The sequence below is a fragment of the Hyperoodon ampullatus genome (assembly GCF_949752795.1).
Source record: "Hyperoodon ampullatus genome assembly, chromosome: 13".
NCBI lineage: Eukaryota > Metazoa > Chordata > Mammalia > Artiodactyla > Ziphiidae > Hyperoodon > Hyperoodon ampullatus.
The window spans coordinates 85,023,577-85,167,755 of NC_136926.1; the positions used below are offsets into that span (position 1 = coordinate 85,023,577).

Sequence of the window (144,179 nt, forward strand, 5' to 3'; positions counted from 1 at the left end):
CCTAACAGGTCAGTGAGAGGATGCACTTCCAGGCTTGACCTTTACAAAGTGGGCACACGTCCTGGAGGCTACAACTCAAGGGGTCTAGTGAGCGTCTACCGGGGGTCTAAGAAGGACCCAGGCCCCATCACGTCCCCTGATACATGGAGCCGTCTGGGTCTCCGTGGACTTGCTGTGCGTTTTGCCTCTGGCTCTCGTCCCCCGCCCTCCCTTGGTGTCTGGGCCTCTGTTTCCTGCTCCCTTGAATCTGGGTGGATCTCATTCATCCCTCTCTTCCCGACTAAGTGACTGGTCTCTGAATCTGTAAATTCGAATTTTTTTCCTTTCTCATATGGAAAGTTCTCCAGGCATAACTTATGGTTAATCCTCTCCTGTTTCTCCAAGTCTATTCTTTCATTTAAAAACACCTATTCCTGGACTATCTCCTTTTCCTGGGATAACTTTCCAGCATCTTCTAATAATACGTTACCAAGAAGTAGATTTCACGTCAACCTTGCTGGCTGTATCCCCAAAGAAGCATAACAGCATTCATTGAGATATCACTTGGGAAAGTATTTGTGAATGGCTTCCAGAAATGAGCTAGAATAGGCTAGACTCTGCATTGGTAACAAACCCCAAATCTCAGTGATCAGCAGAAGTTATTTCTCACCCACACAACACTGAGAAACTCAGGACACCTCTCCACGTGGCTACTCATTTCTCTCAACATGCGGACGCCTGTGTTGCTCCAACTAGGAAAAGAAGAACCTAGAAAACTCAGACAAGCTCTGAAGTGCCTCAAACTGGAAGACTCGAGTGTCCCATCTCCTGTGTTTCGTTGGCCAGAACCAGTCACAGGCTGGGAGTCTTCTCTTGTGCCCAGTAAGAAGAGAAAGCAAGGCCTTGGTGAGCACTGGCCCTCTGCAGCCTTCTAGTGACAAGGAAGAGGGGTGGTGGCCCCGACAGGAGGGAGCCCTGACATCCCCCCATGCGTGACCTCAAGGTGCTTTCGTGCATGCGTGTGGCCATCTGAGCAGCCAAGAAGCCAGCACACAGTGGAGGACGTGCAGAGACAGGGAGCGCTCGGGCGGCAGAAGGGCTGTGAGCGGAGCTGGAAGTGAGACGTGAGCCCCAGGGCCAGGCGGGGTCAAAGGGCAGAGTCGGAGAGCAGAGGGCGGAGGACAGTGAAGGGTCAGGAGAGCAGGGCCTTAACATAAAGTCATTCAAATTGGGGTGTTAGAGGCTGGGAGCGCTCAGCCTCCAAATACCATCTACTGACTTAACACTCATTGATTCTGGTTAATTTAACTTTTAATAACCCTGTCCTATGATTACCAGGAGTGCAGGCACTGCCCTGTATTCCCTGAGATGCTGGAAGGGGAAGGGCCACACAGGTGATATTTTCAGAAATGAGAGTCTGCTCTTCTCTAGACCTTTGACATAGAGCCATTCCTCGGGGAGCAGGTAGGGGTCCCAGACGGAGGACTCAGCTGAGGATTACAGGGGGCCTGGGGCTGCACTTCCCAGCGCTCGCAGGGGCCGGGGAAGTCCCCCTCTCAGTCTCTGTGGGTCTGACCACCCAGCTCACTGTGCCCCTGTGCAGAGCACACCTCTGTTCTCTGCAGGAGTCGAAGGACAGTCAGGAGGTTCTTAGGACAGCGTCCAGGTCGCCAGGGAATAGGACGAGGAAGTGGGGGAGGACAGCCCAGTGAATACATCACCATGTGGTCCTCCTTCCGACACGTCAGCACCACTAAGTGTGTCAAAACCTAGACGCCCTCCACCTGCCCGTGCGTGCGCAGTAAGGTAGGAATTTCCCCGTCAGCCTGAAGGACTCGTGCCTCTTGGCAGGAGCCCTGAGAACTGAGACAGCTGCACTAGATGGGACACCTCTAGGGAGGGTGTCAGGAACTGCAGGGTGCCCTCAGACCAGCCCATGGATGACTCCTTCTGGCCCATGTGGCCACCCCGAGTCAATCAACTACGGCCACTGGAGCAGTGGATTTGCCCATATAACAAAGCAATAATTACAAAAATAGCCAAAAAATATTAAGAAATCAGCTGCTACTAAAAAGGCGAGTATGTGTGTGGTGGGTTCTGAAGCTGGACGCTCTCAGCCTTGGCTCCCCAGCAAATTGAGGTTCCAGAATGTAATGTGCCAGGCAGCCTGCAAGGAGATTAACTGCCACACAGAGAGCGTGGTCCCTGCCCTCAGGGGCTTCTGCACTCCTGATTTCACCAACCGAATAATTTTCTATTTATTAATGAGATGAGATGGCTATAAATTCACATTCATCCACATTCCTAACTGGTAAATGTACCAACAGCTTGCTTATTAAGATAATCTGTCTCTATCTGTGTCAGGATGCATTAAAAGTATAATTAATCTCCCCAGTATTATTTCTCAGAATTTGTCCTAAGAAGGGACATATCATTTCTACCAAGACACAATTTCTTGCTCCCTAAATGCCCCTCCCTATTCTTCTATGTGGGCTCATTCTCCAAGGCCCAGATCAAATCCCACCTCTTCTCTGAAGCCTTCTCAGACCAGCCCAGGTGGTCTTTTCTCTGAACTCTGATAACATGACTTCTTGGGTAATTTACTAGTCATCTTTTCCTGTGATTATATCTTACCACGTATACGGGAGTATAAAATTCTTCATGTCAAAAAGCATCAGATATATCCATCCATAGTACCTAGCTTAATATCTTATCAAGAGTGGTTATTATGGGCTGAATGTTTGTGTCCCCCACCCCACCCTCCAAATCCATATGTCGAAGCCCTAACCCCTAATGTGATAGTATTAGGAGAGATAATTAGGTTTAGGTGAGGTCATGAGGGTGGCGTCCCAATGATGGGATTAGTGCCCTTATAAGAAGAGAGCAAAAGCTTCTGTTCCACAACTCCCTCTACCCACCCACCCATGACTACCTCACCCCAGAGCCATGTGAGCACTCAGCAAGAAGGCAGCTGCCTGCAGGCCAGGAAGAGGGTCCCCACCAGAACCTAGCCAGGCTGGCACCTGATCAACTTCCAGCCTCTCAAACAGTGAGAAATAAACTCCTGTTGCTTAACCACAGTCTATGGTATTCTGTTACAGCAGCCCGAGCAGACTAGGGCAGTAGTGCTCAAAAAATAGTTCACTGTTAGATTCATTCAGAGGACGCTAGGGCCATTTGCAATTGTATAATATTATTAGCAATGACAGGATGGAGCTAGAAAGACTGTAGTTCAATCTTAGCTCCCAATTTACCAGCAGTGTGACCTTGGGCAGCTTAGCTCCTTTATTCTGTATCTATAGAAAGGAAATGATTATGTCTATTTAAAGGGTACTTTGGAAGGTTACAAAGATACCAGCATTTTTGAAGATGCTAACAGCTACCTACTCAATATTTATTCTCTCCTTTCTTATTGGCAAAACCCCACTTTTGTTCAATATAAATAGACACTCGGTTAGAATACTTCATAGACTCAGTTCTAGCCAACAAGACATGGGCAGAGGTTTGCTGGGTGTTTCTGATTTTTTTTTCTTCCTGAAATAGACACTTCTCATTTCTTCTTCCTCCATCTTTCCTTTCTCCTTGCCTCTTCCTCCTACTCTTTGTCATGTCATCTTCTCTTCCTGCCTCGGATATAGGTGTGAGATGAGAGAAAGTGCAGCTACTTCATAACCATGAGAGCTATGGGGGCCCAGGGCAGGCTGCCCCAAAATCTGCCTCCACGGCATATTGATTATTTCAAATTAAAGTTACTTGACAAGCAGCCAGTACAAGACAGACAGTTTGACCTGCCTTTGTTCCCCCTGAGACCAGGAAATAAATCTCCCTGTGAAGGTGTCTCCCTGTACCAGGAGGCTAAGAAGAGCCATCCCTGTCACCAGAGACAGGGACTTCAGGGCCAAGAAGCCTGTATAAACAAACCTTGTTACTCTCTACTAATCACCACCCAAGCCCAAACATTGCTTCAATTCCTTACTAATTAGGCACCCAAACCTAAGCTGCTTTGTCCCATCAACTCTGCACCAATGTACTGTCTCTTTATGTAAAAAGACATAATAAAGCTGCCTGTTGTTGGTTAGTCTCCAGGCATCACATTCATGATCGCCCACGGGTACCAAATTAAATGGGTTTTACTCCTGTTCATCTGTCTCACATCCACTGAATTCTTAAGAAGAATTTAGGAGGGTAGAGAAAAATTTTTTTCTCACCAACAAAGGAAAGTTACCATTAATTGAGCGAGTGTTACTGAGAGCCTGGCGGGCACAGGGCATGGCTCTTGGGGCCTCGGGGAGCCCAGGAGACAAACATGGGGCTGAGGTTCTGGAGGTGAGAGGAGGCAATAAACAAACGTAATTCTTGAGTCAGACAGTATGCCAGATCCAGATAAATGCCGTGGGGGAGAGAGCAGGGGACAAAGCTTGGACGTCGGGTGGGGAGAGGTATTAACCATCAGCAGCATGATGAGGGGGGACCTCCAGGAGCAAACTCTTACTTGGTTAATCTATGTGCCTTTCCATTGCACGGAGCCCAAGGAAACACCTACCTTGGACCACCATGAAGGTTTTCAGCACAGTGCCTGCAGGTGCCACACCTGGAAAGCAGGTGCTTAATAAATGTCTGGTTGTGGTGGTCTTTAATATCGTCAACACTGCTGTTCCAGAAAAGCAGCACTGTGGTTCTCAGCAAAGGAAAATCACTTCGTAAAAATGTGATGGGTCTGGGCTTCTCTGGTGGCGCAGTGGTTGAGAGTCCGCCTGCCAATGCAGGGGACGCGGGTTCGTGCCCCGGTCCGGGAGGACCCCATATGCCGTGGAGCGGCTGGGCCCGTGAGCCATGGCTGCTGAGCCTGCGCGTCCAGAGCCTGTACTACACAACGGGAGAGGCCACAACAGTGAGAGGCCCGCATACCACAAAAAAAAAAAAAAGTGACGGGTCTGAGATTTTGCCCTTCTTGGAAGCAGTAAGCTAACCTGTCACTCTCTACTGGAAGCTGGCAGAAGACACAAGACTCCCGGGTCAGAGACAAAGGGCTTCACTGCTCACGGCAACAGCCAGCACTTCGTGTTCTCCTCAGTTCCCCAGAACCTCACGCCTCACGAAGGCAACACGGCAGGCCTAAGATAAATGCCTGCGTGTAGCGTGGTTGCATTACAGGAAAGAAACCCAGGGCCCAGTGCTTTTTGAACAAGGAGTAAACACCTCAACAAGCAGCAAACAAGCCAGTTCCCACCCCTGGGGAGCACATGGCGGCATCTCCAGAAATGGAGCCAGACAAGCCTTGCAGCCCCGCACACTCGGCAGGACTGTGCAGGGACTCTGGGCCTACCACCTCCCCTGACACTCTCTCAAATGTAAATTATGTTAATATTATCACGTTAGATATTCTAGAAACCGCTAGATACCAAGGCATATCCAGCCAAACCACAATTATGGGATTTGTTTATGGAACTAAGCTTGGAAATGTTAAGATATTGGCAAAAGATTTACACGTCTTCAAGAGGCTGTCAGAGTCTCCACCGATCACCGTGCCACTAACTGATGCCGAGGACCCAGCTCCACTCCTGACTGTGAATTATCTGCACCATCACTAACTTGTATGGTGGCCAAATGCTTGCCTTTCAGAAAAGACGGAGGCTCTTTTGCTGATTCAGGACGTACTAACCGCTCATGAAGTGCAACTTGCTCCCAGTTGTTTATTAAGATTTCTGAGAAAAGGACACGGTGCCAAAGGCTTTCACAGCCAGTATAAAACATCAGTAAGGCTCAGAAATAAAACACACTGTCAGCCTTCAAACCTAGAACCAAGCCCAAGAGAGTTCACAGTGCTGAATCATAAGATAAATCCTGTGATATTTTTCTAATATTTGGCCCCATTAAAACATACAGTATTTTCAAGAAATATTTCCTAAGCCCTATGGAAAAGGCTGAACAGTTCCCAGAAGTGGGGATAAATGAGCTGAGATAAAGCATTGTCTTCCACTCTTGGACATACTTTCTACATGAAAAATAAATTATCTTATGAATAATCGGCCCATATAAACATGTAAAAAGTGTATGGCGACATACAAAATTTTTTCAAAAGCATTTGGAGCAAGATTTAAAGAAATACTATCATGGAAATAAAGTAGTGGGTGAGTAGAACACATATAACAAAGGAATGGGCGCTGGCTAAGAAGCTGGAGGCCACAGGACAGGCAGTGGGGGAGATGGCCCCCCAGGAGCAGAAGCCAAGGCTTTCAGTCCACAGGCAGGTAGCTGGGAAGGAAACATTGGAGCAGCGGGAACCCCACCACCACAAGCTGAGCTGGGAACCTCCACCTTCAGGGACAGCCTCGCTCCTCTTCTAAAGGGCTTCCATCTGACTAGGTTTCCCACCGAGCTTCGTCTCCCTTTTGATTAACTCGGTGCTAACTTGTCAAAGACTGTAACACATCTGCAAGGGCCTTTCACAGCAGCACCGAATAACTGGAAGAAGGTATGTGTGTTCTACAAACAGCTGCCACCTCCCGTGTAGCCCACACTCACTGAAAATACACCAGAGCACCTGGAGGTGTTGCTCAGCCCAGCCAAGCTGAACATCACACCCTCGTCCCAGAGTGGAAGACACAGGTTCAAATCCCAGCTCTGCACTACACGTGTGAATTTGGGAGGTACTTGGGTTCAGTCACTTTGTCTCTAAGCTGGGATGATGACATAAGTCTTTCAGGGTTGTTTGTGAGGATTAGAGCTATTTTATGAAAGTCCTCAGCTCAGTGTATGGTAACACAGGAAGGGCCCCAAAGCATCATTAATATCATGTGTGTGCGCACCTGGGCACACCTGCTTGTGTTTCTGAAAAAGTATCTCCCTTAACTTCTGACTAGTTTTTTCTCCATCATCCAGGATAACTCTTTGACCTCCAAGAATTAGCATGCCTAGAGCACTTCGTAAAGGTGCTTAAACCTTGACATGAAAGCCTTCCAGATACATTTCCCTGACACTTGCGTTATACCTATGTACTGCCATCCATCCAGTACCTGATCTGCTGCATAAAGTTCTCTCCATTTAGTTTTTGCTGAAAGTTGCATCCCTATTCAGCCCCTGCCTCCAAAGAGAAATTCAGCTCTTGCAGCCTTTCACTTATAGGGCCCGAAAAGAAAATTCCTGGCAAATCGGGAGTTCTTCTAAGATTCACCCTCCAATCAGGATATGTTTGGCTGAGCAAGCAACTTACCACAATGGGATATCTGTATCCACTGCTTCCTTTGCTACTTTTGGAAAGAATGGTTCTCAATGTAAAATTTAAAAGTTATGCCATGTATTAATGGTGACCCTGTTCTCTGAACAAAAATCTATGTTCACCATTAGATGACAATTTGTATTTTTGTACTTTTTTACATTAAAATTTGTTAAACGTATGAAATTAAATCATAATCATTTAAAAATAAAATAGAATGAAATCACTAACTGAAAACTTTAGGATTTCACAGCTGCTTTTAACAAAACACAACATATTTATACAGGAGCTGTCTGATAGTTTGAACATACAAATTGCTTCAAATATAACAGATAACAGCAGAGAAGCAAACTCAGCACAGATATAAAAGTTGAATGTTCTATAGAGAACTATAGGACATAATCTATGGCCTCAAGGAACTTAATAGGACAAATATACAAATGAAATAGTTAAATAAGGAGGAAAAAAATGTTTAAAAAGAGGAAGGATGGAAAGATGTCAGGGCTGCGTAATTGGCCTAGTCGGTAGTTACTCAAGTATTAATCGTAATGTCGATTGGGTCTTTTCAGTTCCAGAATTTCTTCTTAATGTTCTACAGAAATACTTTTACATGGAAACTTTACAAATAACAAGACCTTTAGTGAGAAGAAAATGTCATACTATTGACTATTCCATCCAAAATACAGGCCGCACTTATGTTTTAGTATTTATGTACGTACCTTTCTAATATTTCTCAGCTAATAACACTTAGCTTTATTTTTTAAACGTTGTACCCAGTGTAAAAGCCCAAAACAGAAAGCCTTTAAAACAGAGGAGAAAATATTTATAACCTTGGGATAGCCCAAAATTTCTTAGGATACAAAAAGTACTAACCATGAAAGAAAACAAAAAAAGATTAAGTGATGTAATTCAATCTTAAACTTCTGCTTTTTAAAAGACACCATTCTGGGACTTCCCTGGTGGTCCAGTGGTTAAGACTCCATGCTTCCAATGCAGTTTGATCCCTGGTCAGGGAAATAAAATCCCACATGCCGCACAGAGTGGCCCAAAAACAAAAAATTAAATAAATAAACAAATAAAAGATACCATTCCTTCTTAAGGAAATAAAAAGACAAGATTCAGAATGGAGGAAATAGTCTGGTAAAGGACTTGTATCTAGAATATACAGAAAACTCCAACAGCTCAATAATAAAAAGAGAAGCAACCGAATTTTTCAAAATGGCAAAGACTTAAACAGACATCTTACCAAAATTAAAGATACAAGACGGCTAATATAAGAATAGCTCACTCATCATCAAGAAAATGCAATTAAAACCACAGTGAGATACCACTGCCGTGCACTACAATGACTAAAATTTTAAAAAATCTAGTGCTGGTGAGGATGTGGAGCAACCCTACTTGCATGCACTGCTGGTGGGAGTAGGCGGTGGTACAACCATTTTGGAAAACTATTTGGTAGTTTCTTATAAAGTTAAACATACATTTACCGTATAGTCTAAACAATTCCATTTCTTGGTAATGACTCAAAAGAAAGGAAAACATGTCCACAAAAAGACTTGTAGGGCTTCCCTGGTGGCACAGTGGTTAAGAATCTGCCCGCCAATGCAGGGGACACGGGTTCGACCCCTGGTCCGGGAAGATCCCGCATGCCACAAAACAACTAAGCCCGTGCACCACAACTACTGAGCCTGTGCTCTAGAGCCCGTGAGCCACAACTACTGAGCCCAGGTGCCACAACTACTGAAGCCTGCACACCTAGAGCCCGTGCTCCACAACAAGAGAAGCCACCGCAATGAGAAGCCCACATACCACAACAAAGAGTAGCCCCTGCTCACCGCAACTAGAGAAAGCCCACGCACAGCAACAAAGACCGAATGCAGCCAAAAATAAATAAATAAAATAAATTAATTTTAAAAAATAATTTTAAAAAAGGACTTGTATATGAATGTTCATAGTAGTTTTATTCGTCATAGCCCCAAACTGATAACCCAAATGTCCATCAACATGTGAATGGATAAACAAATTGTATTTTCATACGATGGCATACCACTCAGTGATCAGAAACAAAATGATATATTTCTGATACATGCAACAGAGATGAATCTTGCAGACCTCATGAAGGAAAGTCATACACAAGAGAGTACATACTATGTGATTCGATTTATATGAAGCTTTAGAATTGGACAAACTAAGCTACTGTGATAAAAGTCTAAACATCAGTTGCTTATGGGTGGGCTGAGAAGAAACATGAGGAAACTTTCTGGAGTAAGAGAAACATTTTAGATGTTGATAGGGTGGTGTCAAAATCTCTCAAACTTACACTTAAAACTCTGTGTATTTTATTATGTACACATTATACTTTTTTTTTTGTGTGTGTGGTACGCAGGCCTCTCACTGTCGCGGCCTCTCCCGTTGTGGAGCACGGGCTCCGGATGCGCAGGCCCAGTGGCCATGGCTCACGGGCCCAGCCGCTCCGCGGCATGTGGGATCTTCCCGGACCGGGGCATGAACCCGTGTCCCCTGCATCGGCAGGTGGACTCTCAACCACTGCGCCACCAGAGAAACCCCCCACATTATACTTTTAATAAAATTAAAATTGCTGTAGCATTTTGGTATTTTGAAGGTTTGGTTAATGATCTTTAACTTGCCCACAGCTTGACTTAAAATTAAAAAATCACACAGAAGATACATTTACAAGCCCCAAATAAGTGACTTTATTGGTATTTATAGATTGCTTTCCTGTCCTAACTGAACATTCTTTTCTTCTGGCTGCTAGTCGTAGAAGTAGAAAAATTTATTAATGTCAAATTTATGGGAAGGCCAAGTCTATTTAATATGATGCATCAATTATTCATAGATCACATATTATATACAATGTGGCTATGTAGAATTTCTCCTTATGAAATAATGTCAGTCGGACATGTCATTTTTATAACAGTGCACATGATTTCCTTTAATTTATATAAAGCTGTGAGTAGACAACCATGCTGCATGCATAGCAAGTAAGCGTGTAACCAAGTGTGCAAGAAAGGTGATAGTGTATATAGACTAGTCCTTCTGCCTTGCGGTAATTAGGCACAAGTGAAAATTCACTCTAGTGTTTACTTATAATTTTCTCTTACACTTTCAGGTTCTCAGAATGCAGAGCCTACAACATCATCAACTTTCTCCGACAACCCATACCTTCAATCATTGCCTAAAAGGCAGAGAGAAACTTGCCTCTCACACACACTGGATGACCTCGAATCCCGCCCTCACAGGTGGGCAGTACTCCTGTGACGTGTTAAACATCAGCAGGTGTTAAACTGCATTATTTTTGCAAGTATTAGTATTAATGTGAATCATGAACTCTATGTACTCAGGAGAGGATATTATTCTTTCAATGTGGATTACATATGCCAAAATTTTATTGAGAATTTTTATGTCTTTCCATGCATAGTGGGCCTGGGATTTTCCTCTGGTAGAAGTTAGTGTTTTTCCTGATCATGTTTCAGGGTCTGAAGTAAAAGAAAAATGAATTTCACCAAATCTCCTCAGGCTACAGATGTAATAAGGTGACATTGTCATTAATATCCAGAATTATCAAACCCATGGCCCCTACCAATATAAATTCCTCCATCAAAGTCTTTCAGTTATTTCTGGGAGGCTTCAGGAAGTAACTGTGCATCCTAAGGAGCAAGTCTCTGAGCGCCTCACTCATATCTGCTTAGAAAAAAGCCACCGGAGGATGACCCCCTCCCCCCACTAGGAACATGGTTTCCAGCCTCTTCCACGAGAATTCTACATACCTTTCCCCCTGCACCTGCCATACTGCACAGTCATCCAGGTGCTCCTCATAGAACTGGGGAGAACGTCCTTTCCCCACTGAGCTGGTGTCCTTCCTCACCTGGGGCCAAACTACTCACCTCCCAGAGCCCCCTATGATGGCAGCCCCTCAGCTTCAGGGGGCAGCCCCTCCTTTCACAAGGGCTCCATAAGACAAAGTGAGCCGGTTTCTGGACCTGGCTCCCACATGGTGGCCTGTATCTACTAAAGAAGAGAGAGACTTAGTCTTTACAGAGGCTCCAGCACACAAGACAGCAGGAGTAGGAGTTCTTAGCTGGGAGTTCCACCAAACTCCCTGGTCCATGGAATTCTGTGTAAGGTGAGATCATGGACTTTTGGTCACTGTGATCTTTCTTTTGACCAAGAAGGGGGACAGTTAAATGTCCCTTTAAGTAGGAATCGAACCTCAGCTGCGAGGCCCAGTGCACCTCCCCCTCGGCCAGGGCAGTTAGTTCACCCTCCTCCTTACGCCCTCATCCCGACGCACGGCTGGGAGTCAGCTGGGTAGGTGAGACCTCTCATGCTCCTTGGCCTGACTGCCGATGTCCTTCCTGTAGAAGATAGGTCCACTGCTATCCACTGCTAAATACTCCCCTCTTGTTTCAATCCTTTCCTCTCTCTTTGTTACCTGACCCCTGACATGGTCAGGGACAAACTTTTTCATGGCCACAGAAGTCACTGTTTTTTCCTGCACAGGCCTAAGATATATATTTGCAAGAAAAGGAATTAAAATGTTTTCTCAGTATTCAACACAAAAAACAAACCAAAAGGTAAGTAGTGTCCTTCTGAATATTAAGGTTTGGGAATTGAACGTATGTTGTCAACTTCTGAAGAAAAATCGACTTATTCCATTTCACATTATGCACGTTGTAGGGGAAAATACTCTGAATGCTGGAAAGTGGCTACCATCCTCAGATGACCAGTGATCTAACGTTATAATTTAATGCACTAAATGTTTTGAACATAATCGATGTTGTCTTTATGTGTACAAGGTGTACTGAATACCTACTTCTCTATGCCAGGAACCGTGCTAGGGAGCGGGAGAAAGAAGACCGATAAAGGAGAACTCTGTCCTAATGACTTCACAGCCTAAAAGCAAAGGAGCCCAGAGGTCAGGGCAGACATGATAAGAACGCTGATAGGTCCAGTGGGCATGCAGAGGAAGGAAAATTAGCCCTTGGAATGAGAAGTACTGCTGGGACCACGTCTTAGAGGAGTTTATGAGGCAAACTGGGAAGGACAGAGAACGGAAGAGCGTTACAGGTCCCGGGAGGCCCGACTGCTGGTGCCTTTGGGAGCAGCGTACAGTTGAGAGTGGCTGACGGCTGAGTACAGGGCAAGTGCTGGGACGTGAGACTGTGAGAGGGAAAAAGCCACATCTTCCAACCCCTCACTTGCCATGTTTAAAGAACACTGACTTCAGTAGGAAATATGATCATTTTTAAGATCTGAAACTATAGTCTCCCAAGTGGGTACAAACCTCAGCCCACTGCCTTAAATCAGCCATCAAGGGTCTATATGAATCCCATAACTTGTCACCAAAGATATGTTATCCAGGCGACAACGGTCTGATCTGCTTTGCTCCAAACTGATTTATTGTTATTCTGTAAGGAACTGACTGGCTTGGTGTAACATCAAAGGCTAATCAGCAGTTGGACTGAAAAGATTTCGTTCTTTTTGGTTCCTGCTGTCAGCCAGCCAGCAGAGAGCCTAAACAGAAAGTTAACATCACAAAATTTCACTCATCTAGTGAACCTGGGGGAAGCATTTAATATAGTTGAACAATACAGGGGTCACAGTCAAAAATCGACGTATAACTTTACAGTCGACCCTCCGTATCCCTGGTTCCCCATCCACTGACTCAACCAGCTGTGGATCAAGTCACGCTGTAATAGTATTTATTGAAAAAAATCAGGGTATAAGTGGACTCGTGTTGTTCAAGGGTCAACTGTAATATGAATTCTTAAAAGCCCTGAATTTTTACTTATTAATGGCCTCAGGTACGTAAGCCAGCCTAGTAAAGAGCAAGGCAGTGGATACACTGAGAAGTCATGACGACACCTACATGAAGACATTGTGAAACTGGCACATGGCCCCATCTCTTTCCTCGTCCCTGCCAAGCTTCTCCAAGGACAGTCCTATGTGTGGTCCTGGTTCCCTTCCTGACACTTGGTCCTCAGATCAGCTCCCACTGTTCTGAAGCTGCTCCAGGCTCACCTGTCAACTCCCACTGGATTCTCATCCCGTTTAACGTCTCTACTAGAGTGGCAGCCTGTATTTTCAACAGAGAGCTACGAGGGGCTTCCCTGGTGACACACAGTGGTTAAAAATTCCGCCTGTCAATGCAGGGGACACGGGTTCAAGCCCTGGTCCAGGAAGATCCCACATGCCGCAGAGCAACTAAGCCCATGCACCACAACTACTGAGCCTGCGCTCTAGAGCCCGCGAGCCACAACTACTGAGCCCGCGTGCCATAACTACTGAAGCCCGTGTGCCTAGAGCCTGTGCTCCACAACAAAGAGAAGCCACCGCAATGAAAAGCCAGCGCACCACAATGAAGAGTAGCCCCCACTCACCGCAACTAGAGAAAGCCCACGCACAGCAACGAAGACCCAATGCAGCCATAAATAAATAAATAAATAAATAAATGAGAGCCACGAAAAGATCTCCCATTTCATGTTCTCTCCTTACAATAGGATCTTATGAACTTGTCACGGCCACATCAAGAGGTGGGGTCTATGTGTCCTCCCCTCGAACTGGGAAGACTTTGTTCACCATCTGGACTAATAGTGCAACAAAGTGGCACTATGTGACTTCTGGGGCAGGGTTACAGAGAGCAGTACAGCTCTCTCTCCCTCTCTCTCTCTCTCTCTCTCTCCCCCTTTTCCTCCCTCCCTCCCCCAGGGCACTTGCCATGAGGAAGTCCAGGCCACAGGAAGAGGCCGTGATAAGACAGCCCCAGATGACATCCCAGTAGACAGTTGGCCCTAACCACCAGACATCTTTCCTTAAGGGGTGTCCACCCTTATGCGGGAAGACAAGAAAGAGAAATGTCATGATAAGACTGAGTGATGAACACCGTGGTGAGGGCTAAGTGAACAAACCGGAGAGTCCTAGCCCAGCCTGGGAGGGAGGGACAGGACGGAGGGGAGGAGGAGGTCCCAAGGGGAAGGGAGAGAAATCCCCCAGTGAAAACTGTTTCACTCCAGGGAAACGAATCCCTAAGCCGAGACCTGGAAGGTAAGCAGTGGAGGCGGGGTGGGGCGGGGGGAGTATACATCCAGGAACCTTCACAAGCGAACCTCCTTCTCCAGCCTCATTTTCTCCTTATTCTCTCCAGGCCTCGTACTAGGCTGTACACAGGACTAGATGTGTAATCACAGTATTTGTTCAATAAGCAAGGACTAAGCATCAAGGGCCCGGGATTACACTGACGGATACGGTCACTACCCTCAGAGAGGTCACCACCTAGTGAGAATGTGAGGTCACTTCACCCAATAATTCATCTTCACCGTAAACATTTACTGAGTGGGAGAATGCAAAGGTGGCTGTCTGGTATGTGGGGCCATAACCCAAGAGTTTAAAAAGAGCGGGTCTGAGAGGACAAAGAGTACATGTTTGGGAGAAGTTGAATTTGAGATACCTGTAATCATTTAACTGGAGATGTCCCACTTGAAAATAAGGGGTCAAGAAAGCAGTCCAGGCTGCAGATGGCAGTACAGCCTAGTGGGGGTACAGCCTGGTGGCGGCACAACCTTGTGGTGGTACAGTCTGGTGGCAGTATAGCCTGGTGATAGTATGGCACAGGCCTTAAGCACCCACGGACTGGCACCAAACTGAACTGAGTTCAAATCTGAGCTCCACCTCCTCTCAGCTGTGTGACTTTGAGCAATACACTTATCCACTCCCAGCCTGTTTCCTCATCTGTAAAATGGGTATGACAGTAGGAGCTACCTCAAAGAGCTTCTGGGAGAATAAAATATGATGGCACTGTTATTCCGGAGGCATGTTGTTTATCATTGTGTATGGGACGTGACTCAAAAGAAACTTACTCCTTAGCATTTGGTAAGAAAAAATAATTTGTCTTCCTTACATTGGGGAATTCTTCATATCAGTTAAAGATAGTTATATAACCTGATCAGTTCCTTTTGATGTTGGCTTCTGGGAGACCGAGTTAAACGTAATATTCAGCCATGGAAACCAGGTACAGTACATTAGCACAGAGAGTATTTAGCTTCCTCTGCTTTCCTTATCGCTTTGACTTTCTAGTTGAATGGTTTTCCTCAAATATCACTTTATATCAAATTGCTTCAAGGCCCTTTTTGGGAAGCAAATGTAATATAAATACATAAAATTCATGGAGGGAAAATAACTTTGTGATATAAAAAATTCAAAATGCTCTGCAATGCCTATTTGAAATAATGCAAATCCTGTGGCACATATATATGACGGAATATTACTCCACCGTAAAAAGAAACAAAATTGAGTTATTTGTAGTGAGGTGGATGGACCTAGAGTCTGTCATACAGAGTGAAGTAAGTCAGAAAGAAAAAAACAAATACTGTATGTTAACGCATATATATGGAATCTAAAAAAAAAAAAAAAAAATGGTACTGATGAACCTAGTTGCCAGGCAGCAATAAAGATGTAGACACAGAGAATGGACTTGAGGACACGGGGTGGGAGGGGGAAGCTGGGGCTAAGTGAGAGTAGCATGGACATGTATACACTACCGAATGCAAAATAGATAGCTAGTGGGAAGCAGCCACATAGCACAGGGAGATCAGCTGGGTGCTTTGTGATGACCTAGAGGGGTGGGATAGGGAGGGTGGGAGGGAGACGCAAGAGGGAGGGGATATGGGGACATGTGTATGCATATGGCTGATTCGCTTTGTTGTACAACAGAAACTCACACAGTATTGTGAAGCAATTACACTCCAATAAAGATCTACTAAAAAAAAGAAAAAGTGGTGCTCTAGCTGCCCAGTACAACACGTGACACCAGGCTCACCTGTAAACCCTCCGACCTGTCCCGTCCATCTTGCCCCATGAGACCCTCCTCTCCTGGCCTGTTCCCTCCCACTTCTGCTCTGTCTGCACTCTCTCCTTGGCGATGTCCCATTTTGTGGCTTGAAGCACCCTTTTCACAAGGAGGATCCTCAAATCTGAATCACCAAGCTTCTTCCCGGCGCTCCAGGTTCACGCATCCATCTGCATCCTTAGCATTTCCACCTGAGGCGCTAATCGTCATTTTAACCTCAGCACAGCTAAAGCCAAGCCACTGATTCCCACCTTATCACCACCCCGACTCCCACTGGACTAGCTCCTCCCACAAGCTGACCCCGCCTTCTCATCTGATGTCTCTCAGCCTCCTCCGAGCTGCCACCATCGTTCGACTGGATGGTTGCAACAGCCTGTCTCCATGTGCAGCCAGGGAGCCTGGTTAAAATGTAACAGGCTCACGACGCCTCTGGCTGGGGCTCCCCTCGCAAAGCAAGGCACATCCAAACCTCTGATGGTTTCCACCACGAACACAGGAAAAGCTAAGCCTCCTGCAGGAACCTGCGAGGTCCTCCCTGATGAGACACGGCAAGCCTCTAACCTCAGCCCTTACACCCACCTCGTCCCTATTTGGACACCTCCCCACCCTACCCCCAGCTCTCCCCTCCCCCCGCTCCCTGCCGGCTCCTTTCTGTGTCTGGACTTTCTGGTTACAAGGGTCTCTTCTGGGCTCACCTGGCTGCATCCCCTCACCACTCGGATCTCAGCTCAAACGTTACCCACTCGGACAGCCCCTAAACCTGCCCAAATTACTGTCTAAGGCATCGCTCGACCTCTCCGGACACCCTTCCTACTTTGGGGGAGTCTCAAGACGTCTGCTTTGAGGCTGAGGGCAGGGCACCGAGCTGCTCTCTCTCCTGTCCCCCGGGAGCTGGAGGGGCCCGGGCTGAGGGGTCAGAGGTTGGCGGGGGCTGCATGAAGTTGAATGTCAAGGACGGGGAGAGGCTGGGAGAGGAGGCATATAGTCGCTTCTACGACGGGGTCTTGGCCGCGCCTGACCCTCGCTCCTGACCTCCCCACAGCGGATTCTGTGAGCAGCCTGACACGCTTCCAAAGCCCCTTTTCCATTTCAGTCAATGGATCTGTGTTGTTTGCTACCAAGGACTGGTTCGTACCTACCATTGCCCAGGATTATCTTATTTCTGTATTTTTTACTTTTTTAATACCCCTCTCACCGTCTGAAAGGTAAGCTTGTCTTCACCAGTGTGATCCTGATACACGGTAGGGTCTCAAATCCTTGTCAACTGGTTGGTTGGGATGAGTCTACGGCACTTATGGACAGAAATACTTGTCGCTTCATCCACTCTCCTTGTAGCCCCTAAGATGCTTGTGTAGAGTTTAAAAAGAAAGACACAATTTATATTTAAATTCTGGAGAAAGTAAGATTTTTTAAAAGTTTGGAAATGATTTTGAGACGGTAGAGAAACGAATGCCAAGACCAAAAGCTACATATTTCTGATTCATCCATTTGAATCCAGGCCAGAAGCATCTAAAATGAACTATACATCTGGGAGCTGGGAAATGATCTCACATCTTACAAGCGTGAGCCATTCAGCAATTTGTCCACGTGGTAATGCTCCCAGTCGCCGTCACACACTGAGTGGCATCTGGGGAAGATCAGGACCGGGTTGACCGTGAGCCTCCTGTGCATCCAATGGTTGAATGTACCAGGCACACTGGTCCTGTGAGCCCCCTCCTTCAGGCTTTTCCAGGACTTTCCATATTGGTGCTTAGCCAGACCAGCAGGTTTGGAAGCACCCCCTTTCCTAAGGATGCCTCCATCAGGTGAAGTACGTTGCCTGCAGGAGACGAACTTGAAATAACAATGACGTGAATCAATTACACTCAAGGCTGCGTGACTTGGGACAACACTCAGCTCTTTGACCAGAACCACAGAGAACCAATTAACGCAGCACAAAGCCACGGTCAGTGTTAGTTAAAAGCTACTTGAGACCGTGAATGAAAGGACCAGAGCTTATGCAGTTCCCCCTACTTTGGGGCACTTCCTAATAGAAGTGGTTACGTTTTTAATGTCACGAATTCCCTCGAGGGAATATAACAGATACTCTAGACCCTCATTCCTGAAAAGTGCGCCAAGGGAACAACCCTGATGGATACTTCACACAATATAAGTGCCTTCATGGTGCACCTGAAGCAGATTCCTGGGCTCCCTCAGACCCAGTTTAAGAAGCTGAGCCCCGGTTTCACCAACATGAAAGGAGTCTGAAGGAGGGGGCAGGGGAGGAAGGTGGTAGGGAAGGATCCGTTTAAGACGTGGGAAGTGAAGGTGCAAGAGTCAGAGCAGCTCGGGGGTCAGGAAACGTCCTCTCCCATCCTCAACCTGCCCAACACGTGCAGTGGGGCCCTGGAGGGACCACCTCACTTTTCTGCACTTTGCCTTTTTCATCTGTAAAAGGACAGCAGTTGGGATGGCTGATTCCAAGATCCCTTCCAGCTCCCACATCCAACGACACGCTACAGTCCTGGCTGAAACCTTCCTCTCTCTCAAGCCATCATCACGTTGAAAAAGTTCTCTAGGAACAAAAAAAAAAAAAATCGCTACAGTCTCCTACTCTTTTAGGAAAAAAAAAATTCCAAAAATAAGGTGTTCCCTTAATAGAGATCTGCCTGTCTCAGTAGGTAGCTGGGAGTTGTCACTTGAGAATAAATGTGAAAGAGTCAATCAAGAGGCTTCACAAATATTCCCGGCTCCAGCTCCCACCACCTCCGAAGAGCTCTGGGAAGCGCTTATTACGACAGTGAGCACCAGCGGGTCTGTCCCCTTCCAGGGGAGAGATCATTGCAGGACCACCGATTGTGCTACTTGGAATTCAGCGGCGTCGGCAACTTCAACAAGAAGTTGGCCTAAATTCCAACTTGCCTTAAAAACTTCATTTAAGTTGCAACACGAAGCTCCCCAGCTCATGCGGCACCTCTGAAAGGTGGTTCAAGCCACACATGGTGACCAGGGCTGAGAACCGCTGTGCAGAAGCTGCCGGCATTAACTATGATCTGTAGAATGTCTCCTTGCCCCGAGGGAAGGGTGCCCCTAAAGTTACTTTTCCTGGGGGCTAACATGGAAGAGATTTTCTCATCCGTGGAAAAGTCTGCACTGATGTTTTAGGCAGCCAGGCAGTTCATACAAGCTAAGTGTGAAAATGCTTTTCGAGAATCTCTCTTTTCATTTGGCACATTTGAGGAAAAGAAAAGCCGAAATCTACTGTCATAAGAGTAGAAGAAAATTCACTGCAAAATTTCTTTATGTCCTATTTTTCTTCTTTACTGGTGGGTGTTAGCATCAGACCAAGGGTCTAATGACCTCATCTTCCAGGGGCTGGCACCTCCCCTACCCAGATCTCATCTCACTTCAGGGCTGGGAAGTAGCACAGATCCCTCTTCCCTTGACTTGGTTTTATTTCCTAGAGAGAGTCCCATGGAGCTGGTTGCTCAAAAAACAGTCATTTGTTTCAGGGCTATTAAGGAGTTTCCATTAAAAGAAATGGACCAAGGCAGGCATCATTTTTCTAGGGTGAAAAGAGAAATTGTCACGAGAGGCAGCCACGGTGGAGCCGGTGGGCAGGGGGAGGCACGTTCGTCCTCCCGGCTGCCTGCAAGGTCAGGGCATGCGGGCCTGGGATGCCCTGCATCTTGGTCCTGCCTAGTCCGTGCAAATCAAGAGGAACCACCCCCCCTCCCCCTCCAGCCTGGCCAGGTCCCTCCCTCACTCTGAGGCCCTGCGACGCTGCTAACGGATGATGAATTCTTTGGACAACATCAATTTGGCGCCGGTGGGTCAGCATTGTGCTGGGCACCGGAGACCTAGAAACACTCTGGACACACAGTTCCTGCTGCGTCTGGTGGAAGGAGACGGACAGTGAAGACGTAAGCAAATGAAGAACGAGATCACATCAGCGAGGGACGGGTCAGCGGATCCAGGGGGCCTCAGAGCGTCTCGGGGGTGGAGGTGGCCGCCTGAGGACTGGGTGTCCAGGGCCCCTCTCCGTGGACGCGCTCTTTGTGCCAGAAGCTGCGCGGCCCCCAGAGAAGGCCTTATGTGGAGCTCTGGACTGGAGCCCTAATGTGGGTGTTGGTCCATCTCTCGCCTCCACCCCCAAAATGCAACCTGGCAAAACGGTGAGGTTCAGAAAGTGAGCCCCAACAACGCTGCCCGCGCCTTGTCACAGTGATGGAGCAGGCGGTCCTCGTTAGTGCCTGTGGTCGCACGTCCCCCCGAGCCACACAGAGCCCCCCAAATGGACCAATTTCGATTGCAAACTGTCAGTTCATTCTAAATACGGTACGCCTCGCCTGGGCCTGTCTCTGCCCTCATCGACACCTGCCCTCCAGATGGGACCTCGGAGAGGATCTGACTCCACCTCTTGGCTACTGTGGACAGTGCTGCCGTGCAGACTGGAGATCTAGTATCTCTTCAAGGTCCTGGTTTCAGTTCTTTTGGATCAATACCCAGAAGTGGGATTGCCGGATCATATGATAGTTCTAGGTACAACTAGAGGTTGAGAGGAAGTATGGTTCCACTTATATGAGGTTTAAAATAGTCAAATTCATGGAACCAAAGAGTAGAACAGTGGTTGCCAGGGGCTGGGGGAGGGGCAACCAGAACTGCTAATCAAGGGCATTGAAGTCTCAGTGAAGCAAGATGAGTAAGTTCTAGGGACCCGGGAAACCACACTGTGGCTCCGTCCGTCTGCAGTAACCCCAACGTACCTCCGTCTACAACAGTGCGTGGCCCGCCTCAAATCTGTTAAGAGGGCAGATCCCACGTTGTGTTCTTACCACAATAAAATGAAATTTAAAAATAAAAAAGAAAGGACTTGACAACTGATTCACACAGAAGTGTTAGTACTGGTAATGGCAAAGCAGCTCACCACTTGGATGCTTTTGTGTTAACACTAGGATAGGGTTTCAGGCAGGGGGTGCAGCTTCCTGGCACTCCTTGAAACAGCCCGTGACAACACTCCCCTTCTGCCTGCAGAAGGATGTCCCCAGCACAGAGACCCACTCAAGAAACCATCATCTCTGCTGACATAGAGGCCCCGTTACAGTCCTTTCAAAGGGAATTTAACCAAAGCCACCAGCAGGTTGAACCTGTGTCTGTGTGTGTGTGTGTCAGTCAGCTAGTCGGCAGGTCAGCGGTGTCTACCAACCACCCGCTGGGATGCGAACGTCACCAGCAAGGGTGATGACAAGTGGCGCTAACGTGGAACCCACCCAAATTCACGGTCAAAAAGCACAGTGAGCATCCTCGCTGTGCCTGCATTCTGGAATGAAACGTGTATCCCATACAGTGTAAAACGCCTGGCTAATTTATTTATCTTTCTTCTAAGAGCAATTCTAAGGGAGCAAAACAAGTTAGAAGGCAGAGGGCTTGGGTCTGGAGGTAATTTATTCAGACTTCATAACTCTCTAAGGATAATAAAAGGCAGTAAATCCTAAACTAAACAGAGTCAGCGGCAGGGAGCCGCTCAAAATTTATTCTATTCTAGATTAGCAATGATTAAATCATACCATGAATTATTTTAAAATGCAGTGATTTTCAGTACTGCATGTGTTGCAAACGCTCAGTTTTCTTCTTCAGCTTAAAACAAAGGACACAATCCCTTCATTTTTTTTGACAATAGTTCTTAGATGTTTCTTTGCCGTCACAGCTGAGAAAGAGCTTTCTCGGCTGAAATACAACTTCTGCATCCATAAAGCAAGTAAATTTGTTCTCTATTACATATAACTATAACGCATGAGAATGAACATGATTTTGCAAGCTAGGAACTTTCCATGAATTTTACAAGGGCATTGGAACTTTCCATGAATTTAGTGAGAATTTAAAGAGCCATCTGCATAGACAAAGCTGAGAGATTAATTATTGAATGTAGAGCAAACTAAAGAAGTGGGGTACACCCACCTCCCGGGTTTCCCCTTCACCCCCAACATCTCTGTGGGCTGATACCATCCTCCAGGAAAGGCCTAAGAGGAGGAAAGCAGGAAGCCTTGGGTCCTGACAGTCAGTCCGGGATGGAGCTGGACTAGAACGGGCTCTGAGGCCAAGGGGCGAGGCAGATGAGCAGACGGCATCGGTCCTGCCCCTGTGGCTTCCCTCCCCAAGCCCTTCCCCAAGGATTTAGTCTTTTCAGGATGCTAGTGAAGTGGAGAGCCTTTTGCATCCAGCATAGTTCCAAATGTAGGTTCCCAGTAAGTATTAATGGAATTGAATGCATTTCCATTTGAGAAATATACAGTGAAGAGGTAGAACTATTTACAATAACCAGGACATGGAAGCAACCTAAATGTCCATCAACAGAGGAATGGATAAAGAAGATGTGGTACATATATACAATGCAATATACTCAGCTATAAAAAGGAATGAAATTGGGTCATTTGCAGAGACGTGGATGGATCTAGAGACTGTCATACAGAGTGAAGTAAGTCAGAAAGAGAAAAACAAATATCATATATTAACGCATATATGTGGAATCTAGAAAATGATACAGATGATCTTATTTGCAAAGCAGAAATAGAGACACAGACGGAGAGAACAAATGTATGAATACCAAGTGGGGAATGGAGGGGTAGGATGAATTGGGAGACTGGGATTGACATATATACACCACTGATACTATGTATAAAATAGATAACTAATGAGAACCTGCTGTACAGCTCAGGGAACTCTACTCACTGCTCTGTGGTGACCTAAATGGGAAGGAAATCCAAAAAAGAGGGGATATATATGTACATATAGCTGATGCACTGTGCTGTACAGCAGAAACTAACACAACATTGTAAAGCAACTATACTCCAATAAAAATGAAGAGCTGAGAATGCTCCAAAGGTCTTTGTGCTGTAAATTAAAACAACGTATAAATGCTGAGTGAAGCTCATGTTGGCCCGTCCATGTGAGACATGAGACAGGCACTTACACGTAAGTCCACGTGCGTGCATTTTGGAACATTCAGCTCTGACACACAGGCTTTGGATGCTCCACTGCTTTCTTCCTTTCCCAGGGCACAGGGACCCCCAGACCCCACCCTCCAAAGCTGCACATTCAGTGACCCACCCCTGCTCCACACCACTTACTTCAGCACTAATTTATGGCAGTTAGGGCAATAAGATTCTATATATATCAGAACCCTCAGGAAATCTCTACAGTGTTTTTTATATATTTAAGTTAATATATAGTAAAATTGCATAGTTCTTATTTTAGAAGATGAGATTAGTCATTCTCGACAAATCCTTGCCTCCTTTTCTATAAAGTCCCAAAGTAAAGACCCCTCCTCTCAGTATTGTTCACAGGTAGATGACTGGACCCAGCCGGTCCCCATCTGCCTGTGAGAGTAGAGACTCGGGCCCCAAAGCAAGAGCAGCAGGTACTTATCAAGGTCAGTGTCCTGCGTTTGCTACTCATTGCAGCTCAGGGTGGCCCTGAGGCAGAACCCTGGGTGGGAGGATGTGACGGGAAGCATATGGACCATGCGATTTCCCTCAAATTGTCTTAACCATTTCCTATGTCCAAAAGCACATACTAAGGAAAGTATCTTAGGTGGTATATAATATACTAGAAGAGATTTTTCACAGAAAGTTGGATAACTCTACATCTGAAATGGCTTAAATACAATCCTTCTTAAAGACAGGAAGTTGACCAGATGATTTATTAGAATAACTCCCCACAGGAATACATATATACCATTTCAAACAAAAGCATCCTGTTTTTTTTAAAATGCCCTACAAATAAGAATCTATGTGTTTTCCTTATCAGCTTCTGTAGGAAAGCTTATATAAGTTCTGATGTTACTAGTAAGAGAAGTAATAGAAGTGGTAATATTTACTAGTAGTAGAAGTTCTACTTCTAACCTCCAAGTGTTTCTAAACTTTTGTGAAGGTCATAGGCCTTGCTGAGAATCTTCTGAAAGTCACAGACCTCCTCCTCAGTGTGGTGGACTGATGTACATATGTATTTTGATTAAATAAATACAAATAAATATTCATAGCCTGATTATAAAATATAAAGAATGATTGTTATGGGTTGTATTGTGTCCTCTCAAAGTTCATATGTTGAAGTCTAATTACCCAGTCCCTCAGAACGTGACCTTGTGTGGAGAGAGGGTCTTTAAAGAGGTGATCAATTTAAAGTGAGGTCTAGAGTACGGGCGCTAATCCAACATGACTGGTGTCCTTAAAAAAAAAGGGAAATTTGGACACAGACACAGACAGAGGGAAGACCGATTACAGATGCACAGGGAGAAGATGGTCATCCACAAGCCAAGGAGAAAGGCCTGGAACGGATGTTTCCCTCACAGCTCTCAGAAGGAACCAACCCTGCCAGAACCTTGGTTTTGGACTTCTGGGCCCCAGAACTGTGAGACAATAGATCTCTGTTGTTGAAGCTGCCCAGTCTGTGGTATTTTGTTAGAACAGCCTTAGCAAACCAATACAACAATTTTGTGAAATTCTTTCATGTGAACATGTGTACCTATAATTTGTTTCCCCTGCTGTCTGAACATACCAGAATTTATTTGTCCATTCTGTTGCTGGTGGATTGGTTCCAGAGTTGTGCAGTGTTGAATGATGCTGCTATGAACATAGTAATGCATGCTTCCCAGTGGGGAAGTACAAGAAAATGCCCAGGACTGGAACTGCTGGATCAAAAGGTATATGTTTCTCTTCTGCAGATTGTTTGGAAAGCGGATGGACCAATTTTCATACCCACCACTAGTGTATAAAGGGTTCCCTCTGCTTCTCAAACTTGCCGAAACTTAATATTGTCACAGCTTTTCACTCTTACCAACCTGCCTGGTGTCAGATTGTATCTCATCAGAGGGACAGAGAGACAGCTTCATGAACTGACTTACATTTAATATTATCTTCATCGTTATTTATGACTTTTATATATTGATTTTTCAACTCATAACAAAATCCTGTGGTATGATTTGATGTTAATATCTTCTATCTCAAAAGCTGCCAGTTTATGAGATGAGCATAGTTCCAAATAAGACAACTTGTTAGCAGCCTTCCCAACACTGACCACTCTCAGTGACTCCCCAGAATGCTCATCTCCAAGCAAAATTATACGTTCAGGGTGGTCGTCACAATTATAAGACGCAGGCCTGAGCTGGAGAGTTTGTGGAAAACAAGCGCTATGCTGATGTAGTGAGTGTCAATTCACATTTACAGCTATAATTTTTGGTTATTTTATAACTTGGTACAGTAAGGGTTTGGGGTTTTTTTGTTTTTCATTTTTGATGATGATAAAGTAAAACTTCTGCATAAATAATTTGAAAGAGACAGAGAGCATACAGAAAATATGCATATAAACCTATAATCACACCACTAGAGAAAATGGCTTTTAAAATTCAGGTGTACACTGCAGTTGATAATCTCCAAAGGTGGCTGCTATCAATTCCTTTTCATCCTGAGGTGCGTTCCCTGACCCCGACCCCTTGAATCTGGCCCCGTGACGCATGCTGACCAATGAAATGGGCAGAGGCAATGCTGCGCCAGCTTCGGGTCTAGCCTTTAAGAGATCTGGCAGTTTCTGCCTTTTTCCGCAGAGACAAGGGCCCACCATGTAAAAACCCCCAACTGCCCTGGACCTCCTACATGTTGAGGAGCCTCAGCCAGCCACATGGAGGGGCCATGTGGAGGAGGGTGAAGGCTTCTGGGACCCAACCCCCAGCTGGACACAGTCCAGTAAGGAACCCCACCCCAGACACAGCTAAGTCTGCCCAAGCTGCAGAACCATGAGAAATAACAAGTCGTGGTTGTTCAAAGCTGCCGCATTTTTGTGGATTGTCACACAGCAACAGACGGCCAAGACGTCACCCTCATACACGTTCCCCATACCCACGAGTGTGTGCCTTTGTGCACATGCAGGAGCTATGCTGTAGTCTGCTCGTGTCTCTCAGAAGCACTTTTCATTTTCACTAACTATCCATATTCTTCTCTCCTGTGACATTTTCAGTGGCTCCACTGAAAATGGAGGTCTCCACATCCTAATTCACGGGATGATTCTGGGCAAGTGGGTAGTTAGTTCCACAATGTCACCACTACACCTACCATCTACTGAGCGTTCCTATACGCAAATCTGTGCACAAATATTTCACCACATCCTTTGGATGAATTCTGGACATGTAATTAGAGCCTCCAAGGGTTAAACATTTTTGATGGCTCTGGTCAAATTACCTTGAACAAAAATTGCCCCAATTCCTCTGCCTCCAGCTGTGGACAAAGATGCTGGTCTCCACACCTGTGAGCTAACGATGCCACGTGCTTTTTAAATTAGCCTCTTTCGATTTGGTGGATGAGAAATGGTCTCTGGTTGTTGTTTTAGTTTGCCCTTCATTAGTAGAGGGTTAGAGCTTTCTTCGTGAGGGTGAGACACCCACACTCACCGCACTCTGCTGCCCCGACCATGCAACAATGTCATACACAAGGTCATCTGACAGCCAAGGGCAAACAGACAACTCCACGAGGAGAACCGCGTGATGCAAAGAATCCTTTAATACACGGATGACAGGGATAATTTTATAGCAGGCCCTAAAGAGTCATAATCAGTTGTTCTGACAGAAGACTTTCACAATCCATTGATTTAAAGTCACGTGGATGGATGACGACGTTTCTACAGCATTTGTACCTGCCACTTATATTTGCTACCTATGTTTATAGGAAACTGCAAACCACTTCTTGACAAACCATTAATTGGGAAAATACATTTCAACCAGAATAAACTTCGAAAACTATTATTTTATGCTATGAAGTTTTAGTAATCGGAACTAATTCTCAAAAACACCTGAGATACTTGCATGATTTGAAAGCATCTCCACGGTGCCTAGCACACGATCAGTGTTGGTTTCTGTTCTTTTTCTGTTAAACTCTCTGATTGGGTAAAGAGAACACAGAATTCTAAAGTTGCCCAGACATTCCAAAAAAAACAAGTTGTTGTAAAATCTTCAAAAAGAAAAAAGGGGCAGTTTTTGACTCCCATATAATTTAAAACAAGTTGGAAAAAAGTAGGAGGCACATTTTCAAAAGCATTAAATATGTCAGAAATAGGAGAAAACACTGTATCATCTCTAGATTGTGGGTTCTAATGCAGTTTCTAACTATTCTAATAACTCACTTTTATGGAGAGACCAAGTTATCATCAAAGGAAATGATATCCTGTTAATGTCTTATTAATAACAATTACATTCTTCAAAAATTGATATAAAAGACAGAATTCAGTTGGTTCAGAAAGATACAACTTCGACTGTATCATTTGCTTGGAAGTGTTCTGGTCACAGAATGTCCTTAATTACTGTAATTCTCTTCCTCGTTTGAATCTGAAATTACACTGCTGATATCCCTTTAGTGACAAAAGCACTTTTAACAGACAAAAAAGTCTTAGATGTGGCTTGTAAGTCTCTTTTGATTGGAAGTTTGTTGACTGCAGCTGCAATATTTCTGAGTTAAGCTATGTTCATATGTTCTCATTTTGGCTGGAACATTTCAGACTCCGTTGTTTTGATTGCAATATTGTCCACCAGGCTGGGCTTATGATTAATTCACATTATTAAGATGACTAATGCTCCTTTCAGATGGCAGTTGAAAACCCAAGGCAAGAGCAGTCTTGAAAGCGAACTGACTGCAGATGTAGGGGGAGTGGAGGTTATGTACTCTTCCCTTCTGTAATGCAGCAGTATTGAAGCAGGATGCACTTAGCATCCTTAGGTAGCTGTGGTTTCTCGAGGACCCTGGGAGTGGCCGGGAAAAAGAGTCATAGTGCTGTGTTCCTGGGGGGAGCACGTGATAAAGGCCTGGACACAGTCAGTCACTGACGAGGTAAGCAAACTGGAGTCCCAGACGGAGGGAAGTTGGAAGTAGGACTTTCGTAGAAAGACGTCTGAGGTTCCTGCTGAGCCCACTCCTTCTTCAGAATCCCACCCGCGTCCTGCGTTAGGGGGAGGCTCTCAGAGACACCCAGCACTGTGCCAGAGCGGACACTGACCCAAGTGGATGCACAGCATTATTTTTTTACCTTAAGAGCTTGAATTAAAATTTTTTTAAAAATCCACCTCGGCGCGATTGTGCTGGGAACTGACTACGTAAGCTCATATAGATGGGGGGACACGTCTCACACCCAGAAGCCACTGGCTTGCCAATGTCAAGAGGGGACAAGAGCAAAAAAGCCCGAGGGAAACCAGACTAGAGATATAACATCGAGCAGAAGCACCACAGAAACAAGCTTCTTTGGGGCACAAGTGCTCGGGACACTTTCCAACATCTCCAAGGCCCTCTTCCTATAACTGGAGGCTACGAGACTCTGCTGCATCACTACCTCATTCAAAACCAGGATGACTGTGAAACCCCAAGTACCAAAGCCTTGGGCCACTTCTGCCCGTCTCACCACCAGCTCAGGATGGTGCTGATGGGCACCAGATGGCTAAGGGAAAGCCTCTCTCACCGTGGCTCTAATATGACCCTCCCAAGACCCTTTGGCAGCTTCGGGTATAACTGAACTATGGCCTGAATCACAAATCAGTTTTTTAATTGGATGTTCTTTCACTATCTTAAAATATAATTCTTTCTCTGAGTCGCTTATTCTGGATAATGCAAAAGTATAAAATTTGGCTTTATCAACTCCTAGCTTTAGCACTTCCTGTCTGCGTGTGATGGGAAATTACTTAATCTCCCTGAATTTCTACTTTCTCCTTTAAAAACAGAGATGGATGATCAATTGTTCCTCTTCTTACCTCCCTTCGAAACCCTAACTGCCCGAGATGGAATTACTTTGAGTGGAACTTGGTTTATTTCTCTATAATAGCAGTGGACACTGTGACGGCTAATTCTATGTGTTAATTGGACTGGGACACAGGTGCAGAGACATTTGGTAAAACATGATTCTGGGTGTGTCGTGAGGATGTTTCTGGATATGACAAACACTGGAAACAGTACACTGAGTAAAGTGGATGGTGCGCTCCTTGTCGGGGGGGTGCCTCACCCAATTACGGGAGGCCTGTACAGAACAAAAGACCGACCCTCCACAGACTGCCTTCGAACTGGAAGCTTGGTTTTTCCCCTACTTTTGGACTCCAACTGAAACATCAGCTTGCAGACGGCAGGTCTTAGGACATCTCAGCCTCCATAATCATGTGAGTTAATTCCCTGCAATAAATCTCTTTTTATACATGTGCACATCGTATTGGTTCTGTTTCTCTGGAGAACCCTGACTAACGGATGTGATAGGTAACAGTTCTCTGTGCATTTTGGTTTTCTCCATCAGACTGTGAGACCTTCAAGGGCAGGAACTGTCTCACAACTGTAAGCACACAGCACAACACTGGCACAGATCAAGTGCTCAATAAACGTCGAATGTATACATGACTACCTTTCAGATTGGCTTTTTGGCCACTGGGAGGTATGTATAAATAAAATATGTGTTAAGTACTTTGAAAATGGTACAACTCTACACAAGAATTAGATCTTTCTCCATATCAGTCCCAAAACCCATTCTTCCTGGAGAAAATCAAACTGAGAGTCACTCATTTCTAACCTTCCTCTGTGTTCCATTAATCTTGACCCTTTCAAAATATAATTAATGATTGCCTTTTGTGTGTGTGGCGTTGTTCTAGGCTCCGAGGACAAACAATGTAGACAAGGTCCCTGGGCTTCTATTCTAGTCAGGGGAGGGGGGGAAGAGGGGAGCGAACGTTAAACGAATAAACATGTCAACAAACAAGATGGTCACCACTAATGATCAGAACCAGGAAGGAAGCAGTGCGGTCATCCTGGGTGCAGGGGCTACGTTCAGTTAGACCACCTTCCCCACTAGGAGAGCCCTCTTTTGCGTTTTTTCCAGTATCTTCTTAGCTCAGTTTCAGTTTCTCCCACCTCAGAAAGGAGCTTTAAACAAACTCTGAATTCATTCAAATTAATTTTTCTAAAACAGGATTTTGATCACATCATTCTCTTGCTTAAAAAGCTGTGTTGGTTTCCCTTTTCCTACAAAGTAAAGTCCAAATGACTTACTGGCATCCCTCTGCAGTCTGGTCTGAACCCATCTACACTTTCCCACTTTGCTCATCTTTGGAGAGGCAGCCCACGCTCCGCTTCGTGCGCGTCCGCCACCTCAGCTCCAGTCCTTTGTCACTCCACCACCGCCCAGAAGTCCCTTCTTACTTTCCTCTGACCTTCATCTTTACCCATCAGTACAGAGTCCATCTTTTAAGATCCAGATGACTGGTCTTTGTTTAACATTACCTTCTTCATAAATATTAGCCCCTTCCTTCATAGCCAGAAGAAAACATTTGCCCCTCCAAGTCTCGTAGCACGTGGTCCAGAAATCCCTTATGGCATTCTTCTGGCTTTGCCTGGTATTATCATTTTTTAGGGACAGCTCACATCTTCCATCTGGACTATTATTTCCTTGGGAGAACAAATTGTTTTATTCAACTATGTTTTTCCTATAGTCCAGTACAAAAGAGTATTCAGTAAATGTCTGCTGAGTGGATGAGTCTGGGGAATAAACAAATGGTCCAGCAAGTAAAGATGAAGCCAGCCCCAACTTTTTCGTACCTTTCTATTTCAACTGCTGAAGTTATATTTATAATAAGTCTTATATAGATACATTCATCACCCCTTATGGAGTCTGGTAATAAACAGTCATCACAGAAGTTCTGAAAGTAAGAATAACTTCTTCTTACCAAGAGTGATCATTTTGGTGACAATTCAGAAAATTACGTGCTGGGTATAATTATAAGCTATTTCCAGTAACAAAAAAAAATGTAATTTTGAAGTTCTCTTTTACAGAAAATTCTAAGTTTTTGACTCTGGTGATTCCACTACACAATTATCATGCTAATACTTCCTGGCAATAACACACCCAAGACTCTAAAAGTAGCATCAGGGTTTACACGTCCTGCCAGGTGCTGGGACATGTAGCCCAGGAGATAGTCAGCATGGCAGGGAGGCTGCCTTAGGTCACTGGGCCCCAGGGGAGCAAACAGGTGACCATAGCCCCACAGGGAACCTTCGTCAAGACCAGGAGGACTGCTGAGCTCTCCTCCTGCCATCCCACAGAATCATGAGCAAGTAAAATAGTTGAGGCACAAACTTTGGGGTATTTTGTTTTATAACATGAGATAATTGATGTGCTGTCTATAAATAAGGAATTAACAAGAAATATGTGGGAAAATACATACCGAGGATCATGACACTCTAGTTAAAAGCTGTAAACTAGGTATACATTCAGTAGTATGAACAGATGACCCAAAAAAAGAAAAAAGTGAGGAGAAAAATAGTAAGAATGAGATTTCTGCATCTACACCATTTAGGTGAACTAAAAACACAAAAATCACCATCTATTTGACAAGGATGAATGTATATTGAAGGATAATCAACAAGAACAAGAATCTATGGAGGGGGGACAATAGGTGATGAAGGGTAATGGTTTCATAATACAACACGATGTAACATGGGTGACAGTTATACCTTAGAGTAAAACACAGACAGGAGCTTGCATGGACCATTACAAATCTGTTATCACCTGAGGAATGAGGTTAACCTAACTCTCTGCAAATGAAAACAAAAATTATTGCTTGTTGAGGGATGCTGAACTTAGATTCCTTTGCAAGTGTCTTTAAGATCTCAATCCACTTTAAAGAGATCAAAACTAAAAAAGCATAGTTGATGAACTATGCTGTGGTTTATGAAAGAAAGAATTGGAACCTGTACTCAGAGAATATACTGGTGTTGCCTCAGGACTGCAAATAAAGTCTTCACTCAGGCTCTAAATCAAAATAAAGTATTTAGAGTATCAGGCATCATTTCCTTAAGATTCCCCCGATTAACTGATTTTTTTCAATTAACTACCCAAATATTGGATTACTTCCGATTGTGGGTTTCTTCTGCATCAGATATTGTACAGCGCAGACTTTGAGGAGGTGTTGGATTGCGTCTTGCCCGTGTGGTGAGAGAGTCTATGCCCCGAAGAAAGTGGGTGCTTTAGAATGCACTTCTCAGTACAAACACAGAGAAATGATAACTGTGTTAGTTGAACATTTACTGTGGGCCAGGTGCCCCATCTCATTTAATACCGCAGTCCTGTATTATCCAGATGACACCTTACAAAGGACAAAAGTGAGACTCAGAGAATTAAATCACATATACAAGGTTACTCAATTAATGGGTGGCAGAGTGCAGAATGGAAGCTGAGGCGATCAGATGCCAAAATCAATGCTCTTAGCCATTGTACTAGCTGCCTCCACGACAAAGATCACTGACAAACAAACGAAAGCCAAACTTGAAAGAAAACTGTTGATTTCTCCCGAAAGTGACAGACACTCCTCCGTTTTAAAAATGATCTGATCTCTACCATAATTTTTTCTTCATTCTGTTCTATTCAGATCACTACATCAAAATAAAGTTATCTAAAAAAATTAATTTAAAAAACTTTTCTATAAACTTAAGGAGAACATATTTGGTGAGGAGACTAGGCAACCTGTTCAATTGTATCGTCCTCTCTTTGTTTCTCAAAACGTTTATACATTCCCTTCTCTTCCCTAAAGGTGACAATGCATTTTTCTATTAAACACACACACACAGTTCTCCTGACCATTTGTCATAATTTTTTCTCTTTTTCTTCATTAGCACAGTAGAGGTCTCCATACTTTTACCTTCTTATCTTGTCTCCTAAGAAGAAACAAGAAGTATTGTACCAAATATGACAGGCAGACCACTCTAAACACCCCATATAAATAGCAGTCATAACATATTTTAAGAAACGTAGTCTCATGAAAATACGCCTCCTAAAATTCTCGGGGTGCCGATGACAGAGCACAGCTAAACTAGGCAATTGTGTGAGTCAGTCACATCAGTGCAGTGTCACCCTCATGGTCCCTTGAGCCCGGGGGACTGGAGGAGTATCCCTTTCCTTCTGTGCCTTACAGGCACAAGCAGACTAGCTGTCACATCCACATCACACACTACAGACAACACCGGGACATCCAGAGCTTCCAGCACTGGACATAGCAGCTTGTGTCGTTACTATTATGTATAATAAAAACACAGTGCCGTTAGCTGCTATTCTAACGTAACTGAAAAAGCCAAAGTAAAAGTTTAAAAGTACACTCATTCCCTCCTCCTTCACAGAAACGTATACACACGCTCATCTGAGTGTGTGAAGCCCTTGGTCCAACAGTGGAGAGGTGGCAGGTCACGGAAAGTCTTAGTTCCCCCTGAGCATACTGTGCAGCCCCACATCCATTCAGATTTTCTAAGTTCCCTCTGCAAGAGGAAAGCATGCAGGCGGGGCCAGGTCGGTACCTAGGGGGTCACTGTGATGGAGAGTCTCCATTCACTAGGTGCATGGGAGAAGCATGATGGCACCCGGAGCCCATCCTGGCAATTGACAAGGTTATGATTTGAATCTGATTTGCTGAGGCTCCCAAGGGCTATGTCTTCCGCTTCATTCTCCAAACTTCACAGTCTATAAAGTACAGTTTCTCTAAGAATCGCAGATTGTTAAAGTGACTTTAATATACCCACAGCCAAAGCACAAAGGCGGGGGTAACGACGCTTTCCTTCAGGGTCTAAAGCTCCCCGATTTGTAGCTTTGGTGGGAATCTTCCCCTCTCGTGCCCTCCTTAGGCCCAGCTCAGCTGACCACTCTCTGCGCCCAGCCCAGCAGAGGCCCCGAATGCCCTTCTCTTCGTCACACTGACCACCTTGCGGGCCTTGGCGACAAAAAGCAAGTGACGGAGATTCTCCATTTCCTATCTCTCCTGAGAAAACATGTGAGCAAAATTATAAGGCCACCACCTTTCCTTTATAAGATGCTTTTATCTTCTCCAAAGCACCTGCCCACTGGAGGCACCCTTGCATTTATTCTTTCCAGGGGCTTTAGGGCCTTCTGATTCACACTGAGCAAACAACGGTCAGAACCAATAGGCCAAGCCAAAGAATAAAATGGACACATAGGATAATAAAGCTATGAATACAAAGCCTCGGGACTGTCCTTCAGTGTCCAAGACATCGATTTGCTTTTCAAATGTTAAAGAGCAATCATCCCCTTGACCTACCTTAAGCACAAGGGTGTTAAAGAAATTTGCCAAGCTGGTAAAACAGGCTGCTGTATGTTCAGACGTAACAGCCACGCACGTGCTAGCCAGTAAACTGAGTCCGGCTACAGCCGCAAACTAATAATGGATTTTCATTCCTTTGTTCATTAAGTAGATTACATTTTATTGGGCAGTTACTGTGTGCTAGGCACTGTGCTTTACCCGTGCTCCAGGGGAAATAAGCTGCTCAGTATCTCATCTGCCTTCTTCTTCAGCACCCTCCTTCATCCAACAGGTGCACCCAGAAACAGACGTGGTGAACGACTCTACCTGCGGGGTGGGGGGCAACACCCCACTTCTAGTATCAGCTTATGCTGCACTTGCAGGAGGCACTGCTGGTGAATGAGAGAGGGAAACTTGGAGGCTTTAGAAAGCTAGGAGCAGATATTAGGTCAGAGGTTTTCCAATATTTTTAACCAAAGTTCCATCTTTCTACTGCAAGGTAGCATAGTCCTATTTTCAGACCTCATTTCGAGGTCCCAAAGTTGACGTGACTGCCCTTGAAGTGCATCTCTAACAAGAGAGCAGCAGGTAGTGTGCCCCAGGGTGGCACTCACAACAAGCCCACTGACTTGTTCACCACCTGAAACGACACTGCAAATTGGTATATAGTAATGATGGGCCCCAGGGTGACTCAGGGCGATACTTGCCTTATGAGATTTTGTAGTTCTTCCCAGATACACCTGGAAGAGACAGCAGAGCTCCGAGTAGGAGATCTAAGGACCCAGCCATGCACCACTGGTCACTTTCTCACAGCAGAGATTACGCCTGCTTTGCATCCACTCTAAAGCTACATAGGGTCGTTTCTTCAAATCAAAGACTAAGGGACCTAGTGTAGTCTAAGGTGTGGTAATCTCATGTCCAAAGGAAAAGACATCAAAGCAATCTCATTGTTGTCTTGTTGGCCTGAAACATTTATATCTTGAAACTCAGACCACAGACACTTCCTCAATCCAGTTGTTCTATTTGAGGTTTCATTTATGTTCACAATATCCTCTGTTCAGACCTTCAGGTGTGAGGGATCGGCATGGACGGGCTGGGGAAGGAGGGGATTGTATGAAGGTCAGAGGAAGAGACTTCCATGCACTCTTGTTCTTTCACAGTGTTCTTGAGAACTGCCCACTGATGCAGTAAACGAGATTATAGGTGTATGTATATTTATATATTGCAAAGGTTTCTAAAAGTTAAATAAACCCAAACTTTATATACATTAAACTACAATCAGGAAATCACTATTTAATATAAGTCTGTGAAATATGGTATGCCCTTACTAAGAAACACTAGAGATCTTAAAATCTAATATAGATAGATGATGGATGATAGATAGATAGATAGATAGATAGATAGATAGATAGATAGATATGGATGGAGATATGATGATACATATTGATGACAGTTTTAACTGTCATATGAAATATTTCAAGCATAGTCACTTGGTCACTTCTTAATATTCTGCCGTGATAAATATCACTTTATTTTGTTAAGTATTCTCAGTCCCTCAACACTCTTTCATCTCTCTCTACCCTAATTTAAGCACTTATTTGAAGTTTATCATTCTCATGCATGTTTTTAATGCCTTAAATGAATTTTCTATGAATGCATGTTTCCATAAAGTATATGCAAGCTGGTTTTGAAGGTTTTTAAATTTTATATAAATTGTATCACACTGTCATGCTATGTCTTTGAGATTTGTTCATGTTCATACATGTAGCTCCGGTTCATTCATTTTAACTGCTGTATTGTGTTAAATTTTATGAATATACCACAATATTTTGTTCATTTTCTGGTTGATGAACATACAGGATTTCTCCAATTTCTTGCCATCACAAACAACAGTGTCATAAATATTAAACATCTCTCCTTGTGCACATGTGCACAAATCTCCCACCAATATATACTGAGAAACGGAATTGCTAGATTGTAGAGTATGCAAAATTTAAACTTATTAGAGACGCAAAATTATTTTCCAAAGTGGTAGCATCAAGCCCACCAGCAGAGCATATGAGTTTCTAGCCTCCACGTTCTCACCAATACTTGGAATTGTCAGATCTTTTCATTTCTGCCAACTGAAGAGTGTGAACCGGTTCTCACTCGGGTTTAATCTGAACTTCTCTGATGCTGTGGATCACGGTTCGTGTGTTCAGCGTGGATCCACAGTCCCTCCGCTGTGACTTGTCTGTCTATATCCTTTGTCAATTTCCTATCAAGTCTCTGGTCTTCAGCTTACTGCTTTGAAGGAGTTTTAATATATTAAATATAATTAAATATATTTAAGTATATTTACTTAAATATACTTAAATATATTTATACTCAATAAATACTTTAATATATTTATCAGTTACATGTTTTACAAATCTCTCTCAGTCTGTGGTTTGTCCTTTCATTTGTTTATGAATGGAAATTTTGTTCACATACAGTCGATCTAATCCTCATTTTCTTCTATGGCTTGTATCTTTTATGCCTTTTTATTTAAAAACCATCCCTACACTGAGGTTAGATATTCTCTGATGTGTTCATTTTGAATTTGAAATTCTGCTTATGTCTTTGGTCTACCTAGGATGTATTTTTGTGTAGCGTGTCTAATTTTAATTTTTTGCATATGGGTTTCCAATTGTCCTGGCACCATTTATTGAATAGTCCATCATCTCCCTTCTGATTTATAAGGCTACCTTGCCATAAATCGTTTCCATTGTACATTATTTTTCTTCTGCGTTCTCAGTTTTGTGTGTTTATAAATCAATGTTTTACCCTTCAGCTAATTTCCACACTGTTTTGATCACTGTAGCTACAAAATAAGTCTTGAAAGCATCTCCAGCTACCTTCTTCTTGAGAACTGTCTTCTCCATCCTTAGTCTTGTAGTTTTCCATATGGCTTTTTATAATAATTAGCTTATTAAGTGTAAAACATTTTTTGCACTTAGATTGCAACGGTATTGAATTTGCAGATTAATTTATTGGGAACTGACACTGTTAAGAGTCGGTCTTTCCATCTATATAAATGGTATCTCTATATTTACTTAACGTTTCTGTTGATGTCTTTTGAGAGAGTTGTAAGTTTTTCCATCAAGGTCTTGTATATCCTTTGTTGGGTTTTTTCCCAAGTACCAGAGAGTTTGTTTTGTTTTGAGTGAATTTCTTGGCAATTACAATAATATATTATATAATTAAACTTTCTGATTGTTGATTTTTAAAAGGAATTAAATTGATTTTTACAGGTAGATATTTTATCCAGAAGTCTTGATGAAGTCTCCAATTTTAATAATTTCCCAGTGGGCTAGTTTGGGGTTTTGATGTAGAAAATCATATCATTTGTAAATAATAGTTTGATTACTTCTTTCTAATCCTTATTCATTTTTTTCCCTCTTTTTCCAGTCCTACTGCACTACCTTGGACCTCCATCCAAAACATTTACACAAAGTTCACCAATGGACAAAACTAAAGCATTTAGGAATGCGTACTTCGATTAATAAAATATGAGGAAAACTAAGGATGTGACAACCTAGAAGTCAGGACAGCGGTTACCTTAGGGAAAAGAGAAGGCGTTTTGATGGGAAAGGCACCTGAGGAGAGTTGTGGTAATACTGGGTGAGGGTCAGTCATGGTTTTGAATTATAGTGATTCATCAATCCGGGTATTTTTCCCACATGAAATTTTTATATATGTGCTACAATTTACAATTTTTAATTGTTTAAGGATGAACTGGACAGCAGTCTCTGTTTTCACATGCTCCAGAACAGTTGACCAATACTGGTATTATCTGGTCCTTGAATATAAAGTGAAAACTCAACTTTAAATACTTTGAACTTGGTGGGGTTTTTTTTAAATATGTGGGTTGGGTTATTAATTGTATTTTTTAATGATTATATTCGACTCACATGTTCCATTTCTTATGGAATCAATTTTTGCTGTATCGTTCTAAAAAATTAATTTTCTTTGTTTTCCACTGAAATAAACTAGTTCGTAATGTTATCGTATTTTTAAATTTCTGTCATATTGGTACTTTTGTCCTCTTTTCATCGTTATTATTTTTTATATCTACCCCTTCAAGGCTGATTTTTATTTTCCTGTATGTACTTTGTTTTGTACTTTTAAAATTTCTTACAGGGCTTCCCTGGTGGCGCAGTGGTTAAGAATCTGCCTGACAATGCAGGGGACGTGGGTTTGAGCCCTGGTCCAGAAAGATCCCACATGCCGCGGAGCAACTAAGCCCGTGCGCCACAACTACTGAGCCTGTGTTCTAGAGCCCGTAAGCCACGGCTACTGAGTCCGCGAGCCACTGCTACTGAAGCCCACGTGCCTAGAACCTGTGCTCTGCAACAAGAGAAGCCTGCACACTGCAATGAAGAGTAGCGCCCTCTCACCACAACTAGAGACAAAGCCCACACGCAGCAATGAAGACCCAATGCAGCCAATAATAAAATAAATTTTAAAAAAAAACTCTGTAACAAAAGAAAAAACTTAAAAAAAAGTAATAGAAAAAAAATTTCTTACAAAAAGCATGTATTACTTTTATAATCCATAAGAATCTAAAGAGTCTATTTCAAATTTGGGAGGAAAAAAGTCAGGCCTCTGGGAATTCTTTCATATGCGAAAAAGCACCTCACCAGTCAAAAAAATCTCACACTAATGTGTCTAGTTCACAATCTAGCATTTCACAAATCAGATTTGTTTAAAATGTACTTCCGTACGTGAAAATGGATGTCACGTGACACCTTTTAAAATAAAAACGATGCAGGTACAGGGATGACTATCAAAGGAAGCAGATTCACCTGTGTGTCTGCATTGTCCCAGGGCTGCGTTGGCTCCTGTGCGGAAAGGGAAGCTCATCGACCCCGTGTCCTCACTGTCGGTCCTGAAGACACCGTTTCACTGTCTCCATGACCATCGGCTGTGGTGTCTGGAGTGGTGACTTATGACCTGTAAGGTTCCCAGATTACCATGAGGAGTAATCCCAATGTTTCTTAGGTGGATTGCATCCTAGTCATGTACCTCTTCCAGAGACTGGCTCCGGCTAAGGAATTTCACAAGAGCTACGTTCCCCAAAACAAAGCTATTAGCTTCTCTGGATACACACGACCATAAAATGTGCTGGGAGCAGAGATTTGGACACAATTTCCAGTATTCATTTGCCTCTAAAAATAACTTGCCTCATCCCATAAACAAAGCACCGCTTTTCCAACGGATATACCAGAGATTTAATTGTTTGAGTCAAGTCAGGAAAAGATGTGTAGTTGCATTCGCTTCTACCAATTCACTTGGATCGGACATTTGTTGACTCCCCACCAGGTGACAGATGACATCAGTGCATCCCAGTAGCTCCTCTCCTTTGGCAAACTTTAATGAAGTGTGAGGCCTCACTCACTCCACGTGCCCTGTCTGTGGGCTTCGTGAGCACGCTCTCTTGCTCAGCACCCACCTGTAAATGCCATCCTCAAGGTCACTCTGCAGGTGGACCGCAGAGGCAGAGCCAGGACACAGCACCCTTCACTCCCTCGTCGGTGCGCAGGTGGTAGCTGGGAACACTGCAGCCGCAGTGCAGCCACGATGTTCTCAGCTTCCTAAAATGGAACGTTCTCAGCTGCATCCTGGCTCCCTCATCTACACGGCCAACGTCTTCCTTTCGAGTTCCCATGCTTCGGTTGCTGAGGAGGCGGGGGAGGATGACGTCGCAGCATCCACGCCATCTGCAGCTGGCTGTTATATATACACCAGATTTCCGATCCCAGGATCCCTTCACTGGCTTCCTTTCACACCGAACAACGTCTCTGAGATTCCAGTTCAGCAGGTGGAGAACAGAGTTACGAGCCCGTTTTTAATTCACGGGGAGTTTCGATTTCCTCACTGAAAGCTGGCCGGGAACTTTCATTTGAGCTCTGATGATTTCGGCCTATCTTCAAGTTAAATAGACGTTGAAGGGTGAAAACAGGGAAATTACTGTTGAGCCGTAGACCAATTTTATTACAGGCTGCGGCAGAGTAAATGCTGTAAAGAGACAGGTAATAATTTGTGCCCACTCCGTACTCAGTACACATTGGTTGTGTTGGATGCAATGACTTGGGAAGGAGCCTGAATAGAAGCAGCTCTCCTCACTCTATCACAGCTGTGGTTTCTTCTGTACTTCTCGGCACTGGACCCTGTCCTCCACTGGACTTTCTAAGGGGGCACATTATTAGCTCCACTGGGACTTCTCCTCTTATTACTGCGTGATGTGTCAGACTGCACGCTGCACCAGTGGGACAGGAAGAGCACAATTACCTACCTGGTGGCCTTGACTGACAATTCAGAACTCTCAGGAAATACTTTCCCAGAAAATTATCTTTGTTCATGTTTCTAGGGGAAGGATGGGGAGAGGGAGTTTGCGGGCACGAGAGATGCTGGCACACTGAGAGCTGCATCCGGTGTCTGTCACTACCAGCAGCTAAATCCACACCTACCTCTACCCCCCTTCCCCCTGGCGAACTTTATACAGGGAGGACCTCTGTCCTGTCGCACTGTGCTTGGGCCACACCGGACGTCTTTACTTTCATCGCTCATTGATTTCTTTGGAGAACTCCACTCCGCGGGACGCAGGACACACGGATTCTCGCCGTGTAGAAAATGCACGACTGCCCGCTCAGAGAGCGGCGTACTCTGCCCATCATGGGACCACCGAGGGAACAGCACTGACCTCCTGGTATCGAGCTCCCGCAACGTTCCCTTCTGGCCTCCTCTACCCGACCGGCCACATCTTCCCTAGTCAGGCCGGGCCCTCCTGGCAGCAGGAGACGCCTTGGCTCGGCCACAGCATGGACACTCCCTCCTTGGAGGTCACAGTTCCCAAGAGAGGCCCTGGCTAGGCTGTGTGCATCTTGAAGGCAGGGAGGAGGGTCTGAGGTATCCCCAGGTACATAGACTAACACCCCCACATGCTAGGAGCTTAGTGAGGGTTTCATGAATGGATTAATGAATTAATGAATGGATGCACACATGCATTCCTCTTAGATTCCTTCTGCTAGTGGCAGTTTCTCAGGTGGAAACCTACAAATATCTGCCCTGGTGGACTCAGGGCAGATAGAGAAGGAGGAGTCTTCCTGCCCTGACCAAGCACCGTTACACAGGATCGGATATCCATTCGTGGCTTTCAAGAGGGACATTATGTTTATTCAACGAGCACTTACCGAGTGAGTCTTTTATGAGCTAGACCAGCGTGAAGCTTCTGGGACACTGTCCCAGAAAACCAGCCAGGGAGCAAGTCATCTTACCCAGCCTCTGCTTCCCTTTCTGAGCCCTTCTTAGGGCCGTTTCTCGCTGGGACTCTCCACTGCTCCCTCGACCCCCAATCTTTTTTTTTTTTTTTTTTTGTGGTACGCGGGCCTCTCACTGTTGTGGCCTCTCCCGTTGCGGAGCACAGGCTCCGGACGCGCAGGCTCAGCAGCCATGGCTCACGGGCCCAGCCGCTCCGCGGCATATGGGATCCTCCCAGACCGGGGCACGAACCCGTATCCCCTGCATCAGCAGGCGGACTCTCAACCACTGCGCCACCAGGGAGGCCCGACCCCCAATCTTCTTGACCATGACCCCCGACCTGGCTCACTCCACACCTGAATTAGGAAAGAGCTCTCTCCTGGAGGCAGGAGCTCCGCGTAACCTCTCCTCTGCTTTGGTTCCTGACTCTCTGGTGACGAAGTCGGCCGTGAGGGGCCGCCTGGAGACCGGTTCTCGAAGTGGGGTCCCAGGAGCAGCAGGCTCGGCTGCATCCAAGAACCCACTGGCAATGCAGGCTCCGGGGCCCTGCTGCAGGTGTTCTGAACCAGAAATTCTGCAGGTGGAGCCCAGCGAGGGCATTTTAACGAGTCTCCCCTGACTCAGCCGTGAGCTAGACGGCGTGAACCCCTGCTCGAACCTAACCTAACAACCCCCTGAGACCCTCCTGGGTGACTCTGGCCAAGAAGGGCAGTTCTGGGGCTCGGGCGAGCCCTCAGGAGGGACGCGTCTGAGTGGAGGCTGCGATGGGGGCGACAAGCACTGGGGACGGGAAGTGGGGACACTGTGCCACCAGGGTCCCCAGGGGATCCGCGCCGACAGGAGACAGCACGTGTACGAGTAATTTGAAGGAACTAGCTCGGTTGTCTGTGGGGACTAATAAGTCCAAAATCCATCAGGCAGACCTGCAGACGGGACCCTCGGGCAGCAGCTGTGCTGCAGTCCTGAGACCGAAAGCCACCTTCTCTGCAGGAAACCTCAGGTTACTCTGAAGCGACAGTAAGATGACAGAGGGTCATCTGCTTCACTTAGCGTCAACGGACCACAGGTGTTAACCACCATCTACAAAATACCTCCCCAGCAGCAGCCAGGTTAGTGTTGGATTAAACCACAAGTACCCTAGCCCAGACGCCGTGACACATAAGACCACCCACCACAGACTCCAGGGTGGAGATTTTCAGAGGACCAGCATCAGAGCAGACGGTCCCATCTAAGACTGCAGTTCCCCAGGGACCCCAGTCCCAGCAAAGGCAGAAAACCTGAGGCTTCAGCATTACATCTCAGCCCAAGGATCACATGGCCCGAGGGTAACATCAGATCGATTTTGCTGCCGACACAAGTAACTGAAGTCACAAAATAGTTATTGAACAGCTACTAAAGACACAAAATCAGGCACTGGGGATATTCAGTATGTAAGACAGAATCCCTAACCTGAAGGTTACTGAAAACCATTAGCATAATTATTAAGGAATCTGAGTTTGATGAATATTTATTAAGACATTGTGTTCTTCATTAGCCTATCTACTGCTTTAATCATTTAATTACATTAATTCCACCCCCATCAAGAGAAATAGTTGAAGAATTATGCAAGGGGGCATAATCTCCTTCCCCGACATTCCTGGAGAAATCTGGAAAACAGGACAAGCACTTCCGCTCCCAAATTTCATTAGGAAGCTCAACTGTCAGAAGGTACTGCACAACACACAGGGTAAAGAGGAAGCGTTAGTGCCAACTTGGAAGGTGTGGCTTAGACACAAGGCAGTGGGTGAGGGATTTGCCTCTTCCACCCCCATAGTCCCCATCGCCAAGTTCCGGGGCACACTGTTCCAAAACGTTCCCTGTGCCCACCTAGCAGCTCCACGTCTGTGCAGAAACAGTGAAAAGGGGGAGGACGGGAGGTGGAGTCTGGCCCCAAGGCCACGACGTCCAGTCTGTGCCTGAGGCCGGAAGTACAGAGGGGACAAGACCCAGGATGCTAAGTTCAGGGCGCAGTAAGCTACCCTTTATAAACAGAGCCACTCCCTCTAATCAGGGCCTCACTACTCCACATGTGATCCCCTGGGAGCTGGTGAGAGACATGCTAGCTCCGGGCCCACCCGGACCCACTGGATCCCAAAATGCACTTTATCCATATCTGCAGGTGAAGCATCAGCATATCAGGACACACCTGAGAGCTGCCAGTGGGCAGACGCGAGGAGGTGAGCAGAGGAGAGCTGCAAGGGGGAGGGACACACCTTCTCCTTCCAGACACCCCTCCTTCTAAAAGTATTTAGAGATTTAAGCCTGTAAGCCTAACAAAACCAACCTAGAGTAGGGCTTGTGCTACTCAGAGGAGAACCTCAGCTCCTGGGGAACTCAGACACTTTGCCCCCTGGCCCATCCTCCACCCACCCCGTCCCCGACCCCATCTCCCCACCCCCCCACTCCCTACACACCCCATCCAGGACCGCAACACACGCACGTTTTCTGTTGTCCTTCATCGCCTTCCCGGGCTCAGTTCAGCCACTGCCTCCAGTCTTCCCTGACTTGGATCAAAGCATGGCAGTTATTAAGTTAAATCTAAGGCAACAGCCGCTTCCACGGAGGGGGGCGCTGGTCTGCTTTCGCCCCTCCTAGATAGACAGGGTAAAAATTAACCTCTCGGCTCACGCCGCCCTCGCACTGCACCGAGAGGCCCCGTGGCCCACAGTGATCAACTCTGGAATCCACTGCTCCTTTCAGGGGTAGGGAAAGACTTCGACAACTAAGGGAGGTTAAGAAACCTGCCCAAGGTCACAGAGCCAACGCGTGTCAGAACCAGGTGTGAGCTCAGACCGTCCTGTGTGGGCCGGTACCCTCCAGGCCAGGCCGTGACACACGAGGCCTCCTGAACCATGACCCATAAATATCCCTTCCAGCCCCACTGCGAAGACAAGTGCTTGTTGTTAGACTTTCGCACAAAAACATGTTTCACTCTATTTATACAGGACGGCAGGAAGTATACACACCTAGGGTCATTTACAAAGGGAAAACATGATAGGTTGTCATGTGTGAAATCAACTAAACTGGGTCCTGTAACATATTAATTTAGAAAAATTAGTAACAATGAGCTGTATAATGTACAAACTCTTTCGATGTTATTTCGATAAACTGTGCCCACCTGAGCTGCCGGGCGACACCATCACAGCCTGCTGTCCAGGACTCAGCCACATGCATCGCCCCTAACAACACACAGTAGTACTGACGGCACCTGGAAACACCTTCTGCCTAGCAGGTACCAGCTGGCGATGCATATGCTACCCAGGCACCGGCACGGACTGAAAACGGGAACTGCCGAGATCACTGACAAACATCAAAATGATAAGATTGCACCCCAAAAGGCCTGTAAGTGAGAGCCACTGTAACAAGGATAGTATATCTGACTCCACTGAGGGAAAGGAGAAGCACCCCAGGACTCAGGGATGCAGGCTGCCCCTCATACCACTTCTCCCCGCCCTCCCTGCTCTCTGAGCCCCCATCCCACCCCCCACCCCCACCCCCCGTCTCTCCCCTCTGACTCCCTCTGCCTCACCCTCTCCCTGGCCTCCACTTTCCCTTTTCACACTCTTGTTCAGAACCTTTCATTGATGCTGAGCATTTAGATAAACGAGCTTCCTCCTCAATGTGAAAATCAGGTCTGCTGAATATTGAATAGGAAGCCGCTGGGGATTTCTTTCACATCTTTTTCATACTTTTTTTTCCATTTTCTTTCCTCCCTTCAGGCCCTTTTTTATGCTCTTCCCCCGACCCGACAACCTCAATCTTACACAACAAAAATCAACCCGTATTTCAAGGTCTGTGGCGTCTTCCCAGCTCCCGCCCACCGAGCCCGACCCTAGGCCGGGCGGCTCTACGACCGGCTTTACCAGCCAGTGCGGTACCTCTTCAGCTTTGCATCTGCAGCCCCCAAGGCAGTGCCTCAGCACCCAGGGCAGCGCCTCGCCTGAGTAGGTGCACAATAAATGTTTGCTGGCTTTCCTTCTTAGGGTCACTGGTCGTTGCTGAAGGGGAAAAAGCTTTGCCCTCTGTGGTTTAGGATGAGTGCCGTGAGGTATGAGCAGGACGTTGCAACAGGAAGGTCCCACGGGCTCTGGGGTTCAAGGAGAACCCACGCGGCTGAACCCCAGAGCCCGCGGGGAGTCAAACACTCACGTTCACCTGCCCTTTCTCAAATTTCACAGGCTTGAAGGCAACCCTCAGGAGTCTGGCCAAGGAGCCGTATGCCACCTGCTGCACGGGGCCAGGTTTCAAGCCCACACAGAACATCAAGGAGGACAGTTCCCTCCGCGGTCCAGCCACCCACGGATTGGTGGGGGGACACGCCACACACATGGTGTGATCCTCCCCGCTGTGATAAGGTTTTTAACATAAATCACAGTGATTACGACGCATGGTTATAATTCCTAACATAACAACACCCTCGCGGAATAAATGCAATGGTGACATAAATCCGTGCGATTACATCACCTGCTCTCTGCCTCCAGAATGAAACTTAACCTTTTCCTAATTCCGGTGTGGAAGGAGTTCCATTTTTGCCCACCCCACCCCCCCATCCAACAAAGTTTTGCCACCTGGGGACTTTCTCCTACAGAAAGCTTTGAGAATCTCTTTAAAAGATAGTTATAAATGTCCCATAATTATCTCCTTGTGCAAGAGAGAAGAGAAGAGACTCCAGCTCATGCTGGCCTGTTCAGGGGCGTGGAGAGCACGTCGTGAACAGAAGCATCAGCTTGGCCACTTCAGAGAGCTGCTGCAAAAACAAATTCCTCCTGCATGACCATTCACTCCACTTACGCAGAACGAAAAATCGGGGCAAATTAGCAATTTAGTTGTGGAACAGTGGCCAACAGAATCTTATTACAGAAAGAACGCATCTTGTTCTGGAAAAATGGGCGGATGGGGTTTATAAACCTTTATGAAATACCACTTAGTATCTTATTCCATGACAACTGCAATTTCTTGTGACCTAATCCAAGGCAAGAAATCAATATGTATTGGAAAAGCACAAGAACCAGGGGCAACAGAGGACCACTGGGGTGTAGGTTGTATGTAAATAAAAGATCAAATAATTTTTATTGCAGGCCCCATAGTCTAGTTACATCGGAATTTAACAGTAGCGTTCATATTACCATGAACTAAATTTCAGATTTTTAAGTATTTTATTACATTATAGCAACATTGATAGAATTACAAATAAAATGTACTAGAATCCCATGACTTCAACAAATCAAATTGCATTTATTTGTCCATTTTTCCTTCTGGTCCCTGCTAAATAAAAATACATAACTTTTGCATAGCTTAAAGCGCACTTCAGTGAAGAAGTACTCGACATTTTAAATCAATACAGAATGTCTTTTTGTTTTTGTTTTGCGGTACGCGGGCCTCTCACTGTTGTGGCCTCTCCTGTTGCAGAGGACAGGCTCCGGATGTGCAGGCTCAGCGGCCATGGCTCACGGGCCCAGCCGCTCCGCGGCATGTGGGATCTTCCCGGACTGGGACACGAACCTGTGTTCCCTGCATCAGCAGGCGGACTCTCAACCACTGCACCACCAGGGAAGCCCAATACAGAATGTTTTAACCCCATCATTTTGACCCTGAGGATGTTTAGACTCTGTTTATCAATAAAAACATTTTCCTTAGAATTTAGCAAGATTAAATGCCATTAAATCAACATAATCCTTTGAACAGCTTTCTAGAGCACACAAGTAAACTGTGTGCATATTTTCATTTTCGTCAGGACCAATCCCTTTCCATGTATATTTCACAGCACAGATTTAATGCACTGATTTTTTGGGATGCCTATCAAATTTAACAAATTAACAGTTTTTTCATCACTAAGCATTTTCTTACATGCTCATTATTACTTCCAAGTCTAATGTTCTCAGGTGATGATTTAGCTACTATCAGTCTTATTTTGGGTTTACGATTTCCACCAAGTATAAATTTCCCTAATAATGTATGTAATCAAAATATCACTGCAGCTAAAATGGTCGAGTCCAGACACTCTGCTTTGTTTATGCATACATTATATAAATAGACTTCTCTTTTTTCTCGTAGGGGTAATCACCCATGACTGACTGAAATCCCCTTAGTAACTCAGATTACTCCTCAGGCTTCCTCAGCTGATGCTTTGAGACCTGCTTCAGCTTCCCGGTAAAAACAACAGAGGTGGGACCAGGTGAGATCAGATTTAACTCTGTGCATCTCTGTGGGGCACCTAGAGGCCGGTGTCGGCACAGCACAGGGAAGAATACTCAGCAAGAGTTATCAGAGAGGGAGTATGTTGAGACCTCCCTGGCGGTCCAGTGGTTAAGACTCCGCGCTTCCACTGCAGAGGGTGCGGGTTCCATCCCTGGTCGGGGAACTAGGATCCCGCATGCCGCGCAGCGACCAAAAAATTAATTAATTAAAAATAAAGAACACAGGGCTTCCCTGGTGGCGCAGTGGTTGAGAGTCTGCCTGCCAATGCAGGGGATACGGGTTCGTGCCCCGGTCCGGGAGGATCCCACATGCCACGGAGCGGCTGGGCCCGTGAGCCATGGCCGCTGAGCCTGCGCGTCCGGAGCCTGTGCTCCGCAACGGGAGAGGCCACAACAGTGAGAGGCCTGCGTACCGCAAAAAAATAAATTAATAAATAAAGAACACAAACACGAGTAAGGATTGTTTAAAAAAAAAAAAAAAAAAAAGAGGGAGTATGTTTCTGAGACAATGAGGGTCATGTTTCTAAAACAGTTAAAAATGGTGCCCGAGTTGAGTGCCCACCAGGGATGCCGGCACGTGGAAATACTGCCCAGACTGTCTTTTTTTAATAGTGGTAAGAACGCTTCATCTAAGATCTACCTTCTTAATAAATTTTTAAGTACGTAATACAGTATTGTTTGTTAGCTACGGGCACCATGCTGTACAGCTGAGCTCTGGAACTTACTCATCTGGTGTATTGATAACTGGAACTTTACACCCACTGGACAGCAACTCCCCATTCCCCCCTCCCCCAACCCCTGGCAGCCCCCATTCTACTCTCTGCTTCTGTGAGCTTCACTATCTTAGGTGCCTCATGTAAGTGGAATCATCCAGTATTTGTCCTTCTGTGACTGGCTTATTTCACTTAGCATAATGTCCTCAAGGTTCACGCCTATACGGCAGGATTTCCTTCCTGTTTTAGACTGAATAGCATTTCATTGTACGTATACACCACGTATTCTTCACCATTCATCTGCTGGTGGATATTTAGGTTGTTTCCGTATCTTGGCTGTTGTGAATAGTGTTTCAATGAACGTCGGGGTGCAGAAACCTCTTCGAGATCCTGATTTCAATTCCTTAGGCTATATACTCGAAGTGGGATTGCTGGATCACATGGTAGTTCTATTTTTAATTTTTTGAGGAACCGCCATGCTGTTTTCCATAGCAGCTGCACCATATTACATTGCCACCAACAGTGCACGAGGGTTCCGGTTTCTCACATCCTCACCAACACTAGTTGTCTTTTGGGTTTTTTTTTTTTTTTATGGTAGCCACCCTAACAGGTGTGAGATGACATCTCATTGTTGTTCTGATTTGCATTTCCCTGATGAGTCGGGTTGAGCACCTTTTCACATACCTGTTGGCCATCTGTATCTCTTCTTTGGAGAAATGTCTATCAAGGCTTCCACCATTTTTTAAAGCAAGCAGTCTGGGGTTGTTTGTCTGCTTCTTGCTCTTGAGTTGTAGAATGCCCATACTGTCTCCCAGAGGCTTTCTTATTGTGCTCTTCACACTTCGGTCTACGGTCTAGCAGGAATGTGTTTCTGGGCACGGCGTGGGTGGGTTCCTTTTCTTTCCTCCAGACCGCCACCTAGTTGTCCCAGTGTCAGCCATTAAAGTCCCCTCTCCTCCTCTGCCCTGATGCCACCTTTACCATCACACACGTGTTTGTGTGCGTCTGTTTCTGACAGGGTCTGGGAAGGCTCTGTCTTCTGCTCCGTTTGTCCCTTCTTTCCTTGCACCAAGGGGCACCCTCGTACTTCCCGGCTTTACACTGAGCCTTCCTCATGGGAGAGCGGGCCCTGCTCCTTGGCTTCTTCAGAGTGACTGGGTTTCTCTTCGTCTTCACATGGGTATATGCCAGTTTCATCAGTTGAAGGCTTAACCCCTTTAAACAGCTGTATCCCTGCCAGGCAGGACTGGCTTCACTGTACGTACTTATTTACGTGATGCTGTCTACCTGACGGCATTTTCTCGAGTGTTAAATGTCCCCGATGGTGCTTATACCTCCCGGAGCAGTGGGGCACACGGCAGAACCCAGTCCGCGGATGTGGCACAAGTGAGGCCATCGGCTTCAGACACAGGCAGGTCCTGGCTCTGTGCACCTCTGGGGGTTTAACCTCTGAGCCGCGCTCCTCACGGGATGATGTCACTATCGTACCATCTACCCCACAGGGTTTCCTTCAAAAGGTACCTGTAAAGCTTGTTGCACAGTGCCTGGCACATGATAAGCTCCCAGTTTTTGTAAACGGAAGTTGTTATTATTAATCATGGTGAATTGCTCGCTTTCTCTGAAGGCAGCATTAAGTCGGTGAGAGATCACAGGTGTTTCATCTCAAGTCTGTGGACACTTTTCTGAAGCAGACACATAAAAATGAATGTATGTCTTACACCCATTTCACTGTGACTCAGTCACGTGACTGTATGTCAATCAGCAAACACACGTTTGCCTTTGGTGCAGTTCCTGGAGTTCACTGTATCCCCTGAGAGGCTGGAAAGTGAAGTGAGAGGGTGAACTAAGGTCAGCAGTCCGGGCTGAGGCTGAGCCAGTTCAGGAAGACTCCAAAATCCCACCTTCCAAAAGCAAATCCCAATTTCTACACATTTCTCAGAGGATGCACTCATCCTGTGTGTCATTTTCAGGGACAAAGCGGCATTTTACGTGCACCTGAAATGATACGTGTGTGAGTCCGAGTCCGCGCCCGAGTAGCCGTCTTCTCTCGCTCCGCTGAAGGGCCCATCACTGTCTGTAGCTGGCTTCTTGGCCCACTGTGGCCCCAGACCAGCCCTTCCTTTTCCCAACCTCCCAGCAGTGGGATATGCATCGCGGAGCCGCTCCTGACCACGCCTTACTATGTTACTCCACAGCAGCCCCTCACTCCTCTGGGCACCCTGCCACCCACCCGCACCACCTCACCTAGTGCTGGGTGCTACCGTGCTGGGCTCAGTGAGCACAGCTTTCAGCCCCAGTGGCGTCTGCAGCCCAGGGCTTGCCGAGCGGGAGCTCATAGAAAATCCAGGTGTTATTCCTTGAAACCGCAGGAGACCACAAAAGACGCCCTGTGCTGAAGCTGGATGCCATATTATTCCACATACAAAATACACCCAGGGCTTCCCTGGTGGCGCAGTGGTTGAGAGTCCGCCTGCCGATGCAGGGGACACGGGTTCGTGCCCCGGTCTGGGAGGATCCCACATGCCGCGGAGCGGCTGGGCCCGTGAGCCATGGCCGTTGAGCCTGCGCGTCCGGAGCCTGTGCTCCGCAACGGGAGAGGCCACAACAGTGAGAGGCCCACATACCGCAAAAAAAAAACCAAAAACCAAAAAACAAAATACACCCGGTGTGTAAGACCAACACTTCTGCATGCGGTTTTTTAAAGGCACATTTCTTTACACTACAAACACTGGAAAAGCAATTTGCACAGAGTGACCTTCCTGTGTGAACATTTTCTTCCTGCAGCAGTTATAACCATTAGACTTATAAGGAGATGTTAATAAAAATAATAGACAACTATCAAGTCACGTATAAAAATCATCTTTGCAAAGGCCAGTCAGATCTTTGGTCTGATTTTAAATCAGACAAGATTGTACATGTGGAGTATACTTCAAATAAAAGTATGTCTCTTTGACTGCACACTAGCGGTAGGTACATTTCTCTGTGTGTAACTCACACTTGTTTCCTTTGCCAACTGCATAAGGAAGGGTTTGCACCCGTTACTCTTCTTGAATTGATTCAACTCAATGAGCCTTGCTCCTCGATCCTTTGTATTTAAGATATCCCAGCATAAGTCCTCTCGCTTTGCACACAAAGAGGCTTCCTGACAAAGGACTATGATTAGCAAATGCTTTTATTTCATGCCTGATACCGTAATTTCAATACATGTAATACTAAGATGGCCAGCCCCCAACAGGTCTAACTTATTTATACCGAGCAGAATCTGTGGACACTCACGACATGCAGAACAAACACAGTGTCAGTATGTTAATCCTTGAGAAATCCCACCTTCCCCCACGTCCCTGCCTGCAGCAGGCGGGGTGTGGGACCCACATGGCCCAGGCGGGGTGCAGAGGCTGCATATGCAGGCGCGGGGGCCCCCGAGGCACAAGGCGTTGGGGACCCAGCAGAAAGAAGAGCGTTTCCTCAGGGCACAGCACCCCATCACAGCACACGGGAACCAGAGAGGAAGCGCGGGACGACAGGAAACTGGGTTGGGATGTAGCCTTTCCGGGTCCTCCACTGTGGACTCACTGTCCTCTCCTTTGTTAACAATACGTATCTTGTGGCAAGATACTCTGAGACTACGTCAATATCCTGTTTCTCATCACACTTTCACCCACTAACTTAGCGCTGATGATTCTTGCTATAGTTTTGCCAAATGGTGAAGATGAAAACTTTTTTGAAGACTAAAATTGATAACCCCAGAGACTGGTGTGCAGGGTTGCAAACTGCCGCGTGAAGGCCAAATTCAGCCTGCACCTGTTCTGGTAAATCAAGGTTTTGTGGAACATGGGTCCTTCACTTGTGTACTGTCCGCAAGTGATTTCATGCTCGACGGCACAGCAGAGTAGGTGCAACAGACACTGTACGTTCCACAAAAGCCGAAACTACCACTGGTCCCTTTACAGAAAAAGTCTGCCAACCCCTGCCTTAGAGAAAAGACTGCATTTATGAAGCAGGTACAGAATGTTTTATATGGAGCTAGAAAAAAATTCATATAAAGTAAAAGCCTGGTCATCACAATAAAAAAGAAAATTAGCTAAAAGGGTTGAAAAATGAAACTGAGACACTATTACAGAAAGCACAACAAAGGAGTAAGAGACAGAAGATGGAAAAAATAAGAGACTTCACAGGATCAACCCAGAAAGGATTATGGCTGATTAATAAAAGTTACAGAAAAATATAGCAGAGAAAATACTGACAGATTTTTTTAACCCATAACTGAAGTACACAAATTCTTAGATTAAAATGATCCATAATGAAGGATAAAGACCCACTCCAGGGCTTCCCTGGTGGTGCAGTGGTTGAGAGTCCGCCTGACGATGCAGGGGATGAGGGTTCGTGCCCCGGTCTGGGAGGATCTCACATGCCGCGGAGCGGCTGGGCCCGTGAGCCATGGCCGCTGAGCCTGCACGTCCAGAGCCTGTGCTCCGCAACGGGAGAGGCCACAACAATGAGAGGCCTGCGTACCGAAAAAAAAAAAAAAAAAAGAAAGAATGAAGACTCACTCCAAGGTACCTACTGAGCATAAATTCCAAAAGCTTCCAGAGAGAAGAGAAAAAGAACAGAGTACATGCAAAGGAAAACCAACCAAAATGGCGTTATATATGTCAAGGACAACCACAGGATAAATGCTCAGGACAAAATGTCTTCCAGGTTCTAAAAGAAAATATTCTTCCTGCTACAATTTGTACTCAGTGAAACTACCTAACAGATGTTCTCAGAAATTCATGGATCCCAAATGCATCTCTTGTGTCACTTTCTTAGAGAACTATAGCAGAACACGTGCCACTGAAGAAAGGATATACAGCTGACCCCTGAACAACATCGGTTTGAACTGTGTGCATCCACTTATACTTGGATTTTTTTCAACAGTAAATACAACTGCACTACACAATCTGAGGTTGGTTGAATCAGCACATATTGAGGAAGCTCGGATATGGAGGGCTGACCTCATGTTATACTCAGATTTTCAACTGTGTAGAGGGTCCACACAGGCATTGTTCAAGGGTCAACTTTCAATCAAGAATGAAGACAAGATTCCATAAGGCAGGATTCACACAGGAAACTTCCCAGGATGTGGGCTGTCCAGTAGGGCTAGAGAGAAGTTTAGATTAAAGCAAACAGAGGCAGATCTCAGGGGATGAGCCTGGGGGGGAAGAAGTAGTAGAATTTAGAGATTATCTGACATGTTTAAGCATTTGGGGGGAAACACTGACCAACATATGAAAGACTGGACAGATCTTTAAGGAAAATTTTAGGTTCGTTGAAAACCATGTAAGTAAAAAAAGAAGGCAATTACTAATCCAAGAAAAATAAAAAGTTGTAAAAGAGAGAAGCATCACTGGGAACAATATTATAGTCATAGTAACAAACCACGACAACGTATTTTCAACTGCAGGAATTATCTGGTACGATGCAAGAGGGGAAGCAGCTGGCGTAAAAGAGAGATGTATTTTATCTACTGTAAGTCAATATACGCCAAAATTGACAGATCCAGAAACAGCCACAGATTATCATTTAGAAATATGAAGACAAATAACAGCTTTACAAAGCTGAACATTATCCCAGACCCGTGAAAGGGCAAGTGGGGGCGAGGCTGAGTCTTTCAGCATCACTTGGTGACGTGTGGTGTGCGCGCACGGCTTTGGGGAGGCGCCATGACGGTGACTACCTCATTCACCCCTCCCTCAACACCGCCCAATAAACTTTCCTTCAGAAGTTAGCTCAGATGGGAAGGACTCTCACCCCTATCAATCCCTGCCTCCTGCACGCTCCCACAACTGCTGGTATATCCTTTATGGTAGTTTCCATGGATGTAACAAACAGCTACTGAGGATGGATTATGAGCCTGGCATCATATTACCTGGACCAGCCGACTGGGATGCAGACAAGTGTTGTAACTGTGAGCCCCCGCCTACGAGTTTCCCCACGGTATTGCCAACATGAATTACCCAGCTCCCATTCCGTCCAAATACCATTCAACCGGGGATAAAGAGAGCAGCACCCTTTCTCCAGGGCTACCTCACTTCTACTACTGTTTTCTAGGACATCTAGCCCCTCCACCATCTAACCCAGTGAGTCTAAGGAGTCATCCCACACTATTCTGTGGTTGTTTCCAGTTCAGTCCTGCTGGTGACGCATGGCTTCCACCACCTGCCCCTCGGGGCATCTTGTCCTCTTCTACCTTCATCTTGAGCTCACGGCTCAAACCACTGCCTCTCCACCCCCCAAATGCCACTCAGGTGGGGCAGGTGCTCCACATCCCCTCATTGGCGAGACCACGAAGTAGCATCGCCCCGTGCTCTCAGTGTCTGACACGGATCCCAAATTTCTCCCTCCCCAACATCTGCAGCCCAAGACCTAGAAGGGCGGGAGGGTGAGGATGGCTTCAGAGCAGGGATCCTTTTTACTCTCACGTTTCTTTGGTCGAGAACCTTTTCTTTTATTGCTGTCTTCAAGCTCTTTATTCTATACACAAACACCTCTCAAGAGAAAACTGATCAGATATTTCAATAAGAGAAGAAGAGAGATAGAGCGGGGAGGAGTTTAATCGTGTATGCCCCTGTGGGAGCAACATGGCATTTCAACGATCACTTCTGAGAACAACTGTAAGTGGGAGATAAAAATATGATAGAAAAAGATAATCAATACAATCTCAAACAAATTTAGAACCAAATCCCTGAAAAACGTGATTACATGAATGTTAATTTGAACCGCAGGTGTCTGCCGATCCTCCTAAAGCATTTCTGCAGAGGGAGTGTCCTTCCCTCCCTGTCCCACTGATGCAGAGCTGGGTGTCTGAACTGCATGTGCATCATGCTTTGCTCTTCTAAGGGATAACAACTTCCTCTGATGATTACAGATGTATCTTTCCTTGTGAAGCAGGTCATTTGTCTATTATACTTTGCTTTATTGAACACTAATGTGGCTGCTAAATGCCATGAATATAGCACTTTCTAATTTTAATGAATACCATGAAGTTCACATTTAAATATATTTCTTTATTTGGGGTTCTAACCAATAAAGAAAAAATCCTACATATACAACACACATACACACGCGCACACACACACCCTCAAGAGAAAACTGATCTGTTTTCAGTCTGATCCGTTTTCTTGTTTTTTTAAAGTGTAAGTGCAGAAGAGAAGCAAGTATCTTTTTTCTTTTTATTTTACATGAATTTCCACTGTGATGTGCTATTTTCACGTTTTTAAAATTTATCTTCTAACCTTAACTTTAAAATGACTCAGAAATCATGATTTCTAGTGTGAAATAAGAGGACATCAAACAGACTACTGCTTTATTTTAACTTCCAACAAACACCAAGAACAAAACCAGTTAGTCCAAAATAAACAAACAGCAACAATAATTTGCCACCTACTGCTAATGCTCAGTATTTGGTCCCAAACCAGTGGTTTATCTTTGCCACTCGCAGGTAGAGCGCCAGGCTGACGATAAAGTACTCTCCCGTCTCCTCGATCCACACCAGCTCCAAGTGCACCCTTCCCTCCGCGTCTGCGTAGTCCACACGGTACGTCTCCCCCAAGAAAGCAGGGCCGTCAGAGGGCCCGGGAGAGGGTCTCATGCACACGGGGGAACTGAAACACCAGAAGGGTTTCCCATATTCTTCCAAAAGAGTTAAGTCCATTATAGAGCAACTCTACAAAATAAACACAGATGTTTGCAAGTGTAAGGATAAAATGGCCAATTAGAGCTGACGTAATAAATGTAGATGGAGCCTTGTCATGAGGATTAAGTGAAAGAGGAGGGAGAAGAGGAAAAAGAACAAAATTACAGGAAGAGGGAACGGCATGTGACAAGCACGTGACAGTCCTCGGCGCGGGGAGGTGGGGAGGGCGGCCAGGTCAGCTCCGGCCATCACTGAACTGCTGCGCCCGCGCACAGCAACCGGCACCAGCAAACGCAGAGACTGCCTTTCCAGTGGTCAGAGCTGGGATAAAGCTTTGTTTCCTGTACAATTACAACACTTCCCTTCCCACCCACGGTGGGAACTGAATATCTGCTTCTCGATTACCAAGGAACACAAAACAAATAATATTATTTTTATGTTATGCTGACCCTTTAAGTCTGCCATGTTGATATTTTGCCTTTCTTGGTCCTCAAGTTCCATTGTGACCTCAACATTTTAGCACGTGTTTCTGTAAGACTCATCTAAATGCATTTTAAAAAGTCAGGTCTGTGCTCTTGAAGACATGAAATAATATTCCTTTGTATGTGATAAATCTTTGCCAAGGTTTAAACAACTGCTCACAAATGAACAGAATAAAACATCTCATTATATCAAATAGCAAGTGGAGCAAGAGAGAACCCTTAATGATACCGAAGTGCTTGCTTTTCACGCTCAGCAACAACGCTGCTCTTGGCCTCGGCTATCACCCCTAGTCATTGTCACAAGGCACCCGTGCTCGTAGGCAGAATTAAGCCAGCTTAACTGGGGCCCTCTTCATCCACAGCAGATGCATCCTGTGGAAATCCTGTTCATCCCACAACACACAGGTGGAGAAGGGTGACAACCAGGGCACCCACAGGCACAGGGATCACAGGAGAAGCGAGACTGCGTGAGAATCCTCCTCCCCCCGCTCCCCCCGCCAGTCCCCGGCCACCACATCCTCCCTCCCCTCCATGTGGCTGGTTTGTGATAGAGGTAAAAATTGATTTAACTGTTCAAGGAAAAATCTGTATACTGGAACTTATAACTGCAATAAACTTTAAATTGGTGCCCTAAGATGTAATTGAGAAGTAATTAAGATGTTTTTGAGTAAACGCTACTTGCCTGGTCCAACCTACGGCTCCACTCTTTCTCCACAGAACGAACAGCCACAAGGACTTCGAGGGAACAGAGGGGTGCAGTCAACACCGCTCAGCCACGTGCTGCGGGCCACCTACCCACCAACTCCACCGCACTCAGTGGAAAACGAAAGGCCCTCAAAACGCGTTGGATAAATCAGTCAACTGATTGCCACTGGCTAAGAGGACGTGCACAAATCTTCAGACACCAGAACAATAAATCTAGGACTTTCAAGGCAGCATCATACATATACATCAACAGACACATTTATTATACAGAAACCAGGTACGTTAAGAAAAACAAAAACAAAAAAACAAATTACCTTTATACAGCCATCAAAAATATTAGTTTTCCAAGAAAGGCCAACTTTTCCAATAAGAGGTAGGTGTTCTGTGCTATTTTTAAAATTTATCACATTGAGCTTCATATATTCATTTTCAATGTATCCTGAAAAGATCAAAGATTTTTAAAATTACTATATGCCAACCAATGCAGGGCAACAAGTCAAGATCCCTCAGACCTGCTGCTCTATAAAGGAAGCCTCGTGGAGCTAAGTACTGGGTTCGGGGGGGAAGGAGACCCTGACACAGCTGACTCGGGCGTCTGGCTGAGGGCACCACTATATCCCCCTGCATTCCTGAGACAGAGAAATGAGCTTGTCTCAATGGTGAGACGGGGAGATGCCTGGGGTGAACAGGACAGCACCCTGTCACCGATGGGGAGACTGCTACGAGGCAAGGGTTCCACTGATTTGATTAAGCAAACCGCTAGGAAAATGGGAAACCAGAGCTGTGGAACTTAAGAAAACAGAGGCCGGAAACTGCACAGAAAAAGGGCGTTAAACATGAGGGAGGGGAGAGACATCCAGAGAAAGGAGGGGTGAGAGCCAGTGAACATGGAAAGCAGTCAGGGAAGGAGCCCAGCGCGCGTCTTCGCAGGACCATATGAACAAGCAGAAATCCCACCACGTGCTGACCAAGAGCTGAGGCCAGAGCCCTGCCCTCCCTGGACAAACGCAGAGCTGCCCAGGAGCAGCCTCGCCACCCAGGGCTGTCACGGCCCAGGTGCACGCACGCCCGGGGGCCTGCAGGACGGCTGAGCCTCGTGCACCCACTTTAACGCATCCTGCAAAGGGGAGCATCACCCGTGACGATAACACAGGCCTTCACTCGCACACAAGCTTTCTTCAGAGGTGACACCTGATCAAGGGTGAGATGTGAGTGATGGGCACAGCAGAGAAAGGAGAGCAGAGAAAGGCACATGCTCTCTGACCCCATGCTGCTTATTTCATGGGACAAAATAAAACCAAAACCAAGCTGCCCTGGGAGCCAGAGCCCCATTCTAGAAACTCTAGACAGTGTCCTCACAGAAGTGCAGCCAAAAGACCAGGACCAGGACATCAGCTCTGAGCGGGAGTCCCGTTAGGCAGCGCAGCTCCAGCCCTGGAGGGCCTGTTAGCCAGTCTGGTCCGAGGACCGAGGCTGCCTAGGTTCCCTCCTCTGCGGCTGAGCGCTCAGCAAGAACCGTGCAGCTTCTCAAGCGAGGCCTCGGAGGCGGCGAAGCAATGACATCCTGAACAGCAGATGTGGCTCTGCTCTGCCCTTTGTCACCACACAGCCACGTGCAGGACTGCTGGCTTGTCCTCAAGACATGGCAGAAAGTGGACCCCAAGGTACAACAGCCAATAACAGCTCAACGGCAACTGTCTGAGTTGATAAACATGAAATCTCTGTAGGAAGCAAGGACTATTGCTACTCTGTCATCACCAGACATCCTCCCTGTAGAACAGCTAGATCACTGTGGTATCTTAAAAGGTCAGAGCTCTTCCCACTGACCCTGTGTAACTGCTTGCTTCTCTAAGACAGAACAAGGTGAAGCTCTCCGTACACGTAAGCAATCTGCACACAGAATGCATATGTGAAGGTGAATGCAAATAAAATAGGTCACTTTTTTGAGTATTTACTGTACACCAAGCATATGTTACATACTTTGTGTAGAGCAGCTTAAAAGAATACCTTAGAATAGTACTATTAATTAGACACTGCAATTCTCTGAGCTCACAGGTGAGAAAGCTACGCGCCGAGAGGTGAGCAGTGCCTTGCCCGAGGCCACGTGGTGGTCAGCGGCAGAAACGTGACCCAGACCTGTTCTGCGTCTGGAGTCCATGTTACAACAGATTAAAACAGATATGAACGTGGGGACACACGATCACCTATTGGTTTCAATACTAGCTGAGAATGTATAACGTAGATCTAGATTCTCATGGAGTTTTGTTTTCATTTTACTGCCAATGGAGAAAAATCTATGAATGCACCGACAGAGGCGCTGGGGAACCGTTTATGGCTCCCAAAACTGTTGCTGGTTTGCTCATGCTCACTACCTCCCGTTCCCAGCCCTCCCGTAACCGGGTCGTGAGTGGCCTGGCTCCTTCCCTGAGACGCGCCCCTGCTCGCCTGGGTCAGAGTGAGCCGTGGGAGCAGGTAGAGAAGGGAAAACGCCTCTGACAGATGCAGGGGCGGAGGCCCAAGTCCTTGCAGAGCAGGCACGGGCAGCACTCTGGGGTCGACTACTAGGTGTGACAGGGCGATGTTTTCATAAGAGAAGCCACAGTGTGTCACACGTATACAAACGCAGAGTCTAACCCTTCCAGAGGGACTGTGAACTACTGTATCCTTATACATTCCTGTGCTGCTTAAACCATTCAGAGTAAATTCTGTTGTTGGAGACTCTAACTTTAACCTACCAATACGTGAGGCCATCCCCAAAACGCAGAGAAATACAACGCAAGGCTCACTACTCTTGGCTTCCCGCGACATGCACGCACAAGCACGGACTTCAGAGTCGTAAGGAGCTCGTTCCAAACCTGCCCAGGCATTTGCTAGAGGTATGACCACGGTCAAGCTCCAAGCCAAGCAAAATGAGACACAAACAGAGAGTACTTTATAAAGCTTTGTGATTATTGGAACAAGTAGTAAACATTAACGTTACAGGGTGAATTGTTATAAATGCCAGACTAAGGTTGCTAAGCACTTTAACGTATTATCTCAACCATAATACTCCATCTGAAGAGCCAAGCCCACTGCCAAGCAGAAAGATGTACCATGTTCATGGAATGCAAGACTCAACATGGTTAAGACATCCATTTACCCAAATTGAAATACAGACAACAGCCAATAACAGCTCAACGGCAACTGTCTGAGTTGATAAACATGAAATCTCTGTAGGAAGCGAGGACTATTGCTACTCTGTTATCACCAGACATCCTCCCTGTAGAACAATCCAAATCATAATCCCAGCAGGCATTTAATAAATAATTTACAAATAAATAATAAGATGTGACAGGCTGATTCACATGGAAATGCTAAAGACCTAAAATAGCCACACAATCTTGAAAAAAAGAAAAATAATTGACTTCAAGACTTACTATAGAGCTAAAGCAATCAAGACAGTGTGGTATTACTATAAAGATACACAAATAGATCAACAATACAGAACAGATAGGTCCAGAAATAGATCAACACTTCTATGAGCAACTGATTTTTGACGAAGATATCAAAATAATTCAATGAGAAAAGAAAGCCTTTTCACAAATGGTGCGATAACAACTTGCTATTCAGATGGGAAAATAAAATGAACCTCAACCCTTACCTCATACTTCACACAAAAATTAATTAGGGATGGATCACAGACCTAAATGTAAAAGCTAAAACCATAATCCAGCTGGAAGAAAGAATATCTCCATAACTTGGAGTAGGAAAAGTTTTTAAGACAGAAAAAAGAAAACAATACCATAAAACAATAATAAATTAGATTTCATCAAAGTGAGAAACTTCTGATCACTAAAAGATACCACTAAGAAAATGAATAAGCAAGCCATAGACTGGGAAAAAATATTTTCAAAACATATATCTGACAAAGGACTGTTATCCAGAATATATAAAGAGCTTCTATGATTGAGAAATAAAGAAAAAATACTGATTAAAAAAAAAACACCACAAAAGGATTAAAGCCACTTCAAAAAAAATATGCAAATGAACAATAAGCACGTGAAAAAGTACTCAGCACTATTGGCCATTAGGGAGAAACTACTACTACCATACACCAGATGAGCTAAAATTTAAAAGACTAATAACATCAATGGTTGCCCAGGATACGGAGCAACCAGAACACTCATACACAAATGATAGAGTGTAAAATGGTACAACAACTCTAAAAAAAAGAAGTTTGGCAGTTTCTAATACATAAAAATTTCTTATACATAAAAAAAAGACTGGCAACTTTTAATCCATAATTAAACCTGCCCTAATTCGACTTCCCAGTCCTAGGTATTTAGTCAAGAGAAATGAAAACATACGCTCACAGAAAAAGACTTGCACAAGAAATCTATAGCAGCTTTATTCATAACAGCCCAAAACAAAAAACAACCCAAATTCCCTCTCTATCAACAGGAAAACTGGTGAGCAAATTCTGGTATACTCATTCAATGGAATACAGTTCATCAATAGCAGGAAAGATTATCAACCTTGCATCAGTATAGATGCATCCCAGAGACATTATGCTGAATGAAAGAATCTAGACACAAAAGAGTACATACGGTATGATCCCATTTATATGAAGTCCTAGAACTAGCAAAACTAATCTAATGTGGAAAAAATAAGAAAAATGTGTATGGGAGTTCTCGGACTATTCTTGTAGTTTTTTCTAAGTTGGAAAGTATATCAGAAAGTTACAGAAAAAGCAGTGCTCAATAAAGGTTAGTTGTTAGCTGTATCAACCTTCCTCCGAAGGCCCCTCTGCTTTTTTTGCACTGGCCCCTCTTTTCCTATCCAACCTATAACTCTGGGCATGGCCCACCTGCATCCTCAGATCTTCCTCATCCCCCATTGCTTTAGGGAGTTTATCAGTCACCGCTGTGGCTGACAGCACCCTCCTACCTACATTATTCTCTTCCTTTCCTAAACCCCTGTACACTTTAACATTTAAATATATTGGACTGTTAGATCTGTTTCCTGAAATAATCTACCATCTTTGGGAATAAAGGTCATGTCTTCTGTGGCATATTAATGGCACTACTAATAACATTTCTCAGCTTTGATTAGAGTTCATTTTGTGCATCATAAATAGAACACAGATAAAGTGGGAAGTAAAGAAAGTGGGGAGCAGAGATTGGTGACTGAATTTTCCTGAAGCAAAGAGAAAGAAGAGGGAAAGGGGTTCAGTTAGCTTAGAACTGCCTGAGGCAAGGACATCAGAGCACAAGTTAACTAAACATATAAGCTGAACGAGACAGAACCCTCGATCACCCTCTGGAGATCAACTCAGGGACACAAATAAATGGAACGGCCATCAGGAGGCAACTCTCAGGTGTCTCTAAGTCTTGGATAGAGAGGTAGGAAGACCCTATAAACCTAAAAATAGTTGCCACAGAGCATTAACAATTTACAGCGGAGACCTGATGTGACAAAGTAATCATCAGTAACAAGATGGTATAATCATTAGACTCTAATGATCAGATAGAACTGGCACTAATTCTTAGGGAGAGAAAATCTTTAGTATCCCCCAATTCCCTGTTGGTTGTCTAATGTAAATCTGCCCTGGCATATACATGGCTTTTCTATTTCTCTCAGCTAATTATTTTCAGATACCTCTGTTATTTTCCAAACCCCTGATATACGTAAAATGTAAACAGTTAAATACAATCATAGATCAGGTCCCTGAACACGAGGAGGATCAGAGCTCCCTCTTCCACTTCCGTTTCTTCTGTAGGTTGCAAAAGGGAAATGAATTGGAGCTGTACTGGTGGGAGACTGGAAAAACAGAACTTCCAAATCTTTAGGACAACTTCCGTCCTCGGTTCTGGCTTGGACCCAAACAATGTCTGTCTTGGAAGATGTGACGACATCAATAAAATCTCCAGTAATCTTCTGAGAAGCAGGGGCAGTGGTGGGGGGGGTCTCTACTTCTTTCATGTTAAGTAGGACTCCCACAGGCTACATTTTCTGGTGATGTCGTTCCTGATATTGGTGACAATTAACTTGATTTTAAAGAGAATAACTTGTGTATTTAGACTCCTTAAAACTTCACTGTTCATTAATTCAATAAGTGTTCGAAAATAGCTTTTTCTATTGCTGTATTTAAAGGTTCAGACTGGTACTTTCACAAGACTTGGTTCAATTTTCCTGCCTCTGGCCCAATTTTCTATCAGTCCACTCCATCTGAATATAATTATTTTTTCCTAGACTAGCCCTTCCAAAGACGTTTAAGGGGAAAGTATGTGGATGTTTGTTTTGGGCCCTCCAACGCCTGTTCTGCTTCTCTTGCTAAGAACAGTCCAGCATCCTCTGAGGAACACAGACAGGTTGGTGCCCATGCTTCAGATGCGAGAAACCAGGCTCGGTCATGGAGCCCCATCCATCTGGCCACTAACTGAGTCAGGGGCGGTTCATGACCTGACCAGAGCCAGGGAGATGCTCTGAGACTTGTGGGCAGGCTGTGGGTGGAGCTTGGGAGCAAGACCTCAGCCTTGGATGTGGGATCTAGAGCTAGTTAGAGCTGCCCTGGGAGGAGGAAGTCCAACTCAGAACCCAGCGAAGCAAGAGTCATCGGAATGGTTGGGTTTCCCTGGTGGCGCAGTGGTTGAGAGTCCGCCTGCCGATGCAGGGGACACGGGTTCGTGCCCCGGTCCGGGAAGATCCCACATGCCGCGGAGCGGCTGGGCCCGTGAGCCATGGCCGCTGAGCCTGCGCGTCCGGAGCCTGTGCTCTGCAACAGGAGAGGCCACAACAGTGAGAGGCCCACGTACCGCAAAAAAAAAAAAAAAAAAAAAAAAAAGAGTCGTCGGAATGGGAGCGAGAAGGAGGGACGGAAGGCTGCTGGACACATCCAGTCCCACTGACATGAAACAAGCCCACCCGGCAACTGCACTGGGAAGAAGACCTACCCCTGGGTTTTTCAACATGAATCCTTCTTGCTAAGCCAGCTTTAGGTTAGGTTTTCTAGGTAGAAAATTAGGCTCTAGGTAGCTTTCAAACAAAAAATAACTTTTCCATCTATACAGAAGCGTTTTTTTCTTTTAAAATAATTTTTGAATCAGAAAACATGAATACACTTATAAGTGGAAGAGGAGTTGATGGAAAACTGGTTTGAAATAATGAAGAGATAAGAGACCAAGGGCTAAATAAAGGTCCCAGAACAGGCAGGAGCAGATATATTTAGGAATGGAAACTGGAAAATCTTTTGGAAAGACAGTGAGACATCTTTTTCTCTGAAATAGGAAAATAACAAGCCTACAAACAGACTGTGATACCGTGAAGATGTGCTGGCAGATGAGGGAGGAAGATCAGGAAGCACAATAATTTTTCTTAGCACTGCGGGTAGTGAGCCTTGAGAACAAGGAAGATGAGTGTGACTGTATTTAAACAGCCTTTCTGCGAAATACAAGGCGGGACTAACGAGTTGATTAAAAGATTTCTGAGTAGCAACAAGGGATGGGTTGAAATCTGACAGCCCCAGTGGACATGCATTTGTGACTTCCTGCAAGGAACTGCCGGGCATTCATGAAGTTAGACTCTCAAACAGAGTCAAGAGTCCGGAAATGCAAAAGAAGAGGAAAAGGGCTCATCACATAAAGGTTTGAGGCTCCTCCTCACAGGTCCTGTGTTACCGGCGGGGCTGGCTTCAGGGGCCACAACCTGTGTGGATACAAGGGACCCCTCCCGGTTTAATGTGCTGCTGTCAGCATTTTGAACTTAATAATTTTCTAAAGAGGAGCCCCGCGGTTTCATTTTGCACTGGGTCCCACAAATCACATGGCCTCTTCTGCTTCAGGGCAAGGACCACTGACTCCCCGTGAGCACTGACATAAAACATATGGAGATCAGGGTTCTCCTGCTCTGTGAACAGAATCTGTAATGCTGATTTTTTCATAATGAGTCACCAAAAGTACAAAGCGGGAGAAAATGTACTAACAACCATTGATGAAGATGCTCTAAAGAATTATCTGTTCTAATTTTTCTAGATAATCACCACCTAGAAAGTACTGTACTATTTCTAATGCCTTCCTGTTATCATAAGTGCTTAGAGAGGATAATCTGACCTAGAAACATAGAAAGTAGTTAGTATCAAGGGAACAAAAGAGGGAACAAAAAAGTATCTATTTTTGGAATCACAAAAGTAAAAATGGGATAACATGCTATATATGAAAAGTATCTTAAACAAACACTAAAAACTTTAAAAGTAGAATTTCTTAAAGAGAGGTTATCTGGGCTAACCAGTGTCTGCTGCTCAAAAGTTGAACAACCCTACTTTTTTCATAGAATAAAAATAAGTTTCTCAGGTCCATAACTTCTTTCAAACCCCTCAATATTTTCTATTGTGTCTTACAGAGTAAGGCACTGAATATTTATCATTTAATCAGTACTTTAATGAAAAGCATATTGCAGAATCTCTATAGAAGATAGAGCAAATCTAACAACAGATAATGGAAACATAATCTAAACATATTCCTTCACAATGGCAGCACAAAAATGAGTTGAGAAAGGTGAAGGACCTACATAAGAAAACATTTCTCCTAAGGGCAGAGAAGGAAACTTAAAGAAATGGAGAGATCGTCCAAAACCCTAAGTGAAAACACATCAATTCCTTTCAAATTAATGTCCACATTCAATACAAATCTGATCAAAATCCAAATAAGACATTTAACATCTGGCCAGGTGATTATTAATTATATCTAAAAGAATAAATGGATGGAAATAACTGAGAAATGCTGCATGAAAGTTCACTAGTAAGAAATGTTACATCAGGGGAGGGACACATTTTCGTAACACAGTTCACAAGTAAAGCTTGAACTGCCTTCCTGCCTGGTGGAGATACAGCAAGAAGGGGTGCCAATCCTCAGCAGAGAGAAGGAGCCCGAAGCGGGAAAGGCACAGGAACCTGCAGGCTGCGTGTAATCTTTATGTTAATCAAAAGGAAGTGTGGGTTTAAAAAATGAAGAGAAATAATGTAAAGGAAACAAAGGTGAATATTCGCCTGATCTTGGCAAGTGAGTACTTTACACGTGAAAAAATTTTGGAAGAAACAACAAGAAAGAAAGGACTGATTATGGACAATTAAAAACTTTGGAAGGATCCAAAGCAACATATACCAAATTAAAAGGCAAAAGACAAAATGGAGAAAACACTTGCAGCAAATATAACTCGTATAAATCTTGTAAATATTTAAAACAATGGAACCAATCAAACACAAACAGATGGAAATTCAATCAGGAGAGAAATGTAAAAACAAGACAACACTAGCACATGCCCACCTCCTGGAAGCACTCCTTACTTCCTCTTACTTCCTCACTTTAGTCCTCGGGGAACCTTACATGGAAGGTTCTCATGCTACTGCACCATCACACACTTGTGACAGGTACTCCGGAATCTGGATCCTAGGAAGACGCCCCTGAAATAGCCTACGGGATAGCTGCTACAGTAGCCATACACCTCTGCTACAGTCAACAGGCTTTTTTAAATAGCCAACCTAACATTCAACATTTGCAAATTTAAAACAATCAGATGTCATTTGCACCTCTCAAATCATCAAATATTTTTCAAATTAATGCTCATGATAATAGTGCTATAATCATGAAAATGGAGACCTAAGTGCCCAACAGAAGGAGAATGGGTCAATAAATCCTGATAAAACCAAACAATGGGTTGTCACACAACTTTTCAAAATCTAATTTTTCCAAAGAGTACTACTTAGTGACATGGGGAAAAAGCAAGCACTGTTCACACAATGTGGTCCACAAATATAAATATAGCTACAGATTTGAAAATGGACCAAAATATAAACAAGAGTTGTCCTTGGGTGATTTTTATTTGCTTCTTTAGAAGTATCCATATATTCAGAATTTTCAAATCCCATAATAAGAAAAAGACATTAGTTTTCAAATGCATTTTTATAACAACTCAAATAAATGATAGAAGCAGCATACCTTGTTACTTAAAACTTCTTTCCCTTTGCTTCTTTAACATCACTCTCCCTCTCAATACTGATAAAAAGAGTACAATCTGCTGTACTATGCAAAACCTTTTTCCCTCAGCTTCTGAAAATTGGTAATAATTAGCCTGACACAAAGATGATAAAATATGCATTCTTTTATACTTTGCACTGTTGATCATGCTCTTTTTCAAGCTCTATTAACACTTCAAAGACACAGCTGGACTACTTCCTGTCTGCTCTTCCACTGGGCAGCACCCATTCTCATCCTGAGACCCTCTATTCTTAGCAAGGCCTGCCTGCAGGGCTGGCCCTTGGCTGGCGTCCGGGGATGGATTCCAGGAGTGCTCCCACCTCGCCATCCCTCGCTGACAAGAGTGGGTCACCTGCCTGAACAGTGTGTACCAACAATGTGGTTCCTGCTGAGCACCTTTCCACCTGGGAGGCTGGAGTTTGGGCGAGCCAGGCAGCAGATGCCCACGTAACCAGCCTCCAAAAGAGCCCTGGGAGCTGAGTCTCCAACACACTTCTCGGGTAGGCAGCATCTCGCAGGTGTCCTCACGACTCCTGTGTGACCGCACATCCTGGGAGGGGACCCTCGGAAGCCTGCACCTCCTTCCCCTAAACTTCACCCCTTGAGGCTTTTCCCCTCCACTGACTTTGCTCTGTACCCTTGGGCGGTAATAAATCTTAGCCGTTAATAAAACTATACCTTGAGACCTGTGAGTCCTCCCAACGGATCACTGAACCTCCCAGCAGATCCACTGGGTCTTGGGGACCCAATGCCAACAGTCTACCCACATTTGCAAAAGAACAGAAATCATAATGTGCACAGGAAAACCCACAATGCACTTGAAGAAGCTTACTTCAAGTTTCCATTTACAAATTATTTCTCTTATAAATCCAATTCAGGTAACAAAATATGTCTTCACTTAAACTTCCTTTTAGCTTAATTTTAGTGGCAATACCCAAAGAAACAAGTAGCAAACATGGACAGGCTCAGGAATCATGAATCTTCCTTTGAAAAAAAAAGGTAATACTGTTTCTTTTAAGAAAATTCTTAATGCAGCCATGACTCATCAAAGTGACAGAACACATGAAAATACAAAGAGGGCTTCCCTGGTGGCGCAGTGGTTGCGAGTCCGCCTGCCGATGCAGGGGACATGGGTTCGTGCCCCGGTCCGGGAGGATCCCACGTGCCTCGGAGCAGCTGGGCCCGTGAGCCATGGCCGCTGGGCCTGCGCGTCCGGAGCCTGTGCTCCGCAGAGGGAGAGGCCACAACAGTGAGAGGCCCGCATACCGCAAAAAACAAAACAAAACAAAAAAAAGAAAATACAAAGAGAAAACATCCCAGGTCCTTGGGGGGAGGAATATGACAAAGTTCCAAGGAGAAGCAGTCAAATAAACCTTTAGGGAAAGAAGAAAGGACCTGGATTCTCTGTATTCGCCATCAGCGGCGCTGAGAGGTAGGATATCCTCTCCCTGGACAGCGTCTGACTGAGGAGGAGGGTGTCTAGAGCTCGAGCTCTGCATCGGCAAACTGGAGGACCAGGCAGAGCCTCCAGCACAGAGCCTGCTCCGACCCGAAAGGCAGACAAGGTGAACAGTACAGCAGGGCGTGGTGTCACCACGTGGGAGCTGAGCCCACCAGAGAAGTGTGGGAATTCACAGCCCAGAGGCGTTGGCTGTGGCCTCATAGCGCTGGCCAAGTGCAGGGTCCCAGGGTGCTCATCCCCCAAGGGCGAGCTCTGTGTCTCAGGGATCTCACTCCAGCTCCAAGAACTAACTAGGGTCTTCTGGTTTGATTTTAGTAACATGTATTGCAACTACAACAATAAAAATCCAAAGAACCTTGTAGCACAGTAAATGAGACAGAGTTAATAAAATAGAACAGAGGGATATTTTATTCAGAGAAAATACTGTGGCCAAGAGGCAGAGAGCATCACATGGCCAGTACTCACTCTGAAGGCTTCACTGGGGTTGCTCTGTATGAATATAAACATGGCGTGAATCTTCTGATTATCTGTATTCCCTGCATACGAACTGACTGCACCGTCATTTCTGGAGATCTTTTTAGCCCATCGTAGGCAAATTATTCTACACAATGCATTCTATACTAAAACTCTAAAGAAATATATACATTTCCTCTAAAGGATGAAGGCATGCTCAGATTTATAGACATATCATGGTACAACTAATTAAAATAGCTACGAATTGCTATAAGTCCAATATTTATCAGAATACCTGACAAGAGAATCTGGAACTGCAAAAGATGTGCACGGTATCTTGGGCAGTTGCTGCTTCAATGATCCCATGCTTTCTCAGTCACTGTAGTTTTACTCTGTGTTTAACATTTGGTAAGACCAGTAGCCCTCTTATTATTTTCAAAATGTAATCAAGACCTGGATGGTGGTCACACAGTTATTTGCCTTATGATAATTTGTTTTATGCGTTTCTCCTTGTGTCATTTCACAATACAAAAAAAGTTTAACCACGCAGGTGGCTTCAGAGTTATGGGTAATGAATGGTCTACTTCTTACACTGTGTGGCGGCTACATGGGTTTTTTAATTGTTTCTTTTTCTGTAGTCTAAACACATCATACAGAGAAAAGATGACACTACCTCACACTTAAAAATTTAAAACAAAAATTTTATCAACCATGCCATATTCATGTGTATTTCTAAATGGATTTTAGAGTCAACTTTGCAAGTTTCATAATAAATTACCTTTGGGATTTTTTAATAGAACTGTAATGAATTTGTGGACTAAATTGGTACAGCCTCAAATGTTTTCTTTAAAGATGGAATGCTGGAAGCGGTCCTACGAAATGACCAAACTCAGGCTCTGTCCATCAATTACGTCATATTTAAAGTTGTACCTTTCCGCTCCTTCGAGACCCCTCCTAACTGGGTCTGGCCCACTCCCCATTAACCCGTCTGAGCGCCACCACTAGTCCCTTTACGCCGGCCCCGGCCCCCCTTGGCCTGCACCTCCTCAGAGCCCTCCAGGAGCCCCTGGAGCCACCCTCCCCGGGGCCTGCGACCTGGCCCAGCAGGCTTCTCTGCACCCGTCACGGAGGGCAGGCGACGCGCGTGAGACGTGCACATCCGCTGCCAGCACACCCCCTGCATCCGCCAGCAACTGTCAATGCACACACCAGACGCACAGATGGGCCTGGTCCCCTCTCCTTCCTGCCATTGCCCGTAGGCTGCCTCCTTAGAGCCAGGCGAGGACGCTCCCAGCTCTAGGGACGTGATGATAGAACATTTATCCTTGATGGGGCACAGTGCCGTCATCCCCTCCTGCAATGACATCACTGGAATTTACTAAATATACCCCCTGGTACCACAAGAGAGTTTCTCAAAAACCGTAGCAGGCGTTTGAGTCTGTACTCCAGTGAAATGTGACAACTCTGATGGCAACGGCGCCCCCTGCTGACCCTCATCGCAGAACTACACGCAGAGGAAGCACGTGAGTCTTGTGTGAAGTCTTAGGGTGAAAGTGTTCCTCACTGTGAAAACAACAGATGAAGGTGAATTATTCCCATAGAAGTTTCCTGGCCTCCTTCACTTTACCTGGCCTCCTGTGTGTCCTAACAACCATCTCAGCTTCTCAGGGGTGCATCAGCACTCCAGCAGAGAAGGGCCCCACCTGACACCCATACAATGTCAACACCTTGAAAAGACAGAGTCACACACACAAGAAGATCCACTCTAGAAGCACATCACGGCAAAGTACAGTGGAGAGGAGACAGCGGCCAGGCTCGGGTGCAGATGGAGCTCCGCCACGCACCAGCTGCTCATGATTCAAGAACTGGCCTATGGTCCACTCTAGCCGCCCTGTTAACAACACGGGAGAGATCACAGTACCCAGCCCACAGGCTTGCCGTGGAGATTAATATAAATATGAAACGTTCAGCAAGCACCTCTGATGAGTGCCCATCCGTGTTCTCTGTCACCATCATCCCGTCCTCATCATTATCACGGGCACAGCTTAGGTGTGAGGGACACACAAAAAGCTTCATCAGCATGATGCTGTATTTGCTGAGAACGAGGAGAGGGGGAATCCTCTCCTCTGACGTCCTAGCACCCGCCTAAGACAGACCTCGACCCAACCCCTGGAGAACAGAGATCGTGTCAGGTAGGAAATGCTGGAAGTGAAGGGCTCCTGAGGATGCAGGGCTGGAACCCTGGAGAGCGAGAGAACAAGTTCTCTGCCGACACCAGCCCCAATCACACGAGTTTGTGCCCTGGGTATAGACAGGGGGCATGTCAGCAGTCCCCTCGACAGTGTATACCAGGAAAAGGGACAGATTTCATTCTCTATTTTAAATAACAGAATAAAGGTAAATGGGTTAAAGTACAGAGAAGATAATTTGGGCTCAGTGAAAGGCCGAATTTTCACACCTGCACAAAAGTGAGTGGGCTGTTTCCAGGCAGAGCAAACTCAAGCCCAGGAGGGGTCAGTCTCTAGATCACCTCACCAGTCCTTCCTAACTTTGAGAGTCCCAGATTCTGGGCATAAAGACCACTGAAGAAAACAAGGAAACCTGAAAATTAAACCATCTAAGCAGTCAACTCAAAAAAGCTAGAAAAAGATCAAAATAAACCTAAAGAAAACAGATGATTTCTAGAAAATCATATAAATACTAAAACTGATTCAATTAAAAGTAGAAAACCTGATTATAACAGAATCAGAAACAGATTTAAAACTTAAAAAAATAAAGGAAAACTATACCCTGAGTTTAAATGGAAAATACTAAAAACCAAATAACTGAAACCAGGACCTTAAAAATAAGCATACATATGACAAGAGAGCCTTATCTTAGGGATTCTAGGATGTTAACCAATAAAAGATACATTAATGAAATTCACTATAATAGTGTAAAGGAGAAAAAAATCGTATCATCAATAGTTGCCCAAATGTATTTGATAACATTTAACAATTATTCCTGATTTTTTTCAAAAAATCCAACAAATCCAGGAATAGAAAGAAACTTCCTTAACTTGTAAGAACACATAACAAAAACCTAGAACAAACATACTTAGTGATAACGTATTTTATTAACTTAATTCCTCATTAAGTTGGTAATACCCTCATAAGAGAGGAATTTGCCAATGTTCTTCAAAATTACATTTGCATTTACCCTTTGAGCTAGCAACCCTATTTCTAAGCAAGTCTCCCAAAGACAAGCTGCCAAAACATGAAGCAATGTGTGAACAAGGCTATTCCTTTTATATTCGCTATTCCACTGCCTGTAACAGCAAAGACTGGAAACCACGGAAAAAGACATTAACAAACTACCTACCTATGGATGTTTTAAAAAGAGAGAATGAAAAAGATCTGTATCTCATTCTAAAGACTAATCTCCAGGGCTTCCCTGGTGGCACAGAGGTTAAGAATCCACCTGCCAATGCAGGGGACACAGGTTCGAGCCCTGGTCCGGGAAGATCCCACATGCCGCGAAGCAGGTAAGCCTGTGCGCCACAACTACTGAGCCTGCGCTCTAGAGCCCACGAGCCACAACTACTGAAGCCTGCACGCCACAACTACGGAAACCCACGTGCCTAGAGCCCGTGCTCCGCAACAAGAAAAGCCACTGCAATGAGAAGCCTGCGCGCCGCAACAAAGAGTAACCCCTGCTCGCCGCCACTAGAAAAGCCTGCATACAGCAACGAAGACCCAACACAGCCAAAAATAAACAAACAAACAAACATGCCCATTAAAAAATAAATAAATAAAGACTAATCTCCAGAATAAATTATTAATTGGGAAAAAGGAAGGAACTTGAAAGGGAGTATAGTATGCCTCATTTAAAAAAAATGGAAGAAATATGAATATATTGATATATAGCATTATGTATTCAAAAAGAAACATTTAAAGAACAAACCTTAGGCTAATATAAAGGGTTAAGTTTGAAGGGAGGAAGAGAAGAGAAGTGAAGGGACAAGAGTAGAAGTACCTGTCTCTGAACCACATTGCTTTGTAACGTCAACTCTGGACCATATACATGTTGTCTGTAATGTTTAAATGTAAAAATAGAAGCAAAGGAATCCTGAAAAAATAAACAATCAACTGAAACAAATCACTCTAATTGTCTATCAAAGAGATAGCATACCAGACAGCAGAATTATTTTAGGTGACTTAACTTTTTCTAACATGACATATCTTAAACACATAAAGAACCACAAGGAAAATCTTAATTAAAATAACATTCAGTAGGTTATTACTAATAATTTCAGTACTGTTTTTGAAATTATTATATATTTTGATGTTGTTCGGAACAAAGACTTTCAGCAAAAGAAAAGAAATATAAGTATATAATAAAAAGGTTAATTACAAACCCAAAGATCTTTAATTTAAATGAATGCATGATTTATTTCTACATATTATAAAATCTACAAACCTCGTAGCTCTGCCTACGGAAAACCCTAAAAGAAATGAAAACCCAAGAGTAATGTGCATCCCTAGGATGCAGATTATGGTCTCTAAATACCATAGCATAGTGGGAATGAAAAGGAACCAGAGCTCCTAGGGGAAATGGCCAACTCCAGGCCTGGGTAGGAAACAGACAAAATGAGCTTGAGGTATCCTGTCCTGTTAGAACACAAGCAAGTTACCAAAGATGACCACACTCATACCAAAAGAACAGGAACAGATGAGATGAGATGACAGCACAATTTGAACATCACAGTAACAATAAAAAGAATAATGACTTCACGTGGACTAAAATACATAACCTCTATTTTTTTAATCCATGAATTCATAATAATATCTCCCCCCAAAAAAACTTACAAGTTATCTTCGAAGACTATTAGAGCATTAATCACTATGTTGTAAATTAACAAAGAATTAAGCATGTACCATGCCTTTCCTATATTAATTATATTTCGTGGTAATTAAATAGTTGATAATAGAAAACCCTTCTTTATAAAAGAATGCTAATAATAGATGTAGAAGGAATGACAGAATTAGGGGATCACCATTTTACAATCTCTAATAAAATGATGGATATAAGTACTCATCATCTGGTAAACATTCATGGAGAAATTTACAGTAGAAGAAGGAGGCTGAAAAATCCCTGAACCCACTGATCAATCTTAACCTATTTAATATTTAGGCAAATTGCTTGAAAGACGCAACATACCAAAGCTCACACAAGAAGAAATAGATAACCTAAATAGCCAAACATCTGTAAAGGAAATTGAAACTGTAGTTAAAAACCTTCCCACGAAGCAAGCTCCAGGCCTTGATGGCTTCACAGGTGAATTCCACCAACCACTTAAGAAATACTGCCAATTGTATCCAAAATCCTCCGAAAAATTCAAGAGTTAGGAATACTTCCCAACTCATTCTAACAGATCAGCAGTGGCCTGAGACCAAAACCACACAAAGACATTACAAAACAATTAGGAGATATAATATCAGAAATAACAAAGATGAAATACTTCCTAAAATCTTAAGAAATGTGCAAAATTAGTATGAAGAAAATTCTGATACACTCCTACAAGACATAAAAGTATTTCTGAACAAACTGAAAGACACTCCACATTTATGGGTAGGATAAATCAACGACGAAGATGTCAATCCTCCCTAGGTTAATATACACATTTGTCACAGTTCTATCAGAAGTGCCATCAAGCACAAAAAAATCTAGAAATCTTCCCGAGACAAATGCAAAGACAGCTCAGAGAATAAAGGAGATTATGAAAAGGGCACAGAAGCCAGCCTGAAGTGGATCCCCCTGACCAAACTGGGGACTTCACAAAGAACAAACTTAGCTTCACAAAGAATAATGTCTGTAATTGATTATAAATTACTGAGTAAATAAAAACCAAAGAGTCCAAAGTGACACTAAACAAGAAAGACAGAGAGGAGAGAGTGCACTCAAAACCGTTTCCCACCACAGGAGGCGACAATTATACCAATTTCCTAATCTGAAAATTGGTGGTTAAAAGAGAAAAGATGCAAGCATCTACCCTGCCATTACAGGAATCCACCCAGTTGATGAAGGAAAGCTCTTTACAAAAGCTCAGCTAATAAATGTGGACACAATGACATAATTTTAAAACCACCATTTTCTAAACTCAGAAAAACTGATTTGGGCAAGGAGTATTAATGGATGTCAAATCCAGTAGCTAAAAGAATTCTGGGAACAGGATATTCAGAAATGAAGTGCATAGTTTCCCCTGTAAAATATTCTTACGACAAATATTAAACTTCAGTCTATGCAAGTCTCTACACCGAACTTCAAGGTCATGGGATACAGAAGAAAGAGGGCAAGAGGAACCAGTCAGAGAAACCAGGGCAGGGCGCACTGCGTTCCCTCTTTTCCTCCTCTTGACTGGCGTCCCTCCCCTCCTCTGCCCACCCCGGTCCGTGTCTCGGCTTCCGTGAGCGTGATAAACACTGGTGCAGTACAGAGGGCTCGCTGCGTTTATTCTCATCCTGGACGGGCTCTACGCTGGCCCTGCTGGCAAATCTACCAAAGTCCTCTGAGAAAGAAGAGAAGACGTTGGGGTGGGAGAGGGAGGATGTGGGAGGGCAGAGCACGAAGTGCCAGTAGAAAGGCTGAGCAGAGAATGTTCCAGAAGGCAGAGCAGGGGTGACGGTGGTGACGGAGGCAGAGCCAGCATCTGCACAAGTCCTAGTGATCAGGGCCTGGGAGGACGGAGGGCCAGGACACGGTTACGGGGCCAGCCAGGCGGCAATTCTTAACTCAGATATAAAACGTGGTCCCCCCGCCTCTCCAGCCTTGGAATTCCACTCTGAAACAAAAGACTCAATGAGTTTCACCTTTGCTGGTGGAGAGGTTGCGAAATGTGCCACACAGGCAGAAAACTCCCCCGCTGTGCATATCAACATGGAGTTGGTAGCCACTCAGTCCACACTCGGGGCTGTCATCCAAAAGGGGGGTATGAGGAGGCAGCTCGTAGGGGCTAAAAAGCAAAACAAAACGTATCTGTCAACACCAGGGTAAAATGCTTGAATTGGAAATACTCTTTAAAAAATCAGCACCCCTTCAAAGCACCAGCTCCCATCAACCCTCTACAGAGTCCCAATCACGTTCAGTACCACAGACGCAGAAGAACAGCCCCCCGTTCCTTCTACCAACTTCCATACAAACGGGCAGACGCGTGTGTTCCCTGCGCATCCCCAGACCACCATGACAGAACATGGTTCTGAAATCCACCGGGGGCAGCAGCTCCGCTCCACAGTCTCGGCATCCAGAGGGCTGAATGCGCAGCAGGAAAATGCACCCAACAACAGACCTACAGCTCGGGGACTCCCCCGGAAGAAGACCCAAAGCCACAATGAACGAGTTTTCATTCAGTAAGAAATGCGTTACTACATGAGGTAACAAACTCAGAAGCACTGGGGAGCATTTCACATTCAAAAGAAATAAATAAATAAAATAAAGGCACACGGGAGTCTCAGCCCCAGGGGAAGGGTGAGAGGAACAGTGAGCCGGAAAGCATGTCCCCCACCCGATGACCCGAAGGTCATCAACAGACACGCTGTCCCGACCAAGCAAAAACACATCTGCAGGTCAGGCCAAGTGGGCCACGGGTCTGCCTGCCTTTCAAGACATGAAAATGCAAACTACTGCAGAGAACCTGCAGCACCTCAGTGCACTAGCATCTTGTAGTAATGAAGCTTCCCTGCCCTATAAATCATACTCCACAAGGTGCGTCACCCTGAACCCAAACAAATAAAGCAAACAGCTACTGACGGATAATCCAATGTTTTTAGCAACAGCTACATAATTTTGTCTGTTGGCTTCTGTCTACTGATTAAAGACGGAATGTCTCTGTAGCTATTCTCAGGCTATTAAGACGGTATCAACTCCGAATCCTTTATGCTGACTGTACAGAATTTAACACACCACATTCGAATACATACATAGCAGCCGAGCCTAACGTGCTCCTCTCCACAAGGTGGTGGAAATGAAGATTTGCCATAACAAAAGCCAGTTCTTCCTCCCTCTGAAAAAAAATACATTTTTCAACTGAAATATTTTAATTTTTCATAAGGTCATTGTGAAGATCGCAGCACATTCATCTTACAGATAGATGTGGTTTCTTACAATCTAAGATTCCTGCAGTGCCAACGCATTATCACTGTCTAATAAGACTTATCTGTCACACTGATAGCAGGACCACAATGCACCCAAATACGCAGAGCATGTGCGTACCAAAAGGATTAACACCCTAGTATTTATGAAACATCCAAGTGCTGTCTGACATAAGATGACTGTGGAAATATATTTTGTTAGTTCCAGGTTGTTTCAGAGTCTTTTCAAAGATGAAGAGAAGGCTGGTAAGAACTTCACAAGGCTAATCCCACACACACTCAGCAGCTGTGGCAGGACCCGTTTGACTTGGCAAACCCAGTGGGAGGGATTAGACTCCAAGTCCACTCATCAGCAGGTCGGGCAGCAGGAGACAGGACAGGACGGCACAGGAGCCGACACCCGTTTCTCCCCGGGCACAGCTGCCCTGCTGGGGGAAGGTGACCCGGACGGCAGCCTGAAGCTGCCCTCCTCCAGTGGCCGATGGGACGATCAGGTCAACCAGAGTCCTGGCACCCGCTCGGCCAACCCAGATGGACCAACTCAAGAGCCCAGAGGGAGCCAAGTGCTGCCTGGCCCCCAGTCACCTTGTACAGAGGGAGTGAGGGAGAAAGATGACCCGACGGCAAGAGCGGGACGAGGGAAGAAAAGGTCCGGAGGCTGGCGTGGGGACCTGGGTTCCGCCTGGCCGTTGTGTACAGACGTGAGTGCTATTCCCAGAGTCAACTTGGGAGCTGCCATCCTTACATGGCTCCGGGCGAGACGCGCCTGAGGGCCCCAGGTTAAACGCACAGGAGACGCTCTGGCAGAGGAAGGGCGTGAAAGGAGCAGAAGGATGGAACGTGGACCGGCTGGAGGAGGAAGGGGAAAGTCCCAGGATGTTAAAGGGGTAACGTGAACCAAAGCGCCCGGCGGGAAGGGCTCGTGTGTCACAGGCGAGGGCAGAAAGGCAGACCTGCCGCGAAGGCGCGAGGGCCAGGCAACAGGAGGTCCGCAGGCGGGTGCGGTCACTGAACGTCTAAAGGACTTAACCCTTGACCCCATGCACGACGGGAGCAAACGAGGCAGGTATGGGCTGGGCTTACCTTCCAGAGCCCCACCACGAGGCCCGGGTGCAGGCAGAAGATCCGGATCAGCCGGTCACAGCCAAGCATGGTGGACTCGGTTAAGTGACTCAGGTTGTACTTTGCAATTAAAGAATGCCATCGAGGTCTTTGAACATCATGCCAAAGAAAGGAGAGAGAGAAATGAGCTCTGGCTTCCCCCGTGTTGTCGATTCTCCTGGGCACATCTAAAAAGACTATTAAGAACATGCTAATCATGCACACATTGCTGATAAGGAGAAACAACTTGTATAAATAAAAGGCAAAATGGATAATTCTCCCCACCCCCGCTCTTACTGTCAACTCTACGGCCCTGTCAGCAGTGAGCTGAAGAATCACACAGGTGAGGGAGAGGAAGAACCGTCTTTTATCCTCTTCCCCTCAAAACCCAGCACAACGCTACCATCAGCAGTAGATTCTCAATGTATGGGATGCACAAGCAAAGATGAAATCCCTTAAATGACAAAACAGTAGGGGGTCTAGTAGGCTGCCTGAAAGCAGGTTAACCTTTTAAAGTTATTATCAAGAATAGCTCAGAGACAGTGAAAACTGTAAGGTCGGAAAATAAATTTAAACCAAAATCATGAGTGTTTTCATGAAGGAGATACAGCATGAACTGGATATTAGAATTAGTGTCTAAGAGTAAGTAACTCAAATGTGTAAGAAAACACAACTCAGCTCTACTGTTCATCATGACACATAAAATCAACAGAATGAAGCATTCTATTTGCTCTATCATGGTAGGCGGAGATGTCTGTCATTCCCAGAGGCAATTCAGGAAACCCTGAGGGAGAGGCAATCTCAGTGGTCAATTAACCCAGCTCAGCACCAGAGGAAAGTCTCCAAGGAGCTGGGGCCAACGGTGCGCCTCCAGCACCTAAGACACACGCCAGCAGGTGACAGGTATTCAACTGTTCGTTAAGCAGAAGATGTTAAAAGCCAAGGCATTCCGCCGTGCACTGTTTCAAAGCAGAGGGGGCTGTAAGCGTGGAAACCAGATGCCCGGCTGCCAGACCATCCTGGCCCCTCACTCAGAGAGCTTCTCGCGCTGAGAATTACACTGGTCAGGGAGAGGCGTTCGTGAGCGTGCGCGTGAGGGAGAACCTAAAAATATGCTCAGCACTGGGGGGAAGCTGAACGCCAGGCTGGGAACTGGAGCTGAAACCTTAGCTCCAGCCCTACACACTGTCTCAGTGTGACGGTCACCTGTGTCCAGGGAGACGGCCCCACCTTCGAGGGAGGGCAATGAAATGAGAGAACCTCCCCAGAGCGCACGCCGCCGTCACTGCTGTGACATCATCAGTGTGGCCACGAGGCGCCGGGGCTGGGAGAACACCCCTCAATGTGCCCGAAGCCCGCACCCTCAGACGCAAGGCTCCAGACCAGCTGGACGGACTCCACAGAGAACATGCTGGTCCCCCTTTGCCTTGGCCTCACAGGTTTGTCCTGGCGCAGAAACTAAGGCTGACATCTACCCCACGCTTCTCAGAAGTTCGGGACGCAGGGCTTCACCTGCAGAATGGAAAACGCTGGCCACAGTGACAGCGTAAAGTGTCCAACCAGGAAGACACATATGACAGGGACACGCAAACTTCAAATAACATAGAGAAGGCTTTCACTGTTTTAAAAAAAAAGTCTCACGGAGGAAACAAGAAAGACCCAAATCAGAATCACCGAGTCTCTCCTCTGCTGTCACACAGACGCGCACAAGGATTTGTTTCCGCACGATGAAAGCGTCTGCTCACAAACATGCGATAAAAGTGCCGATCAAAAGAGATTCCTGAAAAACACTTTCAGTGTTTGTTCACCACTGTTTATCAAGTGCTGTCTGAAGTCCATTGAGTTTTAATGTATATAAATTAAATAAAATGAATTTTCCCACTGAATTTTGGCATTTCTGTCACTGTGCAATATCTAGTATTCCTGACCTGGATGACAATTTCAGGAACACAGTATCTTTAACTGAGCTTTACAATTCAACACTATCCATTTATGAACTTTCATGATCATGTAATTGATGTTAACAATTCTGTCCTAATCCCTGTAAACAATATCTCATGATATCAAATAACATAGTGTTCAAACTAGTACAGAGGTTGCTGACTCATTCTCCAAATATAATTTCATGGTGCATAAAACCTAAGGACTGCATTAGAAAAATCTGGGGTCCGTCATGATACCATATAGAATTTCAGAGATTTATGCAAATAAAGGTACCATTCAAATGTGTCTGTACGCAGGGGAACCAGGAAAGAAGGTGGTTCTTCTGTGGAGATGCAGACCCTAAAGTGAGATCTCAACACCTTCCATGGCAAGGGCTGGGAGAGAACCCACGGTGGGGCTGCAACTCACAAGGCGGTAAGAACAGCGCCCGCAGATGCCCTGCAAGGTCACAGGGTCCTGAAAGCGGGAAGGAGGTGGCCGGGGGCAGGAAACCAACACAGGAGACGGAGAAGGCAGCTACCTTCGCGCTTCCATACATTTTATGTCATGAGGTCAGGGTGCTATGTGTGCCACAGTCCAGCTTTTGGAAGAAAACGAGTAGTGGTGAGAAAAGTGAGCATGAGAGAGTTCTTGGGAAAAGCAAAAGCCTGATAATGAGTATGAACCCAGGGCAAAGCCATCTCATGACAGAATTATAATAAGTGCTCAGTGAGCATCAGCAATACGACACACACGCATCTGATTTATGTGTTTGATGATGAAATGTTGCGCTCTCCTTCACAGCAGCCATGCATGCTAAACACTACATCACGACTGTCATCACCCCATTTTACAGATGAGAAAAGAGAGGCACAGAAAAGTCACCTGCACAAGACTGCATATCTAGCCAAGTTCAACACAGAAGCACATAAAAAAAATTAATGACTTTATGATCTAGTGTTTAAACTATGATTATTTAAACTATGATTAACATTTAAACTATTTATTAACATTTAAACTATTAACATTTAAACATTTAAACTATGATTATCCCTTACTAAAGAAGGAAAATATAATAGTTTTATATATCTTTGTGTTAAAATGGTTAAAACTAAAAACTTCCAAAGGCCGGCCATCTATCATCCGGGAAATTACTATGAGAATATCATTCCCTAAGTTATAGATAACCAAGGTATGAGGAGCCGAAGCTCAGGCTTAGCCATCGATGTGAGAAATCCCGGCTTTTCCTATATGACAGTGATCCAGAATGAAAGGAAGGCTTTAAGATGCAGTCAAGTTAAAATACACCACTGGTATTTTTTAATGACAAAAGGAAGGCCAGCTGGCACTGACATATACGATGTCCTCACCTAGAGGTTCTGCTGATTAGTACTCACCCGTTTTTGATGGGGGTTTGAGACCGGTTCATGAACACTGGCGTCACCCCACACAAATCTAAGGTTGACAGTGTGCCAAGACGTGGCCAGTCTTGGCCATACCACACGGCCGTGACTGACGAGTCATTGATGGACAGATCAACGTGCTCCAGGATGTGCTCTCTTCCACTATTTTCTTTCAATATAATTACCCAACCTAAACCAGATATTCTGAAGAAAGAAAAGCAAACAAAAATGTCTGCCTAGCGGCAAAAAAACCCCACAAAAAACAAAAAAATTGCAGTCTATCACATGTCAACTCTAAAGCACCTGGTACGCTAAAAGCCAAAGCCAAAGTTCCTAGAACACGCCCGACATAAATTTTCAAGTCACAACAGTTCTCTCTTAGGACTTATCTCCTCACCTAACAAACACTCACGGAACAGCTGCTCTGTTCCAGGAACTGGCGATACATAAACAACACAAAGGGCTCTGCCCGTGGAGGGATGCCTTGAATGAACCTCCTGCTTTACTACAGCTGACGACCGGGCTGCTTCTGCTTTTCATAAAACCTTTGAACCAAATATATGGAACAGGAAAATACTATGTATTTTATAGATACACAAAAGCACAAAATATCCAACAGTCCCTCACAACACAAACCACACATCGGTCCCACATACACAATACTCGGAACTTACACCACCCTTCTTCTTTAAGGTGATGGTGCATCTCAGTGTTTAACGGCCCTCTCACGACCACCACACGCCCACCCCAAGAAGCCACGCCTGCCTACCTGAGGGCCTCTTTGGTCTTAACTGGGAGGCCTGTGTAAGGGTGGAGAGGTTTGAGAACCCGAGCTAGAGCTGCTTTTACAGACGCTATTTGTTTTGTAATATATTCTTTCTTCCAATATCCAGCTTCTTTATCCCCAACTGACAGTGAGTTCATAGACACGGCTGTCTTCTCTACTGAATTAACTTTCCAATTAGATCGTTTAGGTGAAAAGGCAGTTGAGTAGATTCTGATCCAAATAAAACTGGGGGAAGAGAGGAAATATGTTAACTGTCTCAGAGACACTGTAATGCACTTGTAATAGGAATATATTAAATTAGAGATATGCAATCATTTTTAAATAGTCTATTTCCATGAACAAGTCAAGCTGAACACTTACAGTTGTTCATATGTTAAACTGAACTGTAGTGTGAGCTAAGCGTTTTAGATTCACCAACCCTAGAAACACATACTAACAGGAAAAGCTTGCTTCCCGGGGCTGAGTTAAAGTGAGTGATCTCATATTATTTGGTACCATCCCTAATAAGAACTGCCGTCTTACACCAATAAGTGAATAGAAGATCAGTTATAGAAAAAAGCAGGAAGTGTATACGATATGATTCCCTATCTTAAATGCATACATGTTTTTGAAAAGAGCAGAAAGGAGTTTTATATAGATAGATAGATAGATAGATACAGATATATACTCACAGAGAGAAATGTCAACAGTAACTGACATGTATGTAATTGTATGTTCTTTTTCCTTTCTATATTTTAATTTTTCAACAATGAACATGGACTGCTTGCACAAAGAGGAAAAAAATAAAGATGATTAATGACAACTAACAGTGACAGTTAACATTTTTGAGCACCAGGTGTTGAGCGCTGCTTCAGCACTTCGTATGCATTAACTCACTTCATCCCCCCAGCAAACCCATGAAGTAGCAACTACTACTGTCCCCACTGAACCGATGATGTGACTGAGGCCCAGATGCAAAGTGCCCTCGCCTAGATCTGTATGTAAGTGACAGAACTGCCACTGAATCCACGCAGCCTCAACCCCTGCCTGTCACTGCCGCTTCAACAGCACAAAGAAATGGGTTCAAACAACGGTATCCACATTCAGAGAGCCAATCACCCACAACGCTGGAATGCGACTCCACACCCTCGGCTGGTTACAGTAACCATCCTAACACTCCTGAGATGAAACATTTTCACACACATTATCTCACTTAATTCACGGTCAGTGGAGCCTCAAGAGAATGAAAATGTCTTACGGAATTAAAATATTACATATATTGTTCCCCTTGATTATTTATAAAACACAAAGTTCAAGTTTAGGATGCTTTTGACAGTCCCCAAACCCAAATGCATTCATTTCTTGATCACAAAATGCTCCACCTTGTTAAAAAGCTAAAGCAGATTTAAGGACAAGAGCATATTTGTCTAATCTGACTATCAGTCAAGCACAGAAAAACTTCAGTCAGGTTGTTCAGGACATAGGGCCAATTTAATGTTTTGATAAACAGTGTTTCCCAGAGGGTTGGAAAATAACCCCCCATGTGATGATCCAGATCCAGCCCGATGTAGGCCTCCCTATTACCCCAGGCAGAGACCGGTGCTCAGGCCAAGGGCTGCCCTACGCAGGGCAGGGAGGCAGCACCACCGAAACAGCAGGGCACCAGGGAGATGCCACCCTTGCAGCGGGTCTCCGGAAAGTCAGCAGTGTAATTGGCTACAGCAGGGCTCCTGTCCTCTCCTCAGACAATGCTTGGAAAGTACCACTAACTTTCCAGAAACATTCATCGTTTACCTATCCAGTTGTTAATACATCCTTTTATGAAGTCTGGCTATGAAAGCACACTCTTAAAAATACAATTCAGGGACTTCCCTGGTGGCGCAGTGGTTAAGAATCTGCTTGCCGATGCAGGGGACACGGGTTTGAGCCCTGGTCTGGGAAGACCCCACAGGCCACAGAGCAACTAAACCCGTGTGCCACAACTACTGAGCCTGCGCTCTAGAGCCTGTGCTCCGCAACAGGAGAAGCCACCACAATGAGAAGCCCACGCACAGCAACGAAGAGTAGTCCCGGCTCTCCGCAACCAGAGAAAGCCCGCGCGCAGCAATGAAGACTGAACGCAGCCAAAAATAAATAAAATAAATAAATTAAAAAAAAAATACAATTCAACTGACACAATTAAGATTCTCCTCCGAAAAAGGAAACAAACCTTATGAAGGCTAACGTCCTAAGAAGTTCAGCTTTTTAGAGGACAGCTACTCCCATGAAAGTGGGGTGGGCAAGTGTGCAAAGACCCTCACTAGAGCTGAGCCCACAGATGCACGGAGAGGCCCGGTGCCTGCCCCGTGTGGGTCCTGGATAGAGGCGATAGAGACTAAGAAACTTATAATTTATTAGTTTATCTAAATAGTCTGAGTTCTATCCTTGAGTAAGGTAAGAACCTGCAAAAAAGCTACAGTTTTCAACATTTAGTTGACCCCTTCCTTGAAAAATGCCTCACTACACTTTGCTTTAGTGAATGTCTTCATCTCTTACTAAGGGTCTTTAAGAAAGAGACACACAAAACTTGCCCTACATTCATTCTAGACCTATTTCAGGAATTGACACTGCGTGTATACTGACACAGACGTGTATTCTCTAATACAGGAAATATCTTTTTAAATTAAGAGATAAGAAAACCGCCCTGCCCAGCCAGAGAATAATACAGGTCCCCTTCTTATTATGAGAACTTGGCTGTTCATTAGTACAACCTGGAGAAATTTTAAACACAGATTCTAGAACACAGAGTTAAAATCTGCAGAAATGTACATACCAGGGATCCAAATATTTTTTTGAACTCTCCCAGCTCTTCTAATGCAGCCATTCCATGGACCGGCATCTGAGAACCACTGTACTGTACAGATGTTTCCTGCTCACTGTGTTCCAAGATGCAACAATATCACAGCCCTCCATCTGTTATTCTCCGTTTCCTCACCCTATTAAACCACCAGTGAAATCTGCATTCCCCCTTATCTCGCTCTTTTCCCTGGCTGATACAGGGGTTCCATGTGGGATCAGTATCTGTCTGATCTTTTGATGTTCAAGGACAGACGAACCTCAAAGCCAAGACACCACAAACCTCACCAGAAGTTTGCAGGATTCCACTGTCTCGCCCCCAAGATAAACTTCTGAGCTGCAGACAAAGATCATAGCGACAAAACAAAAGAAGGGGTTTCATCCCTCTTTTCACAGATCTCCGCTAGCCCAGGGGCGCTCCACTGGCCTCCTGTTTCCAGGGCAAAGGATCCCTGAGCGCATGTTCTCTCCTATCCCGCCCCCTTTACGCTTCCCCACAAAGCAAGTTCCACAGCTGGCAAGTTTCGGTTCTCCCCACACATACCTAAGGGAGCCCCTTCCTTGTCTTTCTTTAGGGTCTGCTCTGCAAGGCCCAGGCTGGGGTTAGTCAGGGGTGGGCTCCACAGTGCTGCTGCAGGCTGTGTGGGTAAGTCTGCCTGCCTCGGGGACAGCAAGCCCTCCCAGACAGCAGACCAAAAGCCACTTTCTCCAACAGTTACACCAGCAACAAGCTTCATCTTTTTCAGTTCATGCAAAGAGATGCAGAGAAATGCAAGCCTTTGAAAATATCACACATTAGACATATTTCTACTCATGTATAAAACTACTCTTGAAATTCTTTTAAATTCTAAAAAATGGTTAAAAAGCTCCTACTAGTTTTCACGACTTCCATCAAAACACCATCAAACACGACAGAGAGATTTGGGTTTCTCCTTACTTGTCATTGGCCAGGTGATAAAAGCGCCTGTTCACACATCCGGCACACAGCAGGGCCACCGCATCCAAGTAGGACAAGATCTTCAGCAGGATTTCTGAAGGCAAACTGAGAGAGGGAGGAATCAGAGAAACATCCAGAAAACAACTGGCCGTGCATCTCCAAATGGAAGGCAACAAACAGACGCTTCCTGTACAAGAGGCACACGGCACCCTCATCTTCAATCATTTCTTGATTGATACGCTCTGCTTATTACAATTCTCATGACTTAAACCAATGCAGAGACCCAAGGGTACAAATAGCTAATTTCCTTGGTATTTTTAATCAGGTTTTCACACTGAAAATGGAAATGAAAGACAGAGGACGCACTCTTGGCTACAGGCAGACCTCAGATATTACTGCAGGTGGGTTTGGTTCTAGACCCACCACAATAAAGCGAGTCACAGGATTTTTTTTTTTTTGCGGTACGAGGGCCTCTCACTGTTGTGGCCTTTCCCGTTGCGGAGCACAGGCTCCGGACGCGCAGGCTCAGTGGCCATGGCTCATGGGCCTAGCCGCTCCGCGGCATGTGGGATCTTCCCGGACCAGGGCACAAACCCGTGTCCCCTCCATCGAAAGGAGGACCCTCAACCACTGCGCCACCAGGGAAGCCCCACAGGAATTTTTTGATTTCCTGGTGCATATAAAAGTTATGCTTACACGACCCTGTAGTCTATTAAGTGTGCACAGCATTATGCCTAAGAAAACAATGTACATACTTTATTAAAAAAATACTTTATTGCTAAAAAACGCCAACCATCACCTGAGCTTTCAGTGAACTGGAGCAGTAACATCAAAGATCACTGGTCACAGATTGCCGTAATATAGTGATAATAAAAAAAGTTGGAAATATTGTGAGAATTACCAAAATGTGACACAGAGACAAGAGGTGAGCACATGGTGTCAGAAACTGGTGCTGGCAGACATGCTGACACAGGGTGGCCACAAACCAGCTGGTAAAAAACGCAGCATCTGCAGAGCACGATCAAGTGAAGCGCAGTGAAACGAGGTCTGCCCATATTAATAAGAAAAACACGACCACCCCCACTTCCAAAACATACGCGCGGAACAGGATATGCCAACTTGTTCTCCCCCAGCCCGGGCGACGCCCCTGCACCCTCCTCCCACAAGACCTCACCCCTGTGATGCTTCCTCTGGGGCTTCAAGGAGACGCCAGGCCCCGGAAAGTTCTCTGAAGTGTCCCTTTCATTTCATTCATCTGCTTAAATAAATAGGGTGTTGAGATGCATCCTTAATCTCCCATCTATTTCTATGATCTTAGAATTTTACACAACACTGTAAGAATCTGAAACGCCTAGAAAGCATGACTGGTGTTAGGAAGTCAGGAATGGGCACTTTTGAACCTCAGGCGAAAGGAAAAATGAAAAAGCAGCTACAGGAGACTGTACTTGGTGGCGGGGGCGGTGGTGCGTGTCTAGGGATACAGGATAGGGCGTGTAAAACCCTTCAACCAGTTTATTTATTTATTTACTTTTTCCTTCGACCAATTTAAAACAGTTTGCCCATTCTCTCCACTTGTGATTTTAACTCTTTTAAATTTTTAAATTATGATGAAAATCAGTCCTAAAATAGGAAAATAGTCAGTCCTAAAATTCTGATGAGACTGAGACAATGAAGTGGATCCTGGAAGAAAAGACGATTAAAAGAAGACATACTTGATACGTGTGACTGTGCAAGTGCCACCCGTGCTCGAAACTTTCTGAGATATTTAAGCAGAGGCTTTCGGAGAGCTTAAACATGTAGCCATGCTTAGATATTAGTTAAATCCCTACCCTCCAATGAAATTCTTTATATTCAGAGTCAGTAAATTAGATGCTTTTCGTGAGAAAAGGTCTCTAACGCTAGAGATAGCAAAGGTGCAAGAAAACCCATTTCGTGACCATTTAAATTATCCAGTGCATATAGTTTTTATATTTTGATTTCACAAAAATTCAGTTATTATTTTTTAAATCAGTGTAAGTTTTTTCTACAACACAGAATTGGGCTTCAAGAAAACATCTCAGAAAGGTATCCAGCAACTGTAAGGATGATTTGATTGGACTAAAATCCCATTCAAGTTGGGCATTAGACAGCCTTTACTCTCCCGTCCACCAGACTAACATAATAAGGGATGGGAGGGTCCTGTCTAGGTACTTCCAGCAGAAGAAGAAAACCTCCATTTCACGGTTAAAACAGTTGAGATCAAAGATGTTCTCAATCACTGTTCATAAGGTTTCCTCAAAGCTGCTACAATCCAAGTTCACAGCCATCCTGGGTTGCCTTCTGTTGGATTCCACTTATTTCACATCACACCGGCTAGGGCAGGGGACGGGGGAGAGAAAGGGACAGAGGAAGGTGAGGGGCAGGACAGTCAAAGAAAGCCTCCCCGAGAACATGTAACTTGTGCACGCGCGTTCTCAGGGTGTGGGGATTCCCGGTCCACGCGGAGGATCCCCTGCAATCCCCACCCACGCTGTTCTCGCTCCCTGATCCCACAGAGAAAGCCCAAGCCGCGCGGAGCCGCGTGCGGACCCACGCTCAGGCGCCCAGGCCCGTGTGTGTCCAGGGACCCAGCCCTTCCAGCCCTGCCTCCCCTCCGGCCGCTGCTCTTCCCCAGCTTCCGCATCAGCCTCCGAAGACCCTCCCCCGAAAGTGCGCCGAGTCAGCGCTCTCCTCGTTCCCCCATCTCCTCTCGCTGCCAGGCCTCTGTCCACAGCTGCAGCCTCCACTACCCAGCCTCCCACTTCCTTTCGGCTTTCTACATTTGGTGTGAAATATACAAACACTACACGCGAAATACAGTGCAGCCCATTGCCCGCCGCTGGCCTGGAACAGCCGCAGAGGCGGCCCCGCGCCCAGCACCGCTGAACCAGCCACCCCTGTTCTCGCAGCCAGCCCCTCTCCCGGGTCACACGCCACCCCCTCCCTTTCTGGGACCTCGCTGGTCTTTCCTGCTCCCCGGTGGTTCGAAACGTCCCGGGCCCTCTGAGCTCAGCCCTGAGGCCCCTCCACTGCCACCTCCACACTCTCCCTGGCGCCACCGGCATCCTCGCTGCCTGTGTCCAGCGCACGGCTGTCACTCGGCCTCCCCGCCCCCAGCACTCTCCGACCCCACAGGCAGCACCTCCACGGACACACGGACACATGGACACACGGACACACCGCTCAAGCCAACAGTCTGGGATTCCCGCCTCACGTCTGCTTCCCCGACCACCCACGTCTGGTTCATAAACGAGTCATGTCACTTATGCCCCAGATGTACCTCAACTTGGCCAGTGTCTCTCCATCTCCCCTCCTCCTAGACAAGGGAGACAGGTAAACAAGTAAACAAGGTAATGTGAGAAATCAAATGGCATCACACCTCTGTGCTTAAAATCCCACATTATGGACTTCCCTGGTGGTGCGGTGGTTAAGAATCCACCTGCCAGTGCAGGGGACATGGGATCGAGCCCTGGTCCGGAAAGATTCCGGATCCCACATGCCGTGGAGCAACTAAGCCCATGAGCCATGAGTACTGAGCCTGCGCTCTAGAGCCCTTGAGCCGCAACTACTGAGCCCGAGCGCCACAACTACTGAGCCCGCGTGCCTAGAGCCCGTGCTCTGCAACAAGAGAAGCCACCGCAATGAGAAGCCCGTGCACCTCAACAAAGAGTAGCCCCTGCTCGCTGCAACTAGAGAAAGCCCAAGCGCAGCAACGAAGACCCAATGCAGCCAAAAATAAAATAAATAAAAGAATAAATTTATTTTTAAAAAAATCCCACACCGTGAATAAGGTCCAGACTCCTCCCCGTGGCCTCTGGGCCCCTCCTCCTTGCCCACCGCCCCTGCTCCTGCAGCAGGTCCAGGCCCCCTCTTTGCCCACCTGGCTTCCCCTCTGGATGCTCTTCTCCAAGCCCTTTCATCTCAGTTTTCAGTTCTCAGCTGAAATGTCAGCTCCTCAGCAAAGCCTTTCCTGACCATCCTAGCCCACTAATCTGGATTATGGAGTCCATTTGTTTTCTTGATAGCATGTACCCCAATTTATAATCCATTACTGTTTTAATCTGTGTTCCCCCCACAAGACCCTAAGCCTCATGAGAACACGTGTGAGCGGCTTGCCACCTGCATTCTCCTCAAGCACAGCCCCTGGTAAAGAGAAGGTCCTCGGACACTGATCAGAGGGCTCGGCTGGCTGTGTATTTGTCCTGCTTCTCCTATCAGATCATCATACGACAGACTCTAGTACCAGAGTACACAAAGTTTAAATCAGTGTCCTTAATTAAATCTTTCTTTTTTGTCCTTTTCTTTCTTTTCAAAATCATAGTGAAAGTATGTACACTGTTACCTGAGCTAGTTATGACATGGTATTAAAAGCCCAAAACTTGAAGTCAGGCAATTTACGTTGGAAATGTGTAGACCAGGTGCACCCCCCGCCCTCCACTGTTAAGACGCTACAGCAGCACCAAGCTTCCATGACTCCACACGACACTGAGCATACAGCTGGTGCTCCAGAAACATCAGTACAGTACGAATCCACAAGCATTTCAGCATCAATCTCAAATAATAAATTTTTTAAAAAGTTTCTACAGATCTTGCTGCTGAGGGTCACAGGATAGAACCTGCTGTAGCAAAAGGGGCTCCCCAAATTCTGAAAGCTAAAAAAGTCAGAGATCTCGTAAGCTTTCAGAAGAACACACTTTAATCTTCTTTCTCCTTTTTCAGGGGTCTTTATCAAATGGGAAGTGAATAATTCTGAAGAACCTTTTTTAAAAAGGAAAATTAAATTTACTTGTCACTTTTAGAAGTTTAGCTTCATGAAACGAGTCTAATAATGACAGGCTGATGACTCATAATCATCCTCTCCGTGTTGTGCATTCTTCCAACACAGTTCTATTCTTAGAGAGCTCAAAAGAGCAACCCCGTGTATCCAGCCCCCCAGCGTGGCAGACCACCTCTGCTCCTTACCTGTCCAGAGACACAGAGCAGCCGGTGCAGGATTTCCCGCAGAGCTCATCTAGCCGGGCACAGTGACTCAGAGTGGCGCGGCCCGCGACCAGCCTGACACCTCGCCCGGTTCTGAAAACAAACATGGAAAAGACAAAGTATAAAGGCGCCTGTCCGTTCCCCTCTACAAAACATAAAGGATTCATAAACTCCAAAGACTACTCGCTATGAAACTTCATCTACAGCAAGGGAGGGAGGGAGGGCGGGCAGCAGGGAGGGTGGTGAGACGTTCAGTGTCCTGAGCAAACCTGAAAACTGGACTTACTCTGACTGACGTGTTTTATTATAGGCTGTCAGCATATCAAAGAGCTGCTATAAAGTGTACTGAATGGAAATAAAAAGGGAAAAGATAAAATGCATCAGCTGTCCAGTTCCAATAACACAACAGAAACCTAATAAAGATAACATCCAGGGCTTCCCTGGTGGCGCAGTGGTTGAGAATCTGCCTGCCAATGCAGGGGATACGTGTTCGAGCCCTGGTCTGGGAGGATCCCACATGCCGCGGGGCAACTAGGCTCGTGAGCCACAACTACTGAGCCTGCGCGTCTGGAGCCTGTGCTCCGCAACAAGAGAGGCCACGATAGTGAGAGGCCCGTGCACCGCGATGAAGAGTGGCCCCCGCTCGCCACAACTGGAGAAAGCCCTCGTGCAGAAACGAAGACCCAACACAGCAAAAATAAATTAATTAATTAATAAACTCCTACCCCCAACATCTTCTTTAAAAAAAAAAAAAAAAGATAACATCCATAGAGTAAAAAAATGTAAATTTGTGAACCAGAGCTGCCACCACAGTCTCTGAGTTTGCTGACCTTTGGGGAATAACGTCTGGTTCCAGCTCTGGCAGTCACAGCCACGGGAGGACCAAACACACATCCTCAAACTCGCTTACCCTTTACAGCTCACATTCAATGGAACACGTTTTAATTGGCATTCTTTTTATTTTAGTGGTAAATAATAAACGTAAAATAACAGTGAATCTTACAGTCAATGGCTTTTAAGACTTAAGGAGATCTAACATTTTATGCAGTTAGTCCTTTTCAGAACCTCCTAAAATAAAGTTTTATTAAAATCAGTCCTCAAGACCAGCAGTACTCAACAGCAGCTGGGCAGGGATCCGAAATGCCCAGAAAGTCACCAAGCTCAGTTTCCCACTTCCAGGCAGCGGTGCACAGAGGGCGCTCCTGGTGGACACAGGACTTCTCCTGGGAAGATCTGGAAGCTGCCTCTTTACCCCCTCCCCAGTACACACACCAATAACTGACCCACCTCCCGGCCAGTATACTATTTCAGAAGTGACTAAAATCTAGAGTGCGCATACTCTGTATGCTTAGTTCGCCAGCGCTACGGCTCTGAGGATGTCCTTTGTTCACCAAGGGTTTTACCACTCCCCCACCCCATTCTTCCCACCAAGATGACTTCCTGGATATAGTTAGACTATCACTCGAAAAGGATATGGGCAATGACTGGGGGCAAAAGGTGGGGGACTAAGAACTTAGACGTAAGGGCAACAGTCTCTGTGGAAGTGGAAGCACGAGATCCACACGGACAGATCTGAACAGAGGGTGGCCCTCGACCCCAAGCATAACCTGCTCTTAGGAGGCACGGGGAGTGTATCACCCATGGACTCGGAGTAGCCTGGTGCCTGCCACGGAGATGGACACGCCACAGTGTACGCGTCAGCAAGCGCTCAAGTCGCCTGACGATGCCCCAGGTGATTCTGAGCAGCCAGAGAATGAGCTTCTCTTCCCTTAGCAGATTTTTCTCTTCAGAAACAAGCATAATGGCTGGCACACAGTAAGCCCTCAATAAACATGAGATATCCTCTGCGCGCTGGCACCTCAACCCAGGAGAGGTTGAATACGGTAAGCCATTCCAGATCCTGCTGCTACCCACGCCTCTCCATCCCAGCTTCAGCAAAAGGCACTCAAGGTGCTCTCCATCTTCTCTGACTTCCTAGCCAAATGCAGAGCAGTAGGGACAGGGCAAGGAGAAATGCTAATCTGGAGAGCTTTGCAATGCCCTCTCCCCCCTGATCAGAGAATTCCACCTGTGCTGTAAGTTTATACTTCCGCTGTTTCAGCAAAGTTTTCCACAGTAGAAAAGCTTTAAGTCCATTGACGTGGCTCTAACAGTAATCAGAGGTAAAATACAATTTCCTAATTGTATTAATTTCCTAGGGCTGCCTTAACAAAGCACCTTAAACTAGGTGGCTTACTGTCTCACAGACCTAGGGGCCAAATGCCCCAAATCAAGGTGCTGGGAGGGCCATGCTCCCTCTCAAGACTATAGGACAGAATCCTTCCTTGCCTCTTCCAGCTTCTGATGGCTACTGACAATCCTCGGTGTTTCTTAGCTCATGGCGGCTAAGCTAACTAACTCCAGTCTCTGCTCTCTCCTTACAAAGCCGTCTTCCCTCTGTGTGTGTGTGTCTTCCTACAGAACAGCAGTCACATTCAATTTAGGACCCACCCTAATCCAGCATGACCTCATCTTAACTAATTACATCTGCAGAGACCCTATTTCCAAATAAAGTCACATCCTGAGGTTCTGGGTGGACATGAATTTGCGGGGTGAGATGGGGGCACTATTCAACATGATACACAATTTTTTAAAGTATTTTAAAATGATTTAAAAGCATTCCTTATTTTAAGTGGTTAACTAATCCTGCAAACTCTATATGACCTGTGTTACAGATTCAACGAAAATATCTGCAGGAGACAAAGGTTTCTGACACTTAAGCTTTAAACAAAAGGAATTTCTTTTACCCCTCCATCAAATAATAACAATATCTACCCAGAGTCCCCAGGTGGTGACCCTCAGACCACTACAAGTGCGAAGGGTCGTGCCGTGAAGTCTAAGAGTCTAGACACACGCTGATGAAGACTGAGGAAGGACTCTCCCTGATACACTATTTTTTAACTTAAATGAACACTGCTGTGGTTGACCAAATATAAATTTGTCTAGAAGCATTAGTAAATTGATAACAGCTTTTTGCCATTATGTATTTCCTCAATCAAAAGATGCAAAAAAACTCAAAACTATTACCCTAAACCTTTCCAAGGGAACTGAAGAAAAGTAAATCAATACAATCTATCAATCAGTTTCAATCTAGCAAGTTGGCAAAGACCAAATAAATGATAAGGACAAGGGCAGGTCTGCTGCAGACACACAGGCAATTCTCCTTCACTGCTGGGACCAAAAATGGTGCGAACACTATGGACAGCCAAGTCCTTAAAACGCACAGGTTTTTTTAAGCCAAGAATCTCACGTCTAGAAATATAACCCAAGGCAAAAAAATGAGCCCAAAGACTTCACTCAAGAATGTCCATCTCAAAGCTGACTGCACTGGGAAAAGTACTAGAAACCGTATAGACCTCGGTTAAACCCCACGACCTCTGTAAAGTGAGCCACATTCAGCCAATAAAAAGGGACAGTTTCAATACAGGTGGAAGTGTTAGCACAAAAACAAGTTCGTGGCATCTCCCAGATGTCTGCACGGCCAGCTCCCTCACCTCCTGGATACAGGCCGCCATTCGAATGTCACCGTCTCCCTGAGATCTTCTAGCCATGCTCTCGAAAACCTCCAGTCCATATCCCGCGCACACACGCACACACACACACATATGATGCCCCCCCAGCACCTACCGCCATCCGACACCACACATTTTGCTTGTCTACCTTGTTTGCTGTCATTGGGGTGTAAGCACCATGCTTGCTGGCAGGTCTTTTGCATGAGTTTTGTTCCCTGATGATTCCTCAGCACCCACAACATGCCCAGCATGCAGAAGGCATTTGATAAATATCTGCTAAATTAATAACATCAACTGAAAAAGGTTGTATCAGTATATACTACATAATCTTATTTTTGTATTTCTCTCTTAAGGGAAAATGTAAACACATACATACAAAGAAAAGCGATCTTCGAGGAAAGATAACAAGCTATTAACCGGTAATACATCTGATTCACAAGATTATGGAATTACAGGTGGTGGTTTTTAAACGGGGGCTGGAAGACTGAAGGCACAGGACACCATGCACTTTCTAATGTTTCTTAATTTACTGAAAATGTAATGAATTGTGGGGTTTGTTGCTTTAAAACTGAGAGCCCATACACAAGAAGGTCTGGGAGCACAGTTTCACAGCACCATCCTTTAGGCTGGAGCCGTGGTTTTCAAAGGCTTCCACAGCATTCTGGGTACCAGGCCCCCCGAAATCTTGGAGAACAGCCTGCAGAAAGCACAAAACTTCTTTGAAGTCTCTTATTTAATATTAAAAGTTAATGCAAATATTGCATTCTACTGGATAACTTATCAGTGTTTGTCTTATACAAATGTATTATATGACTCACCAGTTATTTAACATTTTCCCCCAAAGCTGTTACAGCTGTTACATTAATTTTCCACGTCAGGAAGGTGTCCCCTGCCCACTGGCTCCTATCTGTTCGAAAAGTACAGCCTATTTGTTGCTGTTTTGTTTTTCCATAATTAAAATAGATCTCCTGAGTCCCTCATTTCCAGAGCAGAAGACTAAGTCTCTAACGAGGCAGCCAACTGACTTCTTCAAGGTCCCAAGCTAGAGGTCAAGAGCCCCAGGACCCTCCCCTCCTGACTGTCCTCCAGAGCTCCTTCCACGGTGTTACTACAGTTACTATACATCTTATCAGTATGGATTTTGGTACCATTGAAAGCACATCTCCATTTCTCCATAAAATAAACTAACTGCACATTTTTAAGGGCCACACAATTAACAATCAGTAAGTTCCATGCATGTGCTCATGGAGCTTGATCCCAAGCAGGGCCCTGGGGGGCTCCTGGACACAAAGCCTTTCTGTGCCCCCCATTTCTTTGACTATAGGAAATAGCCTTCATCCAGCCTCCAAGACCTTCCCTGAGTTCCAACCAGCAGATTCAAACAGTTGTTAATTAGGGAAGGGAGGGGATACAAGACAAGGGAGAAAAAGTCAAGAAAAACAATAGTTCAGCCTCGGGGCAAGGTCCTGGTGCCCCACCAATGGATACACACATCTTTGAGCTGTTCTGCAGATGCTAAAACGTCCTCCAGGTGGGAGAAGTTAACCACTAAGGAAGGCATGCTGCCCACAAGTACCCACCGAGACGCCAGACCAGTTGGAACCAGGTTGATGATGCCGACTCCCACTTACCTCACCATCAACCAATCAGTACAATGTCCACCAGCTGATTACGCCCTCTTTAAACCATTGCTATAAAACTTCTCACTACCCTCTGGAAGGGGGTCCCAGTTTTCGGAGGCGCTAGCCCCCTGTGTTCCCTCTTTGCCTGGCAAAGAAATAAAGCCACTTTTTTTCTTTCCTTCTAAATTCTGTCTCTGTATTTCTATTCGGCACCGGTGTATAGAAGCCAAGATTTCGGCAACAAGCTCTGTACGTCTACAAAGTTAAGTACACATTTAGCTGATATAATTAGTAAGATGACATTTAGTTTAAAACCGCCTTTTTTCAAGTGACAAACTTTACCTGATTGCTTTGAATTAAGTTTGGTATTTTAAAAACCTACTTTCTGGGCCTGATTTTTAATATCTGATAAATCAAAGAAATTGGACCAAGTAGAAATTAAGCCAACTTGATATGCTTTCTGCTATATTTCTTACAGTTTAAGGTATTTATTTATACAAATTCACATTTTGTGTTAAAAAGGTTTACACATATCACACATTTTGTGTGATTCCTTGTTAAAAACTAATTCTTTTGCACTGAGACATTAAAAATAACCACCTATGTAGACCATAATCATTCTTAGGAGCTGACTTTTCTTTACCAAAAAGAACTTACATCTCACCAAATCACAGGTTGAGGTGCAGACTCCCATGCCAGGCATAATTACAGGCATTCTAATTACATCATTTCAACAGAAAGTTCACTCAACTTTCAAAGTAATAAAAGATTCATCATATAACAGTCATTCTGCTTCCACTAAAAGCACATTATATATAGTCTACTTTTAGTAATAGTGGCAAATTAATGTAAAGTTCAAGCTTCCTATTTTAAATTCCTGTCTTTCTCTCCTACATAATAGAAATTTTGCAGGCATTGTCACCATTTTGTCACGAGGCTTGTGATATGTCTAGCGTTACAGCTATTTTCAAGAGCCAACTATTACCGTAATACCAAGGGAGGGGGCCCTGCTTCTGAAACCAGTGTAAGTAGGGTTAGAGGATCCCAGGATGGACAGAGGACATAGTCCTGGAGATTCAGGGGAAAAAATATACCTTAATTAGTTGAGCTGGTAAGTAACAGAATACTTTTCTATGCTTAAACATAGACATCTGGTTTGCTAGAAGGCATATTATGCCTGACTTTTTATTCTATAAATGAAGAATACCTACAAGGAAAAAGATAGTCCTCAAGAATGCAAACGGTCCTTAGCATTATCCCTCCACCTGGTAATCTAACTGGGGTGATGCGTGCAGAGCTGGGACCAGCTCACGATAAAAGAAAGAGGGATTTAACAAGGCATCACGACAGCACGTGGATATTTCTGACAAACTGGATCACTCGCTTTGTGAAGTGAGCCATTATCCTTGGAGTTAAGCTGAAGTTCCTTTTGGAAAGCAGCTGCCGGCTCCCACTACCCGCTCCTTCCCCAGCTCACTCCTCGAAGTGGCCTTCTCTCACTGTGGAAGAGGACCACCCTTAAGGCCCATGGTACCCCAAGAGAAATGGAACGGAGACGAGCCTCCAGACACCAGAACAAAAAACACCACACGCCCCCGCGCTTGGACATGAAGACGGCAGAAGAGGATTAGAGGTTGAGCACCAAGGGGTGACTGTCTAGAAGGCATCCCTCCAGGGTTTGCTTAGAAACTCAGACCTGGCCTTGACGTCGGAGGTGCAGTTCCCAGACCAACCTGCCTAACAGAGTTACCTGGTTAGGGGTTGAGTCCTCCGTTCGTAACTGGGAGCGGGAGAGAAAACCGATAATATTTGATAAGCAGAATCTACTTCTCTAAGTTATAAAGTCATAAAAAAGACAAACGGTGACTCCCGGTCCCAGAATTAGGAAGCAACTTTGGGAACGCGTTCTGGAGGGGACCCTGCCAGCGAGCCGCGGGTGGAGCGCGGAGTTGCGCACCAGCCCCCGCAGGTGAGCGCGTCCACTCGGCGGTTCTCGGCTGCTCAGGGTCGCGGGGCTCGCACGCCGCCGTTCCCCGCAGGGCCCACTAACTGAACGAACTGAGGAAAGAATACTCCCGGGAAGCTCCTCTACTTGTATCATGACTTGGGGTAACCCCACGCTTCCAGGTTTTAGAGACTTCCTCCCGCCGTCCTTCCAGACCTTCACCGCGCTAAAAGGAGCGGCGAGCGAGGGAGGCGGGGGAGTGAAGGGCTTCCCTCGCAGGGGCTCCCCGGGCGCGCGCCCCCCGACAGTCACCTGAACCCCGCGCCCCCGGCTGCCTTCCCCGCTCTCCCGCGGGCCGAGCCGTCGCCGCCGAGCGGCGGGGGCCGCGCCGTGAGGCCGCGCCAGAACGGTTGCAGCAGCCGGCCGCGTCTGGTCGCCATGGAGACCCAGCGCGTACGCTGCTCGGCGCGCTCCTCCTTCCTGCCGTCGCACCGCCCCGGGCCGCGCCCACCCGACGCCAGCACGCGCCCCCATGCGCGTGCGCAGAAGCGGGGCAGGGCCGAAGACAATACCGCTCTTCCACGGGCTCCAGGGGCGGTTCTAGAAACTTCCGGGGCCCGGCTTCTACGCACGCCCGACGTGCTGACGCCGAGGACGCCTGGCGGCCAGAGGCCGCTCGGACTTTGTGGCACCGCGTGGGCTTTGTGGTGGCTTTGTCCCTTCCCACCTGCTGGATCTGGGGTAGTTTGCGCGGTTTCCTGTCTCGTTTCCTTAGGAAGAACAAACGCAAAGGCTACATCATCTGCCCATAAGGAACATGATAGCGACAATCAGACCGAGAATTTCTGTTTATAGGGGGCTCTCTAGGCGTCGCAGGTACAAGCAGTTTATAATTGCTAATTTGACTTTTGCAAGTTCTTTTTGAATTACACAGCGCCAGGGGCACAAACCCCGCCCACCACCAACACGGCCCCGCCTTCTTGTCGCGCCAGGTACTGCGGCGCGTGCGCAGAGGCCCGCGCAGGGGAGTCTGGGAGGCGGCGAGAGGTCAGCGCGCGCTCTGGCCGCCTTGCGCTGTGGGAGATGTAGTCCTTCTGCCTTCCCCGCTACGGCAACTCTGGGAGAAGTGTCGCCCTCAAACTACTATTCCCAGGGCTCCTAGGGGTTTCCCCGGTTGCTTTTGCAAAGGCCTGGCGGGGACGGGGTGAATGTCAGCATAGAAAGTAATCAAAGCACTTTAATTCCAGTAAAAAAGAGGGCCGAAGAGAAGGGAAGGAGGACATTAACTCTTTTCGGGAGACTTTGTCTTGATTTACGCCGCTGGAGCCAGCGTTTTTTCCGAACACGCCGTGCAGAATTACCGGTGTGAACGCGAGGACTGGAGTCCGCGTCCGGCTGGCTGTGTGGTGGGTAGTGAAGGTTTGCTCGTCACAGCTGGCATCTTCCCTAAGCGGAGCGGCTTTCCGTGAACATGATTTGTACTTTCCTACGAGCTGTACGGTGTACGGAGAAGCTGCACAGGCCCTCGGGGGAGCGGTTGTTTTTGGCACACTTTGTACTTAACAAAGCTTGCTTGAAGACTGAGCCCAATTGGAGATGGGAGCCGCAAGAGCAGAAGAGAACGGTGCGACCTAGGTGTATTTTGGGAGTCACCCAGAAAACCATCTGGACGCAAGGACAGAGCCCGCAGAGAGCGAAGGAGGACGGCAGCAAACAAGTGTCTGTGCACAGAAGTCAGAGCGGGAAAACTGCCATCTCAACGTCACAGAAAGGTAAAAGGGAAGTCCCTGTAACGATCAGTCTTTCAGCAAACGTGACGAGAGCTGCCAGTGCCCTTTTACACAAGTTCAGTGCTAAGAATAAACAGTTCACACAAATTAAAAGGTAGAACCGTTCAACACAGTTTAGAACCAGGCCCACAATTTTCTTCACAGATCTGAACTCAGATTTGAAAGTTGGTTTTGATATAATTTTGCTGAATTATGTCTATAAAATTTTTCTCAACTTTTCTCAGTTTGGTGACAGCTATATAAAACTTAACCATTGTTTAGTACTTTATAATAAACAAGTAGATTTCCCAGATGTTAGTTCATCTCATTTGAGCCTCAAATTTACTGTTTCAGACAGACATTAGTACTCATTAGTATGTATAAGGCATATTTCCCCAGTTTCACACAACGAAAAATTGAATGCTGATTTTCCCAGTCTCAGTTTTCTGATATCCAGGACAACCACTCCTGTATCTTTAGTCTTTCAGAATAGCACTGCCTCTGGCATTCCCCCTTAGATGTGATACTGCTTTTGATTTACTATTTTGGTCAGTAGGAGGCAGTTTCACAGGCTTCCATTGGACTTTACCCATTATGGTAGCTTTTAATCTGCCTCAAGGGAATTAAAGTAGGGACTGTTGTTGCCAATTACTGAGTATGTCCATTCCAGTTATACGCTGGGAATCAGGGAAATGACTGCCAGGTAAGTCCATGGACCCAGCTGTGAACCTCTTACAAGCCAGGCTCTTTATTATATAGCCACCATATGTACATAACAGAGGGACCATAATGACTCCTTGGGGTATTGATGTCAGCTCAGACTCTGTCCAGCAGACCTTGAAGTGTTTGGGTGTCCCCCTTTTCCAGCATACAGTCACCAAGTGAATGGCCGTAGGGCTCAGGTGAAGGTCCAGGGGAATCACATATACTTGCTCAGTATAGAGGCTGGCCTTCCTTCGGTAAATGGATTCCAGGTCTGAAGACTGATTCACGTCCAGAAATTGAGCCATTCATTATCATGGTTGCTCCCACCTGGCTTCAATGCCACAGCCGTCCCCATGGCTGTCAGGGCGCTTTGTTCTGTAACGATGTGAAGTGTTTTCCAGGCCCTCCTACAGGACAGTCGGCTGGTGGATTTTGCCCTCGGTGTATTATACCCACTCTAGCGTGCCCATAGTTTGCCATGGCAGTTCTGTCATTTTTACTTCAATTAATGTGGACCACACTCTCTCCATCTTTCCAAGAGTGAACCTAGCCATGCACCAGCTCCCAGGCTGCTTGTCAGACTTGAGTTTTTGCTCAGAGAGTACTGCCCCTGTTGATCAGCTCTCACTTGTCCAGTTCTGTATTCGGTGACCCTTCACGCTGCCCTTAGGATACAGCCGGCTCTGCTGGTGGGGCTTCCAGCCCCTTTGGGGATGGCCCGTTTCCTCTTTCCTCCCAGTTATGTTGTAACCTGGCCAGAGCACATGTCTCGCTAGATGGAAGCCCCCGCCGGGTCTTCAAGGAGGAAGAAGAGCTAGCCTTTAACTGGGAGGCATGAGCTGCTGCTTCACGCCGGAGGGCTCAGGAGAACCTGCGGACTCAAGATTCTGGAGTGCGTCAGCCTTGATACCCCCTTGCCAAGCTGCAGGCTCCCTCTCCTCCCAAGTCATGACCTTGGCCTTGGCACAAGAGGCCTGGTTGGGTGAGAGTCCAGCCTCTCTGCTACTTTTTTGCCCTGGGCCTGGCCCTCAGCTTTTTCTGCCCTCTGGGTGCAACAAAGGAGTCTCCTGTTTTGCTGTCGAGGAGGCGTCTGACTTTCACACTTGACCTTCATTGGTGATCAGTTACCTCGTCCTCTCACTACCTTTCTCCAGTGCATTGGCAGCCCCCACCACAGCCATCCAGTCCAAGTCCTTATAATTGCTTATTCCCCCTAAATTCCCAAAACGCGACACCCATCAGTGCATTCCCTCCCACCAGTGCTCCAGGCCACCATCGGTGAGAGCCACGACAGTTGTGTGACCACTCCCCGCCGGGCCTCTCAGCTCCTCCTGCCACCAGGGACGAGTCCTCGAGGCCAGCCGGTGGCCAGTGATCCAGCTCCAAAATCCCAGTTTGGAGCTGCTTCCTAGGACCACTCCTGTAGCCCCATCGTAGGGCGAGTTCCAGGGAAGCAGACTCAGTGGGGTCTGCGGGCAGGAGCTTTGGGGGCCTCCCGTGGGGAGGCTGGGCTGGGCAGAGGGAGAAGCTGAAGCGCGGGGCATTTGCGATAGGGCCTCCGCCGGTCCTGCAGGAGCTCGGGGGCTGGGCTGGCCCTTGCAGTCCTCTCATCTCAAGGTGTGGGGCTTGGGCACCAGCCAGGCACTGGGTGTGGGGAGGGCCAGAGCCTTGGATGCAGGGATTCTGCCAGCCAGCAACCACATCAGCTCCCCCCACCGGGGGTAACAGGAGCCTCAGTCCTAGGGGGAGCACGTGGGTGGTCACCACAGCACCCCTCATTGCAGAGACAGATGGCAGGAGGGGTTTTGTGTGAAAGTATACGGTCTGAAAGGGTCAAGAAGAGGAAGGTAGACGATCAGCATCTTCTACTGAAGACAACTATAACATGATGCTTAAACAGACTTCGAGAATGCGTGGACTATGAGTGATACTCAGCGCGGGCTTTGCACATAGTACATACAGTCGATGTTTGTGGTTGAATAAACAGGGTAGAACCTTCCCGAGAGCCTAAGTGAAGCAGCGGTGAGTGCGCCAGGTGGGAATCGGGAGCAAAGGTGTTGGGGCAAAGGCCTGATTTGGGTCACGGGGAACATCGCGGCTCCTGACCAGCACGGGCGGCGTCGTGTTCTCAGCATGCCGCCGGGCTCACGGCTGGCAGTTAATGCTTACTAAGTGTGTTTTGTGACCTTGGTAGAGAATAGAATGAGATGGGTTATTTAAAAAAAAAAAAAAAGTGCAGTATCTGTGCAGGTTCTTCATTTTCTAAAGCAGTTCGATTCACAAATCTGCCTGGCCAAGCAAAGTCCTGTTCTAAATTCCGTTCTGTTTTGTTGTTTCACAGCCAGCAGGGTGGCAGGCTGGGAAGGTCACTGACTGTTGAGGATCGAGGCCCATTTTGATCCCTTTGACTGCAGCTGACAAAGCCAACACGTCTCTTAATGTGTGAACGGCAGACCGTATCCAGTGGTGCCTAATCAAGGACCGTTGTTTACACTCAGAGGGACTGGATCACTTGTTCAAAGGGTTTTCTCATCTTAGACAATAAGGAGGCATTAAAATCATAATGCTACCTGAAGTAAAGAATCGATTCCTAAGCCCTGCTCCCAGAATCCTGCTGGGGTTCTTTCAGAAAGTTCCTTCAGGTGGTCCTGATTCACAGAGAGATCTGACAACAGCTGCTCCAGAACATGTACCGACCCCCTCATTAGGTCCTGAGCCCACGTCTCACCTGCTAGAGATCCTGAAGCCAGAAGCATCCCTGCTCACGTCCGGCACAAGTGTAACCAGTGGTGTTTTCTCTTTACAGTGAAAGAAGCTGGGAGAGATTTTACCTATTTAATAGTGGTGCTGATTGGAATCACCATTACAGGTTGAAAACACAGCAAGTATAAAACCCCTGAATATCTTTTTTCACTTTCCATTTGTCTCGCTCTTGCTTTGCTTGAGCTTTTTCTTTGATTTTCAGGTGGCTTGTTTTACACGATCTTCAGAGAACTTTTTTCTTCATCCAGTCCTAATAAGATATATGGGAAAGCCCTAGAAAAATGCAGATTACATCCCGAGGTTAGTCCTCAAGATTGCGTTACACAGACTCTGATAACAGGGAGAGGAATGTGGTGGTGGGAGGGGCAGGCAGAGGTCACGTGCTAGCTCTGAGACTAGTGAATTTATATAATAATAAAACCGTAATGGTTGGATTGTGATTATGTTATTAGCTCTTTGTTCTGTACTTGAACTGCTTTGATTACGAGTAGCACCCAGAGGTCCATGTGGGGCTGTTTCCATCCTAACGGTACCAGAGAGTCATTTTACTCGTTGTCATCAATAGTAAATGCTTAGAATATACCAGAGTATTAAACTCGCTAGTCTTTTTAAAACCCGGATTCATAATCTTGTGATCATAATAGTAATTGTTGATGCTTACTGAGAGCGTATTGTGCACCAAGCACTCTGCTCAGTGTTTGAGCACACTGTCTTTATTCAGTCTCACAAGAACCACTTGTACTGGGTGCTACTATTATCCTGTTTGCCGAAGGAAACTGATATTTAAAGAGATTAAGTGACTCAACTAAGATGACTGAACCGGTAAGAGGGAGACCCAGAACCTCAGTCCCAGTTTGGGTGATTCCACATCTTAGGCTCTTAAGCACAGCCTGCCTGAGCCACGCCCTGGAGGATGCAGATGTGGAAAAGCCGCCTCGATTCTTTTAAAGATCCCGTCCAGAGGAAGCTTTTCATAAAGCTTTCCAGTCACAGATAGAAAGCCAGTGTAGCCCGTGCAGTGCCAGATTTTACTCCTGGGTGGAAAACTTTGGCACTGAAACATCTTACTCATTGACATCTTAATTCTCGTACTTTGAAAGAAAATGGCAGGTAGCATCATAAATATCAGGGCTGTTTCTCACACAGACCAAGGAATAATGTCAGAGAAACAGAACGTGAGGTTCCTGGGGAGGGGAAGCTTTTGAACCCGCAGATCCTCTCAGCGTCCATGCCCTGCCCTGGGTTTCCCTGGGGCACCACCTCCAAATGCTCCACAAGTGTCTCTAATCTTGTCAGGGCGGAAACGGCAGGAGCTAAGGGCCTCTGGCATCTTTCTTTTTACTGGACTCGGGGCAGTCTGAGAACTGTGGAGGAGAAGGCAGAGGGGGAGGTGTCCCTCTGAGTAAGTTGAAACTCAGCAGGGAGTAAAGGAGGTTCCCATTAGAGTTACTGGGAGTCCTAATTATACCTGACAAGAAACCCTTTACAGGGTACAAAAATAAACATGAGCAGTAGCATAATTAAATGTTAGGGCGCATCTCTAAGAAGAGATGAAGAGTTGCTGTGTTATTCATAAACTCGGTCTTTCACAGATCTTCAGCATTTTGAACAAAACAGAACTTCACAGAATAAACACAAAGAGCGAGATATTATTAAGGTCATAACTTAATTTGCTGCCTAAAAGAGCTTAATGAAGAGTAATTAAACTTCAACAGTTCGATTTTGTCAGCATTTATGAGGGGCCTATTGTTTGCCAGGCACTTTGCTTGGTTGCGAAATAGAAAATACTTATGTTTTGATACAGACATGTTTAATCTATTAAATTATTTGAACAATCGTTTCAGCTACACAGTTCTTAAATATGTCTCATCTTACATATTACTCTCTACATGTGCCTGAAAATTTTGGTACTGAAGATGCCCAACAGACCAAATAAGAAAAATTTCCAGAGTTGAAGCAATATTTGTTTTAGTTTGATATCACATTTCTATTTTTTTGAAAAGGTTCCGAAGTATTTGCGTTTTAAATTCAGTAAAAATTACATTTCCACTTCATTGTGAGTTTTCCCATTGGGAATAATGGATTCCTACCTCTAGATCTGGTTTGTTTTAAATAACTCATTACTTGTTTTTATGTGTGTATTTAATAACTAAAAAATTATTTTGATCTCATAGCTTTTAGTATTAGACCCCATTGGGTAAATTTCACTAAAAATGTTCAGACATTTAAATATTTGAACACTTTGTTACCTCGTGTTTCTTTTTGTAAAAGGGGAGTGGAAACAGCTCCACTTCAGCCTAACTGTTCTGAAACTACAAGTAACACCATAAAGTTACCTATTTCATTCTCTGTGCATGAAAAGTTTGAGTGTTAATTATGGGATGAGTTTTGCCTAATAACTCTTTTCCCAGTTTTCTTATCATTGGAGATATCATTTTGAAAGAGTCCCAGGCTTTTTTTTTTTCTAAAATAAACCACTCAGTTTGTCAGAAAATATTTCCCTAGGAAGCTTAAAAAAAATAGCCCTGACTGAGGAAGCATCACCTTACTCTGCAGGTCCTAAGTGTCTTCGGCGAGCCCGTTAAAGGCTACGGGGAGATGACGAGACGTGGCAGAAGGCAGCACGTCAGGTACTGCAGGCGGCTTGGATTCGAGAGCTTGGGGTGATGTTTAAGTGGGAGGAATTCAGGCTTGTGTGTTTTCATTGTCTTGACAGTTTTATTGAATACGTAAAAGATGGGCTGAAACACATGCGTGTGAAATTCTACATCCAGGGCTCCGAGCCCGGGAAGCAAGGAACTGTGCATCTTGAAGTGAAAGAGGTGAGATTGTGTGGGGATGGGGTTTCTTGAACGCAGACTCAACGTAAAGCGCCAAAGAGCAGGGCGACACCTTGATACTCATTTTTTTTTTCCAGAACCCAGAAAGTGGCGAATATGAATTTCAATATATATTTGTAGAACTTGAACCATATTCTAGAAGAACTATTGTCATTGAAGATAATCGATCTTAAGACAATTAAAAGAACAAGCAACCACGTGTTTCCTGACGGATGTGGAAAAATGCACATGAAGGCTCTGATCTTCACAGCCCTCTTCCAGAGTCTATTTCGAATAAAACAGGAAGGAGTGTAGCTCATAAAAGTGAAGGCAACTGGGTAGTTGTTGCATTTAGATAAACTGAATTAGAGATTTTCTTGTACAGTGAAAAATCATGAAATGGAGCACACCTTATGTTAAATCATTGAATTGCTGATCATGAGCAGTGTTTCTGCTGTACTTAACATCATCTTTTATGATAAGGAATTTTTGTTATTAAAAATTTTACACCACGTAAATAAGAAAATAGAGGTATTTAATGCTTTTTCATGTTGTAAAAAGTCCGAAATAAAATTGAAACTAACGGATGTCAGAAGCAGCTTCCTTCCACATATTTTGGAATCTGACTTGAGAAACACTTGAAAATATTTGAGAAATATAGGGAACCAAGTGATACACTCTTCAAAATTATCATAGGTAGGTGTACACGTTGCATGGTGTTTTGTTGTTTTATTTTTTTGCGGTACGTGGGCCTCTCACTGTTGTGGCCTCTCCCATTGCGGAGCACAGGCTCCGGACGTACAGGCTCAGCGGCCATGGCTCACGGGCCCAGCCGCTCCGCGGCATGTGGGATCTTCCCGGACCGGGGCACGAACCCGCCTCTCCTGCATCGGCAGGCGGACTCCCAACCACTGCGCCCCCAGGGAAGCCCAACGTTGCATGGTTTTAGTAATTTAGTTTGTCTCATGTTTCCCCCTCTGTGAGTTGGGAGCCTTGTGCACGGTAGGACACGTGCACGCTGTACAGTTGGGTGGACCTGGGCTCTCACCAGGTGTCGGGCCTCTGCAGGTGCCTTAGCGTTATCAGACCTCGCTCTGTCATGTGTACCCGGAGCCAAGTACAGGATACGTAAGAGCAGGAACCTGGCAAGTTTGGGTGGAAGGATGACTTTTAAAATTCTGTGGTATGCAATCTCAGTTACGGTCTTAATGGCGTGTCCCTGCAAACTTCGCTTGTTGAACTTCTAAGCCCCGAGTGATGGTGTTTGGGGCGGGTGGTGGGGGAGGGCTTTGGGAGGTGACGGGGCATGAGGGTGGAGCCCTCATGGATGGGATTGGTGCCCTATAAAAGGGGCCCACGGAGCTCCTTCGCCCCTCCCCCAAGTGAGGACGCAGTAGGACAGCTGCAGCCTGGAAGAGGGCCTGAGTGTGTCCTTAGCCTAGTCTCAGCCTTAGATTTTATCTACCTTATTACCCCAAATCCTCAAGTCTCCCCAGACTTTATGCATTAGTATACAGATATGTCAAAACCCTGTTTTCTGGTCTTCTCCACTATAATAACATTGTGTTGTTCTTTCAGTAGCCTAACTTGTATCTAAGTTTACCATTTCGGCTACACCTTTTTCTCCTTCCTGCATACATTGGTTTTAATCCATCCCCTACTCCCCGTTCCCACCGCCCCTGTGTGCTGGGTGCTCCCAGAGGCCTTCGGCCAGGAAGTTAGAATCGGTTTCCATACTAGTCTCTGCCCTTTGTCTCTCCCCAGCTAATCTCCCTCCTCATGACACAAGAGCCGCTTTCTAAACTCTGGTCTGATTCTGCCCTGTGCCCACTCATATCCTTCAGTGATTCCCAGACGCCCCGAGAACGGTAAATCCCGTCAGGTCCCAGTACCCTGCCTCAGTCCCCTCTGCCCCAAGCCTAGTCCAGCCACCCTGGACCCGCTCAGACTCCACGGGGCCACTCCTTCAGACCCTTAAGTTCCAAACTTCCGCTGGTCGGCTATTTTAAGAAGGTTATGTGTGTTTTGCTACTAAACATTCTCAGGCACTTGGAATTGTCTTAATGCTTAATCAGGCCAGTCTTTGGCGGGGTAGGATTTTTCCTCCCCTCAGTGGCATTTTCAAAAGCCTTCTACAGCATTCCATAAAATTCCTTGGGGTCACAAGGCATTATTTTTGCCCCATAATTATTGACAGTGCATTTACAGCACACAAAGAAGTAGACTGCCAAATCTCCCGCAGTCCCGGCCATATGTTTGCATAGCCAGAAGCACCTCTTTTTTTTTTTTTTTTTTTTTTTTTTTTTTTTTGCGGTACGCAGGCCTCTCACTGTTGTGGCCTCTCCCACTGCGGAGCACAGGCTCCGGACGCGCAGGCTCAGCGGCCATGGCTCACGGGCCCAGCCACTCCGCGGCATGTGGGATCCTCCCGGACCGGGGCACAAACCCGTGTCCCCTGCATCGGCAGGCGGACTCTCAACCACTGCGCCACCAGGGAAGCGCCCATTCAACCTTTTAGAGTCTTTTAACACCTGCTGGGTCCACCTGATGTGGAACAAGAGCGAGGGGCCGCTGCCCACTAGGGGATTGGAACAAACCTCTTCTGATTCCCACTTTGCTTCACCTTCCTTTGCACCTCCCAGACCCTCATAGTATCTCAGAAAGGACATATACACTATATGCCAACCAAAGCAGGAGACAGTGACAATAGAGGGACCCCCACTAGGGAAATGGTCCAGGCGAAGGTCATGGGGCTGGTGAACACTGGACTCATCATACGAGAAAAGTCAGGACGAAACCTCCAGGAACAGGAAGCCTGGGGCCAAATCACGCTCCAGCCACTGAACCACATAATCCGGGATGAACTCATCCCCTCAGGATCCTCAACTTAGTCACATCTTTGGCCTTATAGGGTAATATTCACAATGTGGACTTATCTTTTGGGGCCCAGCATTCAGGAGCAACCAAGAGCATGTGCTACAGCAGTAAGGGGCTCAAGCTCATCCACTCTGTGTGACCTCGGAACCTGGGATATGAACGGGTTGGTCTGACTCATGTCCTAAGTGTTTAACCTGATGTTACCTTTCCCATTTCTTTACCTCTTTGCAGTTCAGTTTCCTCGTCTCTCAAATGAGGACAGTAATACCACCTTGTAAGGTTTTTATAAGGATTCCATGTGCTGGTGCAGAAGGCATTTCCTCAACAGCTGGCAGCTGGTTAGATTGCAGCTATTGGAGGATCTCTTGTCTTCCCTTTAGGTTTAGATGGTAGACAGAGGAGGTACCATTTTCATTTTTGTACCGTCAGTTCTTAGAGTATTTGGACAATAGTAGGTTTTCAAAAGTTCTATTAAACCTAAGCCTTAGAAGCATCTATAGATACTTCTAAAACATAGGCAACACAATTCTCAGAAGGTGACTTTAAAAGCTGCTGAAGTCCTAGTATGCCAGCTCTAAGAAATAGAAGACTGCAAAAATTATGGCTGCAGTCTTATCACAGTCCAAAGCATTCCTGCACCAGTAAAACAAAATAACAACCAAAATAACATAAATCTAATGCCTTTAAAAGGTTGAAATTCCTCTAGGAGCAGGGTTGGAAAAAGGAAAACATACATTCCTCTTCAGAACACACACACACACACACACACACACACAGACGTACACACACACACGTACACACACACACACCAGCAAAAGATGATTCATGGAACAACCAACTTATAAAACCACTTACTTCATAATATGATAAAACAAAAATGCAAAGAAAAGAAAGTAATATTTTGATCAAATAGTTAGTAGAACCACAGTAAATGCTTTGATTCATGACTATTGATTTGACCCTAAAGTGTTTTGTGCACTTTTAGAAAAGAATGTTTTTGTGGTAAAACATTTCTTTGCAGTGAAAATTGTGTAACTGTTTACTCAAAAACTCCAACATAAGCAGCTCAGAATAACCATTGGCATTAACCAGACTCGTTGGATATTCCGCAATTATCCACAGACTGTGCAAGGTGGCATCCTGGCGCCACCCCTCTCCTCACCACGAGGCATGCGAGGCTGCCAGCAGTCAGTGATTTACACAGAGCTTGTAAGGAAGGTGCTCCCCATCTCCCCTGACACCCAGACAAATTGCAGAGGTACTCTGTCCCTCCACCACCAACACCCCATTTCCAAATCCCCCACCCAACCTAGAAAAAATTAGTCAGTGCTTCTGGTTTACAACCATCATACTAAGATCTCTGGTAAATTATAAAATGCCTCTCCTTCTCCTCTTTCTGTCCTCTCCCCTTCCTCATGGAATTAATGGCAAACTTTTGTTAAAAACAGTTAACAGGGGACTTCCCTGGTGGCACAGGGGTTAAAAATACGCCTGCCAATGCAGGGGACATGAGTTCGAGCCCTGGTCTGGGAAGATCCCTCATGCCGTGAAGCAACTAAGCCCGTGCGCCACAACTACTGAGCCTGCACTCTAGAGCCCGCGAGTCACAGCTACTGAAGCCCGTGCGCCACAACTACTGAGCCTGCGCTCTAGAGCCTGCGAGTCACAGCTACTGAAGCCCGTGAGCCACAACTACTGAAGCCCGCGCACCTACAGCCCGTGCTCCGCAACAAGAGAAGCCACCCCAATGAGAAGCCCGCGCACCACAACGAAGAGTAGCCCCCGCTCACCACAACTAGAGAAAGCCCGCGCATGGCGAGGAAGACCCAACGCAGCTAAAATAAATAAATTAATTTAATTAATTTATTAAAAAGAAAAACGGTTAACAGCAATGCAAAGACCTCATGAGATGTTTAACATGTGTCAGTTCCATTGATTAAGATCTGAGCCATTTAAAAAATAATAATAAAAGGAAGCATGCCAAAACGAAAAGTTAGTTGAAAAGGTCAAATCCATCAGCTGGAGAATCCTGACTTTACTGCAGGCAATCGGTATCAATCGGGGCACATGTATTGCTCACGTTGTATTTGACAGGTGTTGTAGCATCGAATTACGGGAAGGAGGCAGCACAACAATGAAGACAAGAATCAGATGACTTGTCAGTAATGATGCTTCAGTCCAGGGGAGCCTCGTTTATGAGAACCCACTGTACACACTCACGTACTGTTCCTGCCACGTGAGAACGTGGCAATGGGAATGTTCATTTATTTAAGCAAAACTGTCAGCACTGTTTCAGAGAGAAGTAAACAGTATAAAACAAATGCGTGCTGAGAGAGGCACATGGCTTTCTGCCTACAGAGGAGACACTAAAGGACCATGTACTGACTTCACAAGGACCCAAACAGGCACAGACGATGAAAACAAGCTATTATGTTTTCCCAAGAAGCCACTGTGTGTGATGGGCTGCCAGTAAATGCTGCCAATTTTGTTTAGGAACAATTCAGATAAAAACCATAAACCTATTAAGCTAAATGTCACAGTCACTGGTATCAATTGTATTTAACCTACACTTGTATAAAATGGACATAATACATAAAAATAATATGTCATTTCGAGTAGTTTCAAATAATGGGATTGTAATAGGCTTATTGTTTTTCATGTCAGAGTTATAAAAATGTTAATTTTTGTCTTTATCGAGCATGATGGCATCGTTTGTGTTATTACTGATACTGATGTATTTTGTTTCTAATTTATGTAACCAGGGCATGCCAATGCGTGTGCCCAGCTTCTCATTAGTGATGCCACCTGGCAGCTACCACTCTTTCAGGGCTCGCCTTACGCTCTAACAGTGGGGGGCAGGAGTGCAGCCCGTGGCTTGATTGCTTCCGGCCTTTGAAGCGTTCTTGATTTGGTTCCTGTGGTTGTAGCCCCGAGGATGTGTTTTAAGTGGACTGCTGACACTCCTCCTATACAAAGGGCACCTGCAGACTTCTGGAGGCTGGACTAGAGATTCGGGATTCCAGGGAGGGAAGCACACAGGGGCCACACGCTCCAATACCCAGGCGACTTCGCACAGAAGCTCGTGCCCCGGGGAAATGGCACGATGCAGTCTCTAACTCTCGTTTAAAACCCATCAAGCCTCAGTTTCCCCCACATTCTTCCTCAGTGTGTCCCCTTCTCTCCATCACTCTCTGACTCTCTGTCTCTATTCTCTCCAGCCTCCCTCCTCCCTCCTCCATTTCTCCATCTTCTCCCTATTTGCTCCTTAACAGACTGTAATAAAGACTTACAAACATCTATGTTCCTTCTTCCTGATTTAAATTGGGCAAGATAGATCTTGTGGGTGTCACTGGATCAGGAGAGGTGAGGATGAGTCTCACCAATTGGAAGAAGCATAGAATTAGAAATGTGCCATTTCATTAAGTCAGTTAAGTGACACCGAGAATCCCACCGATCTTGCCAACGATCTTGCACCAGGACCCCATTTTATCCTCAAAGCGGCTGCTCAAAATTTTGTTTTCTTATTTGCAGTGAATAGGTCCAAGGACTCAATCTACTTTTCTCAAAAAGCTATTCAGTTTTATGATCAAGTATTTGGTCTCAGGACTCAGAAAATCTTAACTGAGTTAAAGTCCCAATTTTGCCCAGCATTGTGTGATAGGTAATTTCCTTCTCTGTAAAATGGAATGATATTAGTGCCTATCTCACAATTTCTTTTGCTAATTATGTGTAAAGTGCTTAGAAAACACCTAGGAAGAAACATATCAAGAAGCACACAAGAACTTCATAAAGAACAATTGAACATTCTACTGAGGGAGATTAAAAAAAAAAAGACTTGAATAAAGGAAAAGCCATCCTCTATTTTGAGGACAACATATGAATTCATTAGTATAGATCATCTCACTGTGCCTGCACATACTAAACACTCAGTAAGTGAAAGAGACATTGAGATCAAGAGTGACAAATCCCCACAGTCCCAACTAGCCCAGTAGCAACCTCCAGCATGTAGAAACAAAAATATAAACAAAGTATTGGGGAAAAAAAGCAGACAGATGGCAAATCAGCATATGAAAAGATGCTCCACATCATATGTTATCAGAGAAATTCAAATTAAAACAATGAGACACCACTTCACACCTAATAGAATGGCCAAAACCCAGAACACTGACAACACCAAATGCTGACGTGGATGTGGAACAACAGGAACGCTCATTCATTGCTGGTGGGAACGCACAAGGGTGCAGCCACTTTGGAAGATAGTTTGGCAGTTTCTTACAAAACTAACCTCTTACAAAACATATTCTTACCATACAATCCAGCCATCGCGTTTGGCATTTACACAAAGGAGTTGAAAATTTATGTCCACACAAAAACTTGCCCACAGATGTTTACAGCAGCTTTATTCATAATTGCCAAAACCTGGGCATCTTTTTCTTGTTCCTGGTCTTATAAGAAATGCTTTAAGCTTTCCACCGTTGAGTATGATGTTAGCTATGGGTTTGTCAAATATGGCCTTTATTATGTTGAGGTAGGTTCCCTCTATGCCCACTTTCTGGAGAGTTTTTATCATAAATGGATGTTAAATTTTATCAAAAGCTTTTTCTGCATCTATTGAGATGATCATATGGTTTTTCTCCTTCAGTTTGTTAACATGGTGTATCACAATGATTTGCATATACTGAAAAATCCTTGCATCCCTAGGATAAATCCCACTTGATCATGGTGTATGATCCTTTAATGTATTGTTGGATTTGGTTTGCTAATATTTGGTTGAGGATTTTTGTGGCCATGTTCATCAGTGATACTGGCCTGTAATTTTCCTTTCTGTGTGCTATCTTTGGTTTTGGTATCAGGGTAATGGCGGCCTCATTGAATGAGTTCGGAAGTGTTCTTTCCTCTGCAATTTTTTGGAAGCAACCAAGATGTCCTTTCGTAGGTGAATGGATAAGTAAACTGCAATACATCCAGACAATGGATTATCAGTCAGCACTAAAACGAAATGAGCTATCCAGCCATGAAAAGACATGGAGGAACCTTAAATGCGTCTTACGAAGTGAAAGAAGACAATCTGAAAAGACTCCATCCTTTATGATTTCAACTGTATAATATTCTGGAAAAGTCAAAACTATAGAGACAATAAAAAGAGTGGTTGCCAGGGGTTGAGGGGGTGAGCTGGGGGACGGTTTGCGGCAGGCACAGGGGATGAATAGGTGCACCACAGAGGATTTTTAGGGCAGTGAAAATACTCCACAGGGTACTGTGATGGATACACGTCATCCTACATTTCTCCAAACCTACAGAATCTACTCCAAATAAACACTAATGAGAACTACACCCTTTGGGAGATAAGGATGTGTTACTGTGGGTCCATCAGTTGTGACAAATGTACCATCTGCTGGGGGTGTCGATAACAGGGGAGGCTGTACCTTGCGTGGGGACAGGGGTTTGTGGAATATCTCTGTACCTTCCCCTCTACTTTACTATGAACTTAAAACTGCTCTAAAAAAGTAAAGAGTTGATTTTTAAAATAAAGCAGAAAAATGTGAAAAATAGAGAAGTCAAACTCTGAGGACCTAAAGAAGGAAGAGCATCTATTAGGGGGTGGCATTGCAATACACACCTTTTCCATGAGCCGGGCCCAGCGGGGCATAAAGTGACCAGGGGCTCTCGGCCATCGGACGGCTGCACCGTAAGGTCCCTGGAGGGAAGCAGCTGAAGGTGGGGTAGGAATGTCCGCGTGGTCCCCCCTTAGCTGAGGGTCGGGTCTGCAGGAAGGATGCACAGCGGCGAAGCTCTCGTTCTCCCTGCCGCCTCCTCTCGGCCCTTCCACGCCCCCCGCCCCGCCAGCTCCCCTTGCCTCCCCTCCGCTGCGCCCCGTCTCCCATCCCCCCTGCCCCTGAGCCTCTCTCTGCTTCTCAGCTCTGCCACTGCTCTGCCTTCCCCTCACAGCCCAGCGCTGCGGCCCCAAGGCTGGTCTCCCGGGTACCACGGTGCCCCCTGTCGCCCTGCCCGAGCCTTGCCCCACCTCCAAGCCTGCTGTCCCGTTTCTGTTGCCTCCCGGAAGCCTCCCCGGGGCCTCACAACAACGCTGGGATGGAGCCTGGCTACGAGGAGAAAGGGCTGTGGTCAGGAAAATGTTCGCCCCTTTGCTCAGGAGATTACACCTCCTCCTCCAAGGGCAGGGTACCATTGAGAGGTCTTAAGAAAGAAGGTGACTTGTGTTGAAGATACTCTGGCAGCAAAGTGAAGACTGGATTAACGAGACGAGACATTAAAAAGAGGGGGGCTCGCTCAGAGTCCGTGCAGAGGTCGCAGGAGGTGACGGAGGCCTAATGGAAGGGACACCGAGGCAGAAGGAGACCAGGGAGATGGCAGGAAGGAGGACTGACGAGGAATGGAAATGTACACAGCAGAGACGGAGACCGGAAACCCGAGGACCAGCTGTGGGCAGCGCCACGCCCCTCGGGGGCTCCAGAGGGGAAACAGCATCTTGCTTGCCTCTGTGCACCTCCGGTGCTCTGGGTGTTCCTTGGCTTGTGCTGCGTCACTCCCATGGCCGCCTCCCTCATCGCATGGCCTCCTTCTCTCTGCGTGTCTCGGTCCCGCCCGTTCCCTCAAAGAGACACTTGTCTTTGGGTGTAGAGCCCACCCGTATGGGATGGTCTCATCTCACGCTCCTTAATTACGTCTGCAAGAGACTCTACATTATCCACAAGGACCTACTGTACAGCACAGGGAACTCTGCTCAATATTCTGTAAGGACCTACATGGGAAAAGAATCTGAAAAAGAGTGGATACATGTATATGTATAACTGAATCACTTTGCTGTACACCTGCAACTAACACAACACTGCAAATCAACTATACTCCAATATAAAAGAAAAAGTTTTAAAAAAAAGAGAGACTCTTTCCAATAAGGTCACAATCACAGGGTCCAGATATTCCAACAGGCACATATCTTTTGCCGGGGGAGGCACCATTTAATCCATGACAGGGCCCAAGAATCTGTCAGTTTTAATGGACTCATATCCAAGTAACATGGACCAATTGGGAACAACCGGCCAAGGGAACGCCCACCGTCGGCTCTACCTGCTGTAGCAAGCTCGTCACTCTCTGACTTTCCTGTTCATTATGGTGTCTCTCTAAGGAGGCCATCTTCTTACTGCGGACGAGAACCTTAGCAGGGGTTCGGTAAACACACAGTCCTGGACATCCCTGGGTTGTACTCGCACAGCTATTTCCCCTGAACTCAAATGTCACGTCCTTGTCCCTCCACAGCCATGCTTCCCAGGGCTCCGCTGCCATCTGCTAACGGGACATCTGTGGTCATTTAATAGACACTGGCACACAGACGGTAGCTCAGTTTGGGAAGGGCAATTAACCTGCCACAGAGGTAAATTATTTGACTATTCCTGGTGAGAGCAAAGGTTGCCTTGGACGCAGCTTCTGTCCGGCTCCCCGTGTGCCCAAAGGGAAGCAGCAAACAAAGGCTTTTCCTCCAGCCGAGCTTTCCCTGTGCTCCAAGCAGTGGAAGAGCCATTTAGAGCCAAGTGTCGGAAAGGAACAGACAGCAGGCTGTAACTGACAAAGCGCCACCACAGTCTTGACTCTAGTAGAGCTGTCTCTTTTTTCCCCTGAAAACCCTGAAACCACAGATGATGTTATTCCACAATTCTGCTGCCCTATAATTCAGCTGATCAGACGTTAAGAGCCTTGGTTAGAAATAATTGAAGGGATTTAACGGTAGATTATGGACATAGTCACGCATCTGCTCAAGGTTAAAACTGCAGTGAATTTCTTGAGTTCAAAAAAATAATTCAGGTCTTTGGCCACCTTAATGCCTTTCACAGATGTTACCATGAAGTACCCTAACAGGATTGCCAGAGGGAAATCCCACATGTGACTTTTCTGCTTACCTGCAATGGACTTCAGAAATACCCTTTGGCTCTTTATGGAAATTGTGACATTATGAAATAGTATTCCAAGAAACCAACAGTACATTACACTTTGTAGGAGACCAGCCTTCAGATCTGAGCATATTTGCAGAATGAGAAGGAAGATAGAACTGTTTAATGTGCTTAAAGGGTTTATAGCTTAATTAGATTCTGTCTCTTGGTCAAAATAACTTACATATCAAAAAAGAAACAGGGCTTCCCTGGTGGCGCAGTGGTTGAGAGTCCGCCTGCCGATGCAGGGGACACGGGTTCGTGCCCCGGTCCGGGAAGATCCCACATGCCGCGGAGCGGCTGGGCCCCGTGAGCCATGGCCACTGAGCCTGCACATCCGGAGCCTGTGCTCCGCAACGAGAGAGGCCGCAACAGTGAGAGGCCCGCGTACCGCAAAAAAAAAAAAAAAAAAAAAAAACCCTTAGCTCTGAAGCATTTTTAATATGCCATTCAAATACCTTGTTCAAAATTACATTGAGCAGAACAATTTGGAGAAGAATTAAAGCTATTTTGTGTGTCTGTTTTAAAACCTTGTCATTGAGTTCAACTATATTTTAAACTTAGGGTCTGAATTTATCCCTGAAAAGGAGAAATGGTTTCTTTGCGCTATGAAGTCTTTCCTCTGCATACTGCATAGAACATTTTCTTTTATCACTATGACTATCTCTTCCCACTGCCCTTGTTTGTTATTATGACTTTACTCGTGGGAGTCTGGTTTGGTCCTGCCCTGGGATTGTTTTCACATGTGAGGGGGCATCAGCTATACAGTCCCAGAAGCACGAGGAGGTGGGAAGACGGGTCTCCGATCTCACACTCCCACTCAGCATGCTGGCCGGGAGCGCTGAGCCACTGGCTGGCGGGAGAAAGAAAGATGCTTCTCCTTGTTGCTTTTGGCCGCAAGATAGTGTTAAACTATGATTTGAAAATCAGTAAATGTTTTTTTTAATCTTTAAAATTTTTTTGACATATAGTTGATTTACAATATTGTGTTGGTTTTAGGTGTACAACAAAGTGACTCAGTTATATATATTTTTTCAGATTATTTTCCATTATAGATTATAAGATATTGAATATAGTTCCCTGTGCTGTAGAGTAAATCCTTGTTGCCTACCTATTTTATGTAGAGTAGTTTGTATCTGTTAATTCCATACTCCTAATTTATCCCCCTCCTTTCTCCTTCAGTAACTATAGGTTTGTTTTCCATGTCTGTGAGTCTTGCTGTATATAGATTCATTTGCATTAATTTTTAGATTCCACATATAAGTGATATCATATATTTGTCTTTCTCTGCCTAACTTACTTAATTTAGTATGATATTCTCTGGGTCCCTCCACGTTGCTGCAAATGGCAATATTTCATTCTTTTTTATGGCTGAGTAATAGTCCATTATATATATTCCATTATATAGATTTATATAATCTCACTTTGTTTTTGAATTTTATTTATTTTTTTATACAGCAGGTTCTTATTATCCATTTTATACATATTAGTGTATATATGTCAATCCCAATCTCCCAATTCATCCCACCACCACCCGCCCCCCCATCACTTTCCTCCCTTGGTGTCCATACCTTTGTTCTCTACATCTGTGTCTCTATTTCGAAAATCAGTAAATGTTTTATGGTCAAGTAGCTAAGGGCACAGCAACATAGACCCAGAAATGGAATCCTTGTTCTGCCACTGACATGACTGAGTGACGTGGGTAAATTGACTTAACCTCGCTGAGTGTCAATTTATCTGCAGGTGACACAGCGACCAAGGAGTGTGAGGGTCAGAGGTGAATATACATATTCAGCTGAGCATGAGGCTTGGCATACAGTATGCTTGTAAACAGGATCTGCAATTACCACTTCATCTACTTGCCTTGTTCAAAAATAACTATCCACATTGACTAAGACTAGAAGTTTTGAAATTAGTGCCACATTTTTCTGCACAGTGGAAATGTGTGACCACAAGAATTCAATTTTATTTTCCAGGGACAGTCTAACATATGTAAACCAAGTATGCAGTGTCAAAATGCAAAAGGACGATGTAGAAATGAGAAATTGGGAAAAATCACACCACCACCACAACAGTATATTTTTAAAGAAAAATGTGCCCTTTATCCCCCTTCTACTTTATCAAATGTCATTTTTTAAAAAAAACTATCATTTTTTCTTATTCTATTCCCCCCTATAAATGACCTTCCCTCTAGTTAGTGATAGCTACTGGTCCTGGTTTTTAAATACTTGGAGAGTAGCAAAAATTTTGATGATTTTAACTGAAGCTGTGAACAATATAATGATTTACAATAATATATTTAGCAACTCTGAGCTAACTCATAATTTACCCAAAGGGAATATACCTTTAAAGGAAAGTAGCCCCCATAATTTCCTTCCCCAATCAGCATACTATAGGGTATGTTGCTTCTATTTCATTGCCATAAATTCTCAAATTGCTACACCACAGATGACCCTGAGAATTTTAGCCTAAGAATAAAGACGGCTCTGATACAGTAAAGGAGCTTGGAGGTGGCCCTGGCTGGTGGGGGACAGAGAGACAGATCAAAAATGAGTTCATACCTGATATGCTAGATTTCAGTGTCAGTATCCCGGTATCCCTTTATGCTGGGATAAAGGACAGGGAGCTGAACCTATTAGACCTTTGCACAGCTCAGGACTGGAGACCAGAACTGTGTGCCGTGCTTACGCATCCTCCCAGTGTCCGATGAGCCACAAGAATGAGAGTGAACATCACCATCTTACTCAGGGCGAGAATGGACGAAGAGCAACAGTCTGATGGACACTGTGGTCAGAGCCGCCCGTGGATGAAGGGAACCAAAGACAAGCCCCACACTGATCCTGTATTGCATTAAAGAGTGTCCCCAAAACTCCTGTTCGCCTGGAACCTCAGAATGTGACCTTAACTGGAAATTGGTTCTTTGAAGACGCAGTTAAGGTAAGGATTGAGGTGAGATCATAGTAGGTTAGGGTGGGCCTTGCACCCAATGACAGCATCCTTCTAAGAGACAGAGAGCGGCATCCAGAGAAAGGAAGGCCACGTGAAGGTGGACACAGAGATTGGAGGGATGCAGCTACAAGCCAAGGAACACTGTCAGAGAAGAGAGCCGCAAATACGAAAAGGGAAAAACCAAGAATGAGCCTTGTGCTGTTGGATCAGAGACGGAGGCGCAGGAAGAAACCGTGGCTGTTCATTCATGTGGATGGATGTAGAAATAAATATGGATTTAACATGTATGAGTACTGTGGTTGTGTATTGTAACTGTGTACTGTGCTTGTTGTTTACTGTGGTTGTATAGGTGTATTAGTTTGCAAGGGTTGTCACAGCAAAGTACCACAGATTGAGAAGCTAAACAACAGAAACTTGCTTTCTCACAGTCCCAGAATCTAGAAGTCAGAGATCAAGGTATCAGCAGAGTTGGTCCTTCTGCGGCCTCTCTCCTTGGCTTGTAGATGGCTGTCTTCTCCTGGACCCTTTCATTGTCTTCCCTCTGTGTGTGTCTGCATCCTGATCTCCTCTACTTATAAGGACACCATACTGGATTAGGGCTCACCCGTATGACCTCATTTTAACTTAACTACCTCTTTCAAGATCCCATCTCCATAAGTGCAACAGAAAATAACACAGTATTGTGAAGCAATTATACTCCAATAAAGATCTATATATAAAAAAAAAAGATCGCATCTCCAAACACAGTCACGTTCTGAGGTCCTGGAGGTTAGGATGTCAACATATGAATTTTGGGGAGACACAATTCATCACATTAAAGTAGGAGAATATCCTTATTTGTAGGAAATATTCAGTAAAGGATTTGGAAGTAATGTGGCATCATGTCAGCAGCTTATTCTCAGATGGTGTAAGAAAAAAGAGTTCTTTGTACTGCACTTATTTGCAACTTTTCTGTAAGTTGGAGACTGTTTCCAAAAAAAATGTTGAAGACAAATACTCAGAGAGGAGAATTTAAAATGTTAATAGGTAGGTGAGCCTACCATGATGAATGAAATGATGCTGTAGCACTTTGAAACCTCAGCTCTGAATTTATTCAAGTTCTTTCTTCCTATCCTTTACCAAGATAAATGCTTTACTAAGCAAAGCATTCTTCAGATAACCCATTACCAGCTGTCGGCATGAATTCTTAATACTCTGAAAGAAAATGATCCTGGAAAGTATAAAATATTTACAGCCTGCTGTCTGTTCTGCCTCACTTGAGGAAAATTCTCATCTGTACACAAATGTTCTTCAGCTTTTGGGAACAGATGGTGGAGAGTAATAAAAAGACTGAAAAATTAGAAGCAGGAGTGGAGCACAGTACCCAGCAGAAGGAAGCCATGCCCTGTGGGGAGCAAGTGTCTCTATGTTCTTGAGATAAAGAACCTGAACTGATATCTCAGTTTTAGTCCATCAGGTTCTGTCCGTTACTCCTCCTAATTTTATACACACCTCCCCTCTGTCCCCTAAGGATGTGTTACTCTGCATACTACCATTAATTTCCTCCCCTCTGCAGGACCTTAAGGTCACCAGGTGACCTTAATGAAGAGACCACACATGCTTTCCCCGTCATGAGTAGACCCTCTGCCATACCATCACCTCTTCACTCCCCTTTGCTCTACTAGGAACTGCCGGCAGTCCCCACACGAACGCCTACTTCTTACTTTCTTCAGGTCCGTCTGACCTAATCACGTTACTGCATCTTCACTGAGATATGCCGTCAAGAGATTCCACCGTCACATAACCTGCTTTGTTTAGGCTCGTTCACCTAGGCAATGCCACCAAAGAAGAACACAGCCGTACTTCATAAATAAACGTGGACCCAAAAGAATAATCACTCATGTACTCATACACTAACAGTCCCCTACTTTTAAAGACCAATGAAAATCAAAACATGCCCTATTGCATTCACAGTACTTTTTGGTACATTTGATATTAACTTTTCCTTCCTGAGTGTCATTACAAATTCACAGACTTTCAAAAATTTAACTTACTTGAATTAAGGGTGCCATTTTCTTTGTGATGCTCAAATTGTTGCACTTAGATTAGCAGAAAGCCCTTTGTGCTAGTTCCTTTGTCCTGATATCATTGAGAGCCCATCTATGGAGAAGATTACCTTTCTAGGAGCACTGGTGGGACGGGTATCACATTAGAGCCTATCGCCTGGACACCTAGCGTACACATGGGAGTGTGTAGGTGGGGGAGGACAGAAGTGACGCTCCTGCTGCCCTTACTGGGCCACTTTTTATGATGAAGCTGGAGAAAATATTTCTTTTCAAGGTCATACTTTTAAATTAAATTAATTTAACTTAATCAATTACAATTGAAATTAGTTTAAATATTGAACAAATATTTTTAAATTGTTAATTGTGTTTCTGTTTTATTTCTTCTAAAACCTATCTATCTCTTTTAATTTTTAAACCTCTCTTCAAAACCATAATCATGGGTCTTCCCTGGTGGCACAGTGGTTGAGAGTCCGCCTGCCAGTGCAGGGGACACGGGTTCGTGCCCCCGTCCGGGAAGATCCCACATGCCGCGGAGCGGCTGGGCCCGTGAGCCATGGCCGCTGAGCCTGTGCGTCCGGAGGCTGTGCTCCGCAACGGGAGAGGCCACAGCAGTGAGAGGCCCGTGTACCGCAAAAAAAAAAAAAACCCAAAAAACCATAATCATGCCTCCTTCTCCTAAATAAGCTCCACACTACTCATTAATCACCATTCCGTAGTCAGGCCATTGACAGCTCCATTCACGAAGCCCATCGTACTTGTGTTTGTGGAATTGAAATCTTACACCCAAGTACAGGATCATAGACTGTAGGGCACAAGGCACAAACCAGGGAGGAGGGGGGTGGTTTTAGGAGAACTGACCCTTCCCAATTTCTCTCAGTCCCTCCACCATGGGTCTGGTCACTCTGGCCACCACCACAGAACAGGGCTCAAGGATTGTCCCTCTAAATCTGCCATTTTGAGAACCTCTTGGACCATCCCGGCTCAATGAGGCCAACGCACGAGGTATCTTCTGTCTTAGAGAAATTTAGCAAAGCAAGGTCCTTTCCTTTGGTCTCCAGAAAGCCAATGTAGCAAGTTTCACTGCTCATGTGTTTTAATAAAGGGAAATGGCTTTAAGTTTTCATAAGTTCTTAGTAACGACAGGATTTCACTAGGAGTATTTTAGAAGATCTTTTTCAACTTGTCTCAGTACTCTTGAACACATACCTATAAGTAAATGAGCCTTGCTCCTTAGAAGAACAAGAGGAAAACACTCTTCTGGAGGTGTGACAACTGACAGGCTTGAAAGGGGCAATTTGCTTGAGTTTATTTATTATACTTCTTTTATTGACTGTTCTTCCCTGAAAAACTCTGAATGCACCAATTATGGAGAGATGACGTGCACCACGGAAGGACTCTTCTCTTCACCAAACATTTCAACCTAGTTTCTTTATAAAAGCAAGAACCTTGGCTCAATTTAGCAACGATTTATATACCATGGAATATTACTAATAATCATGCACAGGTGTGAAATTAATTTTGAAAGACCTCATAGCACAAAAAGGTGGAGAGTGCAGGTCTGACCCTTTCCACCAGCAATGCCAGCCCCGGTGGAGCTGGTGCTTCTCCTTCTGCCAAGAGCGGCAGAATACCCTAGAAGGTCTGGATGATTGTCACTTAGGATAGGTTCAGGCCTGTGAGAACTGGGCAACATGGGAAAGGTGAAAAATGTGTGCCTTTCTTGGTGGAATATTAAATGTAGGTAATTTGGTACTTCTGAGGTTTGGCATGGGCACCTAAGGCCTCTTTGAAATATTAAAAAGATTGTGAGCTCATCATGGTTTGGGGAGGAGACTTGAAATGAAAGGATACAGGAAAAGTATGGAAATGACTCTGAGTGAGGCTTGGTCCAGGATGATGTTTCCATGGCAGGTTGATTTCCAGTAATGATAAAAATCATGATCATTTTTTAAATCCCCTAAAATTCTGCCAGGCAGCCAAATGGTGTCTATTTGATTTTACAATAATAACTGGCATGTACTGAACACTTACTATGTATCAGGCATTATGCTAACTTACTTTTTATTCATTATCTCATAGTCAAGGCACAGTGATGAAGTTCCTGTAGAGAGCCACAGGGACAGTAATTTTAGATTATCACCCAGAATGTTAAAAAGCCTATAGCGTGGAGGGCTAGGACCCATCCTTGTGGCTCTAACAATTGATATAAATAACAAATAAGCCGAGATGCTGATAGCATTGTTCAGATAATGTACGTCTTTGCTGAATTTTGGTCTAGTTGCTCCACCAATTTCTTGAGAGAGAAGTGTTAAAATCTCAAGTTATATTATGGAATTGTCTCCTTCTCCCTTTAATTCTGTCAATGTTCACCTCTCAAATTTTGAAGCTCCATTATTGATCACACACAGGTGAATGAGTGGCATGTGTTCCTGTTCAACTGACCCTTTTATTATTATGAAGTGCCCTTATTTATCTCTAGTAATGCACTTTGCTTTGAATTTCCCTTTATCTCGTATGAGTACATCCACTCCAACCTTCTTTGCCTCCTCTGTTTTTCATTCCTACGTTTCTCCTTTTCTGCCTCTCTTGAATCATTTTGATTTTTTTTTTTTTTTTTTTTTTTTTTTGCGGTACGCGGGCCTCTCACCGTTGTGGCCTCTCCTGCTGCAGAGCACAGGCTCCGGATGCTCAGGCTCAGCGGCCATGGTTCACGGGCCCAGCCGCTCCGCGGCATGTGGGATCTTCCCAGACCGGGGCATGAACCCGTGTCCCCTACATCGGCAGGCGGATTCTCAACCACTGCGCCACCAGGGAAGCCCCTCATTTTGATTTTTTTTTAAAGAAGTTGCTCGAGCCTGTTAAAGGTGTGATAAATCGGGTAAGCTGATTCTCTGCAGGTGAGAATCTCAATGGACACAACCGGCCAGAAGGGAAATCTGGTTTCATGTATCAAAATCCTTCATGACGTACTTGTCCTTTAGTCTAGCTAGTCTACTTCTGCAGGCTTATGTTTTTAAAAAAAATAAATCATAGATCCAGTCTAGACCCCAGACTTATGTTTCTGCTCCCAGAGTTGACAATAATTGCTGATATGATAGTAACACTGTGGATGTACTATCACCATGTAACACGTCGTAATAACTGTTGACAGTCCTCACCTGCTCCCCGCACCCTGACCTTCCACCGCTTTCCCTCTGCCGCTCATCTTAACGTCTCACTGGCATAAAATTGACAGTACACCTTTTAAATTAATTTTAACCCTTAGAATGTCACAAATTAAGAAAGAAGTTTTAGAATAAGTGGTACTTTCTTTGAACTATTTAATTATGAAATTCTTCAGGGAAAGAAAAAATATCCTAATCAACACCATGTGCCCATCATCTAGGTTAAGAAATAAAATTGTTTGTGAGCCCCTTCTCTCTTGACCTTCTCCACTGACTTTTCTCTCCTCGTCATTCCCAAAACTGCTCCTGTTAAGGTCACCGACACTGTCCCCGTGGCTAATCCAGTCATCCCATCAGCCTCCGTTACACCTGATCTACCAGCAGTGACAGTAGCCAGTGACATCTCTCCTGTCCTCCACGTGCTATTCTCACGGGCTTCCCTCATCCTCTCCACTATCCTTCTTCATTGCTTCAGCTGGTTTATTCTATTCTCTTTGACCTTTAATGGTTGGAAAATCTCACACCTTGGTCCACAGCCCTCCTCTCTTCTCGGTCTGCACCCTCTCCTTAGTCAATCACCCTGGTCCCATGGCCTTTAATAGCACTGATCTATGAATCCTGTTTACCCTCAGCATTGAGGAGGTGTCTTCAGCAGCAGATTCTGGGACGTCTCCTCTGGGGTCTCTAATAGGCATCTTAAACCTAACATGTTCAAAGCAAAGCACTGAATTGCTACCACTCAAAAAAATTCCCTCCTCCAGCCTTCCCACCTTGGTAGGTAGCATCACCACCCTCAGCGTTCGTACCTCGATCTAACTTTTCAACAAGTTTTACCCGCTGTCCCTTCCAGACAGCCCAAATATCCTTCCTTCTCCCCATCTCCACCACACCCTCTCCGATCCCTCTGCCTGCTGGTCCCAGCCCCTCTCTCTTCTCCCATCTGTTCTCCGCACGGCATTGGAAGGGGTACTTTTAAACGTGCAAATCAGCCCACAGCTCCCCATTAAGACCCCGAAGACAGAATTAACTAAAGCAATCACGACGTCTGTCTCTCTGTGGAGCCGCAGACGAAAATTTTCAATCCTTGGACAGGTTCCTTGGGTAACAACTCAGAGTAACAGCCCAAGCGTCCTGTCAGTCCAGCTACTTGTCTGAGAGCCTCCTTGCACACTTACAGTTTGTCTCCTCATCCTTTAGGGGTCCCTCAGACGTTTGCATTGGGTAAAGATGAAGTTGTGGCAGCCCTGATTCACAATGCGGCCTCTGGCAAGTCAGACACTTAGTGCTGGGCTCCATTAATTCTCCCCAATGTCTTATTTTCCACTGTTAGACCCACTCCTGAGTTTGGGCCTGTATCAAACAAGCTCTTTCCTGTAAATAGAGATTTACCCTAAAGGGATACTCTTGGATTCAAATAGTTGTTATTCATTTAGCCTAAGGAGTTGAACATTTTCAATACGGTTGTAATTCAATCTATAACATTATTCAAGCATTTTCCAGGTGTTCCCAACTGCCCTTCTGAGAATGTCATTACTCTGCTCAGTAATATGCTGTGTTTCCAAACTGCCTCTCAAAGACCAATCTCCACCCTCCACCTCATACTTCGAGAATTCTCTATTTCCCACAATATCCTGTCTCCAGAGCCAGCTATGATGAAGCCACCCTATTCACACACCATCTTTCACTTTCCAAAGAATGTTATCTTTCCCACCCCACATACCATAACTTCAACCCCCTTCTTTGCTTTAAAAATAAAATCATTCTAACTTTCAAATCTCTATTTTTAAAGTGCCTTCTCTTATGCTCTTACTGTGGAGTGAAAAAGTGCTTTTCACATATTTCAAGAAAAAAAAAGTGCCTTCTCTGGTGACCCTCCCGTTAGAAATGTTCTAATCACTCCAGCAACAGTTTCAGCCCACATTCTTGCAAACATTCTCTCTCTCCCGCCCCACGCATACATATGAAAATCTCGAATATCTGAAAGAAACACACACATTACCACAAAGAGTAAATTATAAATCATCCAAACCTGACGGGAACATAATGCTTCTATTTCCAAGATCATAGAATTCTCAACATGGCAATAATTACTAAGTAATCATTCAAGGTTATTTAACTCACCATCAGGATAGGAAGAGGAGCAACAAAAATACTAACAAGGAGCATTTTCATAGTAACTCATAGTAACATAGTAACTTTGCTGATTTCCCCCAACCCCATGCTCATCTTCATATACTATATAGGACTTTAAGTTAAAAAAAAAAAAGTATCAATACATCCACAGAGAATATATCAAAAATATTTCACTGTTAGATTTATCTTGCTTAAGTGGCTTTTAAAAAGTGATGGCTTTGGGCTTCCGTGGTGGCGCAGTGGTTGAGAGTCTGCCTGCCAATGCAGGGAACACAGGTTCGTGCCCTGGTCCAGGAGGATCCCACATGCGGAGCGGCTGGGCCCGTGAGCCATGGCTGCTGAGCCTGCGCGTCCGGAGCCTGTGCTCCGCAACGGGAGAGGCCACAACAGTGAGAGGCCCACAAAAAAAGAAAGAAAAAAAAAAAAAAAGGCCAAGGCACCGTTTGAGTTGATCACACCATTTCTGATGGGAATATTTGTCTTCCTCCGACCTTCTGATCCTTCCGTTCTGTCTCGCTTCCCCTGTGAGCTGCCATCTTGAGGGAAATTTCCCGAGACTTTAACCCTCTGCGCCCACTAGAGGGCCACAGACACCCACCAAAATGATTTTCAGACGCATGAAATTCAATAAATTGCCAATGGCTTACTCTACAAAGGCATTCTTTTAAGACAATTGTTTCTTTTAGACGGTCTTTTAAAGAATTTGTTTCTTCAGTATTCATTTTATATATAGTATTCATTTCAATCTCAAGATCCCCTAAGAAGTCTAATTTAAAATAAAAAGCTATTCACATAGCCTCCGAGTATTCAACAAACATTTAAAATAAATGCTGCGTCATGCATTCTGTAAGAGTGAGGCCACAAAACGGAGAAAGACTCAATCCTTGTCTTCAAGAACAGACGGATTAGAAGCGTAAAGAATTCATTACAGCATTGGATAGCAAGCGTCAGCGTAGACACAGAAAAAGGCAGTGCTGGTGAGAGTGGGATCAGTAGTGTGTGTGTGTGTGTGTGTGTGTGTGTGTGTGTGTGTGTGTGTGTGTGTGTGTGAGCTAAAGACCAGGAGCACAGAGGGAATATGACCTCTGACCCCGATGTAAAGCAACATGCATTTCCTGTGCAAAGTGGGGCAATCTATATACTCCTCAAGTGTTTATTACTTGAGAGTTAGGGAGTCTGTAATCACCCCACACTCTCCCAAAGAGATTTGTTCACCATTGGATTGATCAGAGAAAACAAACATACAAACAAAAAACCAGGGTCATCCCCAACACCCGACTGCATTAGAAATCTAAAGAGGCCTACTCAGCACCATAAGAAATGGAAGTTTTTGAAACCCTTTAAAAGATATTTTTAATTTTAGAAAGGGTAAAAGCAAAATGTGTTTTCTCCAAAAGCCATGCCATGTAGCCTGACAGGGAAACTCCCTCCCCTCCTGCTTTGAGAAGCCAGAGAAATCCGAACCCGGTGGGTGTCACGCTGTGTCCTGCTTGGTGAAAGGGAACGTGCCTTCTCTTTGGCCTAAGGAGGAGGTGACGGAGAACCTGAAGAAATGAAATGCCTGCCAGTCCAAAGGTGAGGACTCTTGCTGTTTGTCCCACTTACCTCTGCCCCAGGCTCCGAGCCAGCTCAGATCAGAGAACAGTCAAGGGAGTTCTAAGCCCTGAAAGGCCTTGGTTCAGCCCTTTGTCCCCAGCAGCTCCCAGGATTGGAAACCAGGGGCAGAGGTACCTGGGTATAGAGACCCACCTGGAAAACCATGTCTGATACCGGGTTCTGGCCCTCAACCATCCAGCCACAAGCTGGGGCAGCACCAGGGTCCCCCAACTCCGGACCCTGGGCCAGCGGGGGGATTCGCAGGCAGAGGGAGAGAAGGGTATCAGAAATGCTGGCTAAGCCCCGCATGGGGGACACACAGCTCAAGTCGGGGGTGTAGGGGAACAGGTGCCTCCAGAGCCCTGCAGTTCAGGCTCCTGAACAGACTTCACCGGGGCAGCAAACGCTAAGCTTTCAGGCAGGAAGGTGCGTGATCAGAACGGAAGGTATTTGTGGACATGAAGCAGAAGAGGATGATGGGGTGAGAGAGGACACTGTGCCTGAGGGCACCCCCCCAGGAAGGCCGGCTGGGAGGACACAGTCCAGCTCGGTGAGTGACCTCTGGGCCCTACGCACTTGTATTTAGGCCTAAACCCCAGGGTCCCAGGGAGCAGGCCCGGCCACGGTCACTTAGATAAGCACGCAGCTCCAGTGCTCAGGTAACAGCGGTGACGCAGACTCAAAGAGCCGCCCCCCTCCGCCCCCCACTCTGAGTCCAGCGCAGCTGCAGGGCACGACAGCCAAGGTGGGAGAGCCGACCCCGCGTGGAGGAGCGACCCAGTCTGGCAGGAAGTGGCTCCTGGGCAGATGCTGGAGGCCAGCAGATCCCGCAGCAGGGGGCCTGGGAAGGAAGTCAGCGGTGCGCCCCCATGGAGTACCCAGGCTGTCCGGGAGGCCAGACACGCCCTCTGGGACCCGCAGACATAATTACAGGCGCTCTGATGGGGGCTGGAGGTCCTACACTAGTGGGGGTGGGGGATGGCGGGTGGGCCAGCGAGGCCCAGGTGACATGTGTTGTAGCGGTCTCTCTGCACACAACGCAGAGGATGAGCTGAAACCGTAAGCTCCTTAAAGCGGGATCCACGTGTTCTCCTTTTTGTGTCGCTTTGACACTTCACGCTGTTGTGCAAAGGGGGTAAGCAAGGCTGCTCCCCGGCAGGCGGGGTTGGAAGGAGACGGTGGGCGCGGCAGCAAAGGTCCAGGGAGTTGGCAGGGGCTGGGCTGGGGCCACAGTGCAGATGTGCCACCAAGAGAGGAGGAGTTCGGCCAGTAAAATGAACAGGATTTGGTTTCTGAATGACTGGGAGGGTTGAGGGTTGATTCGAAGATGTCAGCAAGGTTTTGAAATCGGACAACAAGGACAGGTTGTCAAAGAGGAGTTTGGTTTGGGAAACATTGAAGGCCAGGGGCTGGGGAAAAGGCAGTGTGAAGTAGTAAAAAGCTGGAGGATAATATACGTCAGGTATACATCCAGGGTGATTACTATCTATTATATATAATAACTAAAATCAGGGTTAGTTGATTTTAGAGTCGAGTCGAGTCTTAGGGGACTCGAGCTGATGAATACACCCTGATTATAAATTATGCTTCTGACATACTTGAGGGCACTTAAAAACATTCCATCCATCGCTTCAGTGTTTAGAAACACTTTGAAATTGTATTTACACCACTAGCCTGTTCTGCCAACGCAGAGACACTTTCCTGAAAAAAGCTCAACTTAGCTCGCTCCATAAACAAGTTCATGAAGGCTGAGGGTGACTGTCTAATATTTGACAGGTATCTTAATAGAGGAAATGCCCAGGGCTACTGGAGGATGAAGCCTTGGTGATGGAGCTAGAGGGCCAAGGGATAAAATGGAGGTTTTTTAGATGCTGCATTCCAAAACAGCCTTTTATTCCTCTAAAGATGGGATCTTTGTTCCTGGGACTTTTTTAAATTTTGGATTTCATCTATTTCTACTCCACTTTGGTGCAATCGAGTTCCAAGAAGAGGCTCGTAACCTCCAGATATTTCAATTAGCAAGTACAGAGTAGAACTGGAAAAGCCTTATGCCAACATGGGGCACCCTTCAGAAGCATTTCCAGCTTGTCATTGAGGTGAAGAGGTTACAGAACTGGTAAGAGGACCAGAGCTCTCACTTTTAAGTGTCTATCTTGCCACCTCCCCACACCAGACACAAAGCTGACACACACACCACTGATCGGAGAACTGTGGACCCACTGATGGCTGTCCTCACTCAAATTCGAATGCCCTAGGGATGCGGGAAGTGTCATCACTGTGCTGGTGTGGCCTCTTTCTCTAGGTTGCTCCCTCCAGCTGCCTGAGTGGAGGTTTTTATTGTCTGGGGAGGGGACGGGAAGGCAGGAATGAGTGCAGGATGATGGCAGGCTAGACTGGCATGCCCTTCTGGAAACCATCGGACAACGCGGAGAAACTCTAACCATTCCCCTGTAATTATTTTACCTTGGATGATGAGGAGAGGAAAGCAGCTGTCACCTTGGGCACTGGGAAGTTTCCTGCACAAGGAGACTCATGGTGGTTAAAAGCATGGGGCCTGGAGGTCTTGTTAACTGAGAGACCTGGAATAAGCTCCTCAGTCTCTTGGTAGCTCTGTTTCCTCATCTGCAAGCCAGGATATTTGCAGTCCCTTCAAATCTTACTGGGAGGAGGGCAATGAGGGAGCAGACATCGAGCACTCAGGCAGCGCCTGGCTCAGCAAGTGCTAACAATCATTGTTATAATTACCTTCTCCCTGGAAAGAGAAGAAGTCATACTAGTCACGTGCACTGTGTGGCAATCGGCATAACAAGACAAGGAAAATGTGTCTTGGTGTAATAATCTTATTTCACAACAGTCACGTTCTGTGCCAATGAGGCTCAGGCTCTTCAGACCGGTCGTGAAGGAGATAAGCCCCTGTTATTGGGAAGAAGAGATGGGAGAGAAGCAGATCCTACCCTGCAGGCCAGGAGCAGGGGGCGCTCCATAAAAACGGTTGAGGTTGGGCTAGCGGGGAGGAACTCTGCCAGCCACCACCCTCTGCTCTCGGTCCAGCAGGAAGCACGATGCTGGCAGGTCTTCCCTGGGCTCTGGGCTCTGGGGTGGGCCAGAAGGTGCCACTTGTATCTTTGGTCACAAAACTCAAATGCATAGGTCTCCTGATTTTCTCAAATGTCTAATGTAAGGAGTGCTCAATTTAGCCAAAATTCATGAGAAAAAATAAAGACAGTTTTTTAAAATCTGTGGGGAAGGAAAAGTTGAAATACGGTGTCTGTAAATTACTCAGATTACTACCCCAATGTTCACAGCAGCACTATTCACAACAGACAAGACATGGAAGCAACCTAAGTGTCCATCGACAGATGAATGGATAAAGAAGATGTGGTACATATATACAATGGAATATTACTCAGCCATAAAAAAGAATGAGATGATGCCATTTGCAGCAATATGGATGGACCTAGAGATGATCATACTAAGTGAAGTAAATTAGAAGCACAAATATCATATGATATGACTTACACGTGGAATCTTTAAAAATGATACAAATGAACTTATTTACAAAACAGAAATAGACTCATAGACATAGAAAACAAACCTACAGTTACCAAAGGGGTTGGGGAGGGGAGGGGAGATATAAATTAGGAGTTTGGGATTTATATATACACACTACTATACATAAAATAGATAAACAACAAGGACCTACCATATAGCACAGGGAACTATACTCAATATCTTATAATAACCTATAATGGAAAAGAATCTGGAAAAGGATAGATATATATACATGTGTAACTAATCACTTTGCTGTACAGTTGAAACTAACACAACATTCTAAATTAACTATACTTCAGTTAAAAAAAAAAGAAAACGATGTAAATGACTCAGATCCCTGCCAGGCGGAACAGAAAGGGGAAGGGAAGATGATCCAAAAAGCTCCCTTCTTGTTTGGAACAAAACCTCTTCCGCAGGCCTCCTTTCCTGGGAGAGGCGTGAGGTCAGAGCATCTGTGTATCTTCACTAAGACATTTGTTAAATAAGTAAAGTGGCTTTTGCCCTTCCTCATGTTCCTCCTGATTTCCTAAACATCACAATGACAGAACAAAAGGCTCTTGGGGGCTTCCCTGGTGGCGCAGTGGTTGAGAATCTGCCTGCCAATGCAAGGGACACGGGTTCGAGCCCTGGTCTGGGAGGATCCCACATGCCGTGGAGCAACTAGGCCTGTGAGCCACAACTACTGAGCCTATGCATCTGGAGCCTGCGCTCCGCAACAAAAGAGGCTGCACACCGCGATGAAAAGTGGCCCCCGCTTGCCACAACTGGAGAAGGCCCTCGCACAGAAACGAAGACCCAACACAGCCAAAATTTAAAAAAATTAAAAAATAAATAAAAAACTTAACCTGAGTTGCCAAAACTCAGGTTAAGATAGTGGTGATTCTTCAGATGCCTCTAAAAAAAAAAAAAAAAAAGGCTCTTGGACTTGACATTCTCCTTGTCTTCTCTTAGGCCGTGCATAGTTTCTCTTACTGCTCCAAGACCTTCCAGTTGCCTGAGCGTTGACGGGAAAGCCTAGGCGACAAGGTCCTGTGGGTTCTCTGCCTTTGGAAGGGCCTCTCCCCCGAGAACAGAGCCGGCTCTGCAAGGGTCCTTGCCCTGGCCTGCTGCGTGCAGTCCGGGCATCACCGGCAAGGCTGATCTCACCGCCCAGCCGTCCTCGTGCTTGGGTGTCGCTCCCACACGCAGGCTGTGTAGCCACCTTCCCTTATAAACAAATGCTGTGGAATCGTAGCTGAGTTTGTTGTGGAGAAGCTTTTGTGCAGGTGCTACAGGCCTGGAAGCAGACTGCGCTGTGGGTGAGGGAGGGCTGCCCCGCCCAGCAGGAGGGGCACTGATTCTACTTGCACAGAGTTGGCTTTGGATCCTGCCTCCTACAAAAGAAAACCTGAAAAATGACTTAACTGTGCTACACATTGGCTCACTCATCTGTAAAATGATGGTAACTCTTGGGGTTAGTTGTGTCCCCCAAAAGGATATGTGAATGTGGCCTTATATGGAAATAGAGTCTTTGCAGATGTAATTAATATGTAAATCAAGATAGGTCAGACTGGATTAGGGAGGGCCCTAAATCTAATGACTGGTGTCCTGACAAGAGAGGACAGAGAGACACAGGGAAGAGGGAGGTAGACTGGAGTGATGTGGCCACAAGCCAAGGGTCACCAAGGATCTGCCACCAGAAGGTGGAAGAAGCAGGAGGCGTCCTCCCCTCGAGCCTTCAGAGGGAGCCTGGCCCCGCCGACACCCTGATTTGGGGCTTTTGGCCTCCAGAACTGTGAAAGAATAAGCCTTCCTGGGATACTTTGTCATGACAGCCCTGAGAAACTCATACGGTAACCTAGTTCACGGGCGGGTTGTGAGGATTAAATGTGATTACGTAAGTAAATGCTTACTGAGTGTTAAATATCATCCCTTTTCTTTCCTCTTCCCCACGGACTGGGAATATGAATACTTTCAGGAAGGGCTTTGATAGCCTTGCTGTCACCCGAGAACTCAAAAGTGAAAGCCACTGGGCTTTGATTAATCCTCTTTAAAATGCACAAATTACACACAGCTGCGGGCAGCTTCTCCCCTGCATCTTGCCTCACAGGAGAGATTCTAGGCCCGAGCTGGTGACTGGATGCTTCCACTGGCCCAAGTCCTGCCTAGCTTGGCCCGGGAAGTTTGGAGGTGAGCAGAAAGAAGCTACTGAGCTGACTGTCCTCCTCTGTGATGGCAGAGGGACCTGGGGTCAGTCCCGCCTAGCCTCCAGTGACAGGTCTGTAACGTGAGGGACGCCAGCCAGATGATCTCCAAGTCCTCCTCAAGCTCTGACTTTCATGGCATCAGGAGTCCAAGATTTGGGGGTCCAGGAACTCCAAAAGACTGGCCCCCAGGCTGGTGGCACCTTACAAGTTGTGTTCTTCCAACAAGAACATTTCAAAAATGTTCAAGAGTTGTCTGCATTGTTTCCCAGGTTCTGGGACAAAAGTATCCAACTTATTTTAAAATGCAAGCATATCCAAATATAAAAGGTACTAGCGAAAGCACATTAATGAATCAGGGAATAATGGTAGTTTGTTATAATTGAGCAGTTAAATAACTTATAATCATGAAAGTCTCCCCAAAAGAAAAGTTCTCTAATGAACAAAAGTCATGAGACAAAAGTCATGACTGTGAAGTTACTGAAATTCAGCAACAGGCAAATCTCTAAATGTGGCAACTTAGCTTTGTAGATCTCATGCACTGAGGAGGGGAAAGAGTCCTTATGTCGAGTTTTTATTAAGAAATAAAGAATACATCCAAATAAGTTGGAGTTTTAGATTCCTTTAAGCTTGGAAATGGTTTAACCAAATATCAGTCTGAGAAGAAAGTTAGCATGTAGCTACATACCAGGAAAAAGATCAAGTACCTTCTGAGAATATTTCTAAAAGGAAACTATCCAAGAAAGATAAGTTTAACATCTCCTTATACATCTTTAGAAAGCAATTGTCTCACTTAAATGTAATTTGATAGTTGAATATAAAAATATATGTTTTCACAAATGTTAGGATTTCCTTCTTTCTCATGCCTGAATAATATTCCATTATATATACATATATAATATAATAATGGAATATTATATGTATATATTTGCCACATTTTCTTTGGCCACTCATCCACTGAAAAACACTTAGGTTGTTTCCATATCTTGGCTATTGTGAATCGCACAGTAATGAACATAGGGGTGCAGATAACGCTTCCATATCCTGTTTTCATTTCCTTTGGATATATACCCAGAATTGGAATGGCAGGATGATATGGTAGTTCTATTTTTAAGTTTTTGAGGAACCCCCATACATAGCGGCTGCACCAATTTACACTCCCATCCACGGTGCACCAGGACTCCCTTTTCCCTACATCCTCACTGTCACTTATCTCTTTTCTCTTTGAGGGTAGCCATCCGTACAGGTGTGAGGTGACAGCTCATTGTGGTTTGATCTGCATTTCCCTGATGGTTAGTGAGGCTGAGCACCTTTTCATGTACCTGTTGGTGACAACGTGGATGGATTTTGAGGGCATTATGCTAAGTGAAGTAAGTCAGAGAAAGACTAATACTGCATGGTATCACGTATATGTGGCATCAAAAAAAAAAAGTCAAACTCAGAGAAACAGAGAGCAGAAAAGTGGTTGCCAGGGGCTGGGGGGTGGGGGAAATAGGGAGAGGTTGGTAAAAGGGTACAGATTTTCAGCTATAAGATGAATAAGGTCTGAGGAGCGAGCGTACAACATGCTAACTAAAGTAGGCAACACTGTTGTATAACTGAAATTTGCCAAAAGAGTAGGACTTAAATGATCTCACACACACACACACAAAAGATAAATATGTGCGGTGGTTAATTAACTAGATACATATACACTCCTTGCCCAGCATATATGTATATCAAATCACCACTATGTACACTTCAAATATCTTACAATTTTATATGTCGACTAGACCACTATAAAGCTGAAATTTTAAAAAAAAACATATGCTTTAAAAATATGTCTAAATTAAGAAGGATGATGTTACACTAAGAAACGTGTTTAGGAGGGTGGTGAGCTGCACAGATGCTAGAGAAAAGAACACTGGAAGGTGAGAAGCCGTCAGCTCGTGTGTTGCAGGCCTGAGAACCAGGGCTATTGGAAGACCTGCCGCCATGGGGCAAGCACAGCCCAGATCCCTCTTCTCAGAAATCTTCTCACCTTCCAAGTGTTAACTCAGCTTCTCGGGTCAGAGGCAACACCCATACATATCTGGATGCACGCATGGGTGCTGTTCATGAGTAAACTGACACCATGCATAACAAATTAATCTCCTGCAAGTCAGGCTTTTAGCTTCAAATGTCCGAAACCAGATCAGCAAGTTTGGGCATAAAAGAAATTGAACAGCCCCTGGAATCCGGGCTTGAATAGACAAATGTTAGGGAGGTCACCTCCCTGCCCACCGCCTCTGAGCTCAGGGGACCGGCTCCTTCTCAGCAGAAAGTCCTAGGAGACAGCCACCCCCGACCACCACGTGTGATCTTAGCGGGAGCCCAGCAATTCCGCCAGAGCCACGTGGTTAGAACTGGAATGGCAGGGGGAGGGGGAGCCATTCCCCAAATAAGTGGCAAGCTGTTGGGCGGGGGTGAGGAGGAGGGAGGATGGTTCTCACCTGGCAATGCACAGAGAGGTGTATCCAAATGACAAGTATGTAAGCTGATTTGGGGTGTTCATTTTGTTCTTCCTTTTTATTTGCGGTACGCGGGCCTCTCACCGTTGCGGCCTCTCCCGTTGCGCGGCACAGGCTCCGGACGCGCAGGCTCAGCGGCCATGGCTCACGGGCCCAGCCGCTCCGCGGCATGTGGGATCTTCCCGGACCGGGGCACGAACCCATGTCCCCTGCATCGGCAGGTGGACTCTCAACCACTGCGCCACCAGGGAAGCCCCTGGGGTGTTTATTTTTTTGAGACAACTTCCTGGGGTCAGATCATACATAACTCAGTTTTTTGTCCCTTTTTTAATCAAGAGCGCTCTATGTAGGGACCAGCTGTTCAAATCCATCTTTCCTTCAGCAGCCATTCAGGGTATGCCTAGCATACTTCAGGGCTCATGACCAGTGCTGAGAGTACATTGATCAGGCTCACTTCGTGGGAGCCTCTTACATGGTCATTGGGTGACTTAGCCTCACAGAATCTCAGTTTCTTCATCAGAATAACTGAGACCATTAACACCACCTTCTCTGTTGTAACAAGGAGACGTATGGCGTAGTGCCCCCCACTCTAAAGCATCCACGATCAGTTATGTTCTATTAACGGGTGGTGTTAAATATGTATTACTCTAATTTATTTTCATTTTGGAAATCCGATCATGGTAAATATTGTTTACCTTCCATTTCCCACAATATTAAATTTATAATGATGATAATTGTAATAAATTCAAATTACATTTGAAACATAATTGACAGTTTGGGACAGTTCCAGTTATCTAATTAAAGAAGTTAATAGTTCATCAAAGATATCATGTCTCAATTATTCTGAATAATTAGAGGCTGACAATCATAATAGCTGGACAAGAAAAATTGTCTTTGTAAGTGAAGTTAAAGAAAGGAGAGTTTAAAATAATACTTAAATTATCATCAAGTTTTTTAATGTGAGTAATGTCACTCAAGTGTAAGAAACACTACATGAGGTGCAATGAGGTAGCCTTTGATCTTACTGATATATTTTTTAGACAAAACTTAATGAGAAGTTTTGGTCATGGTCTTTAGGTTTTAAAAGCACTATTGAACTTCCTGGAGATTAAAAGCTGCTATGCTTAAGTGGTCTGGGAGTGAGCAACTCACTTTTTCTCAGAGCCATGAGATTAGTAAGAATTTTGTCTTTCACTGACTATGACTGAGCACCCAGGAGTCCCTTCTAGAAAATTCTGCCACATAAAGGGCAGCAGGGACAAGGGATGGGAGGAGGTGGCAGAGGAGAGTAGCAGGTTCATGCAGACATTGACACCAGGGTATTATCAGCATGAGTCAAATTGTGAGACATTTAGTTTTTCTTTTCCAAAGAGCAAATGCCTTAAGATCTTGAGTATTGTCAACCAAAAATAAATCAGTGTGGAAGAATGAGAAATGGCATCTATCAGAAAAACTATACCATGTGTGCAATACGGGAATATTATTTCTAAGCCCATGACATATAATCAAAAGAGAGCAGCATGTCATTCAAATGGTAGAAATTAAAAAGCCCAGGGAATTCCCTGGGGGTCCAGTGGTTAAGAATCCGCCTTCCAATGCAGGAGACTCAGATTCAGTCCCTGGTCAGGGAACTAAGATCCCACATGCTGCAGAACAACTAAGCCCACGCATGTCCTAGAGTCCGCGCACCACAATGAAAGATCCCACATGCTGCAGCTAAGACCCGACGCAGTCAAATAAATAAATAAATAAATAAATAAAAAAGCCCAGAGAAGACAAGGTCCAACACTTTGGTTCAGTAAACAGTGTAAACAGTGAAATCACTCCTACTCGCGTCTGCTCAATTCCACTCAGTGCTAGAAGCAAAAGCAGCTTAAGAAAATGAATACCCACGTTTGATAACAAAAATGCTGAGTGTTTAACAATAATTTTATTTAGTTTCTTGTAAACATTCATCAGTAAGGTAATATACTTGCATTATGCTGTAAGCACTCAGAATGAAAGATCTTCATAGGAGAGAAATAATGTAAAATAATAGAATTATTACAAAATGTTTAATTTGAACTAGTGTCTGCTGTGTAATTCTTGTTACCTTTGAAAATGCAATTATATATTAAAATAACCAGACATAGTTCTAACTGTGGGACATGATGTATAAAAGAAATCTTGTTTTTAGATGTGCATGTCCAATAATGGTCTTATTATTGCAATCTTGGCCAGTATTCTAAATTTAGAATATTTTCCACTCTCAAAATAAAGCATGTATTGCCATGTGAACTATATTTCAATAAAGCTGTCAAAAACCAAAACAGGGCATGTACTGTATTTAAAACACAAACATACCAACAAAAATCGCAGATAAAGCCTGTATACCTTCAAGGAGTATTTTCTAAACTATGGTTCGTTATTTAGATTTCATCAATCTAAACATGTTAAAACTCTGGCACAGAACTTGTGCCTAGATAAATATCACTTTACTACCAAAACCCAGGTAAGAGCTAACATTTATTGAACACCTACTAAATACTATGAGATGCTCCAAACCCTTTACATGAACTAACTCACTGGATTCTCACAATTACTTTAAGAAGTAGGCTCCATTACTGTCTCTGTTCTATGAAAAGAGGAAACTCAGACACAGAGTTTGTACAAATTGCCCACGGTCACCCCGCGGGCGAGGGACAAAGCCAGCCTCCGAGCTCAGGCAGCATGGCTCCAAGTGCAGACACTTAAATCGGGTCTAGGCTAGTAGAGCCCGGAGAACTGAGGTCAAGTGCCTGCTCTGTCATCCAGTCAGAGCCCACCTGGAGTCGAGGCCTCCCGGTGGCCCTCTGGCCATATCCCCGCACCACTGTGTGCCCTTTCAAAGCTCCACAAAAGATGCCATGGAAAGACATTGAACTGGAAGTCAGAATAAGGGCCCCTGGAATAAAGTAGCTGTAAAACACTGAGGTTGGCCCAGAGGGCAGCTAGGACACCTCTCAGCACTACCATCACTGACATCCTATAGCCCTAGGAACTCCATGGACTTCCTTCCAGAGTTGATTTGGGTCAGAGTCCCCTCTAGGAATGAATTTGGACCAGGGACTCCCAAGGCCACATGGAGCAAGGCAGGGCTGCATGACTGTCAAGTGACCAGGTGCTAGGTTGGCTCCACCACGGGCTGGCTGAAGCCGAGGGCTGCCAGCTGTACTGTCCACGTCAAATGCTCCCCCAGGACCACGAGCCTGGAGGAAGGAAGCAGGGCCTGCTCCCTCCCTTTCCTGGACCCTAAAGAGCGAATTCTGGGAGTTGCTCTGTGCATTCTTCTCCATCCCATCGCTATTCCACCCTGAAGAATGGAGCGACCCACACGGCCCTGCTGCATGTCTCTGATGGGCTGAAAACTTTCTAGAGAGGTTACTCGGCTGTTCCAGAAAGATACACCAATGTTTGGCAGGTGGAGACGTCCCTAACTAGCCCCTAAGCCTCTCTCCAAGTCATAATGTGAAAACCTGAATCAGTAAAGGTGCCCGCCTTCTCCCCACGTCTGCTCTAAACTCCTGCTGCTGCTAATTACGAATCAACCTAATTAGTGCTTTCTCTTCTGCATTCAAATATTTGCTTGCTAAGTTTATTAAGAGTTTACCTAATGTCAACCCTTCCCTCCAGGTGATCAAAACATGGTATTACTCCACCTTCAAACCTTCCCAGGTGATAAAAAGGTAGCTAAACAAAGTTTATCTAGAATCTCTCCTGTAAGGCAAGATGCAGGGGAGAAGCAGCCCGCGGCTGTGTGTGGCACAGGAATTCAAGACAGGTGGCGATCGAGGTAACTTCCAAATTCATGGAAACACGGTGGTATGTCCCTTAATGGAAATTTCCTCTTTTTTTTTTTTTTTAATTTTACTGAAGTATAATTGATTTACAATGTTGTGTTAATTTCTGCTGTGCAGCAAAGTGACTCAGTTATGTCTATGTCTATGTATATATATGAAAAAGAATATATATATTCTTTTTCATATTCTTTTCCATTATGGTTTATCACAGGATATGGATTATAGTTCCCTGTGCTATACAGTAGGACCTTGTTGTTTGAAGCTTTCCTCTCTTGAAATGAGAACTAAGGCATCTAAACCAGCAGACCTCAAGGCTGTGGGAACAGAAAGCAAAAACTCTTCAATGGGTTATTAGGTCCCACCCTGTTGTTCCCAGACTGTGGGACAAAGAGTGTCATCAACCCATCACTGGCTTAAGACATATACCACAGGCTTCCCTGGTGGCGCAGTGGTTGAGAATCTGCCTGCTAATGCAGGGGACAGGGGTTCGAGCCCTGGTCTGGGAAGATCTCACATGCCGCGGAGCCACAACTAGGCCTGTGAGCCACAACTACCGAGCCTGCGCGTCGGGAGCCTGTGCTCCGCAGCAAGAGAGGCTGCGATAGTGAGAGGCCCGCGTACCACGATGAAGAGTGGCCCCCGCTTGCCGCAACTAGAGAAAGCCCTCGCACAGAAACAAAAACCCAACACAGCCAAAAATAAATAAATAAATAAATAAATAAATAATAAACAAAGACATATACCACGTCCTGTAGGATGGTACCCAACTTCCCAAGGGGCTGCCTCCCAGCCAGCACTGGCTGCTCCCCTGTTCTTTCAGGCCACTGATGGGGTATGTGATGATGGCGTATATGGTGAGAAGCGAGAGGCCCAAAGCTGCACTTCTTCACCTGAATGGACAATACTCCCCCATGCAGGGTTCTATGACCACGGGCAAGGGGCGTCTGAAGTCCATAAAAGCATTTCAGTCGAGGAGGGCAAATCCATACCCAGAAAAGATGCCTTTCCATTCAGGATGAATCCATCACGATAAGATGAGCATAATATCATCAACTCACCACTAGGTTTCCAGCAACACCTCCCACCCCTGCCCCCCACGACCACCAGGCAACAGCAGCCTTTCAGGGACTCAGTATTGGCCTTGCTGTTGGCAGATTGGGCCCTCAGCGGTGCTGGTACCCAGGCTGACTTGAGAAAGAGGATGTCCGTGCTGAGCCGTAGAAAACCTCCATCCCTGCTGCCATAGCCCACTGAGCCTCCAGGTAGCTGGAGGAAGATGCTGTTCTCCACAGAATGGACCATCTTGTCCACTGATTATTGAGTCTTATCTGCAGCAGAGATCCTTCTCTGCAGCACCTACAGGGAATAAAGATGCTGGGACCCACTGTAGTTATAGGTCTGGAGGCAAAGACAGCTGGTGAGAACACACCTCAACACACAGTCCTTATGCAAGAAAGCCTTTCCTCAGACAGGGAGGAATCTAGCAAGACAGGCTGGAGGAACTGGGGGTAGGGGTTGTCAAGGTTCTTAGTTGAGGCCACTCAAATGTCTCCTTCCCAAATCCCTGGGTCCCACCTCTCCCCAACTAATGCCACAAAGTTAACATAAGGGATTTAGTATGGTTGTCATTTCTGCTGCCCACACAATTAGTCATTGGGCCTGATCCACAGCCATGCCTGCCCTGTGGCTACAAGAAATGAATGGTTGTTTTAAGGCTGACCTCTGGATGCATTTGCGCCTAACCCAAGACTTCCAGCTCTTGCAATTCAGGACTGTCGTTTTGGAAACTCTCCAGCACCGTCCTCGTGATCATTATTACTGCACATCAGTGGAATGCAGCCTCTAGTTAGTACCCCAACGCCTTGAACCCAACCAACATCCCAACTCAAACGACAGGTGATGGTTTAGGCAGTCATGACACAAATCCATGTCCTCAGTGAGGATTCCCCTCCCCCATCTGCAGGAAAGGCACCACCGTGTGCTCAAGCAGGGAAGCAGCCCAGTCCCCTAATCCCATCCCAAAGATCTGATTCCGGCACTAATTTTGGTAACAAGAACTCGATCAGCCAGGGGCCAACTTGAAAAACAAAGATCATTTAAAGATTAAAAACAGAGGGAATCTAATGAAAGGAATTGGTTATACAGGTGATGGAAAGGCAGAGAAGCGAAATCAAGGACCCAAAGAGATCAGTCACACAAGAAGATACCCCCATGATGGGCTGGAGGGACAAAGGGAAGAGGTGGGGCTCCTAGAGCCCAGGGAGGTGGGAACCATGGCAGGCCCACCCGACAGAAGTTAGTACCGAAGAGAAAGTGCAGCCACTGCCTGAGACACCCCAGGAAACACAGGGAGGGAAACTCCTGTGGCTTGTCCCTTCCCCCTGCTTGGCCAAGCTCTGACCCTGGTCCCCACTGGCTGAATCAGCTCTTCTCAGAGTCTAGGAAATGAAGCCTGCCGGGGTCATCCCCAAGGGACACAGAGCCAAACAGGGGACAGGTGAGGAATAGATCTGATAGCAAAAACTGCCAAGAACCAGCGCCCTGCAAGGCAGGCTGGGGATGAGTAGAACCCAAGTACGTAAAGCAGGTTGTGCTCAAAAGAAGCGCTCTGGTGTGCAATGACCCCAAAGACTTGGAGTGATGCTTCTGAATGAACTCTTGTGACTTGTAAATAGAACTACTGTATGTGAATAAATGTCAAGAGGAAAGAAAACATGATGTAGAAAAAAATCGAACAAGCAAATATATATGTCAGATAAGGAGTTCATCATTCCCACTGTGGTGTTCTGGGCTCAGCAGATCCCTTCAGTACACAATGGAGGTGAGCATGGACGTGCTCTGGGTAGAGCAGGAACGGGGCTGGCCGCCTAGCTCACTCACCCAGTTTATGGTATACTTGGAACTATGCACAGGCAAACACAGGCCACAGATTTCAAACACCTCTTTTGCAACCCTGTACATATCATTTCAAGACATATCAAGTATCTCAAAACATGTCAGACCGTCGATGCTACCGGAGGCT

At 45.4% G+C, this 144,179-nt stretch overlaps 2 protein-coding genes across 2 annotated transcripts; one reads left to right on the plus strand and one right to left on the minus strand.

Moving 5' to 3' along the window:
* Window positions 1-55,759: 55,759 nt before the first annotated feature.
* On the minus strand, window positions 55,760-98,789 carry FBXO15 (F-box protein 15; the record flags this gene model as incomplete). Its single annotated transcript, XM_079718194.1, has 10 exons — window positions 55,760-56,060; window positions 57,532-57,656; window positions 75,991-76,133; window positions 77,098-77,180; window positions 78,352-78,478; window positions 81,690-81,899; window positions 82,465-82,707; window positions 86,234-86,338; window positions 91,214-91,324; window positions 98,662-98,789. The coding sequence occupies 10 exons, from the start codon at window positions 98,787-98,789 to the stop codon at window positions 55,791-55,793; spliced, it is 1,545 nt and encodes a 514-aa protein (XP_079574320.1). The 3' UTR covers window positions 55,760-55,790.
* Window positions 98,790-99,820: 1,031 nt separating this feature from the next.
* On the plus strand, window positions 99,821-106,896 carry TIMM21 (translocase of inner mitochondrial membrane 21; the record flags this gene model as incomplete). The annotated part of the gene is made up of 6 exons (XM_079718054.1): window positions 99,821-100,121; window positions 103,630-103,692; window positions 103,789-103,886; window positions 106,143-106,216; window positions 106,303-106,408; window positions 106,504-106,896. 6 exons carry the CDS (start codon window positions 99,821-99,823, stop codon window positions 106,597-106,599), a joined length of 738 nt encoding a protein of 245 aa, XP_079574180.1. The 3' UTR covers window positions 106,600-106,896.
* Window positions 106,897-144,179: the final 37,283 nt, after the last annotated feature.